This window comes from Pezoporus flaviventris, unplaced genomic scaffold, assembly GCF_033815535.1.
Source record: "Pezoporus flaviventris isolate CSIRO_AGI_PZ_B2104156 unplaced genomic scaffold, CSIRO_AGI_Pfla_v1 ptg000015l, whole genome shotgun sequence".
Classification (NCBI taxonomy): domain Eukaryota; kingdom Metazoa; phylum Chordata; class Aves; order Psittaciformes; family Psittacidae; genus Pezoporus; species Pezoporus flaviventris.
In genome coordinates, this window is record NW_026892563.1 from 9,463,431 (window position 1) to 9,606,067 (window position 142,637).

Genomic DNA, 142,637 nt, shown 5'->3' on the forward strand with positions numbered 1-142,637 from the left:
GATCATGAAACTGATCTGGTTTATGTTCCCAGTGTGGTCACCACCTTTATACTTTGGGAGGTATATGATGGAGGTGCTTAGCAATTACACATCTTTTTTCTCCTTCTCAGGTGCTCAACCTGTGAAGGAGACATCCTTTTACCCTCCCAGTCGTCCCCCCAGACCATTTACATTTGAGAGTTTTGAATTTTTTGAATGGCCTTTTAATGCTGTTGAGACTTGTTTGCTGATGGTGATGGGAATCACCATGCTAACACGCATACAGAGTGTGTTTTGCCCACTACTGATTTCAAGAGTTAAGCAGATTCAGGTTTGGGTCTTGTCTGGGGTCAAAAGACGATGTAGGAGGACCGAGAGATTTTCCCAGAGGCTGGACAGCCATGAGTGGCAGGGTGTGTGGGATAGTATGGGCAAGTATCTAGGTCAGTGGGCCCCTCCAGTATTTTGGAATTTCACTACCGAACAACTGCAAAATCCAGAAGAATTAGTAAAACACTTAAATGAGGTGTGTGGTCATTCTGGCCATACCAGAGATGGACAAATCACGGCAACGTGCTGGGGCTTGGCCTATGCTTACAGGGCCTTGTTCAACACTATCCAGCACCTTCAAAAGGAAAAGAATATCGGCGGATTTGAGGGCAAAGCGACAGTCGCTACTCAAACTTTGGCTGCAATGAACTGCGCAGCTACCCCAGTGGCAAGTACAGCAGCTGCTCAAACTTCAACTGCAACAGACAGCGTGGTTACCCCAGCTCCAAGCACGGTAGCTACACCACCCCCAGCAACAAGTACAGTCGCTACTCAAACCACAGTGATAATCACTGCAGCCAAACCAGAGGACCAATTCGTACCAATATCAGTTGCCCCTGTACGCAAGAGAACAAGCAAAAAGGAGGCAAAAAGGGTGAAGCGAGATGAAGAACCAATGAATTCACCACCCGGTCCAGAATCTGATCAGGAGTCATCATCACATGACGAAGAAGAAGAAGAAGAGGTAACTTCTCCACCTCGGACCTCAACCGAGCTGCGGAATATGCGAAAAGATTTTACCCGTCAACCAGGGGAGCACATCATCACCTGGTTACTCCGATGCTGGGACAATGGGGCAGATGGTCACGAACTAGAAGGTACAGAAGCCAAGCAGCTGGGAACACTTGCTAGAGAAGGGGGAATTGACAAAGCAATTGCAAGAGAGAAAAAGTCCCTCAGTCTTTGGAGGAGGCTCTTGGCAGCTGTGAAAGAAAGGTTTCCGTACAAGGACGATGTTACGAGTCGTTCGGCCAAGTGGACTACTATAGACAAAGGCATCCAGTCTCTGAGGGAATTGGCCACCGTAGAGATGATCTATCACATCAAGCCGAATAACGGGGATACACCTATAGATCCAGATGAAGTTGAATGTACACGACCCATGTGGCGAAAACTTACACGGAATGCACCGTCATCATATGCCCATTCATTGGCAACAGTGACCTGGAATGACATAGTACCACTAACAGTGGATGAAATGGTTCATAAACTCCGAGAGTTCGAAGACAATCTCACTCCTTCCATCATCTCAGCTGTGAAAAAACTGTCCCAGGACCTCGACAAATTGAGGGACGATGTCTCTGATTTATCCAGCTCCTCACGTGTACCAACACACGTCTCAGCTATTAACAAAAGACGTCCTACTATTCAAGAGAGGAGATACAGAAGGTATCCGCCACGGGGTACCCTATGGTTTTACCTGCTGGATCACGGAGAAGACATGACAAAGTGGGATGGAAAACCTACTTCAGCTTTGGAGGAACGGGTGAGTGAACTGAAGAGGGGAGCAAGCGCCAAGACTGATCGTCCCATGAGAGCTACGGCTTCAGTCTCTGGTGAGCAGTTTCCCAGATGGAGTGGAAGAGCTGATTTTACTCCAGCTCCTGTGATAACGAAGAATAATCCCTTTCAACACGACTTAAGTGTCCAATGCTGTGATGACCATTAGAGGGGCCCTGCCTCCAGCCAGGTGGAGGTAGGGGACAATCGGATTTACTGGACTGTGTGGATCAGATGGCCTGGCACATCAGTCCCACAGAAGTATAAGGCTCTAGTAGATACCGGTGCACAGTGTACCCTGATGCCATCAAGCTGTCAAGGGGTGGAACCCATCTATATTTCTGGAGTAACAGGAGGATCCCAAGAGTTGACTGTGCTGGAGGCTGAAATCGGCCTGACTGGGAGGGAGTGGCAAAAGCACCCTATTGTGACTGGTCCAGAGGCTCCATGCATCCTCGGCATAGACTACCTCAAGAGAGGGTACTTCAAAGACCCAAAAGGGTACCGGTGGGCTTTTGGTATTGCTGTTTTGGAGACTGAGGAAATTGAGCAGCTGTCCACCTTGCCTGGTCTCTCAGAAGATCCCTCTGCTGTGGGGTTGCTGAAAGTTGAAGAACAACAAGTGCCAATTGCGACCACAACAGTGCACCGGCGGCAATATCGCACCAACCAAGACTCCCTGATTCCCATCCATCAGCTGATCCGTAGACTGGAGAGTCAGGGGGTGATCAGCAGGACCCGCTCACCCTTCAATAGCCCCATATGGCCAGTGTGAAAGTCTAATGGAGAATGGAGACAGTAGACTATCATGGCCTGAATGAAGTCACACCACCATTGAGTGCTGCCGTACCGGACATGCTAGAACTTCAGTATGAACTAGAGTCAAAGGCAGCCAAGTGGTATGCCACGATTGATATTGCCAATGCATTTTTCTCCATTCCTTTGGCAGCAGAGTGCAGGCCACAGTTTGCTTTTACTTGGAGGGGTGTCCAGTTCACTTGGAACCGACTGCCCCAGGGGTGGAAACACAGCCCTACTATTTGCCATGGACTGATCCAGACTGCACTGCAACAGGGGCAAGCTCCAGAACACCTGCAATACATTGATGACATTATTGTGTGGGGCGATACAGAGGAAGAAGTCTTTGAGAAAGGGAGGAAAATAATCCAAATCCTGCTGAAAGCCGGTTTTGCCATAAAACGGAGTAAGGTCAAGGGACCTGCACAGGAGATTCAATTTTTGGGAATAAAATGGCAAGATGGACGTAGACAGATCCCCACAGATGTGATCAACAAGATAACAGCAATGTCTCCACCAACTAATAAGAAAGAAACGCAAGCTTTCTTGGGTGCAGTGGGGTTCTGGAGAATGCACATCCCAAATTACAGTTCGATTGTAAGCCCTCTCTATCATGTGACCCGGAAGAAGAATGATTTTAAATGGGGCCCTGAGCAGCAACAAGCCTTTGAGCAAATTAAACGCGAGATAGTTCATGCAGTAGCCCTTGGACCAGTCCGGACCGGGCCAGATGTAAAAAATGTGCTGTACACTGCAGCTGGGGAGAACGGTCCTACCTGGAGCCTCTGGCAGAAAGCTCCAGGGGAGACTCGAGGTCGACCCCTCGGCTTTTGGAGTCGGGGATACAAAGGATCTGAGGCCAGCTATACCCCAACTGAGAAAGAGATACTGGCAGCCTATGAAGGGGTTCGAGCTGCTTCGGAAGTGATTGGCACTGAAGCACAGCTCCTCCTGGCACCCCGGCTGCCCGTGCTGGGCTGGATGTTCAAAGGCAGGGTCTCCTCTACACATCATGCAACTGATGCTACATGGAGTAAATGGGCTGCACTAATTACACAACGAACTCGAATAGGAAATCCCAGTCGTCCAGGCATTCTAGAAGTCATCATGGACTGGCCAGAGGGCAAAGATTTCGGAATGTCACCAGAGGAGGAGGTGGTGCGTGCTGAAGAGGCCCCACCATATAATAAACTGTCAGAAAGTGAAAAGCAGTATGCCTTGTTTACTGATGGCTCTTGCCGTATTGTGGGAAAGCATCGGAGATGGAAGGCAGCTGTATGGAGTCCTGGACGACAAGTTGCAGAAACTGCTGAAGGAGAGGGTGAATCGAGTCAATTTGCCGAGGTGAAAGCCATCCAGCTGGCCCTGGACATTGCTGAACGAGAAAAGTGGCCGGTACTTTATCTCTATACTGACTCATGGATGGTGGCAAATGCCCTGTGGGGGTGGTTGAAGCAATGGAAGCAGAGCAACTGGCAACGCAGAGGTAAACCCATCTGGGCTGCTGCACTGTGGAAAGATATTGCTGCCCGGGTGCAGAACCTGGTGGTGAAGGTACATCATGTAGATGCCCATGTACCCAAGAGTCGGGCCACTGAGGAACACCAGAACAACCAACAAGTGGATAAAGCGGCTAAGATTGAAGTGGCTCAGATGGACTTAGATTGGCAACATAAAGGTGAATTATTTTTGGCCCGGTGGGCCCATGACACTTCAGGCCATCAGGGCAGAGATGCAACATATAGATGGGCCCGTGACCGAGGGGTGGACTTAACAATGGACACTATTGCCCAGGTTATTCATGAGTGTGAAACATGTGCTGCAATTAAACAAGCCAAGCGGTTAAAGCCTCTTTGGTATGGAGGACGATGGTTGAAGTATAAATATGGGGAGGCCTGGCAGATTGACTATATCACACTGCCACCAACCCGCCAAGGCAAGCGCCATGTGCTTACCATGGTGGAAGCAACCACCGGGTGGCTGGAAACATACGCTGTGCCCCATGCCACTGCCCGGAACACCATCCTGGGCCTTGAGAAACAGATTTTGTGGCGACACGGCACCCCAGAGAGAATTGAGTCAGACAATGGGACTCATTTCCGGAATAACCTTATAGATATTTGGGCCAAAGAGCATGGCATTGAGTGGGTATATCACATCCCCTACCATGCACCAGCCTCTGGGAAAATCGAACGGTACAATGGGCTGTTAAAAACTACACTGAGAGCGATGGGTGGGGGAACTTTCAAGCATTGGGATACACATTTACCAAAGGCCACCTGGTTGGTCAACACCAGAGGATCTGCCAACAGGGCTGGCCCAGCCCAGTCAGAACTTTTACATATTGTAGAGGGGGACAAAGTTCCCGTGGTGCATATGAAGAATTTGCTGGGGAAGACAGTCTGGGTTATTCCTGCTTCAGGTAAAGGCAAACCCACTCGTGGGATTGCTTTTGCTCAGGGACCTGGATATACTTGGTGGGTAATGCGGGAAGATGGGGAAGTCCGATGTATACCTCAAGGGGATTTGATTTTAGGGGAAAACAGCCAGTGAACTCAATTGTATGCTGTTGCCTGCTGTGTAATGCTTTTATAGCCCATCAACTAGATATCTCCAGGTCACCAGCGACTGGCCCTGACTTCCCTCCAGCCATCATCCCAACAGAGAATGAGCTTGGAACATCATGGACCGAATGGACTCGGCAGCATTATAGGGATTGGTCCATGCACTAAGAAAATTATTTTTTCCTCTTGGTCTGTATGTATATGGATGTATATATGTGGGAGAGCGATGGTGTATTGAAAATGTGGGATCTGAGCACGACGTGAATGGTATGGAATAAGGGGTGGATAATGTCCTGGGTTCAGCAGTAGCAGTCATGTTTTTTCCTTTGTGTTAACTGGTGCAGTGCTGTGTTTTGACTTCTAGTTTGAGAACAGTGTTGGTGAAGCCGATGTTGTCGGTTGTTGCTAAGTGATATTTACCCTGACCAAGGACTCTGTGAGGCTCATGCTCTGCCAGGGAGGAGGGGAAGCTGTGAGGAAGCAGAGACGGGGCGCCTGACCCGGGCTAGCCGGGGAGGTATTCCATACCACAGCACGTCATGCCCGGGGTGGGGGGTAACTGGGAGTTACCCGGAAGGACAGGAGCTTCCGGGTGGAACTCGTTTTCTTGGCCGGTGGTATCGTATTCTCTTCCCTTGTTATTTTCCCTTATCATTGTTTTAGCTGATAGTAGCGGTGGTGATTTGTTGCTGGACTGTTCTTGTCTCAACCCGTAGGAGTTGCACTCTCTCGATCCTCCTCCCCGTTCCTCCGGGAGACGGACACGGACCTTGATTGTTGTCAGCTCGGCACCACTCACTGGGAGTGAGTGAACAAGTTACCTGACTGGGTTTAAACCACGACATCTATGCATTAAGTTTCTCTGTGTTTAAAGTATATCTCAGCTCTTTCCAGTTACCTAAGCTAGTATAGTGGGTATATATTCTGGGAAACTCCAAAGCTCTATGTTCCATTACCATATCAGCTCTGAAATGCATTGCATTGATCCTACCACAAATATTTGTCTACTGTAGAATATCTAATGTCAGGAGAAGGTAATGTTGAGGAACTTATATTTCCTACATGGGAGATGGATACAGAGAGGGTAGGAATTTATGACAAAGAGAAAATTTGAAACACTTTTGTAATGGCTATCATTTAGAATAGACAGATGATTGTAACGTTAAATGGGCATCCAGCAGAGTGAGATGGAGAAGTTGAATTGTTATTAACAGCTCTAATTTGTCATATAGCTGTACTTGTGAGTGGGTGTTTGTTATTTGCTTAATATACTTGTAAGAGAATGAAAAAGGAATGTTATCAACATTATAAACAAATATTAGTATTTTTCAGTCCCAGGTGGGACTGAATGAGTATTTTGTTTACTGAAAAGGCAGCTTGGATTCTCGTCTCACAATTCACATGGCAGATAATTTGGAGTTGGCCTTGATTTGAGCTGTAGGGTTAGCTGTGAATCAGAAAAGAACTGAAGGAGGTAGGTGTGTGTGCTTCCTTGCATGCTGTGATACTTGGCCTTGAAAACTTTCACTGAACCTTCCAATTTTATATAAAATACTTAAAAATTAATGGACACAATGGCACAAATGCGTTTCTTCCGTCAGCAGGCCAGTGCTGCAATGACCATGCTATAGGCGTGCTTAGTCCCTAATTCTGGCCAGTGATAAAGGTGAATAGATTTACTTCACTAGGAATAGGCAGCAATGATGATGCTTGCCCTTGCTTCATAAGGTTGTACAATCCAAGGTGGGGAGTAACCAGTCCTTTGAGAGAGAGCAACAACTGATCCAAATCTGAACCAGCTCTATTAATCAATTTATGAAAAGTGCCTGAATATAAATCACATTTTGTTTTTCAGTGGCATAAAATACTGTGGAGGTTGGGTTGATCTGCAATATTTTCATTGCTTAGCCATTTCAGTGAGAAATCAATCATTTGAAAAACATGGGTGGTTAGAAACTTTCAACTAGCTTTCGATTAAAAGAGGAATACAGCAGAAAAATGATTCTCTATTTTTCAGGTGAGTTATGTTATATATTTTATAGTGTTGTATGATTTGATCATTCTTGACAACTTTCCGAATATAATGCAGAATTCTCCATCTGGAAGCAATACTAACTCGTCTCCCTTATACAGAATAAAAAGAGCAACGATGGTTGGGTTTATGCCTGTGAGCAGAAAAACTGTGTTGCACTCTCTGAGGACGTGAAGAGAACAATGTCTAAAGGAATTATTCTGGAGTGGTTAAATAATTATAAAAGATGTGATGATTGTTTTATCTTGGCTCTTATGTTTACCTCTTTCTGATTTTCCGAACTGTTGCTTGTGTTATTCAGAATACCAGAAATTAAAAAAGGCACATGCAGATGTGTATTTGACAAACACGAGAAATAAGATTTTACTTATAGTTCTAATTCTCAATGTTTGCATTCCTTGCAATAAACACATAAAAGATAGTTTACAGATAATTACAACATATCATTCTTTGGTTGCTTCATTATTCAATGAGGTTATGAATGTTAAATATGTGACTGAAAGTAGTATATCTTATTTGAAAAAGCTCAATACCAGATTCCAGAGGCATTCAAAAAAGTCCTAGTTTGACTTTCATATGTCTTAATAATATTTCACTTTTAATTTAGAGATATCATTGTTCTTCATCTTGGGAAATTAAAATATAAAAAAATCACAGTAAGATTTGAGAATATTTTTCACCGGAGTAGCTCTTCTTTTTATGATGAAAACCACATCCTCCTCTCCCTGCTCTGTATCTGAGAAATTGCCACAGAGACTGAAGGCACACAGTAGATCATGAGCTAAGGCAAGAACTGAGATGAGTTTCTCTGATTTGTGAATCTCTATCCTAGCCACCTAATTAGGTAACTTTCATTCAGTAGAAAATCCTCAATCTTTATTACATGCCCTGTTGTACAATCTAGGAAGCCACAAGCAGGGGCTGTAACCTACTGTTTTAGGCACTCTGAAAACACGAACAAAAAATAGAGTAGAGAAGGGTAAAAATGGAAGATGAAAGAGCAGTGCACAGTACTGCGTTTTTTCAGAGGGCATTCTTCATTGGTTTTCCACGTATCCTGGCAATACTACAGCCTTAAGATGAATTTGACAGTTTTCAAGTCTTCTTTCCATTCTTTGTACAACTGATGATGACATACGATTTCTGAAGTAAACAGTGGCCATGCAGAAGCTACCATTCAGTACCCAATACGCAGCAAGAGCTACAAGTACCAATTTCACACTTGTCTCAACAAAATGAGCAGTGACTGGGAAGGCAAACATCATTAAACTATAGTATGAAACTAAAGTCTTTTTATGATGTCTTGTGTAAAGTGAGTGGTCTCAAACATCACTTCTGAGACTCAGGAAATATTAACCAGCAGCTCGCTGTGCGCTCTGTTCAGCAGGGGCTATCAGACACTGACAATGAAAAGAGTGCACACAGGTCTGATTGATTGATAATTTTTTGTTGTGTCTATGGCAGATAAGAGAGTACTAACATTACAGCCGGCCTTATCTGCAAAAACCAGCACCTTTTGTGGAAATTTATGTTATTTTTAGCGTATGTCATTATAAGCATTGCAGGGACCTTTGGTAGTGCATATGAATGTAGTGCCTATGAATGGTAGTGCAATGCTTTATGAATGCTCACAGCTCTGAAGACCAGAAAAACCAGGTGAAGCAGCAGTGCTAGCGGAGCAGCTCCAAAGAAAGGACAGTGGAAGGTCAGGCAGCATCTCAGGTGCCTGGGAGAACAGAAATCTGGAGGGCAGCTGAACTGAGCGTGACCCCAACCAGAGTCTGACAGCACTATAGATAGATACCATAAAGGTTATTTTAATGTGGGGGGCTTGGGATTTTGCTGGTTTTGTTTAGGGGTTGTTTTTTTTTTTTTGGGGGGGGGGTGTTTCTAACTTAAGATTTATACAAAGGAAGAAATCTGGAAAACAACTGTACTTATCAAATGAGCCTCAAGTGAGGATTCACCTTGAGCCTAATTATTACATTAGACTGCTGCAATAGGATCGTAGAATCATTTAGGTAGGAAAGCCCCTTTAAGATCATCAAATACAACCGTTAACCTAACACTGACAAGTCCACCACTAAAACATGTCCCTAAGTGCTTCATATCTTTTAAATACCTCCAGGAAAGGTGAGTCCACCACTTCCCTTGGCAGCCTCTTCCAATGCTTGACCATCCTTTCAGAGAAGAAATTTTTCCTAATAGCCCATCTAAACTTCCCCTGGCAAAACTTGAGGCCTCTTCTCTTGTGATGCATCCTTTCAGGTAGTTGTAGAGAGCAATAAGGTTGTTTTGAGCCTTCTTTTCCCCAGGCTAAACAACTCCAGTGCCTTCAGCTGCTCCTTATAACACTTGTGCTCCAGGCCCTTCACCAGCTTTGTTGCCTTTCTTTGAACGTGCTCCCATCCAAGCCACAAGCAGCCAGGAGAATGATGTGGGGAACAGCATTAAAGGCTTTACTAAAGTCTAGGCAGACAACATCCACAGCTTTTCCCTCACCAACTGAGTGGCTCACCTTGTCATGGAAAATCGTATTAGTCAAGCAGGGCCTCCCTTTCATAAACCCATGCTGTCTGGGCCTGATTATCCGGTTGTCCTCTACGTGCTGTGTGATGGCACTCAAGATCGTCTGCTCCATAACCTACACCAGCACCAAGGTCAGACTTATAGGTGTATAGTTCCCCAGGTCCACCTTCCAGCCCTTCCTGTAGATGGACATCACATTTGCTAAACTCCAGTCAACTGGGACTTCATCAGTTAGACAGGACTGCTGGTAAAGGACAGACTACAGATATCAGATCTCATAACATATATGTCTACAGCACAGGACAAGTCATCCTGATGGATTTCTACTGAGTTGATCAGTTTCTAATTGTGGGTGCAAAATTCTATAATGCTTGCATTGTTTCTTATGTGTGGTTACCAAAAACGTTTCTAGCAATTCAAACATAGAAAATGCAACAAAAGTGAAACCAGTCATCTAAGTCTGTTACACAAATGTCACAGTAAATTTAGCATTAGCTTTATTTTTTCATTCCATCTTTATGTTTGTATAGAGGCATACAGCCAAAGATGTACATTCAAATGGTGTTAAAACAGGTGGAATTTTACAGTAGTAAAAATGTCACTTCCAAATAAATGCTTATGGACTAAACTGCCATGGTAATCAAGTATTATTAACTTTCCATATCTTTATTAAAGTTTTACACTTTTCAGTCTCATGTATCAAGAGACCTGAGCATGGTCTCATGGACATGTTCACAGATGTCAGCCCTGAAAACAGGCATTCCAGTTCTCTGTGCTTTATCCAACAGGTAAGCTGCAGAGGATCAATTCGGTTCATTCTGCAAATGAAAAGAAGGGCTGGGAGCAGGACCCAGATTCTTTGGAGTCATGTTCAGTGATTTCACCAGCATGACCACACTTTCCAAAAGCAGGGTGCACCAAAGGACAGGCCTGAGGAGCAGTCTATGTTCCTGGCTGTTCTCTGTCATAGGATTAGCCTGACCCAGTCACATGGATGTTTTTCCTCATTCCATGAGCATTAACTTAGAGTAAAAAAAATATTAGTGCAGAATAAGTGAAACATATTTGCATTTCTGTCTCCATTAAACACAGCAAATTTCAAGACGACACAGTCTGTATGTGCAATCAAGAGCATTTGCCATGTCAGCCTTAAAATTAAATACAATATTCACCTTTAATTCTGGGAGAGTGTTCCCACCCTATAGCATCACCAGCATTTGAATTACATGCCTCAAAAGAAAGAATAGCAGGGGACTTGTGAAAAATAGAAGAAACTGTGTGTGCAGATGTCAAAGTGAAGCATAAAATACAACACACAGAAATTCTTTTTTTTTTTCTGTTTGTCCTTTCCCTTGCCTTGCCTTGCCTTGCTTTGCATTGCCTTGCTTTCCCTTCCCATTTGCTCACCCCCCCCTCCTCAAGAGGGATGGGAGGAGAATCGAAAGATAAGAACAGCTTAATAACTAAAGTACAATATACTACTACTATTACTATTACCACTACTACTGCTACTAACAATAAGGGAAATAACAAGGAGATATAAAATTAAAAAAGAAGAAAAAAAAAACAAACAAACAATAAACTCAAGTGATGTACAACACAATTTCTCACCACCCACCGACCGATACCCAACCCGACCTGAGCAGCTATCTAGCCGGTCCAGGTAACTCTCCCCAGTTCATATACTGGGCATGACATGCTGTGGTATGGAATACCCCTTTGGCTAGTTTGGGTCAGGTGTCCTGTTTCTTCTTCCTACCCAGCTTCTTGTGCCCCTCCTCACTGGCACAGCATGAGATTGAAAAGTCCTTATTCAGGGTAAGTGCTACTTAGCAACAACTAAAACACTGGTGTGTTACCAGCACTGTTCTCAGACTAAAGCTGAAACACAGCACTGCACCACCTACTAGGAAGGAAAATAACTCTATCCCAGCCAAAACCAGGATGCTCATCTACAGATACATTTGAGACCCACTGAGGAATTCTGTACTGAGCAAGGCAAGGCCAGCTCCCCTTGCTGTGAGCCTGACAGTGCAGAGGCATGGCATTACGGGGATATCTCACCAGATGTCTCCCTTGTATCAAATTCTTAGGTGCAAAATTTATGTTAAGGTCCAATTAGACAATCTTCATGAATTCCATTTAAAAGATGTTATATATGACTATGTAAATATTGCTGCATAGTCATTTGTTCACTAGAGAAGACAGTTTTTATAGTAGTTTCTTCATTTTAAATTATAATGTTCCTTAAAAGAGCATCCTTTGCTGATTAGAGGTATCAGTTTGTTTAGCTGCAATGCCTGAAGCTTCAAATTTGATTGCATTCATTTTAATCACATAACTGATCTTATTTTCAGTAACATGGAGTTGTTTGTTCCAAATGCATTTATGAATTCTAAACTCATCTTAGTTCTCCCATATGCTGGAAATGATACTACTCTTCCTAATTCCCGACATCATAAAATCCCAACCTACACAGAGCAGAATGTGCTGGAAGAAGGTAGCATCCTTTGAATTTATTTAAACTAAAGAGACTTAATTTCAAGTCTTTAATCCTGTTTATGCTGCCCTAAGGGACAGGGTCCAAAATCACACATGACGCTTGTGCCTCTGATATGAAAGACCTGTCAAGTCTCACACATTGAAAGTGACACTAATATGCTTGACTCATAGAATTATGTCACACTTCCTCGGGCTATGGCTATATCTCACCTGTTTGCCACGATCTAGCATCTTCTTTCTTACTAGATGAAACCTAACTCCCAGAAGCAGCCAGCTGCCATCCTATATTCCTCCAGCTGACGAGGGAGAAGAAAATAGACCAAGTGAGGGAGCATCACTTCACAGCACATTTTCCTGGCTCCTGTTATTAACCTCTTCCTCTGCTCTGTGATTGGAGTGCCTCCCTGCCCTGTGTATGGGATCTTACTCTTTGGGAATAGAAAATCCTGAGCTTTCTGGGCCTGCAAGGTAAGCACCAAAGAGGGTAAGCCTTTAATAATGCTAAGCAGGGAGAAGTTTTGGTGATGGAAGAAATCACACTTGGCAAGTCACTGTCTACAGAACTTGCCTTCTCTCTGCAGCATGCTGGAGTCAGAGACGGCTTTTCAAGAAATATTTACTTTCAGCCAGGGCAAAGAGAGGGGCCTACAATGCATTAACTAGTAATTTTACAAACAACACATGTAAACTTCTGTTTCTAACCTCACGTTTATTTCCTACATAATTTCCTTTATCTACATTGTCTTTTTCATTAAAGAACCTGAATTACCCAGCTTACATGGAGAATTTTTAATAACCATGTTAGTGTGGAAAGGCTGTGGTTTTTTTTCTGTCATTCACTAGTGTCACTTTGTGAAGCCTTAAGTGGTTTAAAATGCCCTTTAAACAGACTTATTTCTGCCTACTTCACTGAAATCTCAGCTCACAGAAAGCTGGAAGGGGCAAATCCTGTGCCAGAGCAGTATATGATCCACTCAAGCACAGACTTTATATCAAGTACGTGAGCAATTCTGACCTGTACAGCTTATTGAATCACAGCCTAATTTTGTAACATCCCATCCAATTTTATATCTTAGTACCTGATTATTTTTCCTTATGAACAGGGAACTAGAATGTCTCCCCTGCATAATTCATTAAGCTGTGAATTATTTTTATATATCCTCTAGCTTTTTTTAATAACAGCATTTGCAAACTGAAGGCTAGAAAAACAAAAACGCTTAACAGCATTCCAAAACAATCTTAGACCATGATCTTGCAAACCAGATTTGCTGAGAGGAGTGAGGGACCACTCAGACATGTAAGATAGACCCCAGGTGTAAACATTTCCTGGATCACAGCTTACACACTTCAGAGTGCAAAAATAAAACAAAATATTTTTGTTCAAAGTCCAATAACAATACTACATATTACTTTAATTTATAACTTCAAACCACTAATAAGGCTTACTCCTGCTAAAAAAACAAACCAAACAAAAAACTAAACAGAGTATAAAGTATTTTACATTTCTGTTACCTCCCCTTGGATGCTGAAAAAGCAAAATATCATAAACTGCTACAGATGGATCTTCATCTAGCACAGTTTAACAAAGCTTCTATGCATCCCATCAGACTAACATACAGAACTGAAATGAAGACAGACAGTGTACTAAGTGCAAGAGCTGTAAATGAATGTGAACAGAAACTGATTTTGAAATGTTCTTGGCACTTTTCCAAGAAAACATTATCACTGTGTTTTAAAAAAGTGCTCCACTCATTGTTTCAGGATGCCTGAGTTAAAAACTCTGACCTCCTTAGTTATTTTCTCTTCTGAGACCTATTTTCAGCTCAGTTGCAACATCCACATAAACAAACTTTTATGGACTATTAAAATTTAGTAGACCAAGAATATTAGGTCATTAGGGACTGTAGTGATAGACAAGTGGTAACGGGTTAAAACTAAAACAGGGGAAGTTTAGACTGGAGATAAGGAGGAAGCTCTTTACTGTGAGGGTAGTGAGGCACTGGAATGGGTTGCCCATGGAAGTTGTGAATGCTCCGTCCCTGGCAGTGTGCAAGGCCAGGCTGGACAGAGCCTTGTGTGACATGGTTTAGTGTGAGGTGTCCCTGTCCATGGCAGGGGGGTTGGAACTTGATGATCTTAAGGTCCTTTCTAACCCTAACTGTTCTATGATTCTGCTATCCTATGATATTGCTGGTGTACAGTATCTAGTTCTGGGATCCCCAGTACAAGATAAGGAGTTACTGAAGAGAGTCCACTAAAAGTTCACTAAGATTATAAGGGACTGGAGTATCTCTCATATGAGGAAAGTCTGAGAGAGCCCGTATTGCCTGGCCTGGAGAAAAGAAGGCTCAGGGAAGGATCTCATCAGTGTATAGAAATACCTGAAGGGAGGGTGCACAGAAGATGAAGTGAGGACCTTCTGAGAGGTGCCCAGTGAGAGGCAAAGAGACAAAGGGCACACAGGAACACAGGAGGTTCTGTCTGAACATCTGGAAACACTTTTTGACTGTTAGGGTGACTGACCACTGGCACAGGCTGCCCAGTGAAGTTTTGGAGTCTCCATGCTCAGATATTCAAAAGCTGCCTGGAGATAGTCCTGGGCAACCAGCTCTAGGGAGCCCTGCGTGAGCAGTGGGGTTGGACCAGATGATCTCCAGAGATCTCTTCCAACCTCAGCCATTCTTTCATCCTCTCCATATTGAGAACTGTGCTTTAAAATGTGCAGTCAAAAAAAATTATGAGGAGACTGCAGTTTTGCTGAGTATCAACTTCATTAATTTTCGAAGTCTTAAATTAAGCCATCTGTTCTTTTTTTGAGTGGACAACTATACATGCAAAGTCAGGTTGTTCTGTGTTTTCCTAGGTCTGCAGTTGTAAGGGATAATTCATCAGCATCCCATAGAGAGGTCAGTATTCTGCAGATTCACAAAACCATCTAGACCAGGCTGCTCTTACTTGCACAAAGTTGGACTGTGCAATTTTGCATGACTCGGTGTTCTCTAACCTAGGGTACTTTACTCCTTAGATTGTGCTGAAAATAGGTGGGATAGGAAGTTCTCAGAAATTGTCTCATTTCTGTAAACCCAGCCTTGTCTTATGGTTTTGCTAGTTTAACAAAAAGCTCCCACAACCCCTCCCCCAAAGTAAATAAAAAAATATCCCAAAAACCACCACAAACCCCAACCAACCAACCAAAAATAAAACTAAACAAAAACCACCCAAACATTAAACAACAACCAAACAAAAAAAAAAAACAAACAACAAACAATTCCCCCCAAATAAACAAGCCAACCAACTACAATAAACTACCTGGAAAAGGTTTTGTTCCTGGACAATATTGTATTTCTATGCGTGTGCACCTATCTTGTAACACACAGCATATCACCTGCCCCTGTAAATGTCTCAGATATGGCAAGGTAAGAAATTTAGACCAGGTCAATACAAATGGCCAAGATGGAAATTTTACAAAAGGTCAAATGCTGCACTAGTTTTGATGATTCAGAACTTGGAAATCTTCCATCCACATTAGCATATATCTAGCTGCCTAGCATATCATTAAACATTAACTTGTTTCTGGAGGTGCTCTCTTTCTTCAAGGACACAAACCCATTATCATCATTATAATCAGTACCTGCATTTAGGGCCCCAGGGCATTTTCTTATCAGACTCAATATTACAGCCTGAAATTCCAACAACATACATTATTACACAGTGCCTGTGCCCGATTTAGGGCTGTATTGGGTCCAGTCACTTTCCCCAGCTTTCTTCACCACCTGCAGGCCCACTGGATGAGGTCCCTGCCCTGGCTGGCAGAAGCACGATTCGTTAATAAAAGTCTAACATTTCCATCACAGCAATTACTGAGATGAGCCAGCACAAAGGCAAAATGCACACAGAAGAAACTTCAAGTAAAACATCATGGATAAAAATGTTAGCTGCTTTCAGGTTAAAACACTACTTGATTTCAGATATTGATTTTTGTTTCTGTACTTTGAAGTGCATCCAAATTCCGGTTCTGACAAAAACATTACAATTAAAATCCTGGATATCACACTGACATCAATTGTAGAGAAAATGCACTTACGGAAATTTAGACTTTACAATATATGTTGTACTGGCAGACTAATCAGTAAGACAAAAATAGCTATTTTGTTTTAATATTAACAGTTGAATGCAGACTGGTTTTTTTCCTTCCTTATTCAGTTAGACAATGTCAGAACCAGGACATAATTTGCTGGACAAAGAAACTGTGGATTGTGACAGATATGTCTGCAGAAAAGAGCTTCACCATCCTCTTAGTCTTTATAGGTTCAAGCCAAGGAAAGGCGCACGATGAATAACAGTACCTATGGAAAAAGCTCAGGATAGGGTCAGGATAACACTATTTTGAAGTTAGATTTTTTACCATTAAGCCAAAACTCAGAATTTCAAACCTCCTGTTCTGCAGAAAGCCCTGTCATTTGTTAACAGCTGAATGGTGATTCACCCATTGCAAATAAGTCTACATAGAGATACTGAAAAATGCAATACTCTCTTCAGAGACTTCATAACAGCTGCTATGTTTTTATCTGCTGAAAGCTAAAACCCTTACCAAAATTAGCCCACTTCTCCAAATGGAAAATGTGATATTGGGTAAGTAGAATCAATTCTGTAAGCACTGAGTACCTCTACCCACACTTTCAGTATCTTGTTACAACAACCCTTAAGTTGGTCACTGTATATTCTCACAAAAAAAAACAAACAACAAACCAAACTAAACACAACCTGAAAATGTTCTAGCCTTGTTTCTTTAGGAAGCAAGGCTTGCATGACCACATGTGGCTGTCCAGGCACCTAATCAGCATTTCTCACTATCCTCATAACTTTGCATCTGTTGGAATATTTCAACCAAATTTGGTAATAAAGGCAGAGTCTCAAAGGAATTAAACTCCTGTTCAATTCCTAAGTTTCATGAAACTGAGCAGTGGGCAGAAATTCAGTGTGCCCTTGGAGCAAGAAGTGATTCAGTGCATTGCAATGGGCCAGATGTAATCCAACTCCACTCACCAGCTGCAGGTACCTGCCAAGTCACCCCAGCCATTTGTGGCACACGTGTGGCTGGGATGCAGCGACCAAGGTGAGAAATTACCAAGGTGACAGACCTGGGAATAAGATGGTGGCAATGGAAAGCAGAAAACAATCAGTCAGGCACCACACCTTATTAGTATTAGTTCTACTGCTTGTGGCCCAGCTTTATTAATAACAAATACATACAAGTCTCAGAGTGTAGGTCTCAGGCATAAAAGCACAACAGCAATCACTGTATGCCTACTAGAATTCAAACGAAGTAGGGTAATTTAAATATCTGACACCATATTTAACATAATCTTTGTGAAATGACTTGCTTTATCTTCTGACGTGTAATTTTCCTTGTGATTAAATGGCAATACATGCACTAAAACTTACATCACTTCTGTCACACAGAATTGTGTTTGTATTATCAACTGTACATAAGCAATAGAATAAAAGGTTGACTTAGGAAGAGAGATTCCATTGTGCAATGCCAGGAATCACTTCATTTTCAAAATAGGTCCTCATTTCACTGTCAACTGATCGTCATGGAACAAAAACTACAAAAGCTTTTGTGTAGCTTTGTAAGTGGAGTCCATACAGAACAAGACAACTCAACCTGAGATATTTGGGCAACTAGTATGATCTCTGTAGTGCACAGTGATAATTTCTCCTTCAAGAACCCATGGCAGGGAAGGTACAAGAAAGGCATACAGGGAATACAATCTTTTCTAATGCAGACATGAAATACCTCTGCCTAATTCATTCCCTTCTCTCAAATGCCAAAGGGCCAGCTGCCTGCCAAACACGAACTGATGACAGGGCAGGGATAGAGTTGAGTGTGGATTCCCAGGACAAAGCCCAAAGCAGTAGCAAGAGGAGCCAGCTGTAAAGCTGACCTGCAGTAGGAAAGCTCTCTAGGGAGAGAACAGCACTGGGTAGTGATGGTTGATTATAATATGTAAGGTGGGAACTAATTTTGGACTTAATAGCCTGTGTGCTCAAACCAGCCTGAAGACTGTCTAGCACAACCCTATTAATGTGTTCATACTATAAATACACTTCTGTTACTGAAGCTCAGCCTGTGTACTGGAGCCCAGCATTTCACCTTCAGCTCAGGAGAGATGTGGAACACTGGCTAACAGCAAAACTGGCAACCATGTGGGTATCCACAACTCCTAAAGGAATACAGATTTTTTTTACATTGATAATAACTATACAAGATAAATGCTAGACTAACTCATAAGACATTTTTTAAAGATTCTTCAACTCCCTACACTACAACCAAGGGCAAACTACTGTTTTGTTGGAAATATCAGGTGGCAAGGAATATGCAATAAACAAGTGAACAAGCATGCATGAACAAGTAACCAGTAGTTAGCTCTACTTTGAGCATAGGCTGGACTCAATGTTCTCCTAAGGCACCTCCTAACCTGAATTACTGCATGGTTCTACATGTTATCAGTATGCAACAAGCCTACCTTCAGAATATGTGTTCTATAATGATGGATTTACTAGAACAGAAGAAACAGCTTTGAGGCTTCAGTTCCCTCCTCCACCATTACCTCCACCCACCATGCCAGTAACATACCCTTTTCTTGTATAAACCATGATTTGTTTCCCACTCCTTGGCTTGCTGCATCTGATTTACTGAGACAAACAGGAGGCATGGCATGCCCAAGTTGCACAGACCAGGGAGATCAGGGAGCTGCAGTGCTGCAGAGAGGTGAGAGGAAGGAATTCACATTTTTGTCAACCTGAAGCCATACACTGGAGGCCCACTCTTACTCTGGGACTCAAGACAAGGGCATACCTCAAAGCATGATCTGATGAGGGACACATGATCTACATCTGAGAATCACCCCTGCTTCTCTTCCTTTTGCATCAGGACTGCATCTGTGCTTGGTTGAGTGAAAAAGATACAGAACACATCCTGTCTAAAAGTATGAAACTTTTGGACATGAAAAAACGAACAGTTTGAGACTTTTTTTTACAGCTATAAAAAACCACACATGTAATTTTAATGCAGCTCTCCCTTTTGTTTCAGTGGTTTAATACCTTTATACAAAAGTAAAGCAGAAACTGTCATGCTCATTTCTTGCCTAATTGCTGTATGACATCTGCTAACCCTACAGTAGCTAAGCACTCCTTTTGCCAAAGGAGTCCTGTCCATTGCACAGGTGACCCTTTTCAGTATGTCATTACTGGCTCCCTTTTGAAAAATACTGTAGCAGTCATATTTGACCCTCATACAGAAGAGTGCTGCTAACCCAACTGATTTTCTTACAAAGCCTGTATTTTTCTTAAATCCACTGCTGCTGAAACTGGCAGAGATCCATTTCGCCTTACGAAGTTCTCTACAACAGGTGCCTGCACCAAGGTTACTCACTCAGCTACTTTCAGTGCAGGGAGACAAGTGCCTCCAGTAAGAAAGTTCCTTTATAGCAATGGGAAGACCATGTCCAAGTCAACTCCCATTCCAGAAGACTGCAGGAAAATGCCTGACCTTTTAATTTGAAAAAAAAAAAAAAAAGATTGGAAAGATGGAGAATATGGAATAGTGTCTGCATGAAAAATAAAACTTCCAAATTTTTACTTAAAAAAGCAGTTCTCTACAACCATCAGAAATTATGCTGGAAAATCCTTAGCTACACCCTGAATCTTATCAATGGGCTGACAAAAAGCCAGCTTATGACAGAAAATAATGTATGAATTAGATGTCCTATCCACTGGTAGGGCATTTTCACATTTTCAGTGCTCTAGATTGCCAAGATATGTGTGGTAGAAACCACATATGGTAGAGTTGTGAGCAAGCCAGAAAAATGGGGCTTTAAGGAAAACTGTACAAACACAGACTAGCGGGTGGTATCTGGAATGTACATAAACATGGCAAAATGCACTCAAGGAAAGTGTAGAAAGCAAAAACAGGGTGGAAGCAAATGTCTGAGTGTATCAACCCCCCCCCCCAAAAAAAAAAGAAGGAAAGAAAAAGAACAGGTGAATTGAAAAAAAAGTGGGTGTGAACATGCATGTGAGGAGCTACACACAGTTGAAGGTACTTGAGGAAGAGGCAGGAAGAGGGCTGAAACAAGCAGCCAGCACAAAGCAGAGAGAAGCCAGCCACAACTTTAGAAAGGTCCTTCCATGTCCAAAGGACAGAGCTTTGGCTCTTGCTTTGCTGCTGGGCCAACTGCTGGCTACCAGCTGCAGCCTCCAGCAAGCAGCTCCCACTTTCCTTTGTGAAGGCCCTTGTTCATGGAGGCTGTATCTCCAGAGAAAGTACCAGAGACCACCAGGTGACCACAAGTCAAGCATCTCTGATAAATCCACCTACACTGCACAAGTTCACATCGTAAGGGGAAGATTTGACTACTGTTTATTTGTATCATGTAAGTGATGCTCTTAGTATCTGCTTCAAGATTGTCCTTTTTTGTTTGTTTTCCTTTTTTTTTTTAAGTGGGAATTTATTCAGTGGCCTACATTTTCTGCTCCTCACAGGCTCTGCTTGGCTTCCGCATGACAGAAAGTGGCCAAAAGTGGACTGGTTCCATTGCTGGTCTTTTGAGGACTTGCTAGCTTTCCATGTAAACTGGCCTCAGGCTGCCCTCGTTTGGATTTGTCTACATCATCCTTCATATTTGGCCATAGCATCATCCCTCGAGGGGCTGTTCCACGGCCAGGAATAACTCAGCAGACCTCTGGCCACTCCTCTTAGCCCTGGCTCTCACCTGTAGGCCCTGCACTCAACCCTGACCCAAATCTTCCATGGCGGGGGACTATGAAAACCCCAATAAACCCCTTTGCCTGAGGGATCTTCAGACGGGTCGGGCGAAGGCGCTGCAGCGCCTTCAATGCGGGAAGGAGGAACCCCTGGCAGGACGAGTCAGAACCGGGCCGGCCTCCCCCGGCTTGGTCGTCTGGAAGCCCTGATCAGCCCCACCAGTGCCTCCACACTTCAGCGGCGCTCGCTGAGGGCAGGTGGGGCACTGAGGCGGCAGCGGCGGCCGCTCCGCTCTGCTCCGCCCCGGGGTGGAAGAGAGGCAGCGGCTGCGCTGTGGCAGACCTGTCCCCGGCACCACCGCGGGGCATCCACCAGCCTCCCCCCACCTCCGTTCCTTGAGGCTCGGCAGCTCCGTCCCTCCCACCGCCCCTCACGGGCACCGCTGGCGGGGCGCTCGTTTCCCGCCTTCCCGCTCCCTCCCGCCTCTCCCGCCGCGCTCCCTCCGCCCCGCTCCCCCGCCCCCTCCTCCGGCAGCTCCCCGCTCGCTGGCTCCTTCCTCGCCTCCCTCCCGCGGCTCCCCGCTGCGCAGAGCGCCGCGCCGGCGGGGTTATGGAGAGTCAGCGCTGCTTCGCCAACCGCTTCGATGACTACCCGGGCAGCCCGGAGGCGGCGCCGGACAAGGAGGCGGCGGCGGTGCCGCTAGTGACGGCCACCATCGAACGGATCCTGCGGGAGCTGCCGCCCCTGGGCGGCCCCCGCGGCTGCCAGGGCGGGCTGTACGGCGGCGTGGCCGGCGTGGCCTACATGCTGTACCACGTCGCGCAGTGCCCTCTGTTCGCGCCGTCGCGGGAGGCCTACCTGCGGGCGGCTCGCCGCGTAGTGGACGCCTGCCTGCGCTACCAGGAGGGCAGCGGCGAGGCCGACGCTGACACCCGCGCCGCCTTCCTGCTGGGGGGCGCCGGGGTGTACGCGGTGGCGGCACTGGTCTACAGAGCTCTGGGGCTGCCCGACTTCGCCCGGCCGCTGGGCAAGTTTCGGGAGCTCAGCGAGGTCTGCGCTCCGCTCTCCTTCCTCGAGTGCGGCTCGGACGAGCTCTTCGTCGGCCGCGCCGGGTACTTGTGCGCCGCCTTGGTGCTGAAGCAGCGGCTGGGCATGGAGGTAAGGGCGCGGGGCGCGACGCCCCCCCCCCCCCCCCCGGAGGGACCGGCCTCGCCGTCGGGGCTGTCGGTAGATCCTAGGAGCTGGGACGCCGGCGGCCCGCCCCGCGTTGCCGCCGGGATGATCTCACCTCTGCTCCGCGGTAAAGGGGAATCCACCTGTGCCGGTGCTTTCAACATCAACACCAGCAGAAAAGCGCCTTTTCCAGCTTGCACTTTGGGGGCAGGCTTCAGGAAGAGCCCCGGGTGGGGGAGCTTTCTCTAGCAGCAGCGCTCCTACCCTGAAATAAAAACTGCATCTTTTGCAAGAGGGAGCGAGGGGTGCGGGACGCGGTCCCGCTGAGTCGGACAGGGCGCAGGGCGCTGCATCCCTCTCCATCCCTCTCCAGGTCGCTTCCCGGGGAGTGCTGAGAGCATCAGCTCTTGGTTGCCAGATGGTGAACTACTTGGCAGGAGCCACCCCGGGCTTTTCAAGAATAATTTCTGTAAAATGAAGTGGGTGAGAAAAGGAATACTGTTGGGTAAAACAGAATAAGAGATCTCATAATAATAAGTAGTGCTATGCTTTAATTTGCAAGAATACAGATTTTGAGAAGCATTTGGTTTTACTAACCTCAGCATACAGAATCTGGTAGTCTTCTGGAAAGCTGGCCATATATCGTGGTGCTTTTCATGAATAAGAGCTGGGTTGGGTTTTTTCTAGAAGCATGAGATGTGATTATGGGTCGACGTGCTGGCGGTTTCAGCCGGGACTTTACCCTAGGATATTGTGATTGTCAGTGCTGACAATTCAGAGCTTCCACTGGCTACAGCATAATAATTAATGCAACTGATTCTGTTTGCTTTGGTGTTTGTTACTATGTGGTCACTGCAGTATCTGAGCAGGCATTTGTTACATTTTTGTTCCTGTCCTCTTGTCAGGTCCAATCTGTGTTTCCTCTGTTAATCCCTGATTTGCAAGTTCACATGCTTCTGGCTTTCTTTCCTTCTGGGAGAAGAAGCAACTATTACAAGTAAATGATGTAAAAACAAGCGCCTCTGCCCCATCCAATACCAGTAACTGCAGTCAGAGTCCATGGAACCGCTGAATGTTTTGATTCCCTTAAACAAAATTTCTTACAGCACTAAGTGTTTAAAGTAGCATACCATAGGTGCTGTTTCTTTGTATAGGACTGTATTTTATTTCTATTTTATTTTTATGTATTTGCATTTGTATTTATTTATTTGTATTGTAACCTATGCCAGGTTAGATGGGGCTTTCAGCAACCTGATCTAGTGGAAGGTGTGCCTGCCTATGGCAGGGGGCTGGAACGAGATGACCTTTAAGGTCGCTACCAACCCAAACAGTTCTTTGGTTCTATGATTGTCTGAAAATTATAACCATGGTTATGTTGTTTGTAACCATAACATAACCAAACTTTCCATTCTGACAGCATTTTATATGAGAGGCAAGTTTGTAGATGTATCACCATCCTATATGCAGAGTGCAGCAGTGTCAACCTGAGGAGATGGTTCCCCACAGAGGAATAAGCCATACCTATTAGTTCAGTTTGCATTGGGGGAGCATGTCTAGTGCCCATATGGGGTGCTTAATGGTGATGTTGTGACATACCAGCTGAATAAGGAGGCACCCTGGCCTCTGCTGCTTCATTTAATTCCTTCATCCATGTCTTATGTCCTTGAGAGCAATTGCTGAACAGTTTGGAGAGTAGGTGCAATCACCTCTGACACTGTGAGGAAGGGAAAAGCTCTCTTCTCTGCTTGTTTGCTTCTGGAAAAATCATCCTTTATGCAGCGTAAAGAGTTAAACAGCCCCACAGATGAGCGCACATATACACTTGTGGAATGCATTTAGCAGGTGGGCTAACTACAATGATAGAGGGGTTTATTTTACCAGTAAAACATATTCTCTGTCCCCTTGGTGATGTTTTAATCGGTAAGCTAACATCCTTCCACAGTGTTATTTATTCTGTCACCACATTGTAATTTTAAATATATAGTGCAAGAAAGACTCTAAACTGTTAAGTATTGCTAAAACCCATTTTTATTTTTTGTTTTAACAACAATTAGAACTTTTAATTAAAATATTTTGCTCCTTAATGAGGAAAATTATAATGATTTCTAGTCTGTATGTACTTATGCTTGAGCAAAATTTGGGTCCTTTGATAAATGTTCCCATCCTAATACAGAATTATCTTAATTAGTACATTTCCAGACCCGACCATGCATCTTTTTTACAAATAAAAAAAGGGATGCCCAGAGAGTGCATGTCATTTATTACTCAAGGTCAAGTGGTAAGCCAGGTACGTCCCAGAATAGAAGCAATGCCTTGTGATTCGAACCACTAGAAAATGCTACCTCCTGTAATTTGATTGTGCTCCGTCTCACATGCCTCACTGCAGCATGTTTTCTTGTTTCCCACGTTCTTTTGGGGTTTGGGGATTTTGTTTTTTGAGGATGCTGTGCAAACATTTCCAGCACAAAGTGAAATCCATTCCTTACATTAAAACACAGCCGCTGCTGCCCATATGGTTGTTTTTTTCCTCTGAAGAAGTCAAATGGTGACCTATATACAAGAAATGGTTTGCCCTTGAAGAAAGGCTTTTTGAGCAATTTTTACGGCTTGTGTTGCGGGTTTGGTTTTTGGTTTTTTTTCCGGGCAGGGAAGGAAGGAATTGGTGTTCAGTAAACACCAATTTAGCTCAGCTGCTCTGTACTGATGCTTCAGTTTCTTGCTAAAGAGTCTTGGTGTTTTAAAGCATTGCATATTCTTCAGAAAGTTAATGGATTGTCCTGAAGGATCCAGTCTATTGAATAACACTGACCTCGTGTGAAGAAGACATTTGCGTTCAGCTGGTGTTCAATTTTAGGCTAATACAGCATTTTTCCCTGATTAATTAATTTTGAGTTTTTGCATGAATAAGGATTACTTCAGCAGTCAAGGCTTAACAGGATCTGACTTTCATGATGCACTACGCATTAGGAGAGATGCTTTCCATTGTTTAATTTCTTTAATTTTCATTACACTGTGGTCAATGCTTCCCAGGCAGAAATGGGTAAAATAGTGGTTTTGCAGAAGCAATATATTATTTGTCTAAGGTACGTATGAATAAGGTGCATGCTTTTTAGCTGCCCTTAACTGCCGTGTTTTCACTGTTCAGGGGAAATTTTATTTCTGTTCTGCCAAAGGGGGTACCTCTTTTTCTGATGTTTGTATGTTGATTCATTATGTGTTCTTGTGAAAATCGCTCAGTCCTGCTTTTAATTCTTTTTACTCAGTCTTTATTTTACTGTTTGTGCAAACAGTAGTAAGACACCATTAAAATGATGGTCCAGTCCCCCCATGTTATTTTATCCTCCCCTCATTTTTAATCAGTGGAGTTTCTGTCCCATTTAGTGGTGGATGGAGCATGGTGTGTCTCAGTAGTTGTGTTTCCTCCTGGCAATGTAGCTGTCAGATGACAGAGGACAAGGTGTGGAAGTTCAGGTGGATTCTTGCATCACCATCTGCTGAGATGGTAGTGCCTTTTAGCACAGCTCAGGTTTTCTTTTAACAACTGACTGAACCGATGGGGTTGACTGACTTCCGCTAGCCTTGAGTTGCAGTGATGGATAGCAGCATACCACAGAGGAGGCAGGGCAGCATTTTGCAATACTGCCTGATGCTGTGGTTTCATTAGAGACTGTAGTTTTGAAAGACACTGGGGACACCGTAGGAGACCCTGGCCTGCAGTTGCAGAGATGATGAGCTGAAGCAGCACACTTTTCCAGCAACACAGCCACAACAGTTCCCTTGGGGCTGACCCACTGAGGTGAGTCTTGAGCATCTGCAGAGACCTTAAGCTCTTCCAGTTACTATATGGTTAAGATTTATGTCTCTGTGGCAGAGGGGCATCTCAATTTCCTTTTGCAACTAATGCAGTGTCATGATTTGTTGTGTGTTTCCTAGATTGTTGTACTGTCTCGGGGAGGGCATAGTTCTGTTGTTAGTCTGTTGTGGGACGCGTAGGAAGGGCAGTGGTCTTTCCAGCAGGACTACACTGAGTGTAGTGCCCTGCTAAAAAACATACTTTCCCTGGATGCTGTCTATCAAGAGAGCCTCTTTTGGACCTCACAGGATTGCAAATCAAGCTGATCAACTTTACCTGATGGAAAACACAAATAGCACTGCTGTGTAGTGTGTGGGATCTCGGTGTATGGAAATGACAGGTCCAGCCAGTAAATTTCATAATATTCTGGGAGAGAGGATGCAAATGAATTAAAATTATCTTTCAGCTCCTCAAACAGTTCTAGATGATACTACTTGTTCCTTAGATCCCTCCAGCTAATATTTTAAGAGACTGTTGTAGGAAACTTTGCTCCAAATTTTGAAAATCTCTTTTTTGGGGGGTGTAGGGTTTGGTTTTTTTTTAATCTCTTAGAAAAGAATTCAGAAAGTATGAGAGGAAGGAGCTTCATAAATCCTGCCTAGAACATGTTCATTTGCAAGTCTTTAAAGTAGAATGTAAATGTATTAATGCTGAACATAGTGCTTATGAAAGACACTTGATGGAGTCATCTTAGAAAGGGAGATCTAAAAAATATCCACAGAAGAGATGAACCTCCAAGTGCTGTAGCACAGAGTCCCCATGTTAGGCTTTTAATCTCACCTGTGCCTGAAAGGGAAGGGTTGTCCTTTGAGGTGAGATTTTGTTCCTTTTCTGTGCCCAGTACAGTCGTTTCCCCCTGTGGAAAAATTAGCCAGCTCATCTGAAACATTGTGGTGTTTGAAATGTCAAATATCATGGTGCTAGCTGGAGCTGTACTGATTTCATGATTTCATTTTACACAGGCCACTGCACAGTCAGGATGTTGCGTTTTTTTGCCACAGAGAAGTAAAATAAGATAACAGTAAAGATAAATGGCTTTTGATCCTAGCCTGCCTCTTTTAAATGTACCTTGTTCTACCTGTAGTTTCCCCAAACCACACACATGGGATAGACTTTGCATTAATTTGCCTAAATTGGTGAATTTAAACCAGGAATCAAAAATAGGAGTTTTCTAAAGTAAACAGTGAAACAAAGGGAACTATTTGCACCTGTATTGTTTTAGAGAGTGTTCTGAAATAGTTTGGGTCTACATTTCAGAATGTCTCTGTTTCTCTTTAGCAGGGCAACATGAATAATTTTTATTTTAAACAGCCTTAAAATTCTGAGATGGGGACATCTTGATAATGGCTGCTTGGATTCAGTTCAACACAGGCGACACTAAATATCCGGTTGTAGTGTTGAAAGTAGAAAATCTGGGTTGAAAAAGTGAAATTTCAAGTGTATCCTTTAACAGCCAGTAAAAAAAGCACTATAGTACAGAGGGTTTGGTGTAGACCCTGCCAGGACTGGAGGCTTGGTTGGCACAAGTTTAGCTACATACATTATATATTCTGTTGCAGAAACACGGATTTCAACTGCTTATAGCTGAAGAGTGGTATTAATCTGCCACTGTCTTCTAGAAACACAGTTTTGTACAAAAGCAGTGTCATATCTCTGTACTGCTTTGTGCTGTTGGAAGAATGTGCATATGCAGCAGCATCTTTTTGCTGAAGAAAAACAGCCCAAGCAGTCATACCAATGTTCTAATACCAGTTTTTAACAAAAAAGAAATATGTTTATCCAAAGGCATCTCTTGAATCCAAAACAGATCACTACTTTCCCATCCTTCTAACTCCATTATATTTCACATACTGGAACTTAACTCTGAAACTGTGTCAGTTCAGTTGTCTTCCTCATCATCACCAGGGAGAACTTTTGGGTCACCACTCCTCGTCCTGCTAGAAGCAGAGGTGTTGAACACAGTGTCTTTGTCCTCTGCAGAACAGGGCGTGCTGCCTGTGGCTGGAACATGAGCTCTGTGGAACAAAATGCAGGAATTGGAACGAGGGCAATTTTGTGGAAAAAGTGCTGAGCAGTTCTTTGGACCTGTGGAGCATCAGGTGACTGAATCTCTGGAGTCATCTGTAGCCATGAGAGCATTTGAAGTAGAGAAGGCGGGGATCTCTCCAGCAGAGAGGTGCAGGGCTTGGGTGGAAGGTACTGTTTTTCACAGCATTAGTTACTTGTGGTCGGTTTGGTGACACACTGTGGGAAGTTCCTTTAATATATTGCCTTAGGTTTTCAGATTTTTGTATGTTGTATTTTATACATATGTCAAATAACTTTATTACAGTACCGCCTTTCCCCAGATAGTTGTTTGACATTTATGTTTTCCTCCATGGCAAAGGCTAATAGTGATTTTTTTGTCATGGTTCTCACAAACTCACAGTTAACATATGCATGTTAACATACATGCTATGGATGGCGTAGCAGAAAGAAAGAATGCGTGTATAGAACATGCATATATGGTGGAATGTGTGAAGGCAAAAAAACAGGCAGGCATGGGGAAAAAAAAGATGTTCAGCAGGCTGAACACAGAGTGGAAAGAGCGAGCCAATAAAAAGTGATAAAAAGAGAAAAAAGGATAAGTTATTGGTGAAAATAAGAAAAATGGAAAGCTACAGAGGGGTAGGAGAATTTAAAGATGAAGGGAAAAAGGCAAGAAACAATACAGACCCTGGAGCAGGGGAGATTAAAACTAAAAGGTTCTCTGGCAAACTGGTGTGGATCTGATGGCTAATGTACTTGATCTAAAAGTTCAACAGAAGAGTAGAGGCAGGGAGAAAATGGGTTAGGGAGTGGGCAGGGGAGTAAGCTACATTTCTTTGAGGAAAATTACAAATTTTTTTTCTGCTTGTTTTTTTTTATTTGTCACTATTCTGTCACTGTATTCTCTTTGAATAGTCTCATACACTTACAAAAACAGTTGTCATCACATTTGATGCTTGCATATTCAGAACACAGTATTATGTCTGATATTCTATATTTTCTTTCTCTAAGATAAGCTGAAATAACTACTTAATGTCCAGAAGCAAATATGGACATTTTCATGAACATTACTGTACTACTTCTGACACTGATATTTTTCTGTTGCATGCGCACAATACTACAAATTGGTACATAACATAAACATTAATGCTGTTAGTAAACCTTAGTTTGGTACGAGGCTAAAGAAGCAGAAATGTGAAAGACTGAGCTGATCCTGAGAAGGAAGAAAGAGCACAAGGCTAACAACAATTGCCAATGAACTCATAACATCCTCAGCACTTTACAGCAGTGAAATGAAGGGATAAAATTAAGCCTTAAGTTTCTCTATAGTCATTTGATACACACTGTTAGAACATTAGACTTGTATGTAAATCACAGCACAGCTATACAGCACAACTAGCAGGGCCCCAAAATAGAAAACATCCTCTTCTTTCACCTCCATTAAATCAATAGACCCTAGTCTCTGTTAATTCAGCTAGGCAATCTTAAAATCAACCTACCACCCTACTGACAGGCTGTGTAAGACTGCAGAGCAGTCTACTCAGCCAGTAAACCATTGTCTTCAGCCTCACCTCCAGGCAGTAAGGGAGCTGTGGAGAGAGGATCAGGGAAGCAATTAAAATGGTAAGTCACATGCTCCCGCTCTACTGCTGCAGGAGCATCCCATCACAGCATGGTGTAACGCTGTAGCAATGGTGTAATTGCTAGAAATGGGAGTTTTGTTTGTCAGCCAACTTCCCTATTCCAGCCCCTTTTTAAAAAATCAGAATTCAGTGTATGCAATCAGGTCACCATTTTTGACAAGACAGTCTGTCAAAATGCCTCTTTGTCTGTGTCTGTCGTGCAGTTCTTTGACCATTGACAAGCATGAGATTAAGCACTGAGTGATGTTGCATAACCTCCTGTCCACTCCATTACAACAGGGCTCAATGAAAATAAGCAGTCAAAACCAATTATTTCTTATCTATGTTGTAGGATTATTTTCAAGTGATAGTTAGCAAGCTGATTATTTTTTTAGGAGTAGTAAGGCAAAATAATTGAAATAGCTATTTCATTTTAGGCAAACATGACCAGAAAGTATCTTAGTAGCAGTCCAGGCTGTTCCTGAGTCATTTGGTATTTCTTGGCTTGGTATATTTTGACCTGTGAGAGCAAAACCATAAATCTATTTTTGCAGCAGATCAGCATTCCTGAATTCCTCATTTTAATGGCTTAATATCTCCTGTTGAAAAACAGTGGTTCATGAGTGAGATGGAATGGATACCAGATAGCGCTGAATGATCTGGGGGAAGAAAAAAACTGTGTCAGATAAATACACTTTCTAGCTGTCCAAGATATTTAATTATTTTGTGTGGCTCATCTTTTTCTTCACAGAATACTTCTGTTCTGGCATTGGTACAATGATAATGTAATTGAGGATTGTAAGCTGGGGATGTGCTGGTGAAATTTAGATTTCAGTGTCAAGGAAATGGAAGTTGCTTTTAAAAGTGTTTGGGCCTGCGACTAGAAGCAGCACAGGACAAAGCAGCTCTCCACTGGTGGGTCAGTGCAAAACTGGAAAATGGTGGGTATTGCGTATTCCATACTGTCAGTGTTCTGCAGTTTGTGTGATCAGTCCTGACAACCAAATTATGTCCTTTCCACAATCAAAGAACTGGTATGGACCTTGAGAGGTAATTGAGGCTGCCGTCTAGCCCCCAGGCAGGTTTAACTGTGCCTGTGGTATCCTAGCAGCCTAACATGCTGCTCATACCCCCAGTGATGGAGCATCTGCAGTCTGCCATGGCTATCTGAGGCACTGTTTTGTTAGCTTCCCTGTGAGAAAGTCTAGCGTAATGACTGATCTGAATCTTGCTCTAATTTAAACCTGATACTCCTTTTCCTGACCATTGAGAAATAATGAGAACTTCTGTTCCTCTTTACAGAAGCTCTTTGTATATTTCAAGACTTCTATAAATTCTACCCTTAATCTTTTCTAAAGAAACAATCCTAATACTTCTGATCTTGCCATGCTTGTCATGTTTTCTACATTTCTAAGTCATCCATTGCACTCTGCCAGACTTCCTTCAGCCTTTCGTGAAGAGTGCCAAAAATTGGACACGATTCTGTCATGGGCCTTTCTAATTGAGCAAAGGAATAACTCTGTGTTTCTTCCAGGTCTTGTTTCTGTTTATACAACTCAGTAAGGTGTTTACATCTCACACCAGTGTGATGCTGACTCACATCCAGCTCATGACCTGCTGTAATTCAGCTACTGCATGGACAAGTATTCATTAGGAAAAACCTCTGAACAAGTGAAATAGGTAGGGGTCATGTAAAGACAAGGAATCAGTGAACCGCAGAAGCTGCGCTATGATACACAAAATGAGAAGCTTCTTCAGCTGAAGGAGCTTTGTTTCATTAATGCCAAGTAGAGAGTCTCCTTTCCTTTGTTCCCTGAATAAAACTGGAAATATGTTATTCTACTTTGTAACACCGCATGTGCCATTATATATGAAACATCTGTGAAGTGATAGAGTTAGTGGAAGTATAGTTGAAAAAATATGTTTGAGAGGATCATATTAAATTATTTATTTTGTCCACATTAGAGATGAAGGAATAAGTGAAATTTGAAGAAGTGTCTGGAGGCTAAACTTACAGTGTTCTTGTGATTTGCTTTCGTTGCTAATGTAAAGATAAAGCTCAGTGTTGTCTCTCTCCCTAATTCTGGTGTCTTCAGTGAGGGCCATTTGTGAGGTCCATGAATCCATTCTTGGATTTACCAGCAGCATGAGTCAATGGAAGTCTATCCTTCTATTTTTATGAAAGTTTCTTATAGTTTCAAACAACATCACCAAATAAGTTCTTTGGCTTACTGGAACTGTCTTAACAAAAGTAAAGATTGTCTTGCAATAAAGTAATACTATGGGCAAGGGTTGGAAGCATCAACCTTGCTATAGACATTCATAGGAGTTTGAGCATGCCATTTTCACAAAGGTTCTTTATCCCTTTGTAAAGCTAACTCCCAATCCCTAGATATTTCTATTTGTCATCTCTGAAATGGCTAATGTTGTACTTAATTGCTTCAGTTTTCTGAGGCTAAGCCAGTGATTAATTAGTCAGAATTACAGTTATAATAGCAATGGACCCTAAGATACACATTCCACATGTAGCTGTTTAAATTTGAACAAACATAAGTTGGTCGGATATGAACTCGGGGAAAATTCTTAGTTGTAGAACAGCAAAACAAACTTCTTCAGGCTCTTTATTTTAAATAAACAGTGATTTGTTTGTTCTTGGTCTTGCAGAGCTAATCAATCATGAGCTTTCTTATGCTAGGCTGCCATTTTCATACATACACATTTTTTATTATGCCAACAAAAATATCTGGAAACAATGCTTATATAACTGCCATACATCCAGGAGACAAAATGTGGACAGAGTTATGGTGTGAATGCATTTATCCTGTTTGGATTTTGTTCTCTGAGCACTGTGGGACTGCTCGCTTATTTTGGTAGAACAAGTATTATGAGATAAATTTTAAAAAACCACACAGGTAAGCTGAATCAAACTCAGACTTGAATCTAATGATCTCTAGAAGAGTAAAATCCACACCATCTGTCTGAACAGTGTATTGACATACTCACATTTGGGTTTGGCTCAGTTGCAGAGTCAAAACCTGGCCAAGGCTGGAAGGTACCTCTGGAGATTTTCTGGTCCAGCCTCCTGCTCAGAGCAGGGTCCACAAGAGCAGGTTGCTCAAGGCTGTGTCCACTTGGTTTTGAGTATCCCCGCGCTACAACCTACTTGGGCAACCTGTTCCTGTGTTTGGCCACCCTCACAATAAGAAAGCTTTATATATAAGTAGAATTTTCTGTCATTGGGCACTGCTGAGAAGAGCCTGCCTCTGATTTCTCTGCTTTCTCCCATCAGGTGTTTATAAACATTGATAAAATCTGCCCTGAGCCTTCTCTTCAGACTGAACAATCCCTGAGTTAATACATGGGAAATACCCATGGAAGGGTAAAAAAATTAAATGTCAGTCATTGCTGCTCCATTCATCTCTTTCCCCAAAAGCAGGCTCACAGTGCTATTCCACCTACTCTGTGTCCCCCTAGTACCTTGGACAGGCAAAGGATTGCAGGATTTTAACCCTGCAGTTGCAAGTAGGGAAGAGTCTGAAGTCCAGAAGGGTCAAAAGGAGCCGTTCGGCACCATGCTTTGCCACAGAGCCTTAAACACTGGTTCCGGCCCTTGTCAATCTTTGCTGTATCAAGGAAGGGCAAAGTCTTTCCCTGGTAGCTAAGTATTAAGGTGAACAAAATAGTTCCTGGCTCTTGCAGATAACTGGTAAAGTTCTGGACTTTAAGAGCTTTAGTGTAAAGATATTTTTTAACAAAAACAAAGCAGTCTTGGAGCATGCTGCAGCCCAGGGGCTTCTGGATGCCTTGCGCCCCTGCAGCATTGAGTGTCTGTTAGTGAAAATGTCTACATGATGGTAAGAGGTGGAGCATGCCACACAGCTAACGGAAGAAGTACCCTAAAAGTACCTGCCCTCCTGAGTTACTGCAAGTTTGTTTCCTCAGTGCTCATATTAATCAAACACCTCAGGTTGATGCTTGCCAGTGAAGGAGGGGAGTTCCCTCCCACACACGTTATGTGTGAGGAGCCAAGAAGGCATCAGGGAAGAAGATGAAACCTTTTTCTGAAAGCTGCTTTTAAGTACATGTAGTTTGACATAATAAGCTTGTCATGGAAAACAGATTATGTCATCTGTAGGTCCCGAAACAGCTGGCTGGGCCCTTCTGTCTCACTTTGCGCAGTTCTTCCTGTAGGGCTGCAGAGAAGAATCATGTAAAATGACAAATGCAACAAAAGAGAAGCATGGCATTGAGTGCTTCCAGGGCAGGAACAACACAATGTAGTTTGTAGCATGGGGTAATAGTAATTCCTTTTAGTTAATTATACAGGACTTTAAGATCTTCAAATGCAGGTTAATGCCTAGGTGAAGTTAATGTTGATTATTGTTGATGGTGGTATGATTTGGCTCATGGCTCTTACTCCTCTTGCTTCTTTTTGTGTTAGGTTTGAACTTTTCCAGAGTAATCTGGACTGCACCTTCTGGCACAGCAGTCTCTTTTTCCCAAAGCGTGCTTTATACGTGGTCACAATTGAGAAAAAGTAGCTCAAAGGGAAGATTGATAACACGTTCCTAATTGCAATATAGTACTGACTGGCAATCTTTTAACCAGGAGAAAAGCACAGATGGTGATCCCATTACTTACCAAGTAAGCTACATTTGGAAGACCACAGTATCCCACATTTCCTCAAATTAATCCTATGACTCTTACTCTGCTCCTGAAATGTGGCAGTATCAAATTATAAGTGACTGTGTGTGTCTGAAGTACAACTTGAATTGTATTTGGAGTTGTGGGCATATTGCCAGGCTTTGTTAATGGCGCTGTGTGCCACTGGAAACTCTTTTGTTACTGTTTTTTGCTTCAGAACTGTCTTTGTCAATGTGCCTGGGAGGATCCAGGAGCCATCTACAGATCATCAGGATTTTGCTACTTCAGACTGCTACCACAGTCTAAGAGTAGGATAAAAGTCAGATGACTCAGAGGACTCAATCACCTTCATCTGGGTTTCCTGCATTATGTTGTCAGCATTCTTCTTGTAGCTTAAGTTAATATTTCTGTTCAGTGGCTTATTGGCGTGGCACAAATTGCAGGTCATCACACAAAGTAAAAGTGGCATAATGCCAGCGTAGAGTTCTCCAGAATTACCTTTACTTGAAAGCGGTGCTGGTGCTACTTTAAAGTGACTAATTTATGCTTCTGTTAGCCTGTGAATGATGCTGTTGTGTCATTTACCTCATTTAACTAATTTCACAGGTCGCCACGTTGTTCCTCAGCAGCAAATATTTAGACATATTTCTAGATGTCACATGACTCATAAATATCTGCATAATAGAACTATGCATATAAAGCAGCATGACCTAGAAGAACAAAGAAATCTTGCTAGACAAGCAAGATCAGTTGTTGCAAATAACAGAATTATGAAATTAACAGCTGATGAAAGAGCAATAGCCAATATCCTGTTTACATTTGAATGGGGCTTTTGATGCAGCATTGAAGATAATCTTCCTTGAAAACGTAATTCATGCTGGCTTGGATGGGGACATCGTGGATTTGGAATTGGCTGAAAGACCACAAGCAAAGCTAATAGTAACTTCTAATAAAGGACTGATTTAGAAACCAGCCTTATTTATTATCTCCTTTAGTGATCCAGAAGAGGCAGCTCACTGGATAAGAATTGGTTTGGCTTTTAAACCGAGACAAGTGCCAAATACCATGCACAGACAGAGGAAAAGTATGAAAACAGCTCAAGAGATTAAAAAATGAACTAAAACAAGGTTTATTTTTAGCAGTACAAGCCCATGTGCCTGGGGAGCATTATCTATACTTATCCTATATGCTAGGAAGAAACAGATTCAAGTAAGCTGAACACGACAGGGCCTGAGTTACTTGCGTACTCAGTTCACATGAGTGTTAGCATTTCATCTGCACATATGCTGCATCACTGCTTGTACATCTGGATATAACATGAACACAAGTTCTACACTTACTTTAATGTAAATTAGCATTACATTTCTTTGTATTCATCTTGCATGGGAATGAACAGCTAATATAAATGAAAAGTCATAACCAGTCCTGATAGAGGTTAACACAAGATGGCATCCAGAAGGTCAATGAAATTTTAGACTGCCTACACAGCTGTAGCACCCAACAGAGATACTACAGATTCATTTTCTGTGATTCTTCAGGCCTTTCCATTGCCTAAAAACCACTCTGTATGCCAAGACCTGAAAGCTTTGCAGTCAAAGCTTTTCCCTGCTGGTGACTAATTTTGGGTATACCTAAATGCCTAAGGCACCTAGTTTATGCCCTTGAAGTCTTGTAGGCATCTTATGATAAGCATGCAAATCCTGAGAGTGCTGCATTGTGGGGCTCATAAGGTACACCAAAATTGATGAGCCAACAGCTGTATGACTTGCTGCCCCTGGAGCTCTGATACAGATTTACAGTACTCTTTTTTATCCATGGTGTTTGTGCAACTCCTTCTAGTTGCCTTCCCACAGTAGTAGCAGCTTGCTCACATTTTTCACTTCATAGCTCATCTTTCCCTCCTCCAGAAGAGTCTCTAAAGCTACAGCTGGGGAGCATGCCCCACTTAGCTGGTCTCTCCCAGTTTGCTGGAGGTGCGCTTCTCACAGAACCCCAGGCAGGGTCTGGTTTGCTATGGAGTAAAAGTGAACTAAGCATCCTGTCTTTTCCCATTAGCAAGGCCAGAACGTGTTCACCTCTCATCACCTGTACAGGTTTTAAGACCAAATTGGGCTCGAAGAAAATTACAGGCCAAGTGGGGGTCATACTCTCCTCCTTTTTATATTCAATAACCTTGAGATTTCATCACTAACCTGGTAATTCAAATTCACAACCCTCCTCTTTCTGACACGGTGCAAGAATTTAAGCTGATGCTTTTAAGCTGCCTGTCCTGATGGCTAGAGCAAGTCTCTTAATGCAGCTGTGATTGAAATTACTTATATAAAATACTCAAATTCTGTTCAGCAGAGCAGGGCCTGGAGGGAAGTGCTCCAAACTCTGGCCTCCAAAGTCACTCTGTTTCTTTGTCACCCAGAGTGTAAGCATGGAAAGAAACTGTTCCTGTGTGGCAGAGACACACTTAACAGCAGAACAGCTTTGAATAACAGTTTTCAAATTTGTCCAACCAGTTGACTGCTTGCATTTGCTTGCAGTCAGGAGGCAGCAGTATACAAACAAATTTTTCTTCTTCAGGATTTGTTTCTGATACTCCATCTGGTTTAATATCTTGTACCAGTACTAGATGACTCAAAGTAGCTGCACAAATGTCTGTGGAAGGCAGTTTTGAAATGGGCTGTCTGTAGCTTGCCTAACCTGCATTTTTAAGGGAATGGCTTTATGCTCTGAAGCACAAGGGCTTATCTTTCTTCCAGAATTGATGGGCTGAGTTCTGGGAGCTGGTTGTATGGCTTGGACTTGCAACATCTGTCAGGAATAAATGTTCTTCAGTTGTGAGTTTTGATAAGTTGGAAGGTGATAATATTTATTTAAAGATCACAGGCTCTGAAGAATTGTAATTTAATTTAGTTGGAGTGTTGGGGCACTTCTGGCAGTTAACCTAAAATCTTAAAAAGAAAATAAATGTCATCTTATTTATAGAGAGGTTCAATTGGTTTGTTAGAATTCCACAGTGAGAATGGACTCATTGTGCAGAAATAAATTCCCTAGCTTACTTGAGTCTTGGGTGAGCAGAGAGATATTTTGTCTTTAAGCTTGCTATTTTTCATAAGCTATCGTTTTGTTCTTACATAACAAGGTAAAACAACTTTCTGTGGTTAATTACCTCCTGTCCAGAAAATAAATGTAGTAGTCTTTTTATCTTCATTTCTCAGGAGAATGTCTTACTTGTTTCTACACCACCTGTTTCTGCTTGATTTTTTGTATGTTATTGTGGTTGGTTGATTTGTTTTATTTTGATGACGAGAGAACATACCTGGAGACCTGCCCAGTCCTGTAGTCCTGACAGAAAAAAATATCATCCTGGAAAACAGTGGAAATTTGACCCATGTCCTACAATCACAGCTGCATCTGCGAACCATGACCTAGCATAACAGCTTGAAAGGCAAATGTATTCCTGTTAAACTGAATATCGAGTGAGATCAGATAGTTCTGTTCAGTACAATTTGATGGTGGAGGTATAAACTGCGGTCTTTCATTTTATTGCTAGGTTTTTAGCCCTTCAAACAACGTATTTGCAGTAGGAAAGAAACTTTACAGGAAGAGTGTAAAGCTCTGCCTCAACACAAAATATAAACCATTACTTGGAATCCTGGCTTCAGGGGAGTGGTGTCTCGTACCTCAACTGAAATTATTAATCCTTTTTCATTTAGATGTGGAACACAGTGTATTGCCCAGCTCATCATAGGAAACAATCTCCTTGAGAATATTTGTTGACATGAAGCAAAATTCTTTGAGGGGTTACAGGGAGAACTACTGCTTATACATGCAGTTCTATTCAATGCAGGCATAGAACATACACAGCCTTGAATTGTAAAAAAATGATGAAAGAACCCAAATGTTTTTATTATATGTAAGTCGTGCATTCCACATTGGTGTAGAGCAATGAATGAGAATGCATCTGCTTGTCACTTCCCTCCAAACTGACTAAAATGCAAGTAGGATCAATCCTTGAAGAATTAGATGTTTGCTCAGCTCTTAGGTTTTTCTACTCTGCGTCTGCAAGCAAGGTCAGCAAGAAGGCCTTACTCCTGTGTTCTCAATCTTTAAAGGCTACCTCAGACAAAATCATTATTGGCCTCAACTGCGAGCCAGCCACATGGTGTTATTGGTAAGACATCGACTAACAACAATTTATATGAATAATTACATGCCATAGAAACCCTATTTACTAAGTGAATTATTAGGCTCCATTTCTGGGGATCATTGAATTATTTTTAGATCTATGTTAGATACTATGCCAACTGGTAAAATTTTCAGCATTTCTTATTTCACATTTGCCAGGAGTAACATCCCTCCAAGTTCAGGACCCATTCAGTTCAGCGAGGACTTTGACATTAAGAGCCATATGGATGATCTAATAGGTAAAATGACATCAACAAATTAAAAAATGTAAATACTGCATGAAACTGAACTGGCTCTTTTCCTTTTCCATCATTCTGAGTAATTAAGATGATGGTTATCACTTAAGATGAATTGAACTATGAACATCTTTAGAGATATTCTCAAGGAACTAGAAATCAATCTTTCTCTATCCCTATCCTATACTTCTTATTTACTGTATTGCATAGTTGCTTTCAGTGTAATAAAACTATTCATCTTTTTTTGTGATCTCAAATGAACAAGATAATTAATGTTGTTTAAACAATGGAAGCTTTACAGTTATGTACAATTGCAACATGAAAACTGTATTGACAAGCTGGAAAGAGATAAAAAGTTTTGTGACCATACAGGTTCTGTGCAGAAGGGTGGGGCAGAAAAACATTTACTCATCCAAATGTGCTACATCCAGCCTGCTGTTTTCCCTAGGTCAGCACTACACTGAAGTAGTAGACCATTATGTAGACCACTGAAATGTAGACCATCCTCTTCAGACGCAGCTAGTTAACACGGCCTACAGGGCCCAGGAACAATTTCACTCTTTTATCTCTCTTCCCCTCTCTTTACCCCTTTTCCCTCTCTCATAGGGTCAGTTACACCAACCCATCTCTGTTTTGTGGTACCTTTTGCAGTGTAGCACCCAGCTGGTCTTTCCCAGCCCAGACAAGGAATAATGAAGGTATTTAGCCAGCATAGTCTCTACCGGGAGAGAGCACTACAGCAGTGAAGTTTCGTTAACTCAGGTGCATGAAGTGATACATGGTGCTCTTGTCTCTTTGTCTTTCTTAACTAAACATCAGTTTAAAGAAACTTTACAGGTATTAACATTTTTCCACACAAAACTAGACTAAGTTTCTCAGAGCTTAAATTTTGGAGATGAACCAGTGATGTCTTCATTTCCTCTTACCCCTTGCAACAGTGTATTTCAGTGCCTGATTTCACTTCTGTGTTTAATGACACCTTTAAAATTAACTATGTCTTCATGAACGTGGCAGCAATGTAATTCATAATCTTAAGAGGTCCAGAAGTAAACACATTACAATTTATTAGATCAGTGCCCTGTCAGGTGCTGAATGTTCTTGTTTCTAGAGGAAGTAAAGGAATGAAGGAATAGAAGTGCCCGGTTCTTTCTAAGATCTTCAGGACATCTTAAAACATGGGTTATCAACTTTGTTCAGTTGCTATATACAGTTGCCATTTGCATTTGTAGAACTCTAAGCCTAGGTCAGCCTCCCTGTGAAAAGTATTAGCCTTTACTGACTGACTCAAGATCAAGTTCTGACCATTTCATGTTGACCTGCAGACACATACAAACACTAGTAAATGCATTTTTCCAAGGAGCAGTCTGCCTAAGTTCCTGGTAGCAAATGGTGGTGCCCAATTGAAGGGGACTTGCATGATTTTTTGAGTTCAGACTAAAGACATGGCTACTGCAGAGTATGGGGAGACTCACCTTGTTACATAGTTTTTATATTGTGCAAAGTCTGTTTCATAAACCCTGATTCCTGCTGCTCAGGAGCTGGAAGAATGGATAATACTTCTTATGACTCTCCATTAGTTGCATACATAAACCGGTTATAACAACAGGGCAGCTTTGCTACAACCAGATATGTCTCTGGAACAGATGAGAACATGAATTCAGTTCCAGTGAACCAGCAGACCTGCTGTTAAGGGGAAGTGGGCTGATCCAGAACACAGGGGCAGAGCAGATGTTCCATGCTTACCAGTGTAAAGAATGGAATGGGATCCTGGGGTAGTACAGATACAACACACTGGGTTGCCTGTTACCCAAACAAGAGTGCAAGGTGTTCAGCTTGGAAGATGTTTATCATTGTAATGCAGAATTGTCAGGGACATGTATTTGGAGTGCAGAAGGATAGATCTCCCACCAGGAGATGACAGCTCTGCACTGCAGTTTTGGCATAAGCTAACGACGGCACTTTTGTACTGATGTACTTTCTGACTGAGACTAAACAGAGTAGAAGGATTTCCCACTGATGAAGTTTTTACATGAATAATCTTCCACCTACTCGTGTGGGGAGTGTAGATGGAAGAAAAACAGTATCCATGCAGCACTAATCTCTGACTCATTTTCAGCTGTCATAAACTGCTCCAATGTCTGGTGTATGCGTGGTTTGACACACAGGAGCTTCAAACAGGGATTTGGATTGCAGAAAGTTGATCACTGATGCATCCATTTTGGCCACTTCCCAGGCTCTGTGCCCCCAGAATGGCTCAGCCATGCATTATACAGCTGGTGAATAATAATAATAATAATAATAATAATAAAGGAAAGAAGAATCTTTCTCATTTGTTGAAAAAAGCTGGAGTTGAATTCTGTAATGTAGAAAAAAGCCTCTCCAAGCAGTGTTGGGTTTGTTTCTCAGTTAATTTGCAAGTGTTATATTTTTGCTATTTTTAAACATGTTTTTCAATTCATGCTCTTGAATTTGGGTGCAATTCTAGGGAGAGATGTTTGAAATTAAATTGTTGGCTTTCTGCGGTAACCCTAACTCTAATAGGCAGAAGAAAACATGCAGCTGGGGTGCAGACAGCTGCCATTTGAAAGCGTAACACAGGAATGCATCCCTGGGTACCTCAATTCTTCTGTGATGGGACTCATCCTCCTGAGGGATTCCCTGCTGTCTTTGAGGTTGACCAGCACCTAAGCTCTCAATAGGCAGGCTGATACCTCTTCAGTCATGTTGGTTATCTGAACTGCTCTGCTCTTAGATCTGTTCCTTGACATTCTTCCTGCTTCAGTTTTCTAGCAGCAGAGAGCAAGGGGTTGTGCTTCCTTACTTTCTTCAGGTAAAGAGTGTAATGGGGACCTCTTGTTTCCTTCCTAAGACCTAGGACAGCCACTATATTAGAACTGGGTATCTGTATCCAATCAAACCCAGTGCAACTGAAAAGATGTTGGGGCCTGGGTGTAACTGGAGAACCTAATGTTTTTCCTCTCTCTTCATTGGCCCAGAATGGGGGACTTGAAGAAAGGCCAATTGCTGTTTTTTCTTCAAACTCTCCAGTGTTTGAGTCAGAATGGAGATGCTCATTGTGTTTGACCAACTGTGTAACAGCACCAGCTGTTCTCAGGCAGCCTCCTAGCTACAGTAACAGTTGTGCTGCACCATTTCTGCTACACTTAATTTGCAGCAGTGTTTGAAAGTTTCTCCTTCTCAAGGACAGGTTTAACAGCAGAATTTGATGGATTTAATGCTACACAGTCCTGGCAAGTGAGACCTGTGGAAATTTTGTTCTCTCTTAGCAATAAACAAAGTGCTGTACTGTCTTCTTTACCAGTAACAGGACAGGACTGACATTGCTGTTTCCATGTTGCTGAGGCAAAGAAAGAGCAAGCCTCAAAACCCCCCAAATTTACATGTTAAAAAGAAGCAATAACAATGGGATGTATAGGGAAATCTGTTTTACTCAAGATTGCAGTCCGGTACCATTTTCCAGTGAACTGGCACAATCATATTAGTAGTTGTGCTGAGTCTACACACATTGCCATGTAGTTGTGTTAATATGGGAAATTTGGAAAAGTATGCTCTCTAGAAAGTACTATTAATAGTGCTGTTACAGCACGGAACATACTGAATTAGCAACAATGTCAGTAGTACTCCAGGAACTAATCTGATTCCTTGAACAAACTTTTCAGGAGATTTAAGAAAAATATTTATTTTTTACTTTTAAAGAAGGGTGAACGTAGCACTGCTTGTAAGGAAAGCAGACAGCTGTGCACATGGAGTTGGTTTTCCCAGTGTGCTGCAGGAGAGGTACATCGATCAAACTGGAATAAGTCTACGGGGAGGCAGAACCCTCTGTACATGCTAGTCTTCCATGGCTTCAAGCGTTAGCATCATCTGAAAGGGAAAAAAACCTGTCCATGACTGCACAGAAAAGTCCCTGAACAATTTCAGTCCCATCTTTGGTAGAAAAGAAAAGAAAAAAAAATCAAGTTTAAGGAGTGAACTTTAAGTATCACTCAGTGCAGTAAGGTGTCACTGAATTACCAAGTTGGCTCCAGCATCTTTGCTTGAGTCAGCTGTCCTGCTGAACACAGAATTGTGTATCTTTTCTTACAGCACTTTTGAGTATTGTAACTAATACACAAGCTCCCTCTGCTGGGCTTCCAGCATAGGAGACTAATGGCAAAGCTGCTGTTAGGTTATTGTAGACTTACCAACTTTGACAGCTTACTTTGACACTTTCTGCAGCATCAGAGAAAGTGTATGGTCAAATTCATGTAAATGGCTTTTTTGAAGTGTGGCAGAGAGGTTTTATGTGTTTGTTAGATACTTTTTTTTTTTTTTCCCATGCACAGAGGGAGTTTTTTCCCCCAATAATGTTAAAGTACTGGTGCATCAATAAAAAGATAATGATACGTGGCATTCAGTTATGCCTTCTGTTACATACAGGAAAGAGCTCTAAGAAAATATATACAAATCTTCTAAAAGAATTAAGAGCTTACAGTCCTCAAATATACTCAGTACAATATGTAGTTCTATGTAGCAGTGGTTTTCCTAAGGCAAATTATAAGCAAGGGGCTTGTAGCAGACATTCAGAGGAATGATGAAGTGCTGACAATTTTACGGTAATTGACAGCAAAGAAGAGCTTGTCCTGCTCCTTTCAGTGTAGTACTCAGGGTCAAGATTTCTGTCTAAAGTTCTAAAAACGTATCTAGGGCATAGCACTGTCATAACCGATATATTACAAGATCTCAGGACATCAAAAGGAGATGTGAAATTATTTACTTCTAACAATCTAAAGGTTGAGTAAGACTGCTAACAACAGGATGATGTTCTGTGATTGCTGTAGACATGGCACTTCTTTCCTGACTTTTTACAGGGATTTACTGAATAAAGTACCTGCCTTAAGTAACTCACAGATTTGTGGAGTGCCTTAATGAGAGAAGGCGTATTGACTGCAGTAGCACAAGAGAAAAATGGAGAGACTTTGGAAACACAGTGGCTTTTTAACTGTAAGTAGGGCTTCTAGGCACAGGCAGTAGTACAAATACTAAGCATTAAAGTGCTGCTGAACTGATACGGAAATTGCAGGGGAAATGAGGAATGCACGCATTGCAACCCTTGATCTAGTGAGGAGACTAATGAACACTTCTAATGCGATAGGACAGGTTGTGGTGTCTTTAAAATACAAAAAGAGCTGAAATATTAAACCATCAGCACTATATCTCTTAGTGTCAGTACTGACATGATAAAGAATAATTTTACCTACTGTGTAGCCAGCTCATATTAAATGATGTTCAAGAAATTTAAAAAAAAAAAAAAGTATATATATATATAGCTATCTCAAGCATGAAATTATTTCTGGGTAGCATATTCTCATTTTGGCTTTATCCTTCATCAAAGCATCTGACAGTGTTCACTAGACGATGTGATACCAATTTGTGATCCTTTTAAAGCCTTTGGCATGATCACTCTGTTTCTTTGCTGTCCCTAATTAAACATATTGTTTCAATAATTCACAGGGGCAAAGAGGCATTGCTATTGCAGTAAAATGAAAATGAACTTTGTCAAACCAGCTGTAGTTATGATTACTGTATTCTATTCTTGTTGGTTTGGGCATGGTTTTGAACATGAGCTGGCAGTGTGCGCTTGCAGCCCAGAAAGCCAACCGTATCCTGGCCTGCATCAAAAGGAGCATGACCAGCAGGTCGAAGGAGGTGATCCTGCCCCTTTAGTTTGCTCTTGTGAGACCTCACCTGGAGTATTGTGTGCAGTTTGGTGTCCTCAACATAAAAAGGACATGGAACTGATGGAACAAGTCCAGAGAAGGGCCACGAGGATGATCAGGGGACTGGAGCACCTCCCGTATGAAGACAGGCTGAGAAAGTTGAGGCTGTTCAGCCTGGAGAAGGCTGTGTGGAGACCTCCTAGCAGCCTTCCAGTATCTGAAGGGGACCTATAGGGATGCTGGAGAGGGACTCTTCATTAGGAACTGTAGTGACAGGACAAGGGGTAACGGGTTTAAACTTGAACAGGGGAAGTTTAGGTTGGATATAAGAAGGAAATTCCTTCCTGTTAGGGTGGTGAGGCACTGGAATAGGTTGCCCAGGGAGGTTGTGAATGCTCCATCCCTGGCAGTGTTCAAGACCAGGTTGGACGAGGCCTTGGGTGATATGATTTAGCTTAAGGTGTCCCTGCCCATGGCAGAGGGGTTGGAACTACATGATCTTAAGGTCCTTTCCAACCCTAACTATTCTATGATTCTATAAGCTTTTAGCTGCTTTCTTAAAGATACTCTGAGGTAGCATACAGAAACTAGCCAGAGATGTTATTTCTTGGCAAGGTGAAAAATCGGAGGGGATTTTAACACAGAATTGGTTGAAATACAGTGTAGCAAGCCAGTGGGGATCTTAAGTATGATTTCTGATCAATCAACCTTTGGGAGGCCACTAATAATGACAGTAAGTGAGGGTTTCTGTTCCAGCCAACCATTTCCTAGAATAAGAAGCAAATACAAATGCTCCATATTTTTGTAGAAGACAGGCAGCAGCCCTACAGTGACTGTGGATTGAAGCAGTTGGCAAGAGATAGCTGGAGTCAGCACAAAAATTTTTGCATTAAGTTATTAGTTAGGACACATCTCCTACCTGCCTTAAGCATTCAGGTCCATCCAAGTGGCCAGGAAGAAAGTTACTTTCAGGATACACAGATTACTTTCTTTTCCATTTTCTTTGGTAATGTGGAAGTGGGTCAGAGTAGGTTTGTTTCTATCATCCATTCTAATAATGATTTTAAATATCAATTTTTGTCTGGCTTAGCATGTGGGCTTTCTTTGCATTCTGAAAAAAAGGTGATATTTGTTAGCGTATTTCATTATGCCAGCCAGAAAGGTATACTATGTATGTACTTGAGTAATCATAGCGATTAAGTGTTTGACTCTTTACACTTACTTTATATTAAAAAATGGTGAACAATTAATTTCTTGGTAGCTGATACTTCTTTATTGTACAAGGCTGGATTTGAGTAGAAGTTTAAATCCATTTAAAATACACAATCAGCATTTTAAAATAGCCTTAACTGAATTTAAAAACTAAATGCCCTGAACATAAAAATAAGCTTCACAAAACACGGTATTGAAAGACAGTTCATTTTTTAAGTAACTGAAGTGACTAAGATTTTTCTAAACAGTGTGCCTTTGCCTTCCAGAATTACAGCTAGGAGATCTTATCATTCACATTTATTTTCAAAGGGTTACCTTACTAAACCTTTTACAAAGTACAGAATTTGCAGGATTAGATTCTAGGCTGCAAGGTGGTAGAATAAGAGCTCTGGAGAGAATGCACCGCCTCTCATTGTGTCTCCGCTCTCATTTGCTTAGGAATTAAATTCTTTCTTTAAATTCATTGAAGCTGAAAATATTCATTTAAAAATTACTGGAAATGAGTGAAGTCTCCAGATGTTAAAGGCTTATTTACTTCTACTGCAGTAACATTAAAGATCAGTAATCAAGATCAGAAGTAGGCTGTTCTCCAGGTTATACAAATATCATAGGCATTTGAAGCAGCTGTAATAAAATGTCTTGTTAACAGGGAGGAAAGTAAGATAGACAAACAAGATTTTTCAGCCATTAGTTTTCAGTCAAGTTCTAAGTGATACTAATTATCCATAGCATCTTTTACATGCCAAATGAGACAATATGGTTTATAACAGATGTTGACTCCATACTTAATGCTAACAGAATCATTTAAACTTGAAGAAGTAATTGCAAATCTTATTATAACACAAATTACAGCAAAACCAAATGTTTTCAGAAACATTTTAAATACATTACCTTGATATTCCAGTTAGTTTTAGGATTACTATTTATCTTGTCAAGCCTATTTCTACATATTTTTTTTTTCTTCTGCTTCATTTTGCTTTTTTCCTTTCTCAGTTCTCTTTTCAAAAGTTGAAATATATTTTTGCAAAGTACAGCTGCCATACAGGCTTTCGCCTAAAGCCAAAACCCTACTTCAGCTAAATGATTTAAATGACCTAGGTATTGGTCAGTAATGTTCAGATGTGGTTGACACAGAGGAAATTGCCAGTGACTGTAGTGAATTGCATATAATTAAAGCTGTAATTAAACCCTGTAAAACCAATTCCTGTCTGAATTCTTTAGGTCAGTAACTTGGAAAAGTTCTTTTCTGGTGAAATATACTATTTGCAAGTCTTACTTACATTTGACACCACTAAGAGTAAGGCATTAGTCATTTCTTAGGACTGCATTAAAGTCCTAAGAAATGACTTAAAGTCCGTGTTGACCTGTTCATGATAATAAAGTCTTAGAAACCTAGTTAGCCTGCCTTCATAGAAACCTGTCTTGCACTTCATTTTTCTGAGCATTTTCTTGAAATAAGAAGGCCTGATTGTTCTACTAAGATGTTTCTAAACCCACATAGGTAGTCGTGATTTTCAGTAAAATTTAGTACCCTCTTCCTTGCATTCTCTTTTCTGTCTGCAGAAAAATCTGTTCCTATATGCCTGTAGCAGTTACTTCTCTAGGTCTCTTTTCCACTCTGGAGATTGTTGTTCTGTAGCTTGCCTGCTGCTTGTTGCCAGCTTCCATCAGACTGATGGATCTCTGGGAAGGCAAGGCAGGAGCTCTTAGTGAGCCTCTTTTCACCTCCTCTATACAGCTAAAGGTGTGGCATTCGCTTTCCTGAGACAGGATGAAACTCTATTTTTAAGAAACATTATGTAAATTTACTGTTTAAGGTAAGAAACTCTTAATAATGATACACATTATGGCATGCTTATAAGATTAAAGGCAGTACCTTGTCTTGTGAACCAGCAAAAAAGCAGAGTCCTAAAAAATGTCTAAAAATAAAATTATTATAATGGACTTGATGTTTGGTTTGATCTTTCTGTTCAGGTACTGACCCCAGCACAAATAAAATCAATTTGCCTGGCCATACTAGAATCGGGAAAGCAGTATGCAGTGAAGAAGCGGAAACCATTCCCACTCATGTATTCATACTATGGAACAGAGTACCTTGGTGAGTAAAACACACAGTGTACTTTGAAACTGATGCTGTGCATAGATGCTGAGCCAGTCGACGTTTCAGAAATATGTCAAACATACAGTATGGGATTTTTCCGGATTTGGGGCCATCTAAACTCCTAAAACTGCTAACTGGGACTAAGGAGCTGGAAGTAAGTACTGATGCTGGCTAGCACTGGAGAAGGCTGGGATACCTATGCCACACCAGGGGAGCAGCAGGCAGCAGCTTATTTTAAGGGTAAATATGCCCTTGTCGGACGGAGGCCGTGAGAGGTGTGGTGACCATGCCTGTGTACAGAAGGTTACCAGAGAGAGCTTTCAGGGTATGATTCTGTGATGTTATTTGTAAGCTCTTGTTGCCAAGCGGGGACTTGCAGAGCATTTTTGGCTGTAGTAGTGGAACTCAAGGTTATGATCAGCTCCTACCCATCCCAGGCAGCTTAGTTGGAGCTCATCTGAAGCAGTGGTGAAAGATCACTGAGCAGATCCCTAGTGGGGTCCTCAAGGCACAATATCCCACTGCAGAAAGTGTAAGATTGATTTGAGATCTTAGTGAGTTCTCTGGTAGGGGAGAAGTCAGAGTGGTGCTGCTCCACAGACCTGGCAGACAATTCTTGCACTGAAATTTATGTTTTAGCTGACTGATACTGTCTGTCAGCAACTGGGAATACCATTTACGGTCCAGTATCAGTTTGGGTTCAACAAAGACTTCAAAATAATGGTATAGATTCAGTAGTTTGTCAAGAAGAATAATATCTTGAAATAGTATTCAGTTTAGGTTCAATTTATCTTTGCACATGGAGTTTCAGTCATATAGAATCATAGAATAGTTAGGGTTGGAAAGGACATTAAGATCATCTAGTTCCAGCCCCCCTGCCATGGGCAGGGACACCTCACACTAAACCGTCTCACCCAAGGCTTCATCCAACCTGGCCTTGAACGCTGCCAGGGATGGAGCATTCACAACCTCCCTGGGCAACCCATTCCAGTGCCTCACCACCATAACAGGAAAGAATTTCCTCCTTATATCCAATCTAAACTTCCCCTGTTTAAGTTTTAACCCGTTACCCCTTGTCCTGTCACTACAGTCCCTGATGAAGAGTCCCTCCCCAGCATCCCTATAGGCCACTTTCAGATACTGGAAGGCTGCTAGGAGGTCTCCACACAGCCTTCTCCAGGCTGAACAGCCTCAACTTTCTCAGCCTGTCTTCATACGGGAGGTGCTCCAGTCCCCTGATCATCCTCGTGGCCCTCCTCTGGACTTGTTCCAACAGTTCCATGTCCTTTTTATGTTGAGGACACCAGAACTGTACACAATACTCCAAGTGAGGTCTCATGACAGCAGAGTAGAGGGGCAGGATCACCTCCTTCGACCTGCTGGTCATGCTCCTTTTGATGCAGGCCAGGATATGGTTGGCTTTCTGAGCTGCAAGTGCACACTGCCTGCTAATGTTCATTTTCTCTTTGACCAGCACCCCCAAGTCTTTCTCCACAGGGCTGCTCTGAATCTCTTCTTTAAATATGAGAGTGAGAGCAAAAAAAAATTGTACCTATTTTTGCATAGGTAGGGAAACTGGAAATGAAAGGAGTAACAAAGTGTCTTGCACTTAGAAAGCTTTTATTCCAAGCACTACTGTAATAGACATAAAGAAGATGAAAGAGCCATGCACTTGACAAGGATATCAGTCCCAAGGGAAGGTTGCTGTGAGGTGGAGGTAGGATCTAAACGTACCCTCTAATTTGACTGTTTCTATTCTTTACAGGTGCAGCTCATGGGCTTTCATCAATCCTTCAGATGTTACTTTCCTATTATGAGTACCTGCAGCCAGCAGATCAGGAACTTGTGTGGCAGAGCGTTGATTTTCTTATGGACCAAGAACAGAATAGCAACTGGCCTCCTGAGCTGGGAGAGACAATCGAGCGGGAGAATGAGCTTGTGCACTGGTGTCATGGAGCTCCAGGTTCATTTCCCATTGATGCTATGAATAGCCAAATGCTAATCACATTGTTTTTCAATGTTAGGTGATTCCATATAAAAGATAGTCCTGGTTAAATTTGACCAATTTTGATGTTTTATGATATGCAGGGAAAATATTCAGGCCTTTTCTCCGGTTAAGAGTTTTTCAGTTATTGCTGAAGCAGCTGGGAAAATAAGTGTATTTGCTGCCTTAAAAGCATAGGTGATCACAGCTGAAAGAATTCTGGTGATCCTGAACTGTGTTTTTTCTGCTCTTCCTCCCTTTCATTATCAGATCTCAAAGACTGGTTCAGCTGAGTCAAAAGACAGCGTATGGGTAGGCACAGAAATAGCGTGCAAAAGAACATTGATATAGACACATCAGTGAGTTCTGGGAAGGCCTTCAGAATAGCTTTTCCCCCCTCATCAGAATCAAAGTTTAAGCTGCACTTACTACATGGATAAGACATAAATTTGACCAAAGTATTTTAATGTGAAGGGGAGTTTGTACTAGCAAAAAAGCCTTTTTTTCCCAAGGTTACCCATATAAAAATCCTTCTCAGAGATAAAGAGAATCAATCCTTAGTTTGGGTTCATGAGGTAAGGCTTATGTCTGTCAGTTCAGAATCTAATCCTATACCTTAGCAATTTTGATAAGTAATGCTATATATTGAAATAGCCTTTTTACCCCTAGGCAAAATTTTATTGCTAACTGGACATGTTGGCTTGGTAATATGAACCTGCAAGGTTACAAAAAACCTTACTTTTATTAAAGAACATCCGTGAATACTGATACATTACTTTTAAAGGTGTTCTATTTAAATTACAAAAAGTACGTTATAATTAACATCCCCTAAATGTGCTTTCTGCTGATGCTTTATCTTTTTGCTGTCATGGTTAAGGAACAAACTTCTTGCTCCCACACTCTAATGAAGTAAAGCCAGCTTTTGTTTAACAAACCTTTTTTACTTTTAAAAGGAAAAAATTTACTTCTGCAGGATGGCTGGCCTAGTGGTGGAGGCTGCAAGGAAGATGCCATCTTTGTTTCAGCATCTTAAGAGTAGCTTTTGACTTGGGTTTAGCTGTTAGTGGAGATGTATGCAGTGAGACTTGCCCAAAGAGACAAAATCCTAAAGCACATAAAGAAGTTACTTTAGGGGACATTTGGAGACATGCAAATGCATGAATCAGTATAATTCTTCCCCAGAAGATCCTGTATCACATCACTAGTTTTGGGTAATAATACACATGTAGCTTACAAGACCACTTTTCAGCTACTTCAGTGTATATTATATTCAGACCACAAGTAAGCTGTTCTAAACATTTCCTCAGGCGCTTGATTTGGTTATGTGTCATATGCATTCTTTGAAGGTTACCATGAACTGAGCTGTGCAGTGCTCTGTTAAAAATTATAGTTAATTTATTCAAATCCCCTCTAAAAATAAGCCAGGTTGTTTGGTTGGTTGGTGCTTTGTTTTGGGTTTTTTTTTTTAACAGAAGTTAGTATGTATAACTATTTATAAATAGAATAAAGCAGCATGGCTCCACTTTAAAAAAAAAAACAAAACAAAAAAAGGTTCTTTTTCTCATTTGATAAAAAATTATCTGTTACCAATGTAGGAAATTATCTTGCCCATCCTTGTGTCAGTGTAAGCAGGTGAGGTGTATGGAGATTTGAAACCAATAGAAGATAGCACTAAGAGTTTACTGTATTAAAGGCAAAAATATAACTACTGTTCTAAATTGTTACAAGACTGGGAATGTTAGAGTAAACCCTGAAATTCAGTAATGCATTGAAAAGACTGAAGATGGTTGTGTCACATGGGGTGGATAAGTACATCTTAACATACGCTTATATGCTTTTTAGCATACCAGATACTCTCCCCTCCATATGTAGCAAATAGATATGTAACACTGACAAGTGCAGAGCATGAGACTGCAGTTTTTAAGTGTATTAATCTTTATTTTCTTATGTGTTCTACAAAGCTCTTGGCCTACTTGTTACAAAAGACAATCTCACTGCTATTTTCCTAGGCATTGCATACCTGTTTGCCAAAGCTTACCTGGTTTCCAAGAAGCCTCAATATCTGGACACTTGTATCCGCTGTGGAGAGCTAACTTGGCAGAAAGGCCTGTTGAAGAAGGGACCTGGAATATGTCATGGAGTGGCTGGTAGTGCTTATGTGTTCCTGCTGCTCTATAGGCTCACTGGAAACTCAAAATACATATACAGGGCACAAAGGTTAGAATTCCAACCTTTCTGGATTCAGGGTAATACTGCAAAGTTTCAGGAACATTTATAAAGCTGTGCAGAGACTTTGATCACCACCCCTAGATGTAACCTGAATGTTTAAGCCTCAGGTTCAATTCTACTTACGAGCTGTGGGGCAGGCACACTCTGCAGAGGGCCCTGCAGTCCTGCCTCCAGGCTGCCTGCTGCAGGAGAAGCATCAGGTTCTGCTGGGGTTCCCTCCCTCCCTTCCTGAGAGCCTGTGCTCCTTTGAAGGGAACTGGGGTAGATAGGTAGCAGTGGTTTGCATCCAGGTCTCATTCTGACATGAGGTCAGAAAGCAGCCAAGCTGTGTACCTGTGTCCAGGAGGAGAGCAAAATGTAATTTTTTATGATTTTCAGAACATTTAACACTATCCCTTATTACTCATGGAAAGTAATGGAAAACAAGTATAAGAACTGCTTTGCTGTTACTTTACAGTTTTTGAATTTATCATTCCCATAGCCAGTTTGACATTGTGCTGTTCAGCTTAGCTAGTGGGGCTAATTCCATTTTGTCCTGATGCAAGCAAGTATGGTCCACTGAAAATTGTCACAGTACTGCAATTATCTTTAATTGTCTTTCTGCAACTTACAGTATTCAATGTTTGTTACTGACAGCATAGACTAATGAGGGGAAGTTGTGTAGTCATTAGGGTGATTTATTTTCAGCCGTCTGCTTTGAAGTGAGAACATCTTATTTGTGTAGTTATTTCAGCATTACAGAATTTGGTGCCTCAATGTGAAACACTGCTTGCATCCTGCTGAAATAACAATTGAGATAAAAGTTATTTACAAGTGTGTTTAAGGATATCTTACAGAAATCAGAAAAAGCTTATAGCTCTTAAGCACAGCACACATACAGATTGAAAAGGTTTGTCTCTTCTAGATCTGTTTAATGTGGAAATTGGATAGTTTAAAATTTGCAGGTAAGATTAAATAACAAACATTCTATTTTTTTTAATCATTGAATGTTATTAAAATGATGCATTCAAGCAACAAGTAAGTAGACTTAGAGGGACATAAAATAATAACAAACCTTTTCTTTTTTTCTTTTTCTCCTAGGTTTGCAGAATTCTTATTTACAGAAGAATTTAAGGCTGGTTCCCGGGCATTAGAAAGTGTATATAGTCTGTATGAAGGTTTCTCAGGAACTGTGTGTTTCCTGACTGACTTGCTGCAACCCAACCAAGCCGAGTTTCCTCTCTTCAGTGTCTTTGTCTAGAGAGCAACATTCTCGAGGGCCACATCCTCGTGGGGATGGGAGAGGACACCTGCAGTTTCACTTATTTGTCAAGACAGGCTATTTACAGAACAAGCCAGTGGTACCACTAATGCTAGCCTTAACATAGCTGAGAGTCAGGTGAAAGAAACTACACTGGGGCTTTGGGAGGGAAGTGTGTGGTCAAAAAAAAATAGGATAGTGAAAACAAAAAGGGGGGGGGGGGGAAGTGACTGAATCTGATGTGGTAGATATTTCACTGTAGTAAGAAGCAAAATCTAATTACTCAAGTGAGAGAGAAAGGGGCATTCTCAAATTCTTAACTTGGTGGTTACACTGGGTTTAAAAAAAAAAAAAAAAAAGGCAAGATAGAATTACAGGGATATGCAAAGAAGAAGCAGTGATGCATCCAGTAGGTTTTAAAAAGAGACTTGCAAAAAACTTCATGCAGCAATGCACTTATTGGAGAGGGTGTCACAGACATGTCACTACACTGCACAAGGGCAAAATCTGGGATTTTTTACCTAAACCACATCTACTAGTTCTAGTAACATGTATTAGAAATACCTGTATCCTGGAGCTCTTTTGTCTTCATGTGCGTATAATGATGTTTATGTAGATAGCTATATATTTAGCCTGCAGTTTCACAGGTTCATTTCAGCTAGTGGGGTTTCATGTGTGTAAATGAGAACTTAATGTGACCCTTCCTTGCAGAGCTCAGTCATCATGAGGAGCTGGTCTCCTAACTGATTCACTGTAACTGTGTCACTTCTTGTCAATACTTTCCCTGTCACAGGGAAGATGAATGGAGCATTGAAAAGACTTGGATTGAAAAGTTCTATAGCAAAGATAGAGCAGGCAGATGCTCTCTTCATGGTACAACATTACTAGATAAGTATTGTTCAGTGGTACAAAAAACTTCCTTTAAAAATTACGTACTTACAGCGGCATTCCTGATCAATAACACACATATTTTAGAGAATGGAAAATTTGTTTTCCCTGATGCATTGTTCATTACAATCCCTGCAAACTGAATGCAAACCTTGGGTGGCATACTGATCTTAAACCCCCCCCAATAATAAATTTCAAATTTTATTCTTTTCCTGGTTAACAAAATAATGTGTATGCCCAGATAATCTGCAGCTATAGAAATAAACGGGTTGCTCAATACTAGTTGCACTAGCACTTAAAGTTGCAATTATATGCTGTTTTATATGTATTATATATATGACATGGTACTTGAAAACTAAAGAAAACACATAGATTTGTACTAAAACCTATAAAATCAATATCTGTATTTAAAATATATTTAATATTTATTTATTTTTATGGGACTAATGTAATGCAATTACCTTTAAAGACAGATTGGGAAGACCAGGATGTCGAAAAGTGGAATTAGGGTGAAAAATTTATCATGCATGCACTGCCAAACAATGCAGTCTCTCTTCCTGCATTCTCAGCTGGAGGATATTACAATTCTTTTATTTTTAACCGCTAGTGGATAAAGTTCCCATTTAATTTTGGTAGTCCTTGATCAGGCTGTACGTTGGAGCCAGGTCTGACAATCCTTCCACATTTTAACAGAGTAATCTCATTCCTAATCTTGCCACGTATTTTAATGAGATGTCTTGCATTATTATGAGCTGCAGATTACAACTTCTATTTTGTCTTGCACTGTGCAGCTCTAATTAGTAAGTCAAAGAAGTAACCATATTTCATTAGTGAATAAAGCAATGCAGCTCAGTATCAGTTTGTCAAGAATTTAGGGATTTTTTTGGTGAATGGAAATGTTAAAATTCAGTGTAGAGTTGCTATGTGTTTACTTATTTGTGGGATAAAAGGTCTTCTTAGCAAGCCATTAATGTCACTTTGTTACTCTGAGCAGCGATATGTGTACACATAGGAGCTACACCAGCCCCAGCAACAAGTACAGCAGCTACCCAAAACCCGACAATTTCACAGGGAGGTATACATGTGAGGCTAAATCAAAAAGTCAATGGAGATGTGCACATGCTCTGCCCAGCCATGCTGAAGTGCTCCTGTTAGATCAAAGTCAATTGTCAGTAGTGGAGATTGTAAATCCATTAGGATTTTTATCTAGTTGCTTCCTGTAATGCATGTGTCTCATATATTTCATAACTGGAATCGTTTTAAAAAAAACGTTTAAGGAAGGTAAAACTGGGCCTATCCACTTTTCCCCTGTGCTAAATAGCTTTTCAGTCTCAATTTTTACTGGGGGGTAATGTCACTCAGTTAAAACATGTAACAAACAATATTTGTGCTATAGCTTTTCAATAGCTACTGTAACCGTATCCTATCTTATTGTAAAACAGAGAACTAGCTTTTGCCATGATCTAAACTCAAGCTGTTGCAATCTGCATATATTGCCAATCCTTTTATTTAGAGATACAAACATAAAACAAAAACATCTAGCATTTCGATAAGTACACCCTCAAAAAACACAGCCAACCGCAGAATTAAGCCTTAACAGAATCTACATTATCAGAACAGTAATCATGACCTTTTGATTTTGTACTCAGTGCCTACTTTTTAATTATCAGTGGGCCACGACATTTAATTGTTTCCAGTTAGTTATTTCTCAGGAGATGCTTGAAGAAAATCTTTGCCAAAACCTCAGTAAACCTAGAGCACAATAAATCAGCACAGTAACTTAGATCTTGACCAAGTCATTAATGCTGATACTGTAACATATACCACATATATGTTAAAATTTACCATAATAACAGTACATGAAATCACTCAATTTTATTATGCTTAACTTCCAATGGCCATGTTTCCGTTTGTCTTTTAATGTAATTCTTCATAAATGGTAGGAAATATACATTAAAAACTCAGTGTCAGTTTTCTAAGTGGTTTCCCCTCTGTGTCTCTTTGTAGAAAATATTCCTTCTGATTTACATTCAGATGAGACTATAATCTGCTCTGTGTTGTGTTCCAACAGCACACACCAAACAAATCTTCTGTACCTGCAACCATGCTTCGTATATGAAGCTATGTGCTTGGCTTCATTTGAGAAAGAAAATAGTTACCTGGGTAAGAGTCAGGCCATTCAGCAATGAGAAAACCCATGCAACCACCCAGTTTTCAAAATTTAGGTCCTAAACACATCTGTAAGTCATGCAACTTCAGCACTGACTTCATCAAGGGCAGCATGCAAACTTTGTTTACTGATAATTAAGATCAGTTACAGTAACATAAAGTCTCATGGGATACAACTTGTAAAAATCTTGGAACATAATTATTCATCTGTTTCATCAGACATGGCAGTTTGAGCTTCATGGCTTTTCTCACCTGACCTAGCTGGGTTAAGGTGGCTACTAGACATGCTGTAGCCACAGCTGCTGAACACAGCGTAAACATACCCCAGGGCTCTTCTGAAAATGCCAGTCATTAAATGAGCAAGTTTTTTTCCACCCTCTTCGTCCTCTTAATTGTCTACCTGCTTTTCTTCCTTTGTATAGTATGTATGCTGTAACATACATGCTATTGCAACCTTTAAGACATTGACAGGAAAGTAACCTGAGCAGAGCCATCAGCACTTTTCAGTGCAATGAAAAAACATCAGGTCCTTTGTGTTCCCCCTTTACTGCTTTGAGAAATCGATCAACCTTTATTAGACATTGTCAGCAGGATGCTCTCTCCTCCTGCTCCCGATTTGGGCCCTGACAGACTGAAAAAGTGTATTTCTGTACAGATTCTGCCATGGTGCTGTGACAAAAGGCTGCATTACCGGAAACTCGAGAAGCCTCTTTCGAAGTGTAAAACACAAGTTCCTACATCACATTTGCACATCAGTTTCTTGACTGTGTTTAGTTTATTAAGTGCAGGCAATAGGAATTTAAGTGATATACTAGTATTTCTGTGCTGTTAATGCAATGAGTATGCATTCTGTGGGTATTGGTGCTTATTTGTGGCGTACCTGTGTTTGTGTGGTGCCGTTTGTGAGTAAAGCTGTAGACTACAAATCAGTTTGTGGAGCTACATACTATTCATGATTTTTGGTAGGTCATCCATAGATTACTGTCATGGAATAGTTTTGAGGGAAACTAGATCTGTAATGTCCAGATTTAGTGATTTCAGGATTTATGGAGCCAGACGCAATAAGTTTCATCAACAGTACAGTTCTAACAAATATATCTTAATTTTTTCCTGCTACTTACAACTTCTCAGTATAATAACATATTCATTTTGTGCCACTGCTTTCAATTTCTGCTTTGTTTGCATTATTGTTTCCTTCAGTTTCCCTGCCTTTATTTCTCAACCTATGAATAACTTCAGAAGGCTGAAGCAGCAGCCCAGGTCTTTTGTTGTTGATAATAAGATTGATTAATTTTGCTTGAGGGATGTTCCACTTACTTGCATTACATTATTTTACACTCCCAGGTGGTCTCTTCTCACTGGCTCTGCCATTTCCCACTTGCCAAGGAAAAAAAAACATTATATTATCTAGCAACTGCTACTGATGTTTTACATCATTAAATACAACATAGACTTTCCAAGGAACATGCTCAGTTCTCTAGTATCTCAGTTGTATGAAAACCGTCAAAACCAAGTGGAATGGCTACACATCCCAAAATACACATTTAAATAGTTCTGGGAAATATGCACAAATGAATGCAAGTAAAGTGGTTACCCTTTTTGCCGCTCTGTGAAATTAAGTAATGCCACTTTAATGTTCTAATAATAATTGTATGGACATGTAGAAAGTATGATAAGAATACTGATTAGTATTTTTCAAATACTGTGGAAAAAAAACAATGAAATGTAGGTATCTGACATATTGAGAAACATACAGGTGCAATATGTGCAAATGGATACTTTCATAAGCAGTCAAATTTTTATTTTTACATTGTTATCTGCATATAGAGTTATAGCATCTGCCAACATATTGCATGGTTTATGCAAACAATGACCTATTTTAGCATATGCATGCATTTTGAGAATATATCCTTGTTACTCAAACCTGTAAGATCCATGGACAGAGTGCATCTCTGAGGTCTGATAGGTAAATCTTAGGTGCGGTAATCTACATACCTTGAATATGCACTGGCAGGAGTGCATATTCTAATCTGTATGAAGATTAGTATATCAGAATAAGAATTTCCCTGTAGGTTTTAAAGAGTAATCTTCCCATGAAGAACTACACTGATGAGCAATTGCTGGCGAAGAGCACAGCGTAGATTGCTCTATGAAAGGTTTTCAGTTTATATAAATGTCCTGGACTAAGAAGTAAGCAGAAAGCTAAATGGAAAAGAAATAAGAGAATGACCAAAAATTGCACTACTGAGGGAACATACTTCAAAGCCATAAGCAAAAAATGCTCAGGGCCCAAAAAACCAATACAGCAATTTAGGGATGTGAATAGGAATTTTCCAAGAGAAGAGCACAGTTCACTTCATTGCACAGACAGTGCTACAGGGTGCACTGCACAGGTTTTTTTGCTGCCTTGAACAGCACTTCATTGCCATTATTGCAAAGTCATCATATGCTGAAAAGAGTCTGCCTGTGAAGGAGTTGCCTGTAGCTGAACCTACTGCCTACTCCAGTCATTTAATGAAAGTGATGTACTCTACTGATGTTTAGGCAGTTTAAAAAAATAGATCCCAAGAAGCCAACATGCACCAATTTCTTGACCTAGGCCTGTGAGTTACTAAACCTCCTGACTAATTAGTCCTGTCACTGATGTCACTGCTGGTCCTGTACCATGTGTATTTAAAATATTTACATCATGCTCAGAAAAAAAGTCAATTTATAAATAGCAATCTGCTTGAAAATACATAAATCCATATTTATTTTTAATACTTACAAGAAATTCCCTTGACTTCATTCATTGCATGACTCAAAAGAGATAGTGAAGGCATTTAGTTCAAGTACAGCAATACCAACTAGAATGACAGAAAACTAATTAAAACCCATTCTGCCTAGTGGTATAATGGTATTTGAATAAAAATTATAATAGAGTGATATTCAGCAACAGCACTGCATGAGCACATGCATACTCCCCAGAAAATTTTACATAGAAGTCCTGACATCAATTATATCCCATAATGAAAACGAATCCTATTCAAGAATTTATTTTTACTTCCTATAGAAGAAAAAGCTGTATGACCACAAATTTAACTCTGCTTCCGTCTTCATTACCATGACCACACACAAAAGTTTTCCTGTAACAGTAGTCTGCTTTCAACGCTGATTTGGCCTCCTGTGCCCATTTAAGGGCCTGATATGCCACCTGCTGATGCCAGTGGTGAATCTTCACTTGATTTCAGGCATGCAAGGATAGGTCCTTCCACGGGTGTGAAATAGGGGCAAAACTGCATCGTTCTGGCCCCTAAGCCTACAAACTTTACATGAGTCCCATGGAATTAGTAAGGGTTGTTCATCTAGTAAGAGGAAAGCACAGGTGTTTGCATATGCGGAGCCCTATTTGATAGCAGTTTCATACCCATTTTCCCCAATATACATGAATGCCAATACCAACAAAAAGTACAGGGAACTTAAATAGCATTATTTCACGCTTAGCTTGTGCCGGTGACACATTTGATTATTCAATATATTCCAACATGTGGTGTTCATTTCTTGAGTATATGCTGCACCTTAGATTGGTTTCTCAGTGTAATAGCCATTCACAGCCATAATATGATACAGACCCTTAGAATCAAGATTTGATTCTTAGAAATGCACCTTATTGTTTAAAACCAGGACCCCTGCTCTTCTGATGTTTTAAACACTGTGATCTTTTGAATGTGTTTATTGTATTAGTTTTGTATTGCAAATTATTATAGAAACTAGATTTTATAGCTTTTTAACAGCCGTGATAATAGTAAGCTTCATAGTGGCAGAACAACCTCTGTGTATATCCATATTATGAATCTTAAAGCTGTGATTATATTTTGCCTTAAATAAAAGCCCAGCCTTGAACAGTATGATTTTGCACTGGATCGCTTATTTCTGTACTTACTTTCCATAGTGCTGGCAACTTTTCCTTCCTGAGCAGTCAGGGCTTAGGGCTCCAAAAGCTTTCCAGTGGTACTGTTTCATCAAAGGTAAAAATCATTCATCTTAGATAAAACATCCAGGCTGCACATCGCAATTAGGTAAAACTACCCTGTGGCATCTCTCCCCTTGTGAGAGAAGATAGGTTGCTTTTGGCCTGTAAAGTTTTTCATTTAGGTGTTTATTTTCAGCCTCCTTAAAGCTCAGTATACATAGCCTCTTCTCTTTACAGAAAGACCCCTCTCTTCCCACTGAAGGGCACTACAGCATTAAGTTCACCAAGACCTGCCTATAACAAGGTTTATTGTCATCATGAGCTGAGCTCACTTAAAGGTGAACAGGGGGGACTCTGGATTTGCCAGTGCAGCAATGCAAGAAATGGCCCAAATAAAGTGTCACTGGTATTTTCTGTATAAATCTAGTGACAACCCAAGTTGCATTATAAAATAGTAGCAGGCATGCAGAAATAGCCATTAGTGTTACCCCATTAATAGACCAACAGCATCTCAAACTCCATTATTTTGTCTTCCTGTTGTGCTGCTGGTAGGTCTCTGGTCTGTAGCTAACCTCCACCTCCAACTAACAGACGGCTGAAACAGTATCTGTCAAGGCAGGCATCAGATCCAGCTGATCATGAACCAAGTACCTGCACCAAACAGAGAAGTGGCAGTGATAGGAGACTCCCCTGGTGCAGGATGGAGGCACCTTCTGCTGACCTGATTTAGAACCTCAGGAGCCTTGTTTCTTGCCAGATACCAGGATTCAGGTTGTTTCGGAAAGACTTCAAAGGTTTACCTTGCCCTCAGGCTGTCTTTTATTGCTTGTCATCGGTGATGTTGCCTGCTGGTATGGGTGACCTTACACATACCCAGAATGCCTCCAAAGCACTAGCGGCAAGGGAGGAAAGCACGGGGTGGTCTAGCTCCTGCTGGTGCAGGGAAAAAGACCCACGGACAGCCTGCAGATGCCGCTGGCTGCAGCATGTGTTGCAGCAGCACTTTGGGTTTTATGATCCTGGGAGCCTTTGAAGGCAAAGGCCTGTCAAGCAAGGATAAGACCGACCTGAGAAAGCCCTAAAAGGGCAGCTCTGTCAGCAGGCTCACTGGCAGGGTGAGGAGGTCTCTGAACTAGGAGGGGTTCATCATGGGAGGGTCACTGTGACTCACAGCACCTTTCCTGCATTTGTTTTTTTAATCAGATTTTAATGTTTCATAGGGTAATTTTCTTCCAGGTGTAGCCCTTTAGCCTGAAAGGAGGCAGGGGCACTTCCTCCTCAGCATGCCAAAGCCCCCCTGCAAAGAGCAGTTCCATCTTTCCACCCACCCCACCCAGGTCAGTTATGTATCTTATGGCTAAAGGAGACGCGAGGAGGGAGTGCCCTTCCCATTTACAGCGCAGCCCAGGCGCTACCGGGACCAAGCTCCAGCGCAGCCGACCGCACCCACACCGGGGCCGCCAACGGGAGGTCCCCGGCGACCCCCGCGCCTTGCCTCGGCCCTTCCTGGCTGGAGCCCGCTGGGCGGCGGCTGCGCCAGCGGCTCCCGTACGGTGGACGCCCCCTAGTGGGCGCTGTGCCTCAGCGAGCGGCGTCTGGGCGGGCCGGGCCGGGCTGGGCCGGCGCGTGGGGCGGCTGCAGCGCGGCGAAATCGCCCCCCGTGGGCTGTGACGGTGCGGGGCGGCCGGCGATGAAATTCCCGGGCTCCGTCCTCGTGTCGCTCGTCCTCTTTGTGGCCGAGACGGTGGCGGCGCTATGCCTGAGCGGGGCGTACCGCGCGGCGGGGGACCGCATGTGGCAGTGGCTGACGCTGCTCTTCGCCCTCCTGCCCTGCGCGCTGGTGCAGCTCAGCCTGGTCTTCATCCACCGCGACGTGAGCCGCGACCGCCCGCTGGTGCTGCTGCTGCACCTCCTGCAGCTCGGGCCCCTCGTCAGGTCGGTGAGTCCCGCCTCGCCCCGTCCATCCCAGCTCGGCGGGGAGAGCCCGCGGGGCTCGCTCGGTGTCCGGAGAGCCCCGGCCTTTGCGCCACTCCCGAGCTGCCGCTGCTGCTCCACACCGGTGTTAACCCGGCACCGCATCCCTCCCAGTCCTATTTCTGAAGCTGCGGAAAGAATCCTTCCTTTTGCAGGGAATCCTGTCCTTAGGTAGGAGAGCGGCGGGGGCGCGGTGCTTTGCGGCCCTCGGTAAGCGCTTGGTGTTGGAAGGAGATGGGTGAAGCCCTCCGGAGGGGCGGGGCAGGGCAGGCGGAGATCCCGCTCCCTTTCCCGGGTGGCGTGCCTGCCCTTGTTTTCTCTCCTTGCGGCTCTTTGCAAACAGCACTGATCGGTGCTGGTTCCTCCGTAACACTTTACCCTGAGGTTACCTCCTAGAGAGAAAAGGAACACTTGCTCAGTCGCTAGTTTAAAACAATGATAGAACCCATCTCATCTGTGCATCTTCGGAAGACCAGTAATGCTGTAGTCTGTCTCCTCTTTCCAAAAGTGAGATTCTTGCCCCAAATTGCCTTGGAAATTTTTCAACTTCATTTCAGCTTCTCACGGAAAATGCCCTTAAGGAAAAAAACCCAATAGATACATGAAAAGTTACAGAAGGAGAGAAGTACCATGACAAAGTGTTGTTGGGCTTTCATTTGGAATTTACATTCAATTCTTTCTTTAAAGAGAAAGGCAATAAATACAGTATCTCTGTGGTAGAGGCTAGGAAAAGATCCCCAATTTTTTTAAATTCCTGGACAGTGTGGAAAAGGACGATTTGTTCACATTAATAAGGGTGATGTTTGGATGTTACAAAACATCTTAAACTTCAACCCCCCATTGAATTCCTCTATAACTGTGGCTGGATTGTTTGCTTCTTCTGTGAATATTTTCAAGATATTTAAGTTATAGTGTAACAGTTAGGTTCTTGATATTTCTAAAAGCTAAAAACAAAATACTTCCATGTTCTTCAGAAAATAAGAGTGGACCCAAAGGGAAAGCAACTACCAGAATAAAAACTATGCTCATGACTTTTGTCATTCTAAATCAGTTTCTTGAGATTAGACAAGGAAAGAATGTCATGTCAAACTGCAAGAAGTGCAGCAGCAAGGATGTAAACAAAATCCACAAATTAGAGGATTTTATTTCTAATTACTGGGAAGAGACATAGACTTCTGCTTTGACCTTAACCACCAAGCACAATTTCACTTTTCCTTTCTCAACAGAAGTTTACCTGTTTGCAACAGAAGTTTCATCTGGTGCAGAGCACACTCTGTACTGTGTTGGCAAGCTCCCAGCTGCAGTGGCTGATGTAAAAGTAGTGTGTATACAGCAGCCCTTTTCTCTCCTGCCCTCTCCTCTCCATGATACTGGAGTGTATGAGTGTGTCACCAGCTCTGCATTTGTGCCTTTCTCAAAGATTTACAAGTTGAGCATTTCAGGAGGTTTGAAGATGCTCTGGAGATGTTGTAGTGTGCCTGTGCTGCAGTTCCCATGGCATCCTTTAGGCAGTACAAAGTGACGTGTGTTAACCTCTCTAGACCCAGGATAGCTGGAATTATAATTACTGATAAAAAGAGGGTAGTGCCACCTGAAGAAACTTACTTCCTGCTAAAGGCATGAAGGACTTTACAGATCAAAGGGGAAAAGTTTTGTAGAAAATGACCTCTCTTTAGATTTAGGGAAATGTGTCTATTTGTATGACAGAACTGAGGGAAGGTGATGTGATCTGTCTGCGACAGACATTAAGGGTCTCTCTTTTGGTTCCTTGTCTTCCTATCCACTGCCACTAAACATTGTTTTATCTGTCAGAAGAGGAAACTGATCATTTCCCGCCAGGTGTAGATGTGCACTGTAAAGTTGAAGTGTTTTCAGCATGCTAAATGCCTTGCCTTTCCCTGCTTTGCACAAGAGGCTTTCTATTCTGTGTGGACTGGAATACACGTAAGTCTGAGGTGATAGCTAGAAGACAAAGTATTTTTTGGCTGTGTCATCACTTCATTGTAGCTTTAACCATTGTAAGCTGAAAAAGACCATTTTCTCTGGAGATGTTTTCTCCCATCCTTTTAGGCAAAGCTCTGCTTGTTTGAACCAGAGAGTCCAGCTGCTGTTAGTCATCTGCTTGAAGTCACCCAGTATGAAGCCTCACTCCATTCCCTGTGTTGGGTCTCTCTTACATCTCAACTGTCACAGCCCACAGCCTTTTAGGGAGGGCTGGGTTAAATTATGTCAAGTAGGATACATAGTCACCCCACGTTATCCGAACAAAATGTTAAGGAGCCCTTGGGCTGTGTGAAATGACCATGCTTCAACAGAGGGCATTCTGCTTTGTATGGCTTTAAAGAAGCTGACACTAACTTTTTAATCAGCTTGGGTTTGCGACATGATACAGGACAGTATTTCTCTGTTCACACTCAAATATCAATGCACTGCTTTACAGACAGCCCATGCATGTTGTGTGAGTTTCCTTTATCATCTTAAAAGCTAGATGTTTTGCTCCCCTTCCTTTTTCCCTTAAAAAGTCAAGTTTAAATTTTGGGGAATGGTTTGGCAATATCTTGGCAGGGAAGGAGGCTATTTAGCTTTGCAAGCCAAATGATCCAGCCTATTTTGAATCCTCTCCGTGATGGGGGAAAAAGTACATTCTCTCATAAAACCTTCTTGCATACCACCACCTTCCCCAAACACCCACACTCCACCTGTTCAGGAGGCACTTGCTGTCCTGCTGCTACCACTGGAAGCACTAAAATTAGGAAGCATCCCTTCTCATGCAGAGGACTTTTGCTGTACTGGGAGAGTAGTGTTAATGTACCCAGTTTTAATTCCTTCTCCCACTGTCTAAGAACTTCTCTGTATATTCAGAGCAACTTGTAGAGTATAATTCCTACCTCCTTAAGTAGCCTGGCTCTGATCCCCAGGATGCAGGCATGCCTTAGACTATGCAGAGAGTTGGCTAGAGCAAAGTGACTGCAAGTTTCTAGGGACCATGTGGTATTCCTGCAGTATTTCAGGTCCGTGGCACTCCTTGTGAACACGCTTTGTCTGGATGCTTAGAAAATGTATTTGGATACTGTTTCTCTCCCTCCTCTCTCTCCCTCTCTCTCCCTCTCTCTCCCTCTCTCTCCCTCTCTCTCCCTCTCTCTCCCTCTCTCTCCCTCTCTCTCCCTCTCTCTCCCTCTCTCTCCCTCTCTCTCCCTCTCTCTCCCTCTCTCTCCCTCTCTCTCCCTCTCTCTCCCTCTCTCTCCCTCTCTCTCCCTCTCTCTCCCTTTCTTTTTTTTTTTTTTGTAAAATTAGATCTATATTTTTTTGCCACATAAAGTAAATTATAACAAAAAATTGTTTTAAATAATAGTCAATGTCATAATATCAGCAAGAGATTTAACATTTTTCTTTTCTTTAGAGAAAATCATGGTAGGCTTTTTGGCTCATTATCAGCTGCTCCTGATCCAAGAACTGTCTCTTTGTTCCCTGTTCATTTGAATGACACCTGTAGCACTGAGATTGTCTCAAGATTTTAGGTCGTGTTACAATTCCAATAAATATCTGGATATATTTTTGCTAGTGTACTGCCCTGCACTTAGGGATTTATTCAAAGTGCAAATAACCCTTCATGAAGGGTGCCTGAGAAACCCCTGTTAACTTCCTTGCCCTTTTCTGTTCTGCAAGCAATGGATAGGTCGGGGGCTGAAGCTAGTAGTACAGATTTCTGACAAGCTGGCTTGAGCAGTTGGGGTTTATAGTCGCGAGTTGGGGGTGCTGGTGGTATTGAACCATAAATCTGCTGGGTGTGGTGGTTTCCTGCGATCTAATTTACTGCTGACAGTACTGAAGTGACATATCCACTAGAGACTGGGGTGAGCTTGGCAGTGCTTCCTTCTGGTAGCAGCTCCATTGAGAAGAAAGCTAAGTGACTGCTGGTGTCCCTGAAACTATAGTCCCTAGTGCTCTATTAGCTGAATGTGGACATACAGGCTCTTCCTCACAAGGAACATGCAATCAGGAGATGTCTCTGTCTGCAGAAGGATGAACTGCTCTTGCAGAAAAACATTGAAAGTCCCTGCCCGTGGCAGGGGGGTGGAACTAGATGATCTTAAGGTCCTTTCCAACCCTAACTATGCTGAGATTTTGTGATAACAGGCCTCTCTATAGGACACTAATGACCATTTTCCTCAGATTTTAACAGGACAAGGATATAGACAATAGACTACAATAGAGTTGGGGGGATTTTTATTGTTTTATTTGTGGTTTGTTTTTTTTTTAATGGGGTCCAGCTTTTTTTCTCAAGGCATAAGGAGAAACAATTACGTGTGTCTAGTATTGTGTAGACAGCAGCAAAGCAGATGCAGTAGGATGTTTGCGTCAAACTGCCAGGGGAGCTGCTGTTACAGTCAAAGTTAGATTCTGTAAGCAGGAAGTGAAAAAAACCCAAACCAACAAAAAAAAAATTAAAACATCTATAGACTGAAATCATCAGAGGCATTAATGTTTTGGCTGCCCAGTTCTGCAGTTTGAAATCTAAAATGTTCTTAACAGTGGAGATAGTCCTTCAGTCACATTGTGCAGAAACAGAAGGTCTCATGAGTAGTCTCTCTTTCTTATTGACTTGTTTTGTAGTTCTGAATAGCACAGGTCTAAAAGCCTCTCTTCTCTGTAGGACTTGGCTGACCTTGCTGTAGGAGATTCTGCAAGCTCTAAAATTTACAACTGTTGATGCATCTCTCTCTTTTTCTAGATGGGGAGAATACACCTAGACCCTTTTCAGGCTTTTTCATTTTTCCCTTGTTCTTGAGCAGGTGTGTTAGGTGTCCATGATGTGATGAACAGAACAGATAGTGCAGATAGAAGGTAGAACAATGAGTGAGGAACGGATCTTTGCCTGATGCAGGTAAGTAAATCTGCAGGGCTGACAAATCTTTTGTACGCTTCTCTAAAGAAAAGAAATTACTAAAAATTGAGCCATTAGGGAAATCTGTTTATACATTGGCAGTGAGAGTGTGTGGATAGGTCTTGAATAGAGATTTGTTCTTGGAGTGCTTGTTGGCTGAGGGAAGTTCTGGTTTTATTGCCTGCTCCCTCTTCACACCATTATTTTGCCTGCATTTAAATCCCACGCATCCATGATTAAAAGAGAGAATGAGGTTCTTGCTCACAGCAGGCGTGTAAATATAGGATTGTTCCTCCTACTGACTGTGTAGAAGAAGAATGTGTGGCTGCTGAATCACCCTGTGAAGACACCATCAGGATCCTTGAAAAAGTATAGCTCTTCTCTCTGCCAAGATCTGGCAGCAGGGGAGAAAGCAGCCCCATCTTTTACTTATCTATTGTTTTGCACTGTAAAGAGTAGATCTGACATTTATTCTCTTCAGAGTAACTTTAGTTCTTTCTGAGCCTGTACTGCGACTGCCATTACATGCAGTGAAAATGGCCAGCTGCTTGCCTTCTGCTGTGGATGGCATGGGAGGATGTATTGAAAGTACCCTAAACACCACTGCATTGCAGGAGATGGATTGTGCAGAAGTTGAGATCTCTCACTGCTGTTGCTTTGGAGGGGAGCAGTGATGAGCAGTGAATTCCCATTCTGTAGCAGTCTGTAACTGTGGAGGAAAACTGGCAGGAAACAATTGCTTTATCATGGAATCATAGAAAGGTCTGGGTTGGAAGGAACATTCAAGATCATCTAGTTAAAATCCTTCTGCCATGGGCAGAGACACCCTCTGCTAGATGGGGTTGCTGAAAGCCCCATCCAAACTGGCCTTGAACAATTCCAGGGATGGGGCATCCACACCTTCTCTAGGCAAGCTGTTCCAGTGCATCACCACCCTCATAGTAAAGAATTTCTTCTTAATGTCTGATCTAAATCTACCCTCTCTTGCATTGTCTCTTAGCTGTGTTTCATACTAAAAAGGAACAAGCCAGTTCATTTAAAGACAAGATGCCCAGCCCTTCAGAATGCACTTCACAGGCACAGTTGTAACCCACCACGTGTATGATCTGAATTGATTCTTCATCACTATTCTGAGCTCTTCTCACCTGGATGGTTCTTCAAGTGCTTACTAAAACATTTAGATTGGTGCTTGCTCTATCAATTACCAATGCTTGCTCTTTCAAGCACCAACCAATGCTCTTTCATCTCCATCAGATGACTGCCTGCTCCTGTTTGAAGCAGTTGCTTGGGCAGTGGCTCCAGCTAGAGTCTTGAGTGCATTTTTTATTTGCCCCAGAAAGCATGATCTCCAAGACACTTTCTGTGTGGGATGGTATGGGCAGGCCTTGGGGAAAAGATGAGCATCGTTACTGTTGTAATCTGAGTGCTTGCACATACCATTTTTATTCTCTGGTAAAAGTGCCCTTTGGCTCTAAGACTTGTTCATTAGACAGTTTCACATTGTGTTTGCTTTTCTATACAGGTATAAAATTTCCCATCACAAAATAGTATACTTCTACTTAATACCTAGGTAATATATATGAATCAAATGCTTGCTCCAGACCCCAGCATTTTGTTGATTATAGTATTTGCTATAGTCAGTAGTCTTATGAATTTTATAATCTGTATTATGGGATTACTGCATATTTCTTAGATGGGTCCCTAGACTGTATCCACTTCTAATGACACGCAGCAAGAGTTCAGAGGCGGATGCTGAGATTTCATTTTCTGTAATAGCTTCAGACTTGCCCTCAGCTCAAGATGAATAGATGGCTGTGAATACTAAGTGAGACAAAAATGTTCTGGGATCTTTATTTTGGAATAAAATCAGTGTTTTTGTTTCAGAATCTCTGTTGGCTTCATAAGATGTGCTTTATTAATTTTTCACACTTTATTTTTGGCTGCATGGAGTCTTTCACATGGAACAAGACTGGCAGGGACTGAAATGATTAATAAGGGGAAAATAGAAAGTTACCACTGTGAATGGAGCCTCTGGAACACCAGCACTTTGAATGGCTTTAGTGATAATGGTAGCTGATGCCTAGGGAATCAAGGATAATACTACAGGATCCTAAAACTGCTTTCCATCTAGAGCAGTTGAAAGTTGCTAGTGGTCCTGTTAGGGGGAAAAAATAAGTTTATTAAAATAAAAGTCAGTATGCTTTTATTTAAATTTTCATCAGTTTGGTCTGTTAGCTTTCCTCTAAAAGGCTGCGGTAAACTCTGACTTGCAGTTGTTGAAAAAAGTCAAGCTGAGGAGGAAACGGGAGTTCAAATTCTCAGACAAGCATAGTTCTGTGCTTTGTAATTGTGTGATACTTGTAAATAGAAGGTAAGCTTTATTTGTGCATTACAAACTCATTGGCCAAATCTGACCTGTCAGAGACTTCGAGGCTCTGCATTCCAGCAAGTTTTACCTACAGAGGCAGCCAGGTGAAGGAGATGAACCTCAGCAGGCACTATGGAAGGAAAGAAGACCTCAGTCCTTGTCAGAGGATGATGCTTGCGCAAAAGAAGATGCCATGTGTGTTGGGCCATAGAAGATGTGATGTGACCAGATCTGGTGCCATAGGTCACCCTCTCAGTTGAGGGTTTCTCCTCCCACAGCTTCTCTCTGGATTGGAAGACAGTCCTCACCAGTTCTGCTGCTCACACTGTGACTGTTTTATCTCTTGAAGCCTGTACCAGTGTTAGGCATAAAAGAAAACAGGTTGTGTCCACACTGGGTTTGGACTTCTGGGGGTTTTATTTTTCAGTAGTCAATGCCATTTATCCTTTATAGTCCCAATGTACATGGACAGCATGCCCTCTATTTTTAGGACCCCGTGCAATGTGGTAGAAATAGAGGTTCGTTCCTCTCTCTTCTCCCTCAGCTTGTGACTTCACCTGTAGCTAAGTAGACCCTTGCTTGTTATTACTTTCCAGACAAGGCTGAGTATTGCTGTTATGTGTTTTGGGTCCTGTGTGATGCCCAAGCCCACCTTTGACACCTTTGTATCCAAGCAGCTCTCTTAGAATAGCTTTTCAAAGCTTTTGTCAATCTGAAATCAGTTGTTGGAAGAGAGTTTCAGAAACTTTCCTTTCAGGCATCTGTCTGAGGCTCTATTATCTTTAATAATCAAGGAGCCAGATTGTCCTTTTTGCTATAGCATTTGCTGCTGCCAGCCCTCTAGGATTACTGTCTGTGTATATGTAGAGGCAGCAAATAGTACAATATGTAATTTATATATAGAAGTGGATGCGCTAGCACCCCTTTGTTACTTGGAAGTTAGTCTGTGGTAACTTAGACCTACATAAGCAAGAGGGTTTGTTCCCCCTGTGTTTAAAGTATGAAGACCTGCAGCAATTGGAAACACTGCATCTTCTTATTTTGAATATTTTTGCAAGATTGTTTAATATTCCTTAAACAGTGTAGAAAATGTAAGCAAATGTAAGGAGCAAAGCTCCTATTTCTGCGTAATTTTTAAAGAAATGTGAATTTCCAGGGTTGTGAGGTTTGTTCTCATTCTTGCTGCTATGGCTTGTTAAGGCAAGAGTTAAGAGTCCAACTGTTTATGAAGTATGTGTACCCACTCATACTCTGAACTCCTCTCCAACATCTTGAGACTTTTTCTTTAAGACACAAAAAGTGTTTTTACTGTAGCGTCCTGTTGGCATGTCACCGATGTATGGATAAGTAGAAGAGAAAAACATGATTATCTGAAGACAAACTTCCAACTTGATTTCTGTGTTAGCAGCCTATGAACATTGTAGTGGATGAAGAGTTTAGGGACTTTAATAGGACAGCAGAGAGCAAGGGCAGCTTATAGGAAACAACTAAACCTCCTTCCATATCTGAGTACTACAAGCAGCCCAAAGGGCACTGCCAGATTCTTGCTCTTTACTTGCATGTAGTTCGTATTTTTAAAGAGCAAAATCTTCATATTCCAAATTTACCAGGAGAAAATATACAGGCTTTGCTCTATGAACATATTACTTAAGTCTTAGTATATGATGGCTTAAAATACTTAGGAGTGGGAAGACCTATGCTTTCCTTTCATTTTTTTCCTGTTACATTAATTACTGATTTGCTTCTAGGTGTGTGGAAGTCTTTTACATTTACTTCCATGCTGGCAGAGTTGAAGAGCCGTATGTCAGCATCACAAAGAAGAGGCAGATGCCCAAGGATGGGTACTCAGAAGAAATTGAAAAAGAAGTGGGACAGGCTGAAGGCAAGCTGTGTACGCACAGGTCTGCATTCAGCAGGGCATCTGTGATCCAGGCATTCCTCGGCTCAGCACCCCAGCTCACGCTCCAGCTCTATATCTGTGTCCTGCAGCAGGAGATCACAGCTGCCAGAAGTAGGTAGAGCTATTGTTTTCACCTCTCTATTTTGGTGGGAGGGAGAGGAGAAATGTCAGCAGTCAGATATAGGTGTCATGGACAAGAATCAAACTCAGTTGTACTAGGTTTCATCTGCCTGACAACTTTTGATGGTTGTTTTGATGGTGATGTTGCTCTCAAGTTTGTCTTTATATGATCATATTTTAGACTATGACAATTCATGTAGCATACTTGGGTTGCAATAAAACCAGTAATTTGATAAATTGGCTATTGTGGCATGCCAGGTAGGCAGCTGGAGGGACTGAGCTGTCTTCTTGAAGAGATAAAACAAAAAATTACCTCTGTTCCATTTTGAGTTTTGAGCATACTTTCTGGAAAATTCCGTGGGGTGCAGTGTAGAACATGCTTTTCCATGCTGCAATAAGGAAGGTGTACTTTCAAGAATGTGGTTTTAAATATGGACTGAGGGAGTGAACAGACTTTACTTGTGCCAGACCCTGAATTTGATATCTAAAGGTAGGACTCACTAAGCTGGTATGCAAATGTGGCCATCTAATCTCTGGACCCAAGATGTTAAGCCTTCACCACACAGTGCTGCACCACATGGATTTACCAGGACTGTGGGACTCTGCATCTTGCTCCAGTTCATTGAAAAATCAGTCTTGATTTGCTGGCACACTGCTCAAAAAGAACCTATTCCAGGGGGTCATAGGACAACCAGCCTTTTGGTGTAAAAAGGGACTTTGGCAGCTATATGAACTGGAGGTGTGTTTCCCCTGAAATGTATCTCGTTCCATCTCTGAGGTCCTGAGAGGCCAGGGATCTTTACCAGCGTTACAGTTAGGGAGGCTGAGACTCGGGTAACACATTATGAATCGGAAGACTTTCTTCAGTTCTGGTGCCTTGGTTGGCACTGTACCAAGGTAAAGAACTAAGATTTTTAGAGAAGCCTTTATAATAACGTCAGGGTTCTCCCCTCAGTTCAGAGAACAGAAAACTTTAGTATTCCAAAGGATGAATCAGTGCATAACCATATTACAACAGGTTAAGGTCTTTTTACAAAAGTACTTGTTTAAGGTCATAGCAGTTGTTACTTGAAAGACATTACTCCTGACCTTACTTCACAGCTAGGGTAGTCTCTTTGAATAACCATGGCATCTGTGCTGTGGGATGAGAACAAAGCAGCTGAATCCTTTGCTGAGTGGTGCAATTAGCGGAATTTCCAATCATGTTGCTGCAGGTGGCATTTTTATTGTATTTCTTCTATTACTGGTGTTGACCTTACTGGTCATGATTGCCAAGGTGAAGTGCTGTGTTCCAGATGATTAGAGAATTTCATATTTAATGATTTGTAACTCCCTATTCTGACTTTTTTTGAGTCACTGCTGAAATAAATTCTGAATCACAGACTGATAAGTGACCTTCTGTGGGTGTAGTTAAACAACCAGAGATAAGCTGGCTCACCAGGGAGTTCAGTAAACCCACCAGCAAATGCAGTAGTCATCTCGTGTCTCTCAGGAGCCATCTCCATAGCAGGTGTAATTCTAAAATATAGACATTTAAAGAAAATGTGTGTGTATATATATATAAAGAGTGGTTTTCTTTTTTTTTTTTTTTTTGTCTACTCAGTGTTTTGGGAACAGCAGCAATGTCTGTTAGAGCTCATTCAACAGAAAAGCAAGAGTCCTGACCACATTCCTCTTGCGTATATTTTACCTTCTGAAATATTTACACTTTCTGCAATCTCTTCAGCCACCTTATTCCTTAAGTAGTACCTTCTATCCACCAGTATTATTCAGCCTCCAGAGTAAATAGGAATGATGCATAGCACAGTGTCAGCTTGTGGTTTGTTGTGTTGTCCTGGGTTCAGCAGTAGCAGTCATTTTTCTTCTTAATAGCTGGTGCAGTGCTGTGGTTTTGACTTTCAGCCTGGGTACAGTGCTGGTAACACCGATGTTTTTGGTTGTTGCTCAGTAATGTTTAGTCTGACCAAGGACTTTGTGAGTCTCATGCTCTGACAGGGAGGAGGGGAAGCCACGAGGAAGCAGAGACAGAACACCTGACCCAAACTAACCAAAGAGGTATTCCATACCACAGCATGTCATGCCCACTATATAAACTGGGGGCAGCTACCTGGAAGGGCTAGATCACTGCTCTGGTCGGGCTGGGTATTGGTCAACAAGTGATGAGCGGTTGTATTCTCTCTCCTTGTTATTTCCCTTATCATTATTATTGGTGGCAGCAGCAGTGGTTTGTGTTTTACCTTAATTACTGGACTGTTCTTATCTCAACCCATGGGAGTTACATTCTTTTGATTCTCCTCCCCATCCCTCTGGGAGCAGGGAGAGGAATAAGCTGGGGGTAGGAGTGAGCGAGCGGCTACATGGTTCTGAGTTACCAGCTGGGCTTAAACCATGATGTATGTACATGTTGATTCTTATGTACGGATACATGACTTTAACCTTTTGATCTTGCAGCATCATCAAAGAAATTTAACAGTCAAGCTCTTTCACACTTCAGATGTCTTCAACTTCCCTGTTTTTGACACTGATCTTCCAAAGTGCACTATTTTTTTTTCCGTTTATTTATGTTACAAATGTCACTGTCTCCTTGTCTTTTCATTTCCACATTTTTTGTCTTGTCTCCTCACGAGTCTCATTATTTCCTTTTCTTTTTTTTTTTTTTTTTTTTTTTTTGCATTCCTACACTAACCTGTCTGTTAGTTATTCTGTGTAAATTCTGCTTGGTCAGTGGTAATGAGATCAGTATCAGCTGTGAACCTAAAGCAGTTTACCATCATGCTACATAGGGTGGCTTGTCCCTTTCAGATATGTTTGAAACTCATTACTGCTTCCACTATTGAATTGAACAGTTCTGCAAAAAGCATGCATCCTTGCCTAGAACTTTGTCAACAAGAACCATGCTGCATCTTGTGTATTTCCTGACATTCATTAACTTAGCTGGATGTTTTCTTCTGGATGATCATGCCAGTGTTCTCCAAAATTGTCATTTCACTGTTCATCAAGAATATAAGATCAAGAGAACTAAAAGCAGGACAAAGCCTCTAGGTTACTGATGAAAGACAAAAAGCTTTGGTGACTGTTCAGCATGAAATGTATAGAAGTGTTGTTGGGTGAAATGCCACATTGGAAACCCACCAGTAATGGCCTAATCTGAGTCCTAGTTCTAGGCTTTCTTTGGTTACAGCATAACTGGGAAGAAGTTCCTAACTTGTTAGTGTATGAAATACCCAGTGTGAGTTTGTAATTGCCACTCCAGACCAGAAGCTAAGGTCTCTCTTGTGCATGTGGGCTTTGCCCTGTATTAAATGCTTCAGCATCTGTCTGTGTCATGCATTGCCTTAGAGCCAGCTATTACTTTGTGTTGAAGAGATGCCTGACATCAGGCTCAGGTCCACTTACTTACTTACTTACTGGGCAATAACCCAGACCTCTTCACTTAGGGAATACCACCTGGAGAAGTGCAGGGCCAGGAGGTGCCAAAAAGACCCAAGTTAATTACAAAACTCACAAGCTGGAGGTGGGGGTTCTGTGACTTTGCCTCTTACCCTTGAAAAAGGGCCAGTTCTTAGTGTGCAGTATTGAATGTGGAAGATATGTTTCTGGTAAGAGTGATCTTTTTGTAAGCTTAAAGTTTTTGTGCTATTAACGGCAGTCAAGTTATCTTTTCAAGTGTTGCTTACAGTGACAAAATAATCTCAGAAGGTGGATTTCTTACCATTTAAAAGTAAAATTATTCTGCTGAAGAAGGTACTTCTTTTTAAGTGAAAATCTGCAGCAGTCACTGCCATCCTCAAGAATAGTATTTTTTTTTGATTTTGCAGTGTCACTTTCCTAATGTTCATGACTCGGCTTTGTAGGTGGTCTTACTAGATATCTGTAAGATGCTTCTGCTGTTGCTTCTCCTCAACTCATTAAGCAGACTTCTTTTATCATTGTTTAAACAACATAGTCTGAGTATTAATAGTTGGTTTTAAGTGTTGAAATTATATCTTAAGGCAAAAAAAAATATCTAGGTGTCTTGCCCTAAGTAAAAAAGTGCCTTTATTTTTCAAGGGTTCTGGTTATCAGTTTAGAAAACTATAGTATAGAAATAACTTATGATTCTTCAGCAGAATATAAGATTTCAGTAATAAGTATTTGTGATGTAGTTCATCTAGAGCAGAATTCACTCTTTTAGCGATTTCTGAAGTGGGAAGCACCAGGTCTTGAAAAGATTTAACACATAATAAAAAAACAAAGTAAACTGGTGTCTCCCTGGATGACTGAGTGTGCACCTTTGATTTGTAAGAAAAGTTCAGCCTACTAGGAGCAAGAAGGAAAAAGAGAAATGCCACCTTTATAAGGACTGTTAGGGAATTTGGGACTGTTCCCGGGCCTTTCAAATTTTCACTTCTTTGCATGCTCAGTATGAGTAAAAGCAACAATAAGGTCACACTCCTCTGTTTCCCTTTGTGGTTGCTTCATACCATCTTTTACACAGACCTAAAAGTGATGTTTGAACTGAAGGTTTGGTGGCAGTACTGAGCTTTTGAGAAAAGAGGACTGGGCTACTATGTTAAACCAGAGTCACGAGTGATCTGTTTTCTATCAGTAGAGAAATGCTCTTTCAAAGGCTTGAGTTTTTAAGACAAGTTTGAGATCGATTAAAAAATCCCTGAAATAAAGCTGGGTAATAAGATGCATGTCCAGTTTATCAAAGCAGAAAGCAAGCAGAGTTCCAGGACAGCAGCACCCTGTACCTAGTGTGTAGGGGTTTTTGTTTCTTTAACTTTGAGAATATTCTTTTGTTTCATTAGCTGCTGGAGGTTAGTTGTTCTTTCACAGTTCTAGAGCTGGCTCAAAACTGCAGGAAAGATTCTTGTGAAGACCCACAGGGTGTGAAGCAGTGTTCTTGACTGCACTTGCTTGCTGCTCTGCTTTCAACCAAATTCTGCGAACAAGTACACTACTGAGTAAGAAAGACATTTTAAAGCACCTAATAAAAATCTAAGTGTTAAACAAGCAAATAAGTAACCATCTTCTGAGAATTTATGCACCACCAAACTGGCCTATAAAAAATTACCATATAATATGGCAAACATTTTTCAACTTAGTGCTATTGGAAAATTAGATATAAAGGATTAATTATTTTCCAGAATAATTCAGAGGTGATTGAGGATCAGGGTGGGAGAGAGGTTAACTAAAATTATAAAGAATATCCACTTAGCAAGTTGTTAGAGATCCTGAAATTCTCTTGTTTATTTCAAAGTCATGCTTATAAATTAATAACTTTAATTAGAAAAAGTCCTGATAGTCATGGCTATAGAGCTATAGCAAATCAGGGAATCCAGTTCATTTGTAGGACATTGACACATAAACTAATTGAATGCTGCAGAAAGCACTGGTTGCTAAGCAATGCAGCAGTAATTGACATAATCAAGAATTCCCAACTCTGATTGTTTTGTTATATGTGATGCATATAATGTTCTGTAGCATGACCAGAAAGCTTGATTAGTTTCATTGAAAGTTCCTTGCATGGACAAAATGTTAGATTGAAACGAGAAGTATTGGTTGGGGAATGCCTAAAATTAGCCCCTGAATCAGCAGCTAATTGGCATGTCAGTAAAAACTGTGAAGAAAGTATGCAAATGCTAACAGAACTGTGGGCAGTTAGCACTTTGAACATCAAGGTACTTTCTCAATGGATGTTTATTCTATGCATCCGGGTTCTTGTATGTTTGAACCTACTTAATGTGGCAAGACAAGACTCCTTCCTGGAATGCCAGAAAGCTTTTCTCCTATTGCAGCTGGAGGGGAAGCCAGGTAACACTTGGCTTCTGCCTTCACTTTCTAAGAATTTAAAAGCCATGAAACCTTCATTTGAGGGCTTCTGGATAGATGGGAGTTACTAAAAGTTTATCTGAATTTAAACACATTTTTTAAAAGTGTTGATTTTAAATGCATGATACAGATAGGTGTATAGGAAAACACAGTGTAGACAGGTGAGCAAATCTTACACAGTTGCAGATCTCTGTCTGCACAGGCAGAGAATGTGCAGGTGGTTCTGGGTTTAAATTGCTCAGGCTTTCAATTTTGAGCTCCATCACAGAGCTTTTCATTTTAGACAATTTGCTACGACACAAAACTTCACAAGCATTGAGGTATCTGCATGCCCAAATTACTCCAATATTTCAGCTCCTATTTTGCAGTTTTTCATCTGTATGGGGAGGGAGTGGCACCCCTCTGCCTTCTGGAGTACTGTGAGAGTTTGAGAGCAGGTTGGATACTCTTATGACTGAGCTATATAATTACCAAGGACAGTATATGTACAAACAGCCCCTGTCAGGGGGAGGAGGAGAGATGCTTCTGTTAAGTGCCTTTTTACTTTCTACTTGGAAAAGTAAAAAATGGAGTCTAAAACAGGAGGTAGGGTTAGAGTAAGAACCTAGATGTGTATACAAGGAATGGGGGATTTTTGCTGTGAAAACAGTTAATCTGCAATGTCTTTAACTTCTGCTAAGCTGAAGGTCCTGATCTGTCTTTTCTCTTTGTAGGTATTTTTATGGTCCTTTCTCTCCTGTCAATTGTATATGGTGCCTTACGCTGCAACATCCTGGCTATTAAGATTAAGTATGATGATTATGATGTCAGCGTGAAACCAGCTGCCTACCTCTGCATATTCATGTGGAGAAGCTTTGAGATTGCTATACGGGTTACGGTGTTGGTCCTTTTCAGTTCAGTCCTTCAAATCTGGATACTTCCTGTTGTGCTAGTGAATTTCTTTGGTTTTTTCTTCTACCCATGGATTCTCTTCTGGCAAAGCAAGTCCCCATTTCCTGAGAACATAGAGAAGGCATTGAGCAGGGTCGGCACTACCATTGTCTTGTGCCTTCTCACCTTCCTGTATGCTGGCATTAACATGTTCTGCTGGTCAGCAGTGCAGGTGAAGCTCAATGATCCTGACTTAATTAACAAATCCCAAAATTGGTACCGACTGACTGTGTATTACATGCTGCGATTCATCGAGAATGCATTCCTCCTGCTGATGTGGTACATCTATAAAACTGATATCTACCTGTATGTATGTGCCCCATTGTTGGTCTTGCAGCTCCTGATAGGTTACTGCATGGCTATCCTCTTCATGTTGGTCTTCTACCAGTTCTGCCACCCTTGCAAAAAGCTGTTCTCATCCAGTATTTCTGAAGGTCTGCTGTCCTGTTTCAAGTTCCTCTGCTTTATTTGCAAGCCTCCCAAATCCAGCATACTTATAGACAAGGCAGAGGTGAAATCTCCTGAAAATTCCGATGAAGCACAGAGCAGTAGCAAGACAATATATTCTCAAAAGGGGAATCCTCATCAAAGCATTTCTTCCAATGCCTAGTACACCTGGGAGCAAGTATGTGCCTTTGGAAGATGGCAGATCACCTGCTGGGAACATTGTGTATCTTGGACATTGTGTCTTGTGGATGGGTTTACTTTCTTACAGGTGTAGTACTGCATGACAACTGACAAGCTTACCTTTGTGGAAAATGTAGTGTATGAGTATGTGTATCTCTGTGTGTTTGTGTGCTGAGAGCAGTCTTTCTTTGTAGAATTCTATTTCAGGGTTTTCTTGCACATAGGTTTATTATCACATGCTTACTTTGACACCATAGAAGACATCCTTCAAGAACTGGCCTGATGCTCATCTCACTCAGGAAATCTGAGGATGGAAGGAAAGGCATTTTATTTCAGATAGAATGTTATTATGGCATGCAACCCTAGCATGGAAACAGAGCATAGACCTTGACTATATACTGACTGTAGCTGTGGTCTGCTTTGATCCAATTGCAGACTTTTTACACTCTAATCAAGTGTAATAAGATAATACTTCTCTCTGAGGTACAAGAGTTGGACTTCTACAATGCAGTGTAGTCTGGGTTGCCAAGAAACAGCCAATTAGCCAGCACTAATACTGAAATGTGACTTGTTACCGAGAACTGACAGAGGCGTTACTGGCTTTGCGCTGTTTCACCCTTCACATTTGCTGCTTGTTAGCAAGGGAGTTAAATTTAACACATTAATTGGGATTTTCTAGAATAGCTAATTTTTCTGACATCATTTGTCTAATACTTCGTTTGTGATCAGCTAGTATTAGGATGGTGTTCACTTTATATAACTTTAAATATCTGAAAGCTGGGCAGATAGTGTGAGCTAGTCATGTGGGTGCTATCCAGAGCACATCTCCAGGGAATGATTCAATCCATCTTATAAACATCCTCTTAAGGCAAGTGATATGAATCATTCTCTGGAGACCTATTATTCAGTGTTAACCAGATGCCTTGACAATTAGTTTTGACTTCCATCTCTTTTTCAGATGGCTAAAGTTAAGAGATGAGCGCTACACTGATTGTCAGGGAGTTGGTAGTACACCAAGCAGGCAACTCGGTGACTTATGTGGTGATAGGAGACACTGAGTGCTCCTTTTTTAGGCTATATGTTATGGTTAGTTTAATATCAGTAGTCCTAAACCCTCTGACTTCTTTACTTCAGAAGTATCACAGGCTTGAAATCCGGAAGAGGAAATGAAAGTTACTGACTTTTTCTTCTATGCACTATATCACCATGAATAAAAGTGTTCTGTTATTTTTCAAGTTGCTCAGAAAGCTTTAGCAGATGGATACCCAAGAGTTTATTGGAAATACCCAAAACGAATTTTATTTTCAAAAATTGAGTGAAACCTTTTTGCACTCTGTTTGCTTAGCGCCTTGCATTTCTTTTGAATATTACCCATTATGGCTGCTAGTGAAAACAAGTAATCTATGACCAAAAGCATCAACTAGTGTCCTAAGCTTAGCCTTCATCCTGTTGTCATGGAGGATGTGAAGTTCTTCAGTTGGGATGACATCAGCATCATTGTACTAGATGTGTCTCAAGTTCAGGTCTGAGGTCATTTACCATGAAATATGTCACATGCAGTGCTGCAAAGAGCTAAGATGTTTTGATTCCTTACTGCATGGTAAATGAATGTCTTCATGCTTCAGTTTTGTAATGGAGTTGTGTTTCTTATTTTGCTTAATATGTGTCTCTGTGTGGTATGTGTATGTAGTTCTCATTAAATTACTGGGGGCTGGCAATGGGAATTTTTGGCCTGAGCTTGCCATGGGAATGTACCTCAGGTATCTGGGGAAAACACCAAACACCTCAGTTCAATTTCTGTCTCCAAGGAGCATAGAATAGTGAAGTGATGCTTTGAAGACACTGTGGTATCTCTCTGTCCTTCTGTATGTAGATGTACAGTATAGTGTTTCTCTGTACTTTTTTTAGATGCAGAAGAATATTTCAAGTTTGGTTTTTTTGTTTGTTTGTTTTTGTGTTTGTTTGTTTGTTTTCCTTTTCTGTGTGGGGTTTTTTTTTTGTTTGGTTTTTGTTTTGGGGTTGTTGTTTTTTTTTTGTGGGTTTGGTTTTTTTGTTTTTTTTTTTTGTATGTGTGTCGTTTTTTTTTTTTTCCCAGTAGTGAGTTAAAGGAGCAAGTGAGACTGTAACCCCTTGCTTCCAGACCTGCGGAATTCAGTACACAGGGACAAATTTTCAGGTGTTCTTAGCTAAAACTGAGTATCTGACTTCATAGTTGGATACTCATCAATAATCAGGGAATTACGGCTGTTGCCTATCTACAGATGTACCTTGGGTTGAAACATTAGTCTTTGGAGAGGAAAAAAGTGGCTTCATATGTAGAAGTACTTTGTATCTAAAGAGAGAGCTCTCAAATCCTTAAAGCAGACTTTGAATACCATGCAATGATGATGCAGTTCTGATTTGGCCACTTGGGAACAGTGGAAGCTTCACAAACTGCCAGTGAAATGTTTGTGCTACAATGAAGTTACCAGTAGGAGAGCTACACAGCCAGGAATCCAGTGTGGTTGCATGGCAAGTACCATTTAACTTCACAATACCAATGATGAAGGCTACTGTATATGCATATTTTTAACAAGTATGCCATATGACCTCCTATTTTTATACCAATCTCCTGAAGTGCATGCATAGGGAACTGAATATTTAAATCACTGTTATGAGAGAGAAAATTTAAAGATATTTGCATAAGTTACATTGCTGTTGTGTGGTTTTTCCTTAGTTGTGCAGGCAAACCAAAAAGAGTTTAAACACTCCAGGAACATGAAGGCTGTTGCTTTTGCAGTGCCTCATGTCACCACAACATGGAGTGCAGATATAAGTATTGCTGCTGGTATATGTTTTGATCTAGCTGTGCTGCCATTGCTGGTAGAAAGAAGATACAAGAGCGAGTCATAGAGACAAAGATACTCTGTTAAGACCTTTGTTTTAAAGGACAAGCTTGCTTTTCTAAAGTGTGCTGTAATGCTAGGAGAAGCATTTTTTTTTCTCAGGTTAATGACAGTCTAGTGTTGTTACCAGCACACCCAGTGGCTACACTGAGAGGATAATATTAGCTGTAAAGGTTGTATGTGTATGAATGAGTGATGTTTTGCTGCAGGTTGACTGTGATTTTACTCTCCTCTACAAATGTTAGAGGTGTATGTGTTGAATGGAAGACTATAGGGCTATTGTTGAAAACTGTACTCACTTGTGTAGTCCCGAGTCACACAAGGGATTGTTCAGTAAGGATTATTATGTGTATAAGAGTATGCAAGATCTGATACACAGGTTTTCTTTTATACTTGTAAAGCAACACAAATTAAAATGTTGAAACACTCCCTTAAGTTGTGCTGGTATCAGTTCTTAGTCTGCTTAGTCTTAAGAAATCCAAGGTAAAGGTGATATAGCACACTGTCTTCTGTTACCACGTAGCAGAAGAAATCTTTTCAAGCAGACCTGACAGAGAATAATTTATGATTAATTTAGGAGTTCCTTATCTCTGACCAGTAATGTTTCCATGCTGTTTTTAGCTGGTTGGGGTCTCAGCAGATTTTGTAGAAGGCAGGCAGTTTAAGAGACCGGTATTATACTGACCAAGATCAGTATAGGTTATTTATTGTCAGAATGAGAATGTTTAGTTGGTTTACACTGAGAATCAGAAAGAAATCATTATGTTATAAAGGATCTTTTAACTTTCGTTCTGCAAACCTGTTTCATGCTTATATGGATTTACCAGGTGCTTGTCTCTGACCTTAGGAATAGCCATCATTTAAATGAGGAGCAGTGAGAGAGGATTTTAGAAGTCCTAGTGGTGGTGGACACCACTATCTGCTAGTAAGAGCTGTGCTTCCTAACACACAGAAGGTAGCTAATCCTCTCTTACAGATGTTATATTTAGTCTCAAGGGATGATTTTTACATTAGTATCCAGCATATGTATTTTTTAAATCAAGTGTAGATTAAAACCTCTAAGAAAGATTTCAGGTTTAGGCCTAACATTGATAACTTCTGTTTTCAACATGGTTTCTTAAAGAAAAGCTTATGTGACTACACTGTTTCTTTGTCAACCCTGTTCTACCCAGTACGTACCAAACTCACTGGACACATTAAAACTAAATTTTTCTAAGGGCAGATATCTGAGGAAATAAAGCAGTTTGATACAAGCTTTGGGAAGGCTATGAGCTTCCAGGAGGAAAAATGGGAATTGATAAAATGATCATCCTGATAAGAAGGGTTTCAGCATGACCTTGCTTACCACTTAGCAAGCCAAGCAATTGGCATGCTTTAGGAGTTATAAACCTGTGTATCACTCAGTGATCCACACACCGGCTACCTCTTGAATTTAGCTTCATTCCCACAACTTCTAGTTGAAGTACAGAAGTAAAGAGGAGGAGGAGGAGGAGGACATAATGAAGTCATGGGAGATAACAGGAGTCACTTCAGTTTAAATGATGGCTTCTACAGGACAGTTTACTTTCTGTATTGTTCCATTGATTGTATAATACTTGAGTTTGGTAATCTGTAATCTAATTTTTTTTTTAAAAAGGGATTTTTTATTTTTAATTCCCCAATAATTCCTATTTTTTTCCATAGCAGCTAATAATATCTAGTCTAAAACAATAAACCATTTTCTGTTTGAGAGGCTTATGTACTAAAGAAAACTCGGAGATACTTGCAGGCCAAATATCATAGCAGTTTTTTATAATCCTGTATTTTAAGATGCAGTTGAGGTGACTACCTCTATTCTATCAGGAATCATACAGGAACATGAAGATATAGTAATTTGGCAGAGATGGTAAGTTTGATTTACCAAGGACAGAAGACTTGAAAAGTAAGAAATGTTAAGGATTATGTAATTTCTTAATGACCAAGAAAAATAAGTATAATAAAACTGTTAGGTCTTGAGTTCACCCTAAAATGAAAGTAAAAATGAAAGGTAAGTGCTTCAGAATGAGTGTTAAAAGTCCATTGAATGGATAATAATTTTGTGTCTTGGAAAAAATGATCAGTTTTATGGTTTTTTTGATAAATCAGCCAAAGATACTTTCAAGAAAATGATCAGGGATGGATTCAGATGGAGAGCAATTCCACAGATAATCAAAGTGAAGATTAATTCATATCAGGCTTCTACATGAGAGGTAACTATCAAACCAGTAGCACATCACCTTGCAGACAAGGCACTAGTGTTGCATTTTGTTGTCTTTATGCATGGATTTGCAGTTCTTGCAAATCTGTCCTGTAGTAAGGTGTGTGCTATACTCAGCAGCCAAGAGAAAAGAGAGGTGCTTGCAGTTGCTTTAGCTTTGCCGTTGATGGCCTTTGTAACACCAGTTATGTTATTTAGAACGTATGTCCTAGCTATTCCTCCTTCCTCTCTGCTGCTTGGTGATCATTTAAAATGGGGATCATTTTAAACAGAAATGGAGAAACAAGGTGGGGTAAAGCTCAGCTGTATTTTTAAGTAGTGCTGCTTTTTAGAGCCAAAGCTGAATGGCCATGAGAAGGGCTGAAGTCATGGAATGTATCCATTCTTCATTGACACACTCGAAATATTAATAATAGTGGGCAGTACAGTAATGCAAAAACATGCAGGTGTTGTTTAAAAAAGTTAGAATGGAAAGGAAATCTTTTAGCATCAACTTTAGGTCTACAAGGAAAGAAAGGGAGATTTACAACCACAGGGTAATTAGGTGTTTCTTAAACATTTTTTCCATTGTGTTTATAGATTAGTGTGGGCTTCCCCTTCTGCCCTCATCCCCTTTCTTCTTTTTAGCAACCAGGAGAAAACAGACCAAACATGAAAAAAAGAAACATTTTTATGAAGAAGTAAAATGTTACTGCAAACCTACAGAAATGTGCAGGGCAACTCAGAAACATTCAGGGTACACCTACAATTATCTGCTGGTGCTCTCTGAGGTGCGTGGTGCAACCCCCAGTAAGGAGTCCGGGTGCAGACAGGCAGTGTACCCCAGCCTTAGAAACTGAGGTCTCCTTGGTCTAAACATAGCCCTGGTTTATTAAAAAAAAATACAAACAAAAAAAACCAAACAACTTTCTTTTTTGTTTGACTGGTTTCATACCAGCACAGTCATAGAATCACAGAATGTTTTGGATTGGAAGGGACCTTAAAGATCATCTAGTTCCAACCCCCCTGCCATGGGCCTGGATACCTTCCACTAGACCAGGTTGGTCAAAGCCCCGTCCAACTTGGCCTTGAACACCGTGAGGGATGGGGCAGCCACAGCTCATGTTGAGCTTCTCATCAGCCAACACCCCAAGTCCTTCTCAGAGTGCTGTTCTCAATCCATTCTCCACCCAACCTTTAGCTGTGCCTGAGCATATGCAGTGTCCCTGACCCACATGCAGGACCTCACACTTTGCCTTGTTGAACTTCATGAGGTTGTCATTGGCCCACCTCTCAAGCATGTCCAGGTCCCTCTGGATGGCATTCTTTCCCTCCAGCGTATCAACCGAACCACACAGCTTGGTGTCATCAGCAAACTTGCTGAGAATGCACTGAATCCCACTGTCCATGTCGCCGACAAAGGTGTTTGAACAGCACCAGCCCCAATACCCTGAGGAACGCCACTCATTGCTGGTTTTCACCCAGACATCAACGCTATGACTGCAAGTGTGAGTGCAACCATCCAGCCAATTCCTTATTCACCAAATGATCCATCTGTCAAATCCATGCTTCTCCAGTTTAGAGACAAGATTGTTAGGTACAACAGTCAAACACTTTCCAGGAGTCCAGGTAGTCTGAACTGTATACATCGTGTTGCAGTACACATATTAGATTTGATCTCAGCACAAGTAGACAATTTTGATGCTGGTCAGAACAGAAATATTACTACTGATGCAATATGTGCAGTTTGCTTAGCCAATTCCACCTTCCTTTTGTGTGTGAAGAAAAGTAATGACCCATGCAATATATCAGAGTTTTTAACATCATTTGGTAGCTGGCTGGTTCCTGCTTGGATCATGTTTTCTTCCTCAGCTGACAAGATGCGATGCCCTGAAAAATCAAGTGTCTGTTCTTTACACAAAGATAAAATATAATCAATTGGAAAAACCTAAGACATTGCACATGCTAAGCCTTATTCATAATGATTTGGCTGTGTAGTTCAGAAATGAACCAAAACCCTCCAGAGTAAGAGGAAAGTGAAAACATTGCAGGGGAGACAGGTTATCAGCTGAGAACAGGCAAGGAATGCAGTAAGTGAAAAATTACTTCTGCCTTGCTGTGAGATGTGGACCTCGGTAATGATGTTGATGCTGTGCCGTAAGGATTGATGGTAAGGCAAATTCAGGGAGTGCTAAAGAGTGGTGTACTATGAACTTACCAAACAACTCAAATGCCAATTACACCTGACTCTTCAGCATAACTTGCCATTGATACAAAATGAAATGGAAGCCCTAGAGGGCTCCAACCAGGAATCCATTACTAAACACCTATAAATCACTTGTCCTATAGGAAACAAGGACTTGTATTTGAGCTGCTGTCTTAATGAACCATACATCACTATTCTTTCCAGGGCACAACAGCAAATGAGCAGTTGTGTCTTCAAGCAAGAAAAGAAAAATGAAATCGGCAAGGGAAAGGGAAGAGTAACTAGCAGGAGATCTAAAATGAAAACCCACAAACTGTCTATGGTCTTAAGCACATCACTCATTCATGAGAACTTCTAGTGTGATAGAAAACTAAATGCAATTTTAACATGTGTAAAAGCGTGTTTGTATGGAAAAAATATTGAATAAGGAGTATGATTTGACAGACCCTCCCTGCCAGGTAGCTCTAGTGAATCCTATTTGGAAGCACAGAGGTGGGCTAGTGGATCTCTGAAGGTCCTTTCCCAGACTGTGATTGTGAGCTGCTAATTAGAAATGGGATTTGACAGCCCAGCACTGAAAGAGAGAGGGGAAACAGAAAAGCTATTTTGACCAGGGGTGTGATAGAGCAGGGGACAAGAGGGTAGGTGAGAAGGTCTGAGACAGAATGGCCATGTCTCCAGCTCCTTGAGCTGAGCTGCTCCATGAGTGATGTGGGGTCCCTGCTCCTGGTGCTGTGCCTAGGCTGGTCAGTGCTGCCCAGTGGGTGGCATTGCGGAGCCAGCCTGCAGCAGCACCCAGCTCTCCAGCGGTCCGCATCTCTATCTGGGCTGAAAGTCTTCTTGGCGATGCATGGTAAGAGCATAGAGGAAAACTGCCCTCCTTCCCGCAGAGAAGAGTTACCCTGGGCTATCAGAGACATGTGTAAAGTGGTGGAGCAGAAGCCATAGGAAGAGAAGTCTAGCTACACAAGGGGAAGCAAACACCTAATAGCTGCGTTGCAGTCTCAGAGCCGCACTAGCAGATCATAAAGCTTAGTACCCTGCTGAAAGACTGCAAGCTGGGCTCCTTCTCCCTCAGTCCCATGTGAAGCCAGGTTATTTTGGCCTCTGCCTTTATGCATGGGAAGTTATGCTACCCTAACTTTACTCCGGCTCTACCTGGAAATTACTGGCAGCTTAATGTAAAGAATTTTAGACAGGGTACATTGCTGGTGGTGGTTCTCCTGGTAACACAGCAGCATGCACCCATTCTGGCCTGTTGGCTGTTTGGCTTCCAGCCAAGACTGATATGGCAAATAGCATCTGTATCATACATGGACTTTTTGAATACAGCACGTGGTCTCTCGTGTTCATTGCAAAAGGCACTGTGAGGAAGTACTGGAGCAGGGAGCTACACTGAGGGTTACAGTGTAAAGCAAAGACAGAAGGATCTGCCACTTCTTACTGGAGTTTCACTGACATTTTGTTTCCTGGTTCACATTTATCCACTTTTCTGCCCTTGTCTTAGCATGGAATAATTTCTTTTGTAAACAAAACAAAGAGCAGAAGATTCAAACTATGCCATTCACTTGAGTGAAGGCAAGTGACACCTTCAGGCTGTGTGTGAAGGCAGTCATAGAATCGTAGAATGTTTTGGGTTGGAAGGGACCTTAGAGATCATCTAGTTCCAACTCACCTGCCATGGGCAGAGACACCTTCCACTCGACCAGGTTGCTCAGTCCCTTCAGGAAAGACAGCTTGATAGGTCTCTTGTCTGCTTCTTCTGCTGTCATATGGAATCAAGGGAAGACTGGTGAACAAGGATTGCACATTATTCAAAATAAAGATACCTGTCTACAAAATAGAAGAGGCTAATCAAGGTCTCTCCTTGGCTTTCCTCCTGCTACATGGGAAGGAGGAGCTGGGTGTCTCACTATGTTCTTCATGTCACTATCATGCAGGATTTTACATTGTCCCTTTTAGGAGGCAGGTGTGAAACACCTACACCTATTGCAACTGTTTGGCATTAAATTTGTGCAGGAATAAACAGAACACTATTGCATAGAGGAGGAGAGGAACTAAATTAATTCCTAAGCAAGGGGGTAAAATTACTGCAAGGAAACGAAGAACCCTGGGACCTGACTTTTGCAAAACTGTCATGCTGCAAAAGTATCCCTGTTCACTGATGCCTTCAGTGAAAAAAAGGCTGAAAAATGCTGTGTGTAATCACCTAGCTTGAAAGACATTTTAGAAACAGAATGAGATAGTGCTTATGTTTTTTCCATACTCCAGTTTTACTCACTCCTACATAATTAATACTCAGCTGCCAATGTTGCCTCTTCTTGTGCAAGATGCATTTTTCAAATTAGATCAAAACATGGAAGTTTTTGTAAGATTATAGCAAAGATGTCTTGCTCATTCAGAAGGTGCCAGCATCAGAATTAAAACGGTGTGACATGTGAGTGCTTTTGGTACCAGTTCTACCCACACCTACCATTTGTGATTATTTCTCGGAAATTCTAGTGCTTATTTATCAAAGAGGATCAGCAGGAACAACAACTCATACCTGAGGAGATAAAAAAGGACAGGGCTGGGAGGAGGTGACTCTTCTGTGCATTCTGTATTACATTTCAGCACTGAAAGTTATATAGGGTGGCGATACATTTTTTAGCAGAAAACCTGACCAGTTGTGTTACTTGTTTTATCCTCTGTCTCACAAGGAAAATACAGTCTATTCCAACAGTTTATATATATATGAGTTACAAACAGTTTTATGTAAAGATGATAGAAACATGTTTGAAACAGAACTATGAACATGATTCAATGCTTAACTGATTTCCTAAATGAATGAGAAAGGAAACAGGTTGCTGCAAGCTGCTGCTCTCACTTCCTTGTGAGAGAGGACATAGTCGCTGTCCCAGAAAGACGGGGACTGTTGTGTGCACTGATCTTGGGCAGTCATGGGTAACTGGGTGGAGAATGAAGGACTGTCCATCTTCGTCGTTGTAAGTACAATTTTTATTGTGAGTTGTGTCTAGTAAAAAGTTCTACAGAAAGCTGCAGTAAGCAGTTCTCACTGTGCCAGTGAACGATGCATCCAACTATGCTGAAACTAGGGCACCAGGTGCAGTGAAATGCTTAAAGGGAATAATTTTTAAGCAGCTCTGTCTGGTATCTCATTTGCTGTAGGCTTTATTGTCAGCTGACAACTGACTGTATGTTAACTTTCATTAGCCTTGTTAGAAATATTTACGTGTCTGGGATTTTTGGATGCAACAGTGACTTAAGAAAAACAAATAACATTACATCTTACTTAACTATGTGTGCTTCAACAGAGAAAGCAATTACAGCAACCACCCTTTCTTGCACTTTTATAAACAAAAGTGGGTGTAACTGAAAGTGCAGTGTCTTGATGGTATAAAATTTGTATTAGAGTTGGATTCCAAAATTTAGCAGAGATTCAGGAATCCTTCATTAAGACAACTGGTATTTGAATTGAGTTTGTATCCAGCTTTCATAGAGCAGCTGTGAAAGCAGGTTAAATTAATTCTGAGTAAGATCTGAAAGTACTGAAAATCCCAACCACGTTTAAAAGCGATGAAGAGGAAAGAAGGGCAGTCCTCCTTGGAGAAAACTTAGAAGTTAAGTATTTTTTTTCATGTCACATGTGATACAAGAGCTATAGAAATACAATTTTACAAGTGTATGTATATATATAAAAATATGTAAAAGTTCAAATAACGAATTTGTTTTTAGAGACTCAAAGCTGTAACAAGGTCAATTTATAGGTAAAGAAACTAACAAAGTCCCTGAGAAAGTAATCGGCTAACAGGATATTTCCCTGGAAGCCTTACCGAAGTGTTCTGCATTGTCCTCTCCAGCTTTACTGTACACTGACTAGGTACAGGGTTGTCCAGCGCTTGATGGGAACAGGACAACCATAGTTACTATTCATGTAACTCAATAAAACAAAAACACATCAGCCTTAATCCCAGCCTATGCAGCCTCTCCTGGGTTTAGCTAGAGAGCACAGATGGCTGTGAACTCTGCAACTCAACCCAAGCTGCCACAGGGTCTCACAGCTTTTTTCAGAGGATTCATGGTCCATATGGGTTAACACCAAGAAGGACTGTGAGAGACCATTAAGCATCATGCCAAAAATCTTGGTCTGCCAGGAATGCTGTCAGGCTACTGTACATGGCAGTGGCACACTCTCACTTTAAATACATATCCTAAGCATTTAATCCTGACATGAGGTTGGTTGGTTGTTTTGTTTTGCTTTGTTTTGTTTTGTTTTTCTTTTTAATAAGGATCTGGGGATTTCCTATATGCTGCCTTACCCTGAAGGAAATCCCTTCATTTCCCTGTATTTATTCCACAAGAGTAAGACATTTTCCAGATCTAAACTAATCCCAAGGTTTTTTACAGTGTCAGATGGGCCAAATAGCTACCAAAACATATGAGTTAGAAGGGATAAGGGACTGTAATGTCACAGTTTCTGGCATCCTTAACTTACAACCAGAGACTTATTTTTCTCTCAGTTCTCAGACTTTCTCTTCTCTGATTTCATTTGCCATCTACTAAATCTGATTAGACTGAGAGTGCACGATGCAGGTTGGTTTCACTATGGCATGTGAAATCAGTCAACCAGAATCAGGATGGCATATGCCCAGATTCACTATGATCTGTTGAGACAGATGGGCTTGTAGCTGCTTTAGATGGCCTTGAGAAGGGCTAATAACTTTACTTTCCCTAAAGAAACCTGCACCGTAGGATGTGAAAGTGAGAGAATAGTGCAGTACAGCAACGAAGAAGCTCAGTTTTGGATAGTCTAAACACTGCCCAAGTGCCTGGGTTGAATATTTCCTGCTGGCTGATTTCAGACCTTCAGAGTGCCCTATTCAGTTAGGCCCTACATGTAGTTTGGGCCATCTATATTTAGAACTCAAGTTCCTTTTCTTTGGCACAGCTCCTAAGTCTTCCTCTTACATTAGCCTTACATAGGTGAATATGTCTGAGGACCTGCCATTTGGAAGAGGCCCTAAGCTTTAATGGTGTTTGGAGATTCAACTAGACTCACAGACGTAGCTAAACACCTGTAATATAATGGTCCTTATATAACCATGTCTAAACCCCTCTGGCTAGGCTAAAGTTTAAGCTACCCATTGCTGTATTTTTGTTTATTGCCACTCCAGTACCTCTGAATGCACATATCAGAGCCAATTTCCACCAGAAAAAAATTCTATTGCCCTTGCAGAATCCTATATACCCTGCAGGTACACTTCTCTGTGCAAACAGGAGCACAATAAGCTAATTGGCTATTAGCTGAACTATGTAAATTCAGACATACGATCCCTAACAAGAAACTGTAAAGCTTTTTGTTCATTTCTCTTTCAGCTTGTATGGCTGGGGTTAAATGTCTTCCTCTTTTGGTGGTACTATCTTGCATATGATATCCCACCAAAATTCTTCTACACCAGAGTGCTCCTTAGTGTAAGTATAAAACATATATTATCTTGGCATAGACAGAACACATAGCATTTTTCCGTAGCATTATTTGATTGAAATAGGATAAAGTGGCTGGAGCAGCAGGTTCATGTAAGAGTTAAAAGTCACATTCAAGCAGACAAATGAATGCGGATGTCCAGTGCTTCTGAGCAGAAAGCTAGTATGAAAACAGAGAGATCCCATTCTAAAGATATTTTCAGGTAACTATCATGCTCCTGGTAATTAAAGTCATTGTGAATTGTGGCTGTTTTATTAAACAAAATATGAATAAAATATTGCCACTGAACTGTTGTGCACTCATTTTCCCCTGTGATTATTTTTCACAGCATGAATAGTTTGCAAAGCTTTTAGTTCTGAAAAGCAGTCATCATTCATGTATTCATCAAACATGTATATAGTAGTAAAGTAGTGAAGTGATCCTGAACCCTGGGCCGTTCAATATAATCCAACTGGCTAATGCAATATTATGTGTCCTACTGCAAACTTGATTCCAAAGATACTATAGGTCATAACCAATTGACAGAGAAAATTAATTTATTCACATATTTTAGAAGCCTGATCACAGACATGAAAATCAGTCTAAGGTTCAAATTGCAGAACATAGCACCGTGTAAAAGGTTTGCAAAGCCACAGTTTAATTCTGCAAAGCATGAAATCACATTTTGTATAGGGCTTAAGGTCTATGGATCAAACTCTGTCCTTTGCAATCATGGTGCCTTTGAAGTCTCAGAGACCTGTGCTTGAATAACTAGAGCTCAGTGTAACCCCAGTTCAGTAACTGAGATTTGAAACCTGAAAGTGTCCCAGTCAATGCAAGACCAAACATTATCTTTTGCTCTCCTTCATTGTGTTTGGATTGTTATCGTCACTTTCAACAGTCTTTGTTCAAAAGTCTGAAATCATTCAGGATAAGAAGAGCAACATTAAGGGAACATATTCCTAAAACATGAGGCAACATATTTCCCTCCACTTCCTTTACTGACAACAGAGAACATAAAACCGCTTCCCTCATAAACTGTCCTGCCTACTGTTACACCCCAGCCAACTGAAACTGCAGCAGTGAGACTTTCTTTACAGCCCTGGGACAGAACACTCTACTAATAGCTTAGACTAGCACCTGTGATTAGCCATTGACTGTCAGACGGGACAGGGAGCTTTTTGTGCAACCATATTATTTCAAAATTGGAAACAGAAGGTGTCTGTCTGGAGGAATGTGTTGTACCTCCATACGTGTCTCTAACTTGGCTAGAGCGTGACTACTGTGGAATGTGAACATTATTAATCAACTCTAGATCTCACACTCATGGAAAGTTGTATAACTTTTATATGACAGATACAACACATAAATGAATTCTGTCCCTATCTATGTCCTGGACAATGTCTTAGGTAATGCATTTAGTAACAGCATCTCTCCAATTACAGCATGCTTTGGCTCTGGCAAGGGCCCCTGCAGCCTGTCTGAATTTCAATTGCATGCTGATTCTGTTGCCAGTATGTCGAAACTTGCTGTCCTTCCTCAGAGGATCAAGTGCGGTAAGATGAAGAAACAATTTCAAAATCTATGAAAAATAATAACCCACGCAGCCTTGCAAAGAAACCAGGGAAATTCATCCAAGTTCCCCAAATATACTATACTTTGGGCATGTCCTCTTTTAAGAAGCAGATAAGCCTGGAGTTTTGCTATGAGCAAGACTGAGATCTATATGCCAGTGCGGTATCTAGAGCTCTGTTGAGAGGTTTAGCTTTGGATTAGCCTCCTTTGAGTCTTCCCTTTTCTCTTGCCTTCTGGACATCATGCTGCCCTGGATGCAAAGTGCCTTGGTAGTGCTTACGTACATTTGCCGTATTTGTCACTCATGCAACACGCATTTATAAGGGAGATATTAGCCCATGTCTTCTGTCTTTGCATGTTCAGTTCTGAAAGTAAATGTAGTCTTTCACAGATTTTATTTCAGCTGGTTCATAAATTACGTTCTTTCTTGTCTGAGTTGCATTTCCGTCTCAGGATGAAACAGTTTGCAGGCCTTTTGAACATTTCTAGGTCCCAGATGCAAATGTTATACACAGTACTGAGGAACCACCATTAAGGGAAGGACAGCTGATTCTAAGTGACAGCTGGAGAGACTTCCTATGGTAGTATTTCTGTGTGCAGCAGAAATAATGCACACAATGCATGTCACGGTGCAACAAAAAAAAACAATATTCTCCTTAAGCTCATGAACTGTCTCTCCAAATATGTAATGATTCCTCCTTTCTTTCTAGCCTCCATAATATATACATGGTCAACAAAACCAGTTTGCAGAGGTTGGTTTTAATTTGTAAATCTAGTATAAATTCTTTCATGCAAATAAGAAAGGCCTGCCGGGGCTGAAAAGCAGAGCAAAAGGGGAAGCAATAAAGTAGATGCAGTGTTCAAGAGTCCTTCATAGGGGAATAGAATGGCATACAAAGTAATAATAGCCAGAGACAGCCCATGCCATACCTCCATCCAGTACATATATCTGGACAATCATTCTGGCTGAATAAATGAGAAGTGTCTGCCACATAATGCTCCTAAATTACATTTAGGAGTAAAGCCAGTGCCCTGGACTTTTCCAGGCATAACAACTCAAAACATAAAGTTGGAACTATGCAGACCAGGCTTTCAGTCTTCCCTTCCGATTCTGAAATGCTACAAAAGCAGTCATACCCCCCATGTATGTAGAAGGAAAACGAGTAGTAAAAAAAACAGTGGGGTTACAGCTAATCTTCCCTGCCCTGAGAAAGATCAGTTAGTATCTGCCAAAATCCAGAGCTGACTCCCCAGGATGCAGAACAATGAGCATAAATTTAGTAAAAGATATTGTTGATATTAGATGAATGCAACTTGAAGATATTGATGAGATTTTGATCATATTAGTCCTTCAGGAGGTCTGAAATAGATTCCAGTGGGGTTGAGCTGAAAGCAGGCTGGGCAGAGGTATTCTGAGGTCAAAGCAATGGAATAGCTCAAGGCACTTCTGAAGGCATTACTGGAAGATAAAAACTGGTTCCAAGGGTGCACTGTGGTAGTCACTCAGGCTACACCCAGTTTGCAAGTGAGAACCATGCAGGGAGCTACAGCTCCATTTTGGCTTCCTGCCTGCAGCCAGCAATGCTGCTGACAGTGGTAGACTATGAGGAAGCACTCTGAGGATGAACAAGAAGAGGAGGGAAGAACATAAAATAGGACTGTTAGAATGTTGGTGTTTAACTTCAGCTGCTTTCTCCAATAAAGCTATACCCCAGGAAGGAGGTAATTTTATATCTTAAGCAAAACACACAGGACCCAGTGTGCCAATGGTAGTGCCAGGACTGAGGTGCGGGGGTACAACCGCTTATGCCAGTTCTGGTGTTGTCTCTAATTAACTACGTAATTGTACAAAAGTAAAATTCTACACAAGTAAAATCTGTGAGGATCTCTTAAGAAAAATCCTGATCTTAAAATGTCAAATAACTTACTGAAAGGATAGTGACCTTTCCAACAGCAATGTCATTGGGGTTATGGAGAGGGGAGAACTGTTCAAATCCGCTGCTCAATAGGAATGTGCTGTAAACTCTTACCCTTTACATCCTGCTACCTAGCAATTATACACTACAAAATTATTTATTATTAATTGAAAGAACAGCTGTGTTGTCTTTGCATGCCTTTTATTGCTGTATTCATCACTGCTGTTAATGATCTTCACTTCTGAATCTAGCTGTATCATTTTGCCATTGCTTTGCCTTCTGCTTCTTGAACAGAAACATCAAGTGGTTTTTGCAAGGCAGTCAAACAGAGTTGGCATTTCCTCACTGTGCTACAGTTTGTTCTATAATCTTTTTAATTGTGTCCCAAGATACGTGATACAGAGAAGGCCAAACTTCTCCTGGCTGTTGTTACAGTCTACTGAAGTCATTGCAGTAGGCCCAGAGTGTTAAAGGTTGCCCTTTAATCAATGTCCCAGTTGGAAAATAAAACAAGGAGAGAACTGTTTCCTGCTCATCTATTCATCTGTAAAGTTAATACTCATGGGATCTTTAGAAATGGACTGGTATGGAAGAGTAAGACTACTGCTGGTATATCTCCACTAAGTAAAGAACAAATCAGAACTGAAATTGTTTGTGTGTTTCATCATCCCATCTGCTGTCTTACTCGTGGATGGCTGGGATGATTAGCTCTATCCTATCAGCTGGAAATGTACGTTACCTTACCCTGCCATCTATAATGTTGATGTCACGTGGGAGAATATTTTGTTCTCTCTAAATTTGTTGTGTGAAATATCTACATGGTTCTTGTGAGGAAATGTCTGTGTAGTGTGCATAGTGTTTTCTTCCCTTTGCCAGTCAGGAAAAGCATTATAAATATACAACACAGGATAATCATGCTTCCTACTGTGTGAAGACAGAAAGTTTTACGGGAACTTAAAGTTATAGGAAAACTCCCACTGACTGCAGCACAATTCAGATGGGGCCTGTTAGGAACCTGTCATTATTCTTAATGAAAATATAATTCTGATTTTCTTAAGAACCAAATTCTTCAGTTTGTATCAGCAGAGATTTTTATTTCCTGTTTCTCTTTGGGTTACTCCAGAAACAAGTTGTAAGTCAATGCCCAACAAGTACACCCCAAATTTTGGGGAAGGAATCGTTTCATATTAACTGACCATAAGTGGCTAGCACATGAGGGGTGGGAGCTCCCTGAGACAGTTATATCCAGACTTTACAGTCCATTTCTACAGGGTGAACCACAGCAAGATCCTGATGCTAGGTGGCAACCTGAGACTCTACCAAAGCAGTCACCCTGCCATGGCAGACTGTCATCCCTCTTTCTGTTTATAACATGTGATTCAACAGAGATAAGATACATACTTTTGTCATACTGGATGTTTTTTTCTCATTATCAAATATTTCGTTTCAATGGGCCATGTTAAAACATTATCTATTATTCCTGTATTCTGGAGTAGGGAGGAAAATATTTTTGTCTGTATTTAAAAATCTGAAATTTTTATTAGTAATGCCACCAGTTATCGTGCTCAGCACCTCTTGTTTTGTCCCTTCATTTAAATAAGTATGCATAGACATCAGAAATAGTCTTCAAATACTTTTTTCTTCAAACCAAAAGTGCTGCTCTACCCGTGTCAGAAGACAGCTGGACAGGAATCTCACCTTTCACAAAATGGTGGCCTGGATGATCGCCCTTCATACTGGTTGGTACTCAAATGTTTCTTTGTTTATTGCTTTCTTGTGCATTTTACACAGAATCCATATGGGATTTAAGTTCTTAAAGATAAGGACAGAGACCTTATTTCATTAACCTAAAAGAGTCAGCATGGGCCAAGGCTTAAATCAGTTTCCAAAAATTAGACCTCATAGCAGCCTTTCCGTATCTGAAGGGGGGCTATAGGGATGCTGGGGAGGGACTCTTCATTAGGGACTGTAGTGACAGGACAAGGGGTAATGGGTTAAAACTTAAACAGGGGAAGTTTAGACTGGATATAAGGAAGAAGTTCTTTACTGTGAGGGTGGTGAGGCACTGGAATGGGTTGCCCAGGGAGGTTGTGAATGCTCCATCCCTGGCAGTGTTCAAGGCCAGGTTGGACAGAGCCTTGGGTGACATAATTTAGTGCGAGGTGTCCCTGCCCATGGCAGGGGGGTTGGAACTAGATGATCTTAAGGTCCTTTCCAACCCTAACTGTGCTATGACTCTATGATTCTGTGGTACTATTCTGCAACTGGCAGAAAGCAAAAGAGAAGAAATAATACTTTCCTTCTGAACCCCCAGCACCATTTATGACACTGGTTAACAAAGGGTGTTTAACAATGCCTTGAAAAATAGATACCCTGGCTTTAATTCTTGTTTAGATTTATTTGTTAGTTGGCAAGTGTGATACAAATAAAAGGATGAAATTGTATGAAAGAAAAGGACATAAAAAGCTTGGGCAGGCCATGGAAATGTTTTCATATTTTATCTCTCATTTCCAAAACTAAGGGTTTTCTATGTTTTCTTTCATCAAGTTTGTCTCTTTTCAGTGCAAGTACCTTACAATCATATACCCTAGAACAGTCTTAATATCAATAGATTACCTGAGGTGAGCAGGCTCCCTTTCTGAGCTGTGGGCTTAATCTCACCACCACTTCAAGGAAAAGGAGCAGGGTGGGGGAGTTAACATAAGGCCACAGAGGGGGTCTGTAGCAGAGACAGGTTGTTTGGGGCTGTTATATCTGAGCTCAGCAGACCCTGTTTTGAAGGTTAGTAAGTATCTGGTGATACTAAAGGGGAAACATTTCAAAAGGCTTTGTATGGCTTACCCCTGCAGTAACGTGGAGTAGAAGAAGTGTGAAACACCTCAGCTGTCCTAGGTTTATGGACACATCAGCTCAGCAAGAACACTTAGTTATTAGTTAGTATTTATAAGCAATGCAGGAGAAAAAAGCAGCCCTAGCAAATGTGACACACCAAAGAGATCCAGATTAACTTCCTGGCTCTTCCACAGAAATCCTGGATGATCCTGACAAATAATTTAAGCCATCCCATGCTTCAGTTTCCTGTGTATTAGGGTACTACTACTTGAACTGTTGGAAGCCTTTGTTGAACACAGACATACTGGAAACTTCCTTTTACTTCTTTCCTTCCCCCACCCAAAACCATGTAAACTTCAGATAGTAAAGCTTCAATAATAAAACACATCAGGAATGTAAGAACTTGTGACAAAGAGGTGAGAGTGGCACAGGCCTTAAGCTGTCATTGACAGATGTTACAGTTTCAGATGTTACCCAAAACCACTGAGTATTTGTGCTTCACGCTGATTTTTTTCTTTCCTGTTACTCCCAGCAATTCACACCATCGCACACTTATTCAATGTAGAGTGGAGTGTGCAAGCACGTGTTGAGGAGAAACAAACCCTGGCAGCTGCACTTTCTAGCCTTGGTGATGGCCCAAATGAAAGCTATATCAACTTTTATAGAAAAACTATTGGGGTAAGTGACTTCAGGCTGTGAAGAGTCATTATTACATTTGTTTAGATAATCATATAAGATTATTTGAGCAGAGAGACTGTTTCTGGTGTGCGCAACCTGGGTTTGGGCCATATTGTAGCAAAACTTCGTATATTTAATTTTTCTTATCTGTTAGTAATATTGTTGTTGAATTTTGGTAGTCCTTCAAACTTTTTCACCTGGGGACTTCGAAGTGTTTTTAAAACATTACGTAAAAACGAATGGCCTGTAAAGCAGTCTTCTGACTAAAGTAGACATGGCACACAGAAATATACACAGAAATCAAGGCAAAAGTTTTGAACTTGGGCTGCTTCTGGTTTAAAAACAAAACAAATTAAAACAACAAGATAAGGAACTTCCCCATTCCTCAGAAGCACTGAGCATCCAATCACTGTGTCAGTTACGAGACCCACAGGTGCACGATGCCACTGGAAAGGACAGCTTCCATTCAGCTGTCTAAAGCTGGAGGTAGGACTCCAGCTCTTAACAACAGACCTGTGCAAATGCGTTCACCTTTCCCAAGCCTGTATTGTTGAGCAGTGGCATATTAAGAGACAATATTCGGCCTGTGAATCAGTGGAAGACCCTTTCTCTCTACTTCCACTTTAGTAAAGGTAAATCTACAGTACAACAAAAATGCAGTAGGATTTTGGCATTGTTAGCTTGCAAATTCTCAAAGGATGATGACTTAAAGACTTACAACAATGTAAAGGATTTGGCGAGTGAGACCGACTGATAATTCAGCTGGCTCTGCTTGGATGCAACTGCTTCCTTACACCACTGTGTGCAATTATTTCACAGAATCCTGTGGGGGGTCTATATGTGGCTTTCACATACTTGGCTGGTCTCACTGGAGTCATAATCACGCTGGCTCTCATACTAATCATCACGTCATCCACCAAAACTATCCGAAGATCATATTTTGAAGTATTTTGGTACACCCACCATCTCTTTGTCATCTTCTTCATTGGTCTTGTTATCCATGGTGCTGGGTGAGTATTCACACTTATCACAAATTACATAATAACTACTTTATCTGAATGTAAAGCCCTCTGCACACATAAATACGGGGACTTGAGTCACTAAGCAGCAGTTATTTTTGATTGTAATGATGGTCCAATACAGGCTTTGAGAGCCAACAGGCTCTCACTGATACGTGCAACAAGCTATAGAGATGCATTAGGCATTATAAGACTTTGGCATACTTAAGCTCATTGATACTCAACTTCTTATGAGATTTTAATTGGTAAGCTCTTTTCCAAGGTGCCTGTTTCTAATTATTAATTTATCTTTCTTTGCTAAAAGGAATTGCATCACACACATGCATTAAGGGGACCTCTACGATAGAGTCTTGGATTTTGTTTGGTAAATGAAAACTGTAATAACACAGATTTATCTTTCAGACTTGGATGAACTTTTAATATCAGCAGCGTTTTAGAATAGATTTTTAGCTGTTGCAGCTTGAATATAGGCAACTATAAGTTTCTGTAACTTTCAAATGCTGAACATCTTTTTCCACTTCTAGCCTTTCCACTTCCATGCCTTCTTCTGAAATAGCTGAAAAGTCCAATGAAACAATTTTAGCTCTATCAAACACAGTTTGAGCACTTAGAAAAATTAATTTTAGTTCCACTTTATAAAACAGAACTGTGCATAAAAAAGAGGCTAAAGTATCCAAGCCACATTTCATAGTTCATAATTACACTATATTGACCGTTTAAAAGAAATTTTAGGTTCACTAGAAAGTGTGCTTTAAAAATGCCCAGCAAAAATGACTTTCAAAACCACTTCCTCTCAGTCCAGTAGTGCCAGAAAAGACAGAAATGAAAGTGCAACGGGAAGAGCAAAAATAGAAGGCAGATGAGAATTGCCACCAGCATATTAGTCCATTCCAACTTCCAAAACAAGAAGGACTGAGCAAAACCTGTTGAAAGAGGAAAAGGTTTCATGTTTTCTGCAGCAAACATTGTATATTTTATATATATAGCAAATATTGACGAAATGTCCAAACTTGCCAGTAGTTACTACACAATGCTATCAGACCTTTCTAGAGGTCAGTGAGGAGCATTTATTTCATAAAAGTTGATTTTCTGTTTACTTGGATATTCAGTATCTTTTCAGCATTTTAATTGCACTGTATTGAAAAGACAAGCATTTGGCCAGAAATGAGGTTGTCAGAGAAGTTCAGTGATCCTTTGGAAGGAGACAAATGCAGGAATATTATTATCTGTGTGATCTGTAGAGGGAAGGCTGTTTTCTAGCTGTGAACTCAGTGGCCTCACTTATTTGGCCTTAAAGTCAAGAATGACATTCTGAGTTTAGAGAAAGTGCTAGTTCACTAAAAATTATTGGGCAGGCCTTTTACGCTCAAGGAAGGCATCTTAGGTGTGCAAAGATGAATGCTATGGAGTAAGTATGATCTAACAGTCTCAAAGTAGCATGTTAGAGAGAGAGGTATATAGATGTCAGTTGGAGACAGAAGGCTGTGTGTCATACCCGTGTGTGTATGCATACATATATGTATATACAGAAAGCTGAATCAAAGATAATAGAATTGTTATAAGCTGTTATAGCATTTTGTAGCACTGATTGGTTTTGTGCATGAACTATGTGTTAAAGGCAAGTGTCCCAAACTTCCTGTCACAGTGAATGTAAAGAGGGGAGAAGAGATGCAGACCACCCTGCCTTGGAAGCTAAAGTAAAACTTTAAGCTGAAAAAGAAGTAATTTTAAGGCTATACCAGTGAAAGCTTAATTACAGTACTGGAACACCATCTACACTGAGTAATAATGGAAAACAAGACTTTTGTTTCTGTTGTACAGGGTACTGACATTGTCAGAACTTGAATGGAGCATAGGGTGAGGCAAAAACCCTCAGGCTCATTCTCCATTAAGCAATGGAGAGAGCAGTGGCAGGAAGTGGACTCCTTCTCTTCCCTTAATTCATACCAGAAGCAGCTCAGCTGAACCCGTTGTCATTAGTGGGGAAGTTAGCTGCAACTCGTGATGCTCCTGGGGCAGTGTCGTGCCTTCCCTTTATTTTTCAGGCAGGATGTTAATCAATCCTTTAATGAGGAAGAAGTTCATTAGTAATATTTATGAGCAGTGCAATCTTTTAACTTTCAAGATTGGGCACACACTTTTCAATAATCCCTGGAGAAATCTGTCACTTAGAGCTACGCATACATATGACTTGGATACCATGTTTTTTTTGAAACATCAGAAACAGTCTAGTTCACAGAAACTAGAGTTAGAAAAGCAGAAAGAGAAGTTACAGGTCATGGGAAGAAGATACCAACAGCATTGTATTGGTCGTTTCTAAGGAAAATCAGCAGATGTCAATCTGAATTTCTCTACTATGAACCTCATCCTACTAATTGCCATCACTCTGGGGCCTCTCACATGCTCCTGAGGTTGGCAGAACTCCAGACAGGGGCAGGAAATAGTGAACAAGATCAGAATATATTTTTCCCCCCTCAAAATGAAAACTTTCAGCACTAGCTCTGCCACTAGAAATACAGCTGGTCTGGAGCGCTCAGTCTTCTCTATCATAAACCAAACAGTAACAGAAAACCCTAAGTAAGTAAGAATATAGAGGCCAGATCGTCAGATGACACAAGCTGGTATAGCTGGCATAGCTGCTTTACATCAGAAACATCTGTGTTCATCATTCACACCAACTGAACTGCTATCTTCAGAGGGAGAGGAAGGGTGTCGTGGTTTACGCCAGCCATAACTCAGAACCACGCAGCTGCTCTCACTCCCCTCTCCCCTTCCTCCCTCCGGCTCCTGAAGGGATGGGGAGGAGAATCAAAAGAATATAACTCCCATAGGTTGAGATAAGAACAGTCCAGTAACTAAGGTATAACACAAACCACTGCTGCTGCCACCAGTAATAATAATGATAAGGGAAATAACAAGGGAAGAGAATACAACCGCTCACCACCCACTGACCTATAGCCAGCCCAACCGAGCAGTGATCTAGCCCTTCTGAGTAACTGCCCCCAGTTTATATAGTGGGCATGACGTGCTGTGGTATGGAATACCTCTTTGGCTACTTTGGGTCAGGTGTCCTGTCTCTGCTTCCTCCCGGCTTCCCCTCCTCCCTGGTAGAGCATGAGACTCACAAAGTCCTTGGTCAGACCAAACATTACTGAGCAGCAACTAAAAACATCGGTGTTACCAGCGTTGTTCTCAGGCTGAAATTAAAAAACACAGCACTGCACCAGCTGCTAAAAAAGGAGGAAAATGACTGCTACTGCTGAACCCAGGACAAAAGGTCAAAAGAAAGGGCTCTCCAAATTTCTAAGAGAACAAACAGAAATAATTTCTGTACTGGTCACAAGGAAATTGTTTACTTTGCCCATTCCAAGTTTTGTTTTTATTGAAGAAAAAAGTAGGATAACTCTGAAAAGAATGAAGTTTTCCTACTGTGACCACATCCTGGAAAGGGTTATGGATATATCTCTCAGTTCCTCACCTAATGTTGTAGTCAGTATTTTCCCCCACAAACTTTCCTCCCCATTTTTATCACCTTAATAGTAATTTTGTGGGTTGATTAGAGCAGTAAAGCTGTATCAAAGCTGTAGCACTGCAGAAGTCCACAACTCCACTTAAATTGGGTAGATAAGTAAATTGAGTAAATAAGTAGAACAGTAAGGGACAGATGCCTTCATTTTCATTTAATTGCCTTAATGATTGTTATCTTTTTCCCAGGCGTATTGTACGGGGGCAGACAGCTGAGAGTCTGGCTGAACATAATCCAGAGCTTTGCTACAAGAACTTCACTGACTGGGGGAAGAAGGGGTCTTGCCCAATCCCCCAGTTTTCAGGGAATCCTCCTATGGTAAGAGCAGTTGTCTTGACTGTAAACCCAATCTAAAATGTTTAAAGTTTTCTCTTTTTGTTAAATAACTTAAGCACCTGCTGTAGAAAAGCAGCTGTATGACCCCATGTGCTCTTCAGTTGCAGAAAGTGCTCTTTCATTACATAAAGCCATAGATTTCAACACAATGGATTATATGCAGAAATAGACTACTGACAGACAAACCACTTCCAGTGTGCCATAAAATGAGCAAAATTAACAGGCTAAGCAAAAAAGCAAATTGTATCTGAGAACTGTTTACCCAAAATGTCTTTTGTGGTTTGTGGGGATTTCTAGAAAGTGCTATAATCCAGATAATAAATAGTATCACATTATTATGGACTAATGATCATTAACAGAAAAGTAATGCCTCTGGAAATCTGACACTGAAACTTCAGCTTTCATTGACTAACCAGGCTGGTTGCTCTTTCATATTTCAGACTGATCTGTTAACAGAAACCACATCTTTTTCTGCAGCAGTACAGCCCTGAGTCAATAATACATTCAGAGCTTAACTTCACGTTTTGCTTAAGTTACCTTAATTTTCAGACAGAGGCAAAATCACTCTGGAAAATACCTTGCTCTAACTGTAGTAGCAACTGAAAAGCTAGTTGTGACTCTCAACAGAGAAATAAATTACCTCTCTGACCAGAAGTAATTTTGAAGGTGTCATATCCCTTAAGTGGTCCCTACTCTGGTTAATAAAGAACCTAGATTACTTGAATTTCACATCTGCTCATAGCATTTCCAGGACTCAGTTTAATCTAAGTTGCCATCCTCCTCATCTGACTTTATTCTGCTTACAGACATGGAAGTGGGTAGTAGGTCCCATGTTTTTGTACCTGTGTGAGAGACTGGTGCGGTTTTGGAGGTCACAGCAGAAGGTTGTTATCACAAAGGTATGTGTTGACATTACATTGAACAATGGGCAAAACATTATAAACTTTTCCAAATGGTACAGCAAAGTCAGCAGTTTCTACTCAACAGTGTTAGCAGGGAAAGGAGCGTTCTGGCTGCTATCATGATGCTAACCTCTAACATCTAAATGTAGCCTGCCACTGAAAGTTTCCAGTGGTACTATCTACCCAGTTCCCTCTCTTATAGCCCTGTGTTTATGCCCCTGTATATCCATTACCACTGTGCTATGTGCCACTGTGTAAGGTTCATCTGGAATTAGCTGTGCAAATATAGATCTGGTGATGTGTTAAAAGATGTGCCAGTCTGATCTGTCCCTTTTGGAGTAACTACAAGCATAGTCTGAAAAAATACTTCATCCAAAAATTCAGCATGCTCTGTAGTCTTTCATCTGGCTGTTAGGTGCTGCTCCTCACTCCCAGTTCTGTTGGGAACAAAGTTTCACCTGCTATCCTTGATCTCATAGCAGAGGACAAAGTTAGTGGTGGAGGATCCAGTGAATAGTGACAACAGCCTTTTCTTTTTCCCTGCTTTGCCCTTTTTCCTCTTAACTGTAGGTGGTCATTCACCCCTTCAAGACGATTGAGCTCCAGATGATGAAGAAGGGCTTCAAGATGGAGGTCGGGCAGTACATTTTTGTCAAATGTCCAGCGGTGTCTAAACTGGAATGGCATCCATTCACATTAACCTCTGCTCCAGAAGAAGATTACTTCAGCATTCACGTCCGTATTGTAGGAGACTGGACAGAGGGCTTGTTCAATGCCTGTGGGTGTGATAAGCAAGAATTCCAGGAGGCATGGAAATTACCCAAGTATGTACAAAGAGTCTCCATGGTAAACTCAACCAAAAGCTATGACAGTTTAAATTTTGCTCAACCAGTTTGGTGGTACCCATGATACAATCCTTAACTACTTCCATCACATACATGGGCCTTAAATGTCTCTTTGCAGTTTCTTCCTATCAACCCCACCTCTTCTTTTGCTAACATTTGGGTTGAAGTATTCAGACCAAATGTGCATCGTAGCAGACAAAACAATTTGTTATTTTAAATGCTGTTAATAAATATTCAGTACTAATTTACTACATGTACTTTCAATTTCAGGATAGCTGTGGATGGCCCCTTTGGAACAGCGAGTGAGGACGTATTCAGTTATGAAACTGTTATGCTTGTTGGAGCTGGAATAGGGGTCACCCCTTTTGCATCTGTACTCAAGTCAGTTTGGTACAAATACTGCCATGATGCGACCAACCTAAAACTCAAGAAGGTATATGTCCTCTTTCCCAGAACCCATGTAAATCGTTCAGGGGCCATCAGCCCAAAACAAAACAGGCCCAGCAATGGTGATCTGGCTCCAGACATGTCTGAGTCCTACAAGAGGAACCCAATTACCTCACAAGACTAGAAGGCAGGGAAGCAGGGGGGTCAAAAGCAAAAACAATGAAAGAAGAAATAGCCTATGAGCAAAATTACACAAGCAAATCCTGACTGTACCCCTTGGGATTTCCACTTGCAGTGGAGATACTATTCAACCTGTGTGGGAAACAGAATGTCCAAGACATTAATACTGCCTGTGCAAATATTGCATTACTTCCCTAATCACAGAAAGAGCAACTTTACGTTAGTAGAAGAGCACTGCTACTATCCTCCGCTTCCCTCCTGCCCCTGGAAACTCCCTGTGTAAAAGTGTGGGGTCACACTTTGCAGTTATGGTCATATTCAGAGAACAGAACTGGTTTTGTTACCTACTTTGATTTACCTTGCCTGTCAGCAGACAGGGTGATAGAGTCTACCTCTAAATCATTTATTTATGTCCTAACAAACTGTTTTACAAGGATGTAAGTGGGGAAACATTATGAACTAAAAATGTAACCTGCTGGTGGAAAAGAAATAAGATATTTCCTTGTTCTTGCAGTCACTTAATCTGCTTCACAACCCTCCCAATGTCAAACCTCCTGAATAGTTTTGATTCCAGCCTTCATCTCCATCGACTGAAGTGGTCAGAGCAACTTGGTACAAGATCTCTACAATCCTCATTCTGTCAGTGACATAAAACCAGAAACCATAAATGCCTGTGTCCCCTGACAGCTCACTCTTGTCTCTTCCAGATTTATTTTTACTGGCTTTGCAGGGACACTCATGCCTTTGAATGGTTTGCTGACCTCTTGCAATCTCTGGAGGCTCAAATGCAGGAGAGGAATAACGCAGACTTTCTCAGCTATAACATCTACCTGACAGGCTGGGATGAATCTCAGGTAACTACATGGTGGAAAGTATTGCTTCCATATGCGCTGAGGTTGATGTTAGCAAGTCTGTTATGTTTTGATAAATGTTCAAATGGTTTATGTCCTTGGCCTCCATCTGGTCATAGAGGTTTTAAATGCAGACAGGTATTGTCCACCAGAAGTTACATGGGATCAGCTAATCCTGTCTCATTTACTTTGGCTGTGCACTCTGGGAAGCAGTCTTTCCTCACGGCAGCAACCTCAGCTGACCGTATCTCTTTAGACAGCTAATACTGCTTAAAACAGTTAATGGTATTTGGGACAGGAGAAGCTAATGGCACAAAGTTTGAGTGATGACAGCATATTCGTTTCAGGATTTTCCTGAGATGTCTATGTCATCCCATGCATGTATGTTGCTGGGTCACTGGGGGGTACAAAGTAACAGCTCTTCCATGAGCCACTTGAAAATGTGTGATTGAGTCAGGAAAGGTGCTCAGTCTGTTACTTTTAGTAATGTTTTATTTTACTTACATCTCACCATTGCAAAATTCACCATGTGCCTAAAGTGCTGTAGCTCAGCTAGGCACACATGGAGGGGCAGGAGCAAGGTAGGAAGTTAATCACACATGCAGTGGAAAAAAATAGGAAGGAGAAAAGTCCCACTATTTTTGCTTGGGGAGAAAGTTACCTGTAACTTTTTCTCATGTAAAAGTGATGCAGAATTCCTCAAGTCCTGAAGTTATGCTCTTAACCACATTTTCTCTTCCTGGCTTAGCTTAGCTTAGCTAAGTAAAGGTGCAAGTTACACAGGGAGAGCGGACAAAACCTCCTCATATGGATCAATCCTTTCAGAGATCAAGCTGGCAGAACTTCATTAAGGTCAAGGGGTCTGTATAATTGTACTTGAAGGGAAAGTTTTGTTTTAAATTACAGCTTTATCTTACAGTTCTTAGACTAAATCAGTTCACTGCAAAAGAAATATCATTAATTGCTGCACTCAATGCTTCATAGCTTTAACTCTTGAGATCACCTGGTCTGGGGAAAAGGAGGAGGTAGACACTGATAGTCAGGATTTTACCAATGTTAGCTTTCCTTTCTAAACACCATGTTCTTGTTTTGGAAATAATTCAGTGTGTATTATTATTTTTTTTAACAGGACATAATGCTGCCATATCTAACTCTGTCTTTACACTGCCCCTTGTGTTTCATTTCCCACAGGCCACTCACTTCGTAATGCATCATGAAGAAGAGAAAGATGTGATTACAGGCCTTAAACAGAAAACCTTGTATGGAAGACCTAACTGGGAAAATGAGTTCAAAACTATTGCGGGGCAGCATCCTGGGTAAATTTGTATAAATTCAGAGTGTTTATGGACTTCCTCTAAATGCCATAATAGCACAATCTTATTCCTTTGGCTGACAAAGTTTGAGGAGCACTTTTTTTCTAACTATCTCTAGGTATTTTATACAATCTAAAGTCTAGACCAAATCATTTTACCTACAGGTTTTAAAAAATCATCCCTTTTTGGTGAGGTGCTTCATGGAGTGTTCAATTAGTAGTGAAGTTTAAGAAAAAACATACCCTATCATTCCAGCTGAAGTAGATAGGAATATCACGTGATGTCTAAATACCTCCAAAAATACTTCCTACCTCAAGAAACAAAACCTGAATATGGATGACCTTTAGCTGAGCACCCAAATTTATTACTGAAAAAAAAACAAAACCTCAGAACAGTTCCTTTCACGAATTTGTGCTGTAAGCTATTGAAGCTTTGTTTCCTTGATTCCACTGACATCAACTAACCTGTCTTTACTGAGTTGTGCTGAGCTGAAATTTAGACTACCATTTGTTTTAGAAGCAGCACTAAGTGCCTTTCAAGTTTTAAGGGGTTATAAGTTTTAAGGAACAGATATCCAGTTCAACTTTAGTTCCTATAACTGAGAAAAGAACCTTGCACCTACAGAATGTAAGACTGATTCACATGAAGAACATCCAGCTGCCCCATACCTAGTTCTTGACCATATTTTCATTTTCTTAACAGCTCCAGAATAGGTGTTTTCCTGTGTGGACCTGAGGGCCTAGCTGACACACTCAACAAAGAGAGTATCAGCAACTCAGAAGCTGACCCAAGAGGAGTACACTTCATTTTTAACAAGGAAAATTTCTAACTGCCAAGCGTATGGGAGGCATTCAGTACAGCAGCTAAAGACTGGATATCTTTTTCTATTTGGAGTCTGGGAAGGACAGCCCAGCTTCTAATGTCAGCTACACTAATGCAGATCTGTTTGCTTCTTGGAAAATACTTTGGTGCTGTGGTAGAGTAAAAGAGTTAAGTTTTATCTTAGGCAAGTTTGCACTACCTTCTGCATGCTTGCAACTTAGTATAAATCTATTTCCTTTGTTTGTATGAGGGGATTTCCACTCGATTAACTGCCTTTATCCTCATATTATTCATAATGACTGCTGAAGCGTCTAGAAAGCCATATGCATTTGGGACCCAATTCAAACCGATAAAGCTTAATGCTATTAATCAATAAAACATTCTAGCCTAATGCTTACTATTAGGAGACAGCTTATCCTGGGTGCAGCCAGGCCCTGGAATGAGGGGTGTTCAGGAACAGTGACTGGGAAAGATTATTCCTTACAAGAGGAAATTTCCTTTGCACACCAGCATCTTTCAGGCTTCCAAATGCATGCCTATATGTCTGTCTGAGAGAGAACACAGGCAGCTGAAAAGCAGCCATTCCTCTTTAGGAAAGTGGAGCACCAGAAAGAAACCACCTGGATTTCTGAGTGCCACCCCCACCCCAGCTGCTTGGGGATTGATGAGGCTGGATTCAAACCAAGTCCCACACCTGGCATCTGAGCCATTGCTCGGCTCCTTTGAACACTCTCAGTTTCACATCTTCAAATTCATGGTGCAATGATCCACAGAAGAAGGGCTTTGTGTTTTAAATACTGCAATTTCTGGTCTTTGAGGCTGAAAAATCTTGTTGCTAAATGATTTAATGGGTATTTTCTGAAGCATTCTATTGTTTAGCTGTTCCTCTTTGATGGTGAAACAGGTTTGAGAAAGCAATGATCACATGGGCAGTAGCTGGAATAGCTATGAATAAAGTCTCTGATGTGTACAAGACACCCATACACAGCACAGTACTCCTGTATGTACATTACAGGTAGCAGGTTCTTAAAGAAAAAGGAACTGAAACTTTTAATGCCAGCAGCAAAGGAGAAAAAAAAAAATGAAGGGGGGGGGAGGGAGGAGGAGGCACTAAAACCTGCATCATAGAAATAAGTGAAAAAAAAAAATGCAAAAAGCCTTGGTAAAAGACACACTTTAGTATAGCCTGTCTCCTGTTCAGCTTAACGACTTTTAAACTCCACAGGCAAGACCAGCAATAGCTCCTACACAGCATAAGACCTTGCTTGCCATATTTAAATATTATCCAAGCACTCCATGCTACTTCAGAAGTATAGCTTACCAGTTTCTATTTAACAAGATCAGTTTCTAGTGAATGCTGGCAAAGATTACTGGGGAATTTTTCAGTTCTTTCCCTCAGAAGGGTCATATTTAAATCCACAAATTTCTGTTTGAAGCACACCTATTAAATCAGAATAGGGGCTGAACTAGATGATCTCAGAGGACCTTTCCATCCCTAACAATTCTGTGATTCTGTGATAAACAGAATTAAAGAAACTTCCGTGGAATAAAAGTATTGCTACTGAAACATAATAAGGGTCTCATCCTGTGCAAAGAGCATTGAAATATCTGCCTTTGATTTTAATGGAAACGTGTTCAGGCTTTTATACTGCTAAAAGTGGGCAAAGGAGAATTGCAAGGGGTCTAATGGGGACAGTATATTTATCATGTGAAGAGTCTTGAAGGAGTGTATTTTAATTCACCCTAAACATTGCCGTGTTTATTCTTAAAACTCCAGGGATCTATCTTGACTCAGCCAATTGTAATGACATTCCCTGACATGCTGCACGCTGGTACCAGGGGTTGTTTGTCACTTTGAAGTCAGAAAAAGGAATTCTATGCTTGTTAATAAATGTCTCCCCAAAATGTGTAAAACAATAAGCAGGTGAGAGCTTCTCAGTTTATTTCAAAGGTTTCTTATATTAAATCCTGCTAATATAACAACCCATGCATTATTAGGCATGGTCTGAGGTTTTTAAAATCTAGGATACATGAGGGAAATGGATGGATAGCACTGAAATCCAAACATAAGAAACAAATGAACTTCAGTCCTCCCCACTCTTCAGCAAAGCACAGAAGGATGTCAGTGATACTGTTTGAAGTAAATGTTCCTGTCTTCTAGTGGTAAAAGAGTAAAGCCCTTCTGCCAAATGCTTGCCTGGTCCATAGAAGTTCCCCAGATCAGTGTTTCACTGGGGACCCACCTTAGATACAGACCTTTTCTTAAGCAACTTTTACAATATTTACATTAGATATAAAGCCCATGCCTGTGTTAAATTAGTGGACAGTTGTGGCTGTGACACCAGCAGAGCTCCCCATTCACCTGAGGGAGATGGCTAGGGCAGCAGGCAACAGCTGATCTTAAAGGACAGTCCTCTTTTGCGGCCAAATGACACTGCTTGCACTGACCATTGCTGTCAGCTGGGACTTGCTGAAAATTTCCTCTTTCCATGTGTTTGGGGATTTTCTCTCTTGGGGGAAGAAGAAACGGTTCACTTTCACAATAAACTGATTCTTTGCTGTCAAACTGCTGACTCCAAATGGCCTGCCCTGGAAACAAAGGGCAGCTTCTCCCCTTTGAGAAACTGCATATGGTACTCAGCACTTTAGGCAACACTATCTGTCACCATGACTGTGCTGCAGTAGCACCAGCAAGGTTTTCTGAAAAGCAAAGATGTCTCCAGGTTGCTTCTGTGCACAGCGGGAGGAAGCAGCATGAAGGGGATGGCAGTGCGTGGTTGAAGGTAGGACTCTAGGGAGCTCCATGTTTCATTGATGAGGGTCAGTGACCACCACAGATCCCTCACATCTTTACTTTGCTCCTGATATGTTGAGTGCCGAAGTAAAGGAGCTATTGTGCTTGCTCTGGCAGAGCTCTGCCACTGTCCGTGTTCACCAGGGTCTCTGGGCATCCTCCAGAATCATCCCCACTTCCAGTGGGATCTGAGCACTATAAGTAGCTCTCCCATTAAGGCTGTCCTTTAACAGTAAGCTTTGGTCCTTGCTCTGCCTCATCTGCAGAGGTGACTCTAAAAGAGGTTGTCGCTTAGCATTCCTGATACCATCAGCAGAGACAGGAGCGCAGCCTGTGTGACACCCACCGTTGGACTCATGCTGTACCTGAGTTTACAAACGGACTCACATCTGATCTGTCCTGCCATCCAGTTCCACAAATTCTCTATTCAAATGAAAAATGCTCTGCTGATGGCAAGAAAAGACAGTTTGGGGATTATTAAATTAACAGTTTCAACCAGTGAAAGCAATTCAGTTCAAAGCGACTGAAGCAATAAGTTGGTCTCACTTACGGCCTCAGCTCAGCATGTTTTCTTTCCCTTTTTGTACAAATTTTTTTCTGTTTTCCCATATATAGTCACTGGAAAAAAAAACCCAAACAATTAACTGATTCATTAATATCCTTGATCTCCAGTTCAGTGTAGTCTTACAGTCGAAGACCCTGACCCTCCAGGGTGCTGGGCAGCTCTCATTTCCATTGACATCATCTTGATTTTGTAAACTTCAAGGGGCTTTGGGGGAGGCATGGTACTTGGCCATATTCAGATAATCTATTCAAGTGAGACCTCAATATTTACTGGGCCTCACCTAGTCCTCCTTCCTTTCCTGATACATACTTGCAAGGTGTGCAGATGGGGAAATGAAATCCAAGTTTTCCTAAGTTTTAACGTACAGTCAGAGTGATACTCTGCCTGTTCACCATCATGCATTGTCCCAGGGGAAACCACCCTGGTCGCAAAATAGGTCTTCCTTTTTTCAGTCTTGTAAGATTTCCTCTGCTGGGTGGGGACTTTCTGCCTTTTAAGTCCTCAGATAGTGGATTAAACCAAATTAGTAACAGAAAAGCAAACAAAAAGCTGCCTGTGAAACACAAGGTACCTTTACACAAACAAGAAATAATGTTAGGGTCTCATTATGGCACTTTTTCTCCGAATCCTGCTGTATTTTGGAGTGTTAGCAAATTAATGTTGATTGGTTTTTGTTTTTTTTTCCATCTTTCAATGGGTTCTTTGTAGAATTCACAGCAAGGCGTAAGCCCTGAGACCTCAAAACCATAGGTATATATGCTTAAAGGAAGTTAGAAGCATGCATCAAGATGCTAATGGTTATAAGTGTTGGCAGGATCAAGATCATTGTGTCTGACTGTGTACAACAGTGTTGGTTCCACAGACACAAACCAGAGTAGTTATTTGTCATCAACCACACATTTGTTTTGCATTTCATACAGAGGTTAGCAACCCGCTGGTCTCATTTACATTCAATACACACAAGCCAGCACAGGCTAGCAGCAAAATTAATTACAGTAGAGTGGAAAAGTGTTGAGAGACTTGCTGAAAGCCTACAAATGCTTTCCAGCCCATTCTGCACCTGCACTAACCCCATTCCCCCCCCTTTTCTCTGGTGCTCTTCTGCTTGGGTAACTGGTGTGTCTCTTCCTACCCATCTACCACTGATTTCTCTCAGTCCATCCTCTTCTACCAATTGCTGTTGTCACTCTTTCAAGAGATTTGATTTTGGGTTAGAATAGCCAGTGAATTAAACTGTATGATGTTGATTAGTATATAACACAATATATAATCACTTCTATAGCAGCTATATGCCCATCAATGCACAGGGGGCACTGCAGCACCCATGTCTGCCACTCCAGATTTGAGGAATGTGAACCCTTTCAATTGACATATTAATGAAGAATGAACTTTGATGAAACTGAACAAGCACGGTGGTGATAGAATCAGACCTGGGTTCCACATGCAGCAATCCAACACCACATGCCATCTTTTCTGCCCTGAAAGACTCTTATGACAGATGTAGCCCAAGGTCATGGACTAAATGAGCTCATTGGACTTTCATAGGGCTGGTCCATAGACTAAGAGCGTGATATCTATGTGTATATATCAAAGGATAGGAAAGGTGATGGTGCATTGGGAAGTGTGGGACCTGGCATGAAATAAATGGAATAAGGGGTGGATATAGTCCTGGTTTCAGCTGGGATAAAGTTAATTTAATTCTTAATAGCTGGAACGGTGCTGGATTATTTTTATTTTTATTTAGTGTGAGAATAATAAACTGATGTATTAGTTGTTGCTAAGTAGTGCTTACTCTATCTACATCAAGGGCTTTTCAGTTTCCCATGGTTTTTATTATTATTATTATTATTGTTGTGGTGGTGGTTTTGTTGTTATTATTATAATGATTATTATCTTGGTATTGTTGTTGTTACATGTTATTTCAATTATTAAACTGTTCTTATCTCAACCTGTGGGTTTTACCTTGTTCCAATACTCCCCCCCATCCCACAGGGAGGGGGCTTGAGAGGTGGAGGGGGAGTGAGCAAGCAGCTGCATGGTACTTAGTTGCCAGCTGGGTTTAAACCATGACAGTTATTCAGCTGCAAACCTTCTCTGTCACTGCAAATAGATCACGGCTGTAGCCATCTCTGCATTGTCCAAAAAGACTATTTTGGTCTGAGCATTATTGCAGAGGGAGGCAGGGAAAGCCCAGCCAAGGGGGAGTCAGACCATCTCTCTGCCTTGGAACTGATGCTTTATAATTCTGGAAACAATCTACAAAGCAAAGTACCCTGCAAATAACTTTTTGGTTGATTTTGTTTTGTATTTGTAGGTCAACTGGTGTTAAGATCAGAAAATATGCAAATACCATGAGTTTTATGACCTTCAGGACAAATAAGCTGAGGCATCTTTGGTCAAGTCACCTTTGAAGTAAAGTGTAAATGCTTCTTATGCTGGTTTTGTCTTTTTACAGTCGTATGAGTTAGACTGGACCATACAAAAGTCTGGGGTCTGTAAGGTTTCTCTTTGAATGAGGGAGAGCACTGAAAAAATTCAGGTGGAATTTTTGCGGCTGCAGAAATGGCATAGGGAAGGACTGGGACAGGGTAATTGCTGTCATCTCTTTGCAGTTAACAGTACAAAATGTGGTTGTCAATACTGGTGTTACTAAGGGGCATTTTGGGGCAAGTGCCCAGTTTCATATCACAGACTATCCATCCTTATAGACCAAAGAGATTTCTACCCTGCAATCCCATGTTTGGATTGGTAAATCCTGGATGCAGCCAGGATGTAAGTTAATACCCTTGCAGGATGACCCAAGGCTGGGCAAGTTGTCATGAACATCTGAAGAAGACAGCTGCTGCTGTGGTTTTATCACCCTCTCCCTCTTTTTCTCATACTTCCCTTTCATCTGTGACAGCCAATGCTAGCTCAAGCCTGTTTTCAGGTGGCGAATTCACACAAGCCCTCTAAGACCTTAACCTTGCTCAGACAGCAGCAAGGAAATAATCAGCAAACACTGACAAACCGACTGTGAGAAGCACTTTCTAGAACCAGTGCCCCTGAGAAGACAGAAAAGAAACCTGTTGATTGTGAGCAGCTATCTTCTGCCTCAAAATTACGAATGTTCCTCTCACCTGTTAACAATTCATGAAACATTCTCACTGTGAAAGGGCTGCAAATGGTAAGAGGGCTGTACATGTGTGGATCATTGTCCATCACTCATCCCTCTCAGGTACATAAATCAAGCACAGTGTGTACAGGACAGCAACACAAGTTGCCATGAAATTCTGCTTACAGAGGACTAACTGATGCTCAATTACCCAATATTACTTACATTCATTTTACAGGAAATCTCTAAAGGTTATAGTCTTTGCCACAGTTATTGCTGCAGTTGGAAGCAAGGCCTTTCCCTGCCATTTCACACCCTCTGAGAGAGAGCAAAGCCTGTGTCACAAGCATAGCCAAGGAATCTTCCCTCAAGTTAGTCATTGTTGTTGGTAATTTAATGAATACCCCAATGCCTTTATTTGCATTAATCTGTCAGACATTCATCTGGTATGACTATAAGAGTCATCATGATGAATGAAGTGACCATTTGGGGACTGCAGGTTCATATGCTGTATGCCCTAACATCACTGCCTGGGGTATATCAGCAGCTTTTCCCCAAGCAACCGGTCTGAATATGCCATATGCCCTCACATCACTGCCTGGGATACACCAGCAGCTTTTCCCCAAGCAACCATTAACTCCAGGAAAACCACAGTGATATGAGTGTTGGCCTGAGCATTGCATTACAGGGCCAATACATTATATTTAGAGCGTTTGCCAGTGTTCCTTGTTGAAAGCCTGCAAGAAGACAATATGCTATTTAAGCCCTGTATGTACTGATTTGCTCTCTAGGTACTTGTATGCCCTAAATCCTTCCAGGGTGCTGGGATAGTTAACTATAAATTAGCAGGATTCAAAGTATCAGTGACAGATTAAAGATCCCTGTAGCGACATTTGGGGAAGGGATCTTGAGGCCAGCTGAAAGGTAACAGTAGTAATCAGGGAGTGGGATGATGAGACCCACTATATGAGTCTTGGCTTGTGAGGCTAGGTAGGAAAACCAGCACTCCCTGATTGTTATGACTCAGTAAGGGGGATGGTAGATACAGGCAATTTACTACCAGGAAAATTTAACAGGCACAGTCGCATTTAATGTAAGCAACAGAAACTAGACCCAAACCCAAGAAAATTATGAAAGTTCTCATGCTACTATCAACTCATTTGCAAAGGCTAAGTTGTAACCCACTAAGATGGCCACTTCCCCTTTAGAAGTAATAGGTGTTCCCTCCTTATTTAGCTCATGTCCACAGCCATTAAATTTGTTTCAAGATGCTGGGCCTTTCCCTCTTCCCTACAGTGGGCAAAAGCACTGTTCATTGCCAGTTAATGGTGACAGATTTTGCATTTTGTAACCACACAATGAAGCTGTATCAGCAGAGAAAATACTGCTGGGGCAAGCTAGCAAACCGCTGCCTTACATGCCAAGTAGGTATTTACTTCTCCCAAGCAAAGTGTCAGTGGGAAAGGTTGCCCAGGGCTGTCCTTTGTGTATCTTGTAAATGCCAAACAAGCTGAAAAAGGGAACCTCTCACCTTGTTTGTCTTGCTCTCCACCCAACTCAAGCAAAACAGTTTCTTGCTGACTTAATTACCAGACTTCCTTCTCGTCCATCTATAACTTAAAAAGTATTTTATACAATTGCCAATGCTCCCATTTAAATTTTATCCTTTCTGACTTCCAACTCAGTGTGACTCTCAGAAGGCTGCTAAGTCTCTAAGTAGGCAACTCCTCAGCCTTCTGTTATTGCTGCCCTTGTCAGCACCATCATTCTCAGACACCACCTTCCTCAGGTATCTTCATCTCCTCATCTTGAGACAACTGTTGGACTCAAATGGTTTGAGGTAGCTAACACTGCTTGCGTTCCTAGGACAACCTGTGTCCATCTATTTCAGTTTTATCTTTGCAGTCAATGTGAATAGCTTTCAGACAGTAGCTGGGCTAGCATCCAGCATAGCTGGGCATTCTTCACAACTTAGTGCTTCTAGGTGATGCAGCAACAATAACATCATTGTGATAGCAGAACTACTACTACTGCTGCTATTGCTACTACTACTACTGTGAAGAACCAGGATCACACGTTCCAGTGGCTACTGTCTGAGCAATTGTATTGGGCTTGTGTGAAAAGGTTTTGGTAGCAGGGGTCTACAGGGGTGGCTTCTGTGAGAAGCTGTCAGAAGCTTCTCCCATGTCTGACAAAGCCAGTGCTGGATGGCTCCAAGACAGGCCCACTGATGACCAAGGCTGTGCCCATCAGCAACAGTGGTAGTGCTTCTGTGAGAACGTATTTGAGAAGGGGGAAAAGTAAACAGCAACTGCAGCTGGAGAGAGGACTTAAAATATGAGAGAGCAACAGCCCTGCAGACACCAAGGTCAGTGAAGAAGGAGGGGAGGAGGTGCTCCAGATCTGGAGCAGATTCCCCTGCAGCCCGTGGTGCATCCCATAGTGAGGCAGGCTGTGCCCCTGCAGCCCACGGAGGATCCACACTGGAGCAGGTGCATGCTCAAAGGAGCCTGTGACTCTTGTGGGAAGCCTGTGCTGGAGCAGGCTCCTGTCAGGACCTGTGGTCCCATGGAGAAAGGAGCCCACTCTGGAGCAGGTTTGTGGCAGGACTTGTGAAGCTGAGGGGGACCCGTGCTGGAGCAGTCTGTTCCTGAAGGGCTGCACCCCATGGAAGGCACCAACGCCGAAGCAGTTCATGGAGGACTGTCTCCTGTGGGAAGGACTAAAGCTGGAGAAGTCGATGAAGAATGGTCTCTTGTTCGTGGGACCCCATGCTGGAGCTGGGGAACAGCATGAGGAGTCCTCCAGAGGACAAAGGAGCAGCAGAGACAACATGAGATGAGCTGACTGCAACACCCCCTGTGCCACTGAGAGAGAGGAGGGAGAGAATTTGGGAGTAAAGTCGCTTAGGAAGGAGGGAGGGATGAGGGGAAGGTGTTTTTGAGATTTGGGTTTATTTCTCATTACCCTACTCTGATTTGATTTGCAATAAATTAAACTAATTTCCCCAAGTCTGTTTTGCCTGTGATGGTAATTGCTGAATGATGTCTCCTTGTCCTTATCTTGACCCGTGAGCCTTCTGTTTTATTTTCTCTCTTCTGTCCAGTTAAGGAGGGGAGTAACAGAGCAGCTTTTGGCAGACATTTAAATCATTTACCTCTGTGTGGAAAATAAAAAATAAGCCTGTAGCTCTGTATTCTTTCTTAAGTTTCTGTCTCAGCTGTTGGTGTTTTCCGTGCTCCTTCACACTGCCCCTCCTCTTTGCTTTTTTCTATTTCAAGTTTGGCTTATTTATAAAAGAGAAAACATCATGCAAATTATTACAAGACTGTACAGCCCCACGGCTGGCTCCAGTGGGTGGATAAAGGAGGCTGGCAATATGTAACACCAGTTCTAATTCCCCAGCATCTGCTCAGTATCTATAGATATGACTACTGCTGTGGTCTGACACATGAACGGCAGTCAGTCCCGTGTCTGTTCTCAAGAGAAAGTATTTTTAACAGCAGCAACACTGAAATTAGAAGTACGTCATATACATAGCTCAGCACGCATACTAAAAGCTGACTTTTATGGGGCCAAACAGCCGATACAAAACCCGCCGAAGCCAGAAGACGGGCGGGTGGTTGTCACATACACGCCCCACAGCTGCTGCAACTTCGGTAGGGAAGTCGGAGCGTGTGCGGGGTGTCTGTCGGCTAGCAGCGACGGGCAGTTTGCAGTCTCGTGTTTCCTGGGGGATACACCACTTTCCCACGCCGCACATAACGTTTCAATAGGAACGGCATAACCGTAACCGCCCCACGCTGTTTTGAAAGGACGTTACTGTTACGCATCATCATTAACACGTGAGGCTTCCGCCGGCGCATTCCCACCGCGGCTGTTTCCCCACGCACCGACGGCGCTCCCGCCTGAGCCACCGCCGGGCCGAACCCCCGGCCGCTGGCGGGCTTGCCTCCGCTGCGGGCGTGCTGCCCCGCCGCCACCCCCCCGAGCATTACAGGTCCCGCGCTCTGGACACCGCCCGCGGAGGCTCCCCACGCTCACGGCCCGAGCGGAGCGGGACGCTGTGCGGACATCGGCACCCATCTCCCGCGACCGCCACCTGCCGCCGACTTCGGGCCTCGACCCGGCCCCGCGGTGCTCGGAGCCGTGAGGGGGCCGCGCCGCGCCGCAGCGTGGAGCCGGAGGATGGGAGGGGTGGCGCAGCCACTGACAGCCGGAGGCGCAAGCAGCCAGCTTACTGTTCACAGCCATGGTGCTGCTGTGACTGGGAAATCAATGCGGGGACCCAAATACAGGATCGTTCTCCCGGTGTGCGATAAGTCAATCTCACACACCGAGTCGAGATATTAACTCCTATTTGCCAAAGATGGGCGCTAAGGGAAAGTTCCACAAAGGGAGCACACCCTCAATCTCACAGATATACAATTTTATACATTTCAAACAGTGAAAATCAGCATTTTCCACCCATCTACAATCACTGGCTCTTGCATTCTCCCATCTCCGTTTAGACACAGTACGTATTTAATTCACTACATACATCCCATAAAGATCTCTGTGGGCAAGGGTCTCTTATTTCAGAGGGCATGATCTTTAGTATTATAATGAACCAAGTTCCTTGAGGGCCACGGTTATGTGTTGCTCAGCTTTTCAAAATTACTTCTGTATTTCAACCTTGGGTTCATTCCTAATCTTTGTGAAGTTAGTTGAGTCTTAGTGAACCACTTCTGATCCATGTGGTTCATTTATCAGCCGTCTACTTCTCCTCAAGGCCTACAAGCTTAATAAGCAAACACTGTTTTTCAGACTCAAGATTTTCAAGATTTCATACACACAGTCCTTTATAAAATCTTAACTTTTTCAGTGCCAGGTAACAGCTTGCAGCTTAGAGTAAGCACCCAAGGTCCAGGGTGAAAGGAAAGTAAGGAGTATTTTTCTCAGTTCCCATTTATATAGATCACAACACGATGAAAAAATACAACTAAGGCAAAACTTTATTATTTTTTTTTTTGGTAGAAAGAAAAATGAAGCAGTCTTATAATTAAGCAGCATTTTCTAGGTTTCTTCTGCAGCAGAACCTTGATCAAGCCTCATTAAACTGATAGTCTTATTCAGTGCATCATATATTCAAGTAAAGCAAATGAGTTTACAAGTGGCTATTTGGAATATTTCTTCAGACCATGGCCCATTAACAGGGGGTTAACAGCCACTGCTATCTTTACTCACCTACTTCTTAAACTGCGTCAATCATACCAAACCTTTTTCCAGTTGGTACCCCACTGATTTTTAACTTTCCACCATCTCAAGTATCAGTGAAACTTCTGCATTTTTGTCAGTTCCACAACTCGGTTCTTCAATGCTGGCACCTAGTTCAGAAATTGCTGTTCTAGCCCAAATAACTTTAAATTATTATACATTTGAAGGTCAGTACAACATACACATACACCTTCACATTACACTTGCCTGTTAGGCAAATGCAGTATTACAGTATTAATTTTACTTGCACTTAGGTAAAAGCAGAACTCTACCTGTCTGCAAAGCAAGAGATTTTGAACAATATTGAGAATTACACATATACATTCCTTCTGTAGTCTCATACTAGGTATATGCATACACAATTTAAGCAATGAAATGGTTTTTAAGCTTGTTCTTTGTACAGGACACTTGTTACACGCCCTTAGAGTCTACATAATAGTGCTTTAATAGTCATTTGTTAAAATCCAAACCAGCCTTACAGTAGCTGTTAGGTAGTTACCAGTCTCTTCCAAGGACATGCAGTAACAAAGAAAAAATTCTACCTTTAAGCAGCATCTGAGGAAACTACTTAATGCAGCTGCCACGTAGTGTCAGCTATCATTTAGGCATTTTTGGTGTTGATACATCTATTTATAATTTGTGCATTAATCAACAAAAGCATAGGCCCCAATCCAGCAAACACTTGTGTTGTGTGCAAATGCTTTTCTTCCGTGTGGAATATTTCAAGTTAAGACTCATCAGATGAGCAAAGTTAGAACTTGCATAAATCTACACAGGAAGAGAATTCTAAGTGCTTAAAACCTAACTGTATGATTTCATAGGACCAAGATCCAATTCTAGACTTAGAGAATGTAGGAAACACTCCTATAAAGAGCAGACACATAGCTTTAGGATAAATGCTTTCAAAGCAAACAAGACCCAAGACCCCTAGAAACTTCTGTGCCTTCTCTCCAAACACTAATCTTATTTGGAGTAACGTGGGTCCAGTCTTACTGCCGTAGCTCCTGGATACTGCATGAGGAATCAATAAAGTGCTTGTCACAAATGGCGCAGTTGTGGAATAGTATCAAATTTAAGTACCTTCAGAATGTTTTCAGATTCATAAACTATGAATTAAGGGCTCATGCCTGATCCCCAGCATGTATCCCTGTACTAAGTATTATGTTCTTAATTCTGAAAATAAATTAGAATTCTTCTAGGACTAGGTATATCTCACCTTTGTCCTACTGAAGCCATCCTCTGTCTCCAGGGAAAAAGCTTTACTGGATTTAATTTCAACGTAAATGTTCACGCTTGACCGAAACATGATGCTCATGCAATTTCATAAGGAGCAGCAGTGTGACAGCTTCGCTTAATCAAACACAAAGCACCAGTACTGTTTACAGTATAACCTCTCTGAACTGTGTTCATAATTTGTTCCCAAATGCATTGCAATCCTATGAGGTCTTGCTTATCTTTGACCTTTCCTTTGATCTGATGTGTTTGGCTCCTCTTGGATAAAGTATATAGCTTTGATATAAATGGTATTGATCTTTGTGGCTCCTTCTCATTATCATATATTATTAAAACTTTCTGTTTAGATAAATACATATATATATATATTTTAAATTTTTTGCTAGCTTTCAGATGATTAATCTATGAGAACTGGCTTAGACTGTATGCCCTCTGTAGAGAACTTCTGTCTGTTCCTCATACAAAAACAAATAATGGTTTGAAATATTTAGCCGTGTGTTTGGATGATTTTTTTTTGTTTGTTTTTGTTTGTTTTAAAGGCTTCGGTGTTGCTTGTGTTTATCTTCTACTCAGCTACAGGATAATAGCAACAGCAAACACATTGACAATGCAGTTCATTGTTCGGTTTTCCCATCTCACTGTGCACGTTCCTAAAAAAGATTATTACAAAATCAAAACAGAATTCCAGTGTCTCTACTACATTCACTTTATCACATTGTAATTATGTCCAATTAGCATGACAGCTGTGACCTAAGGTAAGTACTATAATGTTATCTTGGCTACATATAGACTACACTCGCCAAAACATTTTCATTAACTTGTACATTGTTTACTACCTAACATGAGCCTTGTCTGCTGAAGAGAGCTTCCAGGAAAACACAATTTTGGTATCTCTCTGGACTTGCAAAAACCCTGAAAATCTCATACTGAAACTGGCAAGATACTCTATTTAACTTCATTTTATGTTGGTTTTGGATTTTTTTATTTTAACCTTGGTTGACTTTCTGAAGCCATCTCTAACTTAAAGGTAAATCTTGATGCCCTCTTCTGAAAATACCTTTCTGAGTCTGTGACAGACATAAGGTTATTTTGATCTTGTTTCCCCATGATACTCTGAACCTGGGAAAAAATGCCTTAAGACCTAATTTGGAAGCAATAAAACATGTTTCTTACCAAGTTCTGTCCTCCTCCAAAGTAGTGCTGTCCCCCTCACAGCAGAAAGGCAGGTATGTTTAGGACTACTCCCTTGCATTTACTGTGATCAACATTTTACTGCCTCTTCAATTGATCTTGGTTTCTGATGAGGATTCAATGTTTTGACTGTTGTTTCAGAATGAAGACATTTCTACTCCCACTTCTCATAATTTATACAGCAATTGCTCTTAATGCAGGCACTGACTGCTAACAAAATACTTCTGCTGGGACTGTAAACAAGCATATAATTCTGGAAGCTACTGCTTCTACAAACACTCCTGAAAATGTTCAAACCAACTATTACTACTGAGCAATAAGTAACATTTCTTTTAGTATAGATTTTTAGTTTGAGTGAGGAAACTTACCATCAGTTGTAGTATCCCAGAAGCATGAGCTTGCTGTGTGAAGACCAGCTCCACTCCTCTGCATCACTGCACAAGTTACTGCAAGACACAATCATAAAATCAAGGATTTGATTATTAAAGCAGAAGGGGGGACTCATTTAGTAGTTCTGAACTCAAGCCTGCATTACGTGTTCAAATGGCTGGCAAGTGGCATCCAGCTAAGTCAAAACCTTTTTTGACAAACTCCTTACCCCCAGTATTTTCCTCAAGAACTTGGCATTCATTTCATGATTATTTTTACTCACATAAAGACAGTGGCTTTAAAAAAATGCTTGGTAAGAGGATTATGGGTTTTATCTTTTAAACTACTTAGATATGGCTTGTGTCATGTTGTTCTGGTTTAAGCCCATCCAGCAAATAAGTACCACACAGCCACTCGTTCACTCACTCTTCACCTCCACAGTGGAATGGGGAAGAGAACTGGAAAAACATAAAAAACCATGGGTTGGGATAAGAACAGTTAAGTAATTTGAATGAATGTAAAAATATAATACTACAATAATATTAATAATAATAAAAAAATGAAAAAGGGAGGGAGGGGGAAAGAGGGATAGAGAGTGAGAGGAATAACCACCCCCCCCAAAAAAAAAACCAAACACAAAACCCAAAGAAGTGATGCACAATACAATTGCTTCCCATCTGCTGACCAATGCCCAGCTGCCTCCAAGCAGTGACTGGCATCTCCCGGCCAACTCTCCCTCGTTTCTGTACTGAGTGTGACGTTCTGTGGTACAGAATACCCCTTTGGCTAGTTTGGGTCAGGGGTCCTGTCTCTGCTTCCTCCTGGCTTCTTGTGCCCCTCCTCACTGGCAGACTGTGGGAAACGTGTAAGTTCTTGACTTAGCAACTACTCAGCAGCAACTAAAATTATTAGTGTATTATCAACATTATTCACAGACTAAAGCCAAAACACAGCACTGTGCCAGCTACCAGGAAGAAAATTAATTATCCCAGCTAAAAAAAAGACACGTGCACCTCAGAATGTGACTGCAGGTGCTCTCCTTACAGGTACTGCAGAAGTCACACTTGATGAGAATTGTTTCACAAAAGTACTGATTGACTGCTCTCTGAAACCATGCTCTAGTAACCTGCAGCATTTCTAGACTGACCTGCAATGGTCATAAAACCAGTGACAATCTGAATCCAAGATTTTCAAAACAGAATGGAGTGCAAACATTTGCTATTCCATCAACACTCCACAAAAGGACCAAAGTGGGTTAAACTTATTTCATTTTCCCTTCCACAGATATGCATATAAATATAATGGGATACCAGTGAGCGTACAGGACTAAAGTCTTTCAAATGTCTGGATTTAAAGGAAGCCTAATCCTACTGAAAATTTTATTTAAAATAAGTAATTATTTCCTGAACTGATACTAAAATGTTGATAACAGTCAGAAAAGACTGTGTAATATGCCATCTTCTAAGAGTGCTAAGTAGTGCTAGTATGCTTAGCCCAGGTGAAACTGTCATTACAACAGGTATTGCTAAAAATCTATGTAACAGAAGAGCACTGCATTCAAATGAACATTTCATCAATTATTTATTGTGACTGTATGTGGTAAAAGTATGACTGCCTGTACTTACCAATGTACTTATAGGTTTTTCCAAGTTTTACCAGATGTGTCAGCGACTGTTCTACTATAGCAGCAGTCCACTGGTTGACTTTGTTGTGATTATAATCTGCCTTGCCTAAAACACCTTCTATGCACTAAAATAGAAAAAAAAAGAAAAAAAAGTTGCAGTAAACATACTTCAAAATATAGAGGTTTAAATATCTTCCATAATCTGAGGAATTTTATCTGGCAATTAGATTACTTTAAATCAACTGAGCTGATCAAGTTGCTGAATGAGCCTTCTCGTAAACTTATTTTTAGTTCATATCTACCACACTATTACGTGGAGAAGAATGAGGCTCTGACTGAACATTTCTTGTAGGAAAGACTTTAGCCATATGTTTTAACTACCAAGTGAATGGATTCATTTACCAGTGTAGATACTAACCCATTCCACTGTTCCCAGTGACCACCTATTCCATCTTGGCTTTCAGAAGCTACTGCAGTGGAAATGGTACTGCTCAAATCAGTAACGTCAGCTTGGGCTGACTAATCTTTCAGAGCTTGCAAGCATTATACCAGAATTTTAAGAGCAGGTGTGACAACAGTGAAATGCCATACTCCAGCTTAAGAGATGAGGAGATACTAGAATGAGAGATACTCAGGGGTCGTATCTTGCAGCAAGAAATACCTTAACTGCTTAAAAACTGCACATTCTCCCATCACTACAGACTGGCCAACCCTTTCTTAAACTTAAAATGATTGAATAGAAAGCCTTTTTGCTAACTGTAACTCTTAAACTGCACTCTCTGCTCCTAAGAAATTCAGAATTATGTTCTTAAAATTGAGAGATTTGGTTAAGAAATGCATACCTCAAAAAGGTAAGAAAAATAAACCTATGATCTCCTCCGATTCAGTAAGATGAATCCCGTGCACTAACCACCCACTAACACGCTGTACAGGAGACTTGTGTCCCAGATCTTAAAAAACCCAATTAGCTCTGACCACACTGTATAAAACCGGACAAAGAACTCAATGGAAACAAATATTCACAGAATAGAAGACAGAAGAGGGACAAATAAGATCCACTGGGGATTTCGGTCCTTCCAGAAAGGTACCCACTGGCAGAGCTATTTGGGTCTGGTTAAGCTTTCAATCAGAGACAGAAACACTTGGCTTTACTCCCAGTGTCTGGAAACAATGTCACACCGTATTTGGCCTTTCAAGGCAGGAACAGTTATACAACAGGCTGAACTGTCATTTATCTGACATCAAAGAGCTTGCTGTTGTGTACTTGATCAGTTGTGAAAGTGCAGCCCTTTCCCTTCCTGACAGGTGGGAAAGGACCTGCAGAGCCTCTCTAGGAATTCCGTTCTCAAAATGGTATTTCCCTGAAAAACCTGACAGCATCTGTCTGCCACAGCCTCTTCATTAAGAAATTCACCATGGAGTGAATTTCCCTTGCAACTTGTGACAGCTGCCCCTAATCTTTCCACTGTAAAGTGGATTCTGTCACTCTCTTCTCTCACCTGCCTTCTCCATTTTAGGTTGTTGAAGATAACAGTCAGATGAAGTTTAAAGCTCCATCTTTACTTGATATCAATAATACTTTAACATAAGATTGAATTTATCTGGGATGGTCAAATAACTGCTTTCACTACGACGCAAAGTAAGGTAAAGAATTTCTTTGAAATACAGCTGTTAGCTAAAACCTACCTCCTTAACTATGTTGTGGGCCTCATCAGCATTGAAGATCATCTGTAATAAAAATTAATTATTATTGCTGATAGAAAAGTAAACAAATGATGCAGTTTTACTCTAAGTTACACTTAATGATCAGGCTCCTTGTCTGGTTATTTGCATTGTGCAGTATGTTAGCATAATTCTAAAATCTTACTGTTTTCCCCCAGCACCATACATACATGTAGTATTGTTTTACTGGTCACATTTGAGGGGGTCCAGAAAGGCTCGGGGCTCAGTAAGCTTGGAAACAGGTTGTCGTGGTTTAAACCCAGTCAGGTAATTCGTTCGCTCACTTCCCCCCCTTCCTTGCCCAGGACATAGGTTCAGTTTACAGCTTCTGTAAAGATTAAATTCCACCATTGGGTACATGTGTCATGGGAATATTCTCCAAAACAAAAAGTTAAATGGCAAATCTTTTCCTCTGTCATGGATTTACTAACCTGTGTGTTACGTCTTGCTGCAAAATGGTAACCCAAGGTTTATCAGAAAAACTGGTTTCCATAGTCATTAGCTTATGCAAATAAACACAGAAAAACGCTTGCCAGTTTTAATACCACCTATTTTCTACTTGTTCTTACTCATCAGCATTTAGCTTGGCTTCCAAAGGAAACACAGAATGTGCCATTGTGCCATCTCCCTTCTCATCGCCACGAATTTCAAACACTTGAGCACGGACAGAATCCTCAAGGATGATGATGATAATAATGTTTACATTAGTTGGAGGGTTGTTTTTTGCAGGTTTTGTTTGTTTGGGGCTTTGTTTGTTTGTTTTAATGAAAACTGATGGCTAGAGACCCAAAGTGAGGCCACTTGGAGACGGAAAGGCCCCTCAGTCCCGGCTGACAGGGATCAGCCTGCAGCACTGACCGGCCCCGGCACGGCTTAGGTTTTTTCCAGGGCTGATACAAGAAAAACGGCAGCAGCCTGACATGCCCAGGGCGCGTGGCAGCACCTCCAAGCACCGCTCTCACGTCCCCATGCAGGAACTTTCAGCTCCCGGAATTGGAGCAGGCCGGTAGCAGCAGAGGCCGCAGACAGGCAGAGGGCCACCCCAAGACTCGGCCTGCACCTTGAACCCCCGCTCTATCCGAAGCGGGCCCGCAGCCGCCGTACGGGCCCACGAGCACCCGAAGAGCAGGGAGCGGGAGGTCCTGGCGCACAGCCCACCTCCACAACTACAGCTCCCAACCTGCCAGGCTCTCAGGTTCCTCCTGCGACGTAAAGGCATTGCGGGGCACGGAGCTGGCTGGCTGAGGGACCGCACCGCGCCTGGGCACAGCCCTCCGCCCCGTTGGAGGACGGCAACCCCTACCTCATCATTGTGGGGGTGAAAATCCTCCATGGCCTCGGTGCAGGCGACAACTGTTCCGGAAGCGGCGGTGGCTGCGAGTCCTGCGCGACTCCGCCTCCGCTGGGCAGTGCAGGGCAGGGCTAGGCGGGGCCTCCTGCGGCAGCAGCCGGCAGACACCGGGGGATGCCTGCGTTGGAGTAGAGAGGGCCGGGCGTTCCTGGGACCGCGGGTAACTGGAGCCGGCCGGGCCGAGCCGAACTCGGCTCGAGAGCAGTGACTGCCCGCCCTCAGAGTCCAGCAGGGCCGGCGAGGCGGCTGCTGCGCGGCCTCCCGGCGCGACCCCCGCGGGCGATGCTGCCTTCGGTGGCGTTTGGCAGCTGAGGGCGGTGTCGGGGCAGCCCCGTACCCGGTACTGCCGCCCCGTGTTCGCGGTCCCACGTAAGGTGTTCGTTTGTAACTTCATTGCTCTAGCTTTGCCATTTTGCTGGGCATACAGAATTCATAGCACTGAGATAATCTCCCCAGGGAAGTGATGGATTCCCTAATGTTGGACACTTAAAAGATCTGGCTGGATAGGGTGCTGGGACATGTAATCTAGGACATGTTTTACCCAGAAAGGCTGGACCAGATGAGAGTTTAGGTCCCTTCCAGCCTGATATTCTATGGTTCTGTGATACAGGAGCAGTTCCTCCAGAAGAGCTGTAATACCTCTGCTCCCCCTCCCCCCTGTTTCTGAACCAATCTTTGCCAATTATCTGTCACAAAATTGCCATTAGATTTTAATATTATCAAATAGCAATTTCAGGTTCTTCTAATTCCACTATACTATAAAGATCCTGAGTTTAATTTGATTCAAGACATACATACATACATATATATATATATACACATCAAATCTTTCTTCTCTTTCTGAAGTTGCCTGGGAAACTGGGAAAAAACCTAGTGCAAAACAGCACAGAATTTTCAAATGGTGGGTTTGTTTCTATTTAGTTTGAGGGAAGGGCTCGTGTAGACTTCCCCTAACCCCACATCCCGTGATACCTGATAACCAGTCTAAACCTGACTGAACACGAGAGAAAGGACCAAGGCTGCCCCACCTCTAGTTCCTGCTTTGGTGGCATGTGTTCGGACAGATGCACACTTAACTCACAAAAGCGTCTCTTGCTCAGTCCTAATTATACACTCATGGGAAACACTTTGTATGAAAACCATGAAAATACAGGGGGAAGCAAAGCTAAACCCTTTAATACTTCATTGCTCTCAAACTAGCTTTCATATTTAACATTTGCTGATGGCTATAATAGGAGAAGACAGAACTTGAAGGCTAAACCTCTTTAAGAGCAGCTCTTTGTGAGCAAGTGCAGACATATGTAGTCATAAGAAAATATGTGAAACAAAATCTCCTTCAGTATAAGTTTCTTTGTGTTGTGACCTCTGAGGTATTTTCACATTCTAAACTAGTGATAAAATTGCATGCTTACTTTTAAAGAAATAAAAGTTAGTGGAAGCATGAGTTGCATATGCTTCGGCATCCTGTAGGGAAAGCTAACGGTGCTAAAATAACCCTTGAATCCTGAGCATTTTTTATTCTCTATTTTCAGCGATCATGCATCTTTAGAGCTGTATCTCTGAATGCAGTATACTACGAAATGAAAATGGTTTCTACAGTATTCTTCAGTTCTGCTAGAAATATTCAAAGAAATGCATTCTTTGAAAGATTAGAAACAATTATCTCAGTAAAATACATGGAAAATAGAGAGAGTTCTTGAATAACTGATAAGTTTGTGTGTGTTTAGCTCGTAATGCAAAAAAGTTATTTACCTTTCCTCCTCCAAAACCCTTTACAGACAAGAGGATAGCAAGAAGTCTGAGGAAATTCTGAGTCCATCAGTCTCAGCTCAACATCCAGAGAGCCATTAGAAAAGTAATAAAATGACAATACAGGAAGCATTTACACATATAAACCTAGCATCACTCGTGAACAGCCAACACAGAGTTGTCAAGAGTCATGTCAATCTGACTTTATTCTTTGTTAGCACAGCTGGTTTAATGAATGAAAAGGAAATATATGTATATTATATATAATATATGTAATATACATAATATATATAATATATATAATAGTAGGTATGTTATTTTGTAGTAAATTTGTGGTTTTATGCTCTCCCACATAAGAATGTATCATCTAGGGAAAAGGTAACCAACCATGCCTAACAAAGGGTTATCAAAATAGGAAGAATAAATGCAACATGTGGTGGGTTTTGCCCCAAGTGCTCATCAGTATTAGTTGCAATAACTCGAATCATGGAATAAAAATGGTGCTTATGAGAGCTTTTTAATGACAGCATGTTTAAAGAAGTTATGAGCACACTGAATGACAGGATCAAAATTAAAGATACTGAATAGGTTGGAGAAAGCAACAAAAAGAAATTTTATAAAAAATATAAAGTGCTATCTCTAAAACCAGGACATCAAATGCAAAGATACAAAAATGGGGACTAATTGTCTAGGCAGTAGTGCTGCAGAAAAGAAAACACAACAAAAAGGAACCCAAGTATGATGTTGTAAATGACAAAGTACATCAAAGAATACTGTTAAGGGCAGGGAAGGCAATTATATTCTGCTGCTTGGTCTTGATCAGGCATTGAATGTAACTCAGCCCAGTGTGATGGCAGGACGCAGACAGAAAAGTAATTCTTTACCAAAGCAGCAAGAGCAAAAGGAAGCTTGGAAAATATGATTTGTGGAGGAACTGCATTTGGTTTATATCCCTTGCTACAAGTCTTCCTTGTAGATGTTCTGATTTCATAGCAGTTTACTGAAAAAGGTGGTGAATGGGCCAAGGTATGATGAAAGGCAGGACAAGAAATAATGGCTTTAATTTGAACCCAGTGAGATTTATGTTAAATATTAGGAAAAAAAAAAAAAATCCAGGTAGAAAAGTAATAAAGCACTGAACCAGACCCAGTTTTGGAATCACTTTCACTGGATCAATAACACATTAGATAACATCTTTCAGGCATCTAGGTAACCTTTAGAAAGGAGGAGGTATTAAATCATCTTTTGAGATAGTATTAGTTTTATTCAGCTTTCACATTTATTGAGTGGTTATTTTCTGTTCTTTCCTAAAGTAATTTTTTCTCTAATTCTCATAACCAAAATCACCAATATTTTTCCTTTTTTTTTTTTTTCCCCCACTGAAAATGACTAATGCTATTACTATCTTCACTAGAGCAATACTATATTGTAACAAGGAGCCAGTACACTTGGCAACATTGGTTAATTCTTTATTACTCTACTACTAATTATAAACTGGAAAATGCAAATGGGTTGGCAGTATAATTAGTTCTGTGAACTCTAATAAATGCAAAAGTGCTGAAAGAGGTGTCTCAGAAATACAACCCTCCATTTGAACAAGCTCTAAGCTTTCATCTTTCAAATGCAGAACAGGAGCGCTTAAAAATACAGAGAATAAATACAGCAACTCAAATCACTTGTTGATTAAAACCCAAATATTTGAGAAGGATTTGTCATACTGGAGAGGGGGCAGGCAGTGCAGATCCTCCGCTGCTTGAGCACAGCCAGTAAAAGATGTGAATACTAATACAGCTGAAATAGTATGTCTCGTGTCTCAATTTTTCCTTTAAATTGTTATAAACATTTTAAACCCTAGAGTCTACCTTAAACTGTTGAATACAAAATCAGTAAAATTCTGTTATTTAATTTTTCTGACTTAATTCCTAAGCTATGTGAAGGAGAGATCAGCATGTGTTGCTCTTGTTCTTGCTCTCTTCCTACACACTCACTGCTTGGTATCAAAGGGAGCAGATCAGAGGATTAGATGGACTCTCAACCTAATTATTATGTCAGATTTGTGTTGGCCAGATTGGGTACTCTTCGCCTTATCAGAGGTTTTAATGATTTACTTTTCTGACTTTTTGGTTTCTGAGAGTTGTTTTAACGTTGACTGCAATGACTTGCTACAACTTGTTTGAAGACCTAAATGCCCACTCAACAATTGCTTTAAAAATGCACAGTGAATTGTCAGAGACATTGCTGTTTTCATAGCTACAAATGGTCTGCCAACGCAGGTTCTGTATTTCTGGAGTCATCACAGCACTGGAAAATTGGAAAATCACACTGCAAATGTGAGTGAGAATAGTACAGCACCAAGCCTGTGCAAGCAGCTTAGCCCAGCCTTGTGGAACTAAGTGTGAAGCTGGAATTGCTGCTACCACATCCATGCAGTGCTGCCTTTGGTCCATTTGGCTGCTGAGAGCAGCGTGTTTGCTTAGTCCTAAACTAGAGTTGCTGTATAGCAAGTTCATGCTGGCTTCCTTAGAGGCCGATCTGGTTTGTCAGATGAGCTTTGTGATACAGCAATATACACAGCCGATGTCAGGGTTAACCTTACTAGCTGCTGCTGCTAAATGCCCTAAATACTTATTGTCTGTAGTCAGTGTTTAAGACTTATATTGAGGTGGAATATTTTTTCAGTGCTAGTAAGTTTGCACAGCACCCACTGTAGTGACCTCTTCAATCATCCAAAGCATTAACATTACTGTTATGCCATCTGATAAATGAATAAACAGAAAGTTTTAATTCTATTTCACAATTAATGTTACTTAGATTTTTTTTTTTGTAAACATAGCTTACACCACGTTTTTGAAATGAGAATGAACCAACAATATTTTACTCCAGCTAGATATCTATATAGAATTTTCTGATGCTACACATTTTTAAAACATGCAATAAAATCATAATTGGTAAAAGCAAATGATCTAATAAAATCTCTTTAAAGGAACAAACTAAAAGCACATGCTTACTTTCACTGTACATTAAATGGTGCTTTGATTTATTGCTGTTTGTCTTTTAAAGTATGGTACTGTGAGATTTAGGAATAAGAATCAGTTTCTTGATGTGCTGATATGCAAAATATTCTATTTTTTATATCTCATTTGGTAGTACTGCTGCTAGTTGTTCAGGATTTTCAATTGCAAGACTCCATTAATTGCAAGACTTTAATTATTGAAAATGCTTCCAAACTTTAGCTATTTGGTCAAAAACTGTCTATGTCATCTGCTACTTTGTGTTGAATATTTTTTGGAGATAAGTGCAAAACTGGCTAAGATGCTTCCTAAACTGAAGCTAAAGAAAAAGTATTTTATTTTCATCACAGTAAAAAGACTCTGGAAGGAAAAAAAAAACCAACAAACTTATTTGGCAAGATTATCCAAAGGGCAAATGTTAAAAGAGATTTATGAAAACTCATCCAATCACATCCAATTATAAATCTCTGGAAAACTGTTTGCCCATTGTTAGCGTAAATTTGTTAGAGATTGCCATCATTACTTAATTAAAATTCTACTTTTACTGGATATGCTGCCAGTCTATGCCCTACCGTTAGCTGTATGAACACAACAGGGCTTTGCAATCAGCTGCTGCTTCCAAAGGCCATTACAGGCATGATACGTAATTATGTGGCATCCTTATTTCATCTTGGGAGTAAATGCGTTAAATAAATGCCTTCCCTTTCCCATGCTCAGATCCCCTGCCTCCCAGCACCATGGGCATGCTGCAGAACTGTGTCATTGCTATATAGGGCAGTGGCCTGTTATGTGCTGCAACATACCAAAAGGTAGCTGCGGATGAGTGGCTAAAAGATGCAAAAAGGGAGCATCACTTAGAGCTCTTTTTTATTCAGACACTCCTGAAAACTAGCAATGACAGAGAAGCCAATGGGGAGTAACCTCAGGGACTGTTACAAAGAAAGGCCACCATCAGAGGAATAGAACTGAAGGACAGTGATACATTTGGAGATGGTATAGACAGGGTAGGCTGAGACAGACAGACAAGTAGAGAGCAGAAGCGTGGTGGGGAGGGGACAAGATGGTGATAGACAATGTGGAGCATTTTGGAACACAAAGCCTGAATTTCAAAATGCCTCTGCTGGTAAACAAATTGCTGTGAGTCCGACTGGCAAAATGAGATACTCTAGCATAAGAAAAAAAGTCACATCCCTTTTTGCAACCCTAAGATTAAGTTTGTTAGAAAGGCTTATCACAAACTAATGCTGCATCTGTTCTAATACAGAAAACCAGACACATTATTGCTATGCAACATAACTATTCAAACAGAAACTTCAGAGCTGGAAGGGGAGCAGGGTGCTTGCATCCTTCACCTCCTAAGCTTTGAAATTTACTTTAAAATGCAGAAGACAAACTAATGTCATCTCCTTGTGTACCACTAACTGTACAAACATATTTCACTTGGGATAAAAGCTGACTTTTTGAATTTCTATTTCATGGGAAATGCAGACATTTCAAACCTTACAGTTTTGGCAGAAATTCAGATTTCAAAATTAAATGCAATTTGTGGATACTGGTCACCCATACACTGAAGGCAATATGTGTGTTTTGGCTTTGATGACAGGACAAAACAATTGATGAAAACAACTTGCACTGGTCCATACTGCATGCACACGCTGGAGCTAGCAGCCAACTACTACCAACAAGCATTTCTGAAAATAAAGAAGAAAATGTGTTTGATGAAGGTAGGACAAGACACTAACAAAATGAGAATGAGATTGTCTGAAGAACTGAACACTGCATGGAGTAATTAATCAGTGCGGTGAACTGCCTCAGGAGAAGCTGTTATCTGCCCTAAGGATGTTGATATGATTTTAGTGTCCATAAAAACTTCTAGCCTCTCCAAAATTAAAGCTGAGCAGAAAGAAAAGGAAGGAGAGGATACAAAGAAGAGCTCTCCTGGAGCAAGGCCTTGAATACTTTTCTTGGCAGCAAACATAGGAAAAGTTAGTGACATAGCTAATTAATCTGTCTAGGCTTTAAATAATGTTAGCCTCAAAAGAAAAGATAAAGGGTTTTTAGGCTTGTTGATGATATCAACAGGTGGTCCTTGAGAATAGTTCTCTTTTTGCTGCTTTTAGGAAAGAGGCAAACTCTCACCTAGAGAGAACAACACTCATACGGCTTAACACCGGGATCTGACTTCCCATTTTGTTTCCTTCTGTTTTACCATAGAGGTACCAAATAATAGCACAAACATTCTATACTGAGTTTCCATGGTAAGGTGCTTGCAGTGGTTGAGTAGCTGCAGGGGTGGCCTCTCTGTGGAGACACCAGGAGCTGCCCTCATGTCAGACACAGCTGGTTCCAGCTTGCTTGAAAACAGATCTGCTACAGCCCAGAGCTTGGGCCATCAGCCAAACTGATGGTGCCTCTGTGATAACGTGTTTAGGAAAGCATAAAAAACACTGTGCAGCAGCTGTGAGAGAGAGGAGTGAGAAAAAAACATGAGAGAAACAGCTGGCAGACACCCAGATCAGTGCAGAAGGAGGGGAGGACACAGGTTGTCTGCTGCAGCTCATGGAGGACCATGGCAGAGCAGAGCCACATTGCAGCCTGTGGAGGATCCCAGCTAGAATGGGTGGACATACCCTGGAGGAAGCTGCAGAGCATGGAGAGCTCATGCAGGAGCAGGCTCCAGGCAGGATCTGTGGCCCTATGGGTTACATGAGTCACTGCTATGACAGGAGTGTGGAGACAGTGTTCTCACATGAGAATGGATAATTGGTACATGAACTCTGAATAATCCTGAAAGATACAGCAAGGCCATGAGAGGCCCAAAGAAGCTTAAGCAAGCAAGATAAGAAGAAGCTGGAATTCACTGAGTTATGAGAACTGTGGACTGTTGGCAAGCTTTCGAGGTCAAGTTCTCACACCTGTGCTTAACCAATTATATGTTAGTCACTAAGAGTCTTCAAGACATGTATCCAATCATAATACGCCAGATCACTGTAAGTGCATGTAAGAAATAGTATATAAGGAGTTAAGGCTTTGCAATAAATGGCTTTGGTCTGATCATACTGATCTGACTGAGTCCATATATTTTCTGCGGCACAGGAGCCCATGCAAGAGCAATCTGTTCATAAAGGACTGTACCCCTTGGAAAAGGACCCATTCTGAAGAACTGCAGCCCATGGGAAAGACCTGCATTGGAGAAATTCATGAAGGACTGTATCCCATGGGAGGAACCTCACGGTGGAGGTGGGGAAAAGAGTGAGGAGGAAGGAGCAGCAGAGAGGACCTGTTACAAACTGACTGCAGGCCATGCTCCTCAGCTGCCTGTGATGCATGGTGTGGGGGAGGTAGAGGAGTTGGAAATGAGAAGTGAAGTTGAGCCTGGGAAGAAGAAAGGGTTGGTGGGAAGGCGAGTTTAGATTTGTCCTTGTTTCTCACTATCCTACTCTATTTTAACTGGTGAAAGATTAATTTTCCCAAAGTCAAGTCTGTTTTGCCCATGACAGTAGCTGGTGAATGCTCGAGTGATCATCCTGCCTTTATCTTGACCCAGGAGCTTTTCCAACCTGTTTTCTCCCCCTGCCTTGAGGAAGGGGAGTGATGGAGCACCTGGGTGCAGGTCGGGCAGCCGGGCAGTGTCAGCTCAGCATACCTATTACCAACAGATTACAGCTCCCTCTGTACATCTGAAGGCAACCTGTTTCTCCAAACCACTAGCTGTGCTCTGTGTTACAGAATGACTGTCAGCATGACTTTATTCAGTAACACATGGCAATTATTAGAGACACAAAAAAGGCAGGAGGGTGGAAGGTATTATTTGAAAGCCTTTGAGCCTCAGAGCGTGAGAGGAAGATGCGTGTGCTGTTTATAATTTGTTCCACTTCAGTCATTTTTCTCATGATTTGATAAATACAAAACAGAACAGTGGGAGCAGCAAAAGAGCTCAATGCTGAAGCAAACACCTAGCACAGCTGGTATGACCGGGCATTCTCCATACTCTGGCTTGTTTTAATTCTTCTGAAAGTGATCTATTGTTCCACTAAGACAGGGAAATTAGAATGTATCTAACCAGTTGAAGGTGAGGGACACTGTATTTAGGACATATTTCTAGCTCTTTACACGTATTATAAAGCAATATTCTGTATTAGCAACTTTTGGACCAATAATGGCTGTCACTCTGGATTTAGAAATTCAATATAGAATTGTGTGTGAGTGGAAAAGACTTGGTTTTCCAAGCAGATTGAATGAGCATTATGGAATTTATTTTACTTCTCCAAAGCCATTAGCAAAACAATGTGGAAGGCAATTTAGTGGGCATTACTAGTGACCAGAATTTAAAAACAAATACTGTAAAGACAATAAATTCCATGAGTTTATTAAAAAAGAAAAAAAGAAAGAAAAAAGGAAAAAGTTTGTTTTTTTTTTTTAACAGAAATTGGCTGGGTTGAGTTTAGAATGGTTCCAGATCAATTTGTTCAAAATTTATTGAATGACTTCCTCCTACGAGTCAACACTCACCACATATGGTTCATGAACAGTATGTGATCCTTATATGGAGATTCTCAATTGCTATTTGGTTTACTCAGGTACACTGGTAACCTTCAAAGTCAGAGAACCAGAAGTGAATAAAGTCTTAATGAGGATATTCATATGATTACGAAGGCTCATAATTTTGAGTGATTTCCGAGACAACTTTTCTATTTGTCAAGATTTCTGAAAATAGCAATGTGTGATAAAGAAAATGACCTTCGGTGAACTTATTGTGTAAACATCAAAACCTCCCAAGACTGCCTGTTCACATGTTTCTAACTCTCCATTTGTTCCTGTTAAATAATATTAAATAATAAGTTAAAATACACAGAATATAACATTGTTTTAAATGTTATTCAAGCAGTCATCATAATGCTGTTATGAGATTATAAATTATGAGAGCTTGTGCCCAGAAACTCCTACAACATGCATGTTTGAAGGTGATGATTTTCTGATGTATAAACATTTAAGTAACAATAAGAACTGTTTTTAAAAGTATCTGTTTAAAAGCATCTAGCCTTAGAATTTTCTTATTGTGTACTATGCATAAAAACATTTTAATCTCAGTCTTTTATAATTCAGAAATGCTGCAGTTTCAGCTGCTAAAAGCAGGCACACTGATATCCTTTTGAATACAAGACCTTAACTGCATACAAGTTAAATAAAACAAGTGGTTCTTTACCATCACCAGGGCACTTATCTTTGAAGGTATTGTTTGCTTTACTGAGGTGAAAATAACCATTACAGGACTGGGATGCATTCCTGACATTGTTCTTAATATAGCTGATGTAAAATGCCATACCACTAGATGTTCAATTAAAAACTGGCAAGAATGTTACATGGATCATTTACATTTTGGTGATCTTATTTTTTTCTTTTTGTTTGAAAAAAAAAGAAACAAAGATCCAAACAAAACCAAGACAACACACATTATTTTTAAGGTGGAGCAAACACCACAAAATAGCTGAGCTGATGTGAAGGCTCAGTGCCAGCATATGGAGTGGTGCAGCTGCTCTCCCCTTAATTTCCTTCCTCAGCAGCACAACCCTGCCTTCTCTGTCAGAGGCTCTGGTCTTCCACTGACCCATGGGCATGTGGCTCACTAAATCAGAAGTAACAAAAAACCTGAGTAACTTTCTGCTGGTTTTCTGCGCTGCTTTACTAAGAGGTCAGATAGCAGAGCAAGGGAGCATATCATTGAAGAATAGAAGAAAAGGCAGTAAATAGTGGTTTTCATCTTTTAGTGGCTATAAACTCTTAGACAAACATATCTTATTCACCCAAGAGGAGCTAATTTTCCCCAGGTATCAAAAGAATTTTTTAAAATCATCTTTTTATATAGTAATTGGTTATCTGTACCTGTACTGGGGACCTACTGTTAGGCAGCAAGAATCTTGCCTGTCACAGTGCTGCTTTAAGGCAATGAACATTTATTCCAGCTAACAGGGAAAGAGATTGAACATCCCTTTCACCATTCTGGCTGACACAGTTAAAAACATTGTCCAAAGTACTGTCCAGTGCACCACAGAGAAGCATGAAAAGAAATTAATTTTTTCGATTAATGAGCTTGTCTGAACTGGGAATATGGGGACTAGTGGTTGTCTCCATGTGCTAAGGGAGGGACAGGCAGCAAAGTGATGCAGTTGTGCCTTAAGAACTCCAAGAAGCAGAGTTTACTTTGAAAAATGTGCTTTCTACAAAGAGAAAACTGGATGTCTGCATACAAAAGTGCCTACACAAAGTATTATCTTTCTACAGCGTTAAAGGCAACAGAGTTAGGCCGTTTGTAAGTCACTTAAACCATGGTGAACACTTCATTCAGGATGCCAGGTTTTCTCTCAGCAAAAATCACCTCATCAGGCTGCAACTGTGAACAAGTGCATTGAGCAAAACATAACGCAAATGAAAGACAAATTAGTGACTCTTACCATATCACTGAGTTTTCCAAAGGGTGAAGAATTCTTTTACAAAATAAATGGGTTTTTTTGCTATGAAGAGGTAAGTTTTCTGCCTTAGGTTTTTTTTCCCCAAACCCCATTTCAAATGCAGAATGCAGCTTCTCACTTCCTAAGCAGTATCTCTTGTCAAGGACAAGTTGAACCAGTTTGTCTGAGCTAAAATGCCCTTTAAGTTTCTCACCAGAATGGAAAGCACTGCTGTATAAAGCCTGCTTTAAATGTTTGGTGTTGATGTTAACAAATACCTTTTCTTGCTGCAGAATACTTCTATAGATGAAATGAAGATGATTGAAGATCAGTGAGTCAGAACACTGTAAATCCAGTGCATGAACCCTGTAGTTTTATAGACTAATTTTCTGGTTGGCATATATAAAAGTGGTACAGTGACTCAAGATGATGCAAAGACATTAGTGAAATGGCCCTAGAGTAATTCAGTGACAGCAAACATTGGAGAAGGAAGAGTTTTGCCTGAAACCCTAGAAATTTCTGCAATCCACATATTATTGACTGGCTCTAAGAGTCCTGTGCCTGCATTTTCAGCAAAAGTAACTACAGTAATCTTTCAGAGTTTTAGGGAGGTTTTTGTTAAAATAAATGGCATAAGTCTTCATAGCTCCACCAAAACTGTTAAGTGTGAGAAAAAATAATTAGTGAGCTAGAAGTCTATTTCTGCTCATTCTCTATTGTGTGGGGGTTAAGGAGTGGTTTTGGTTTTTCCTTTTGCATCTTCTAAAAAAGTCCTAAATCTTGACAATTCACAATTAGCTAAAGGGTCACTAACATTTAGGTGACCTGGAAGTATCTTCTTGATGTATCTCACAAATTTTATATATAGGAAATCTAATGGTGTCATTAAATGTTTTTGTATTTTGTAGAGGCCATTAAAATTCTTTGCAATATAACATTTGTGGAAAACTGGTGGATTTGCTAATTAATAGAACTGTAGCTAGCTATTTGGAAGTAAAATGGTAATTCCAGAAAGTACTTAAAAGGATGAAATTATATGTTGTGTTCCCAGATTATACTTTACAGGGGTGTCATACATGTTCACATTCTTTTAATGGTTCCTTCAGTATTACCTTGAGGAACGCTTCTTGATGTCCTACTGTGGAACACAGGGCATCTAGATGGCAGCTGAGCGTTTCTTTATGCAGCATTTCATTCTATAGCACTAACTTTGCATAGTTCTTGCTTGTGCAAAGAATGCCACAGCTGATACAAAAATAATTTTCTATGTAAATAGTACATACAGTAATGGGGGCTGTAAGAACATTCCCTTAGCTTGCATGAGTTCACTCTAGGCAGTAATACAAATATTGGCTTAACATAACACAATGGGACGCCAATAACTGCATTCTTTTATTCTTTTTTTTTCAAATGTACAAAAAAAAAAGCAAGAGCAAGTAAATGGGTCTGCATTTGATATATCTCCAAGTCGGCTTTTAACATCTCCTTTAAAAAAAACAGGAGACACTGTAATTACCCTGAAAAGGTTTTTGTAAATACCTGCTTTTCTAAGTCTTTTCACTGTCTGAAACAGAAATGGCCTTGTCTCAGAACAGCTAATGACATCGGTTCCCTCTTTCTCATTCCTAAGCCTGTGATGTATCATCTTCCTGTTCATGCAGTAACTAACATTAAGAAAAACCTTAAATAATTGCCCTTTCAAAATATTGCCCTCTTATACAAGAGAAGGCTTCTTTCTTCTTGTATAGCTTTTTCTGTATCCTCATCCTGCTTTTGACAACCCTTGTTCAATACAGAGAGGAAGAGAACACTATGACAACTGTGAATAACTGTAATGAAGCTCGAAAAATACTGCGTTTTTTTCTCAGAGGTAAGTTTCTTGGGTTTGTAATAAGAAAATGTCTTCATGTTGCATAAGTATAAATGGTGAGGCAGGTAAGCTCAGGAATAAGAACCTCTGACTTGCAGCCCCAGACCATTCTTATAAACACAAAATCCAAGCCCTAAGAAAAGCAGGTGGGTTGGGATTCTGTGGCTACTGGGTTGCACTGACATTATGAACATTAATGATGCACACTGAAAAAAACACGCTTGGCTCATGTCAAATTCCAGCGAATCCCATATGTCACGCGCTTGTCAAGCAGGAATTGTGAAGGAACAGTCTCAAATTAAATTAAATATGTTTTAATAAAATTAAAACAGCATGCAAAATAATATTGAATAAATCTGCCCTCTGAAGTAGGAATACTGAATGAGCTGGTAAATGGTTTAAACTGCTGCTATTCTTTCTGCAGCAGTTACTGCATTTCTTCTTGAAATATTGGTTTGCCTTCTTATTCATTAGTGCATCAAAGCAGGCATTTTTTTCAAAACATTGATTTGTCTTTTTTCCCCTTTTAACCGGCAGTGAAGAGAAGCACGTCAGTATCACAAGCCACATTAAAATTTGAACAGGGAGCCTTTTTACAGAAATGCCAAAAAGTGCTTAATTTAAAATGCAGAACATATGAGATCTCAAACCACTGAAAAAAAGGACACGGAAACAGGACACTTACTGAAGTAGCTTCTGTAACTTTCTGCTCAATGGAAGGCATTGCTGAAGTCTCTTTTTTTTTATGAAGACCTCCACCAAGTGACAGCTCAAAACCTTGAGCAGGAAGAGTTAGTAAAAGGCACACTTCTCTCTCTTCATTAAGGCTGCAATGATACTTTTGGAAAATAGCCCAGGGAGTGCTCCACTGGCTGATGAGAACCTGCATATCTCATCTTCCCTTGCAAAGCTTTCTCTTTAGATTTTGTTCTCCATTCTGCTCGCAGCACTGGTGTTGCTTATGAGTGAAATGTAAATAGCTATCCCACAGCAGCTATAGGTGTTTACTGAAAAATCGTTCTATTTCACACCACATTATTTCTTACTCAAAACCCTTTGGTTTAGCAAATTGCATTGATAGCCTAGTTTTCTGATATTTACTGGCAGATTAGATTAAGGTGAGGAGAAATAAAAGCTTGCAAGAGCACCCCATAATGCTGCGTGCAATGAAAGCAAACTAGGCTTTGTTCACTAGTTATTGAACTGAACACGTGTAATTTGTGCAAGTTCGTCACATCTGGAAGATGTTGTGGCTGTGTGAACCAGGATATCAGCAAATGTTTAAGTTCCTTGATATCTGGTGCATGGAGCTAGCACTTCCATATCCACAGAAGAAAACTGACTGGAAAACTGCTGTCCCAGAGTTGCCATAGCACTCTGGAAAGGGGCCATGAGTACTGCAAGTCATTCCTGATAATGCAGCCTGGAACCGCAGTTGGGTAATTCTTTATGGTGATGCAGGTGTTACTGATGGAGGTTGAAGTCACCAAAGAAATAATAGCAAGAATGCTTTACCTTCTTTTTAAACAGGCCGCAGATTTCTGTAATCCTG

General features: G+C 41.3%; 4 protein-coding genes and 1 long non-coding RNA gene across 9 annotated transcripts; 3 read left to right on the forward strand and 2 right to left on the reverse strand.

Annotated features, from left to right (window-relative positions):
* Positions 1 to 18,017: 18,017 nt before the first annotated feature.
* LOC133269813 (uncharacterized) lies at positions 18,018 to 20,225 on the reverse strand. Its single transcript, XR_009743557.1, has 3 exons — positions 19,673 to 20,225; positions 18,875 to 18,991; positions 18,018 to 18,461 (listed from the first exon to the last, which is right to left on the reverse strand). It is a non-coding gene; the product is annotated as an uncharacterized LOC133269813 (long non-coding RNA).
* A 1,262-nt stretch (positions 20,226 to 21,487) lies between these two features.
* LANCL3 (LanC like family member 3) lies at positions 21,488 to 53,562 on the forward strand. The gene is made up of 5 exons (XM_061453365.1): positions 21,488 to 22,162; positions 47,646 to 47,769; positions 49,538 to 49,735; positions 51,766 to 51,973; positions 53,066 to 53,562. Exons 1-5 carry the CDS (start codon positions 21,614 to 21,616, stop codon positions 53,223 to 53,225), a joined length of 1,239 nt encoding a protein of 412 aa, XP_061309349.1. The 5' UTR covers positions 21,488 to 21,613; the 3' UTR covers positions 53,226 to 53,562.
* Positions 53,563 to 61,903: 8,341 nt separating this feature from the next.
* Positions 61,904 to 80,614, forward strand: XK (X-linked Kx blood group antigen, Kell and VPS13A binding protein). The gene is made up of 3 exons (XM_061453371.1): positions 61,904 to 62,169; positions 71,210 to 71,472; positions 78,012 to 80,614. Exons 1-3 carry the CDS (start codon positions 61,925 to 61,927, stop codon positions 78,836 to 78,838), a joined length of 1,335 nt encoding a protein of 444 aa, XP_061309355.1. The 5' UTR covers positions 61,904 to 61,924; the 3' UTR covers positions 78,839 to 80,614.
* An 8,298-nt stretch (positions 80,615 to 88,912) lies between these two features.
* On the forward strand, positions 88,913 to 110,798 carry LOC133269278 (cytochrome b-245 heavy chain). Of its 5 annotated transcripts, XM_061453366.1 has the most exons (13): positions 88,913 to 89,145; positions 91,538 to 91,633; positions 93,071 to 93,181; positions 96,771 to 96,855; positions 98,481 to 98,626; positions 99,446 to 99,636; positions 103,360 to 103,489; positions 104,314 to 104,406; positions 104,980 to 105,233; positions 105,525 to 105,687; positions 106,529 to 106,675; positions 107,864 to 107,988; positions 108,688 to 110,798. In XM_061453366.1, the coding sequence occupies exons 1-13, from the start codon at positions 89,101 to 89,103 to the stop codon at positions 108,812 to 108,814; spliced, it is 1,713 nt and encodes a 570-aa protein (XP_061309350.1). In that variant the 5' UTR covers positions 88,913 to 89,100; the 3' UTR covers positions 108,815 to 110,798. The 5 variants fall into 5 exon arrangements, with proteins under 5 accessions (XP_061309350.1, XP_061309351.1, XP_061309352.1 ...); XM_061453367.1 differs by lacking the exon at positions 93,071 to 93,181; XM_061453368.1 differs by lacking the exons at positions 96,771 to 96,855; positions 98,481 to 98,626 and having other exon boundaries at positions 88,914 to 89,145.
* A 9,438-nt stretch (positions 110,799 to 120,236) lies between these two features.
* On the reverse strand, positions 120,237 to 128,107 carry DYNLT3 (dynein light chain Tctex-type 3). Its single transcript, XM_061453373.1, has 5 exons — positions 127,959 to 128,107; positions 126,620 to 126,661; positions 124,935 to 125,058; positions 123,309 to 123,386; positions 120,237 to 122,399 (listed from the first exon to the last, which is right to left on the reverse strand). The coding sequence occupies exons 1-5, from the start codon at positions 127,986 to 127,988 to the stop codon at positions 122,323 to 122,325; spliced, it is 351 nt and encodes a 116-aa protein (XP_061309357.1). The 5' UTR covers positions 127,989 to 128,107; the 3' UTR covers positions 120,237 to 122,322.
* Between the last annotated feature and the right edge of the window lie 14,530 nt (positions 128,108 to 142,637).

Bases quoted from the DNA above. Each gene is read 5' to 3' on its own strand.
- LANCL3 (XM_061453365.1), top strand. From the start codon at position 21,614: ATGGAGAGTCAGCGCTGCTTCGCCAACCGCTTCGATGACTACCCGGGC. The intron at 22,163-47,645 runs GTAAGGGCGCGG...CTTTCTGTTCAG, and splicing joins AGCAGCGGCTGGGCATGGAG to GTACTGACCCCAGCACAAAT. The intron at 51,974-53,065 runs GTTAGAATTCCA...TTTTTCTCCTAG, and splicing joins TACATATACAGGGCACAAAG to GTTTGCAGAATTCTTATTTA.
- XK (XM_061453371.1), top strand. From the start codon at position 61,925: ATGAAATTCCCGGGCTCCGTCCTCGTGTCGCTCGTCCTCTTTGTGGCC. The intron at 62,170-71,209 runs GTCGGTGAGTCC...ATTTGCTTCTAG, and splicing joins CAGCTCGGGCCCCTCGTCAG to GTGTGTGGAAGTCTTTTACA. The intron at 71,473-78,011 runs GTAGGTAGAGCT...TTCTCTTTGTAG, and splicing joins GGAGATCACAGCTGCCAGAA to GTATTTTTATGGTCCTTTCT.
- LOC133269278 (XM_061453366.1), top strand. From the start codon at position 89,101: ATGGGTAACTGGGTGGAGAATGAAGGACTGTCCATCTTCGTCGTT. The intron at 93,182-96,770 runs GTAAGATGAAGA...TCAAACCAAAAG, and splicing joins TCCTCAGAGGATCAAGTGCG to TGCTGCTCTACCCGTGTCAG. The intron at 98,627-99,445 runs GTAAGTGACTTC...ATTATTTCACAG, and splicing joins TTTATAGAAAAACTATTGGG to AATCCTGTGGGGGGTCTATA.
- DYNLT3 (XM_061453373.1), bottom strand. From the start codon at position 127,988: ATGGAGGATTTTCACCCCCACAATGATGAG. The intron at 126,662-127,958 runs GTAGGGGTTGCC...TTTTTATTACAG, and splicing joins TTCACCCCCACAATGATGAG to ATGATCTTCAATGCTGATGA. The intron at 125,059-126,619 runs GTAGGTTTTAGC...TTTCTATTTTAG, and splicing joins CCCACAACATAGTTAAGGAG to TGCATAGAAGGTGTTTTAGG.